This window comes from Sus scrofa, chromosome 13, assembly GCF_000003025.6.
Source record: "Sus scrofa isolate TJ Tabasco breed Duroc chromosome 13, Sscrofa11.1, whole genome shotgun sequence".
Classification (NCBI taxonomy): Eukaryota; Metazoa; Chordata; class Mammalia; order Artiodactyla; family Suidae; genus Sus; species Sus scrofa.
Window position 1 is genome coordinate 125,042,583 of NC_010455.5, and position 144,179 is coordinate 125,186,761.

Consider the following 144,179-nt stretch of genomic DNA (forward strand, 5'->3'; position numbering starts at 1 on the left):
TTATTTTCCTTCTGTCTTAAGGATTTACTTTAAAATTTCTTTCAATGTGGGTTTACTGGTGATCAATTTGAGAAAACTTTATATGTGTGCAAAAGTCATTACTTTGCCCTTGTTTTAAAAAGATATTTTCAGAGTTCCCATGGTGGCTCAGAGGTAACGTACCCGATGAGTATTTGTGAGGATGCGGGTTTGATCCCTGGCCTCGCTCCAGGAGTTAAGGATCTGGCACTGCTGTGAGCTGTGGTGTAGGTCGCCCATGCAGTTCAGATCTTACGTTGCTGTGGCTGTGGTGTAGGCCCTAGCCTGGGAATCTTCAAACGCCACAGGTGTGGCCCTAAAAAAAAAAAAAAAAAAAGATATTTTCAAGGAAGCGGAAGAGTCTATATAATTTTAGGCAAAGAAAGGCATAATTAAAATGACAGTTCCCATATATCAAGCACTTACTATATACACCAACAACCTTCTGAGTTAAGCATTATTACTGTTATTGCATTACACAGATTTGGAGACTAAGGCCCAGAAAATTATTCAACACAGCAAGTGGAAAAGTGACATTCACATGACTCTGGGGTCTCTAATCTTAATTACGACATTCCACTGTCCATCAGGAAGATAGAGGGCCTGTGAGTATACACTCCAGGAAATGCCTCATGCTAATATTGCTGAGAAAAAAATTAAGTCACTTGAGAGTCACCCCAGACTCTTTCCAGAACAACAGTCTTAACAGGAAACTCTTAGAGCCCTGTGAAACCACACAACTCCCCAGAGACATGCTTAAAGGGAATACAACCAACAAAACTCCACAACACAGCTGGTTGGTCAAAGCCACCCAAAGTCATACCCAGAGCGTGAGAAATGGCTTTATAAAATGGGCAGCTGGGGGTTGGGATGGGTCTTGGTTCTAAAGGGGCATTTCTTAGAGACGGGGTATACGCTCATGAGAACAGAGCACTGCTGATGCTATTGAGTTGTGTGGCATTCCCTTTTTCTAAACCTTCTGTGGTGGGAGCATGGACAAAACCTAGAACATTAAGTGTCTACCCACACTACCTGGATGGATGGACTCAGCTCTAAGAGCCTGAGCATCCTCATCTATGGTGAAACAACATGAGTGGTATGCCTATCATTTGGTATTATAAAAATAAAAAGGAGTCTTCTTTTTGTTGTCATTTTTCTGAATGTTTTAAGATTCTGCACAGGGATTCAACAAAAACATAGTATATCAGACACATGAAATATACCAAAAAAGCTGCACCAAGTTAGAATTTGGAACAGAAAGTATTTATGAAACAGGCATTGCTACTGGGCATGTTTTGGTCTTCAATTAAATTCTTTTGAAACTCTGGCTCCATGGTGAAATGGTTTTGGAGTTGGTAACAATAAAACATCGGTTACACTGGTGAGTAATGGTTTTATTTAAAACAGGATGAAATGTTAACTCACTGGTGCCCAGAACTAAATGTAAGATCTCTAAGTGGCTAGTCTTGAGAATGACAGAGGCCGGAGGCCAGAGTCACTAATATTAACCTTTAGGTAGTTGGCTGAAATGCACACAGCACAGCAACCTGCATTTCACCTCATAGTTTTGCCTCTGTGTATTATTTGTGCCTCAAAATCCTGTTGGGAGCACCCAATATTGACTTTAGAAAAACAAAAACCAAAAAACTAGCAGAGACACTAGGATTCAGAAAAATCGATTTGGTCAAAGTCTTACCACTTGTGGAGGCTGCAGAACTCAGGAGGTCAGGAGGCGGTGGAAAGAGCTCAGGCTGGGTACCTCTTTACTGGGGACTAGTAAACACGTGTGAAGGAGGATAATGCCTACTTTGTGGAGATAAAAATATACTTCCTTAAATACTTAATATAACTTAGCTATTCTTCTCCCACCTCACTTTCCACTAGAGCACAAGGGTGCTGACAAACAGCCACAGGCAAGCTCCCACTTACTAGTCCCCCAACCACAAGGATCAAGCTGGAAACAAACCAGCCTGGAATGGACTTAGTACTGCTCCCCTCCTAGCTTGTGTGTCCTGGGCTTTGGCTATTTCCCCCAGTGCTCTCTTCTCCTCCCTCTGCCCTGGCTGTCGGCACTTCAGCCTGGGCCGGTCCTCACCTGGCTCTGGAGTCTTCTGAGGGGTGGGGGGGAGAGAAAAAAGAGGACATGCTGGAGCGCCTCTTCTCTTGTGGGGTGGTCACTGCTCTGATCTCCCATCCCACCTCCTCCCATTGGCGACACTCTCTCCGGGCCTGCACACCCTTCTTTTCTTTGGCTCCAGCTCTCAGAGCCAAGCTCCCTGGCAAGACTGCTTTCCCTCTGGAACATGGGGCCTGTAGTTCGCCTCGGGTTACCGAGAACCCATGTTCGCAGCAGCATCACCTGAGGATTTGCTGGAGGCCCACATTCTCTGAAGTCCTACACCAGGACTAATGAATGAGAGCTCCAGTGCCAGGGCCCAGGAATCTGTGTTTTAACAAGCTCCTTAGGTAATTCCCATGCACCCAAAGTGTGAAAACCACTGTCTTAGGGAATCAATGCAAAAGGATCTGAGTATTCACATCTGCTGCTTCTTTATTTTTGTCTTTTCATCTTTTCTAGGGCTGCACCTGTGGCATACAGAGGTTCCCAGGCAGGGATCTAATCAGAGCCACACCAGAGCCACACCAACACAGGATCCGAGCTGCGCCTGCAACCTACACCACCGCTCACCGCAACACTGGTTCTTTAACCCACTGGTGAGGCCAGGATCGAACCCACAACCTCACGGTTCCTAATCAGATTCATTAACCACTGAGCCACGACGGGAACTCCTCAGCTCTCCTTCTTATCAAGCAGGTGGAGAACTTCCCAAGTTGCTATTAAAGGCTGTGTCCTTGCTCCAGGAACAGGTGATGGGAATGGGGAGGGGGAGGGGTGAAGGAGACGGTGGGTATGGGGAGACAGATGGAGAGTGGGATGAGGAGGGGGGCGGGGAATGAATGGGGAGGGGCTTGGGGACATGGATTGAAGGGGGAGGAAAGGAGGAGGAGCTCTAAGACTGAGCTCTGATCTGCAGGAAAGGAAGGGGCAAAGGGGCAAGAATCCTGCATTTTCAGAGTATTTATGACTGGGCAGGTACTTGGCATCCACTATTTCCTTTCATTTTTAATTTAACTTTTTTTTTTTTAGGGCCACGTCTGTGGCATATGGAGGTTCCCAGGCTAGGAGTCGAATTGGAGCTACAGCTGCCAGCCACAGCCACAACAGATCTGAGCTGCATCTGCAACATATACCACAGCTCACAGCAATGCCAGATCCTTAACCCACTGAGTGAGGCCAGGGATCAAACCCACAACCTGATGGATACTAGTTGGGTTGTTACCACTGAGCCATGACAGGAACTCCTCATCCAGAACTTTTATGTTTGTGTTTGTGTTTTACTCTTCCAAGTTCCTCCTCACTCAGAAGAAAGTTCTCAGATCTCTTCTGAGGAGACAGAGAAGACAGAATATAAAACGAAATAAGAATGGAAAGGGTTTTTTCAGCAGGAGAGATGGGTTTCTGCTTTTCCTAGAAGCACTGTTGCTTCTCCAGGGACTCCCCATGCCCTTCAGCCCAAAGCTGTGCCATCCGAAGCCACCTGCACAGGTGGGAAGGGAGCTGGGGCAGCGTCCCAGGGACTGCGAACCTCATCAAACCTTGCGCCTGGGAGGAATCGCAGAGGTCAGCCACCCATTCTTCATCTGATGCTTGAGTCTCTGTCAGCCTCTGCTGGGAACTCGCCCCTATTCAAAAGCTTCGATAACTTGGGAGTGCTAGAAAGTTCTTTCACTGGACGTGAAAACAGGACCATGCCTTTTTGTTCACTGTGCTGTTCCTCCCCACCCACCCCCACCCCCATGCTCAATAAATACTGGTGGAATGTTGGATGAATGAATGAACTAATGTGCAGACATTCTGCCCAGTTTGTGTGGTTAGAAGCACAGTCTTCCTCTGAAGGAAGGCAGGGCCGGGGGCTGCCTGGGATGCTGCCACCATGACCCAGCCCAGGCTGTGCCTTGCTGAGGGCAGGAGCCCTTGGAACTTGAGATGGACGGGAGTGCTCCAGGCTAAGGGGTCCCTGGAGTGGGGAGACCACTCTTTCAAGTGTTCTGAATGCCAGGGCCGAGTGGCAGCCTTCCTCCATGGCCGTAACTTACTACATTCCTGGATAAGTTGAGGAAATTCAATCCATATGTTCTGGGGTTATTTACACGATTCTCGGAGTTGCCGCAGTTGTGTAAGAGTCACTTGACGTCGATGGGGTGGCTTTCTTTTTTCCATTAAGAGAAGAGTTCCTGAAGAAAAGCCAACTCCACTATCCCTGAAAAGGGAGGGGCAGAAGCACAGGGAACAGTCATCTGGGGCCGCCCCACAAGCATCGCAGAGTCTGGGGAGACTGTTTCCAGTGAGTTTCAAAGGGGAGGTCAAGGAAGGAGGGAGATAGGACTCCTGCTGCCTCTGGGACTCCTGCCCAGTTGTGTTCCCACGTGGGCTCTACCAGCTGCCACCAGCACAGCCTCAGTGGCGCAGGGGCAGTTAGAAACAGATAACGGAATTGCTTAAGAACAGGGAGGTGCATCAGGAAGATGCAGCTTCCAGGAAAGCCATGTAGGAGTGCATTTTGGCATTACTGTGAGTTAAGTTACTCCTTCCCCTTGGCCTCAGTCTCCCTTCTGTAAAATGTGAGGCTGCACTTTGCCCTACCACCCTGATGAGTCCTAAGAGAGCATTCTAGGACATTCTTTTGTGTCTCATTGTGAATATTATCTGGTAATGCCCAGATAAACATTTTTCAAAAGATATTTTTACCACAATCCTCAGTAAGAAATATTTTGCACAGTGATCTAGTATACACAACTGAAACAATGTTTTCACAGATGGATGCCTTACCCCTCCTACAAGGTTAGACATGTAGATCAATGGAATCCCACCCAGAGAGAGTCCAGAAATAAACTTATACATTTTTGGTCAAGTGATTTCCAAATGAGGTGCCAAGGCAATTTGATGGGAAAAGATATCTTTTTTTAGATAGTGGTAGTGAGTAGATATCCATAAGCAGAAATATACACATACATACACTCACACCCTTACTTCACGTGATATACAAAAATGAATTAAAAATGGGTTGTAGGGGAGTTCCCATCATGGGTCATCGGAAACAAATCTGAGTAGTATCCATGAGGACACAGGTTCGATTCCTGGCCTCACTCAGTGGGTTAAGGATCCAGCATTGCTGTGAGCTATGGTGTAGGTTGCAGACGCGGTGTGGATCCTGCATTGCTGTGTCTGTGGCATAGACCAGAGGCTACAGCTCCAGGAAAAAAAAAAAAAAAGAAATGGATCGTATATTGATATGTAACAACTAAAAGAAAGAACTACGTGTACATGTCAACAAGGATGATCCCCGTGAACTTTATGTTAAGTGAAAGACGACAAACGTGAAAGACATTTTGTGTTTCCATTTATGCGAAATTTCTAGAAAAGGGAGAACATTAGATACAGCAGATCAGAGGTTTACTTGGGCTGTAAGGCTTCCAACAGGTGTGGGAGAACTTGGTGGGGTGACAGCAGAGTTCTAAAACTGTGCTGATGGTTGCACAGTCCTATACATTTGCTAAAAATCATTAAAGTATATACTTACAGTGGGTGAATTTCATAATATATAAACTATAGCTCAAAGAGACATGACCATTGACAAAACCAAACCTAAAGGATAAAGACGATAAATGATTTGTTCATTTGTGCTGTGTTCTTTGGCCATGATGAGTTAGTTCCTAACCCCTTCTTCCTCCCTTATTAATCTCTCTTTATAACATCCATACCATCACTGCACATAGATATATGACTCATAAAAACTAGTCATTTGAAAAGATTAGAAAGAATAGATACATAGTCATTAGATTTATATTGAAAACAACTTTTTTAAGAACAGGAGTTTGTAAATCTAAGCACGTCTTCCAACATTATGCAACACCAACAACTGCCATTGGTAGACCATAATTGGACATAGTTTTGTGCACGTAGTTTATCATACTCCCCAAAGGCACACTCTAATGGTTCTGAATGCTTATAAAGCATAGGGAAGAATGTTTTGTGTCTCCTCAGTAGCTCAGGATGGGAACCAGACACTCCAAAGATGTCTTAACCAGTTCAGTGGCTTCTAAACTCATGGACAGCATCCCTCACCGCCCCCAAAACCAACTCAATCGGAATCTTGGTGGAGGGGAATTTTAGAATTCTTTAGTCTTGAAAATATTTCCCAGGTGTCAGGAAGATTTGTAAGCATGATGTGATGAAATCACTATAATCAGATTTGAAATAGAACGCAAAATACTGGTTTCCGGTTATGGTTAAAACATCAAGCTTTGCAAATGAGTGACTTCAAAAAAATGTACAAAGCAGGATATAGACTAAGCTGTCTCAGCAACCATAACCACTCCTCCTTGCCTTCATACATTTAGAAAGGGGTGGAGGAAGAGCTGGTAGGCTGGAATTCTGCAACCCCCTGGGATCCCACATGGATAACCTCAAGTCCACCACTCCTCCTCCAGAGCACCCTTTCAGCACCATCTTCCCCATCCCATCCAGCCTCCATCCCCTTTCTCATTTTCTTTCCCAGTCAAGCTCCTGGAGGGAGTAAAATCTCCTGAGTGTCCGTATTTCTCTTCCCTGATGACTTCCTACCCTCCGTTGTCTGACTTTTGTCCCCACTCTTCCATAAACCACTGCTGGAGAGAGTTGTTAAAGACCATGTAGTTGCCCGAACCCAATCAACCCATTCTCTGTTCACACCAAATTTAACCTTCTGGATGAGTTTGTTTGGGGGAACTACTCTTTCCTTTGTAAAACAGTCTTCCTTCAGTTTTTCAGGCACTCCTTCTCCCTTCCCCTTCCATCTTCCCTGTTTTCCCTGCTGTGACCACCTCGAGGAGGAGTCTCATCTGTCACTTCCTATTCCCTAGAGGTTGTCCTCCTTCCTCAGCTTTCTCCTCCTCCCATTCTCCTCCAGGGGTTTCTCAAGCATGCCCTTGAGCCATTGTATGAGTAGCACTCAAAGGGTTTGCTTTTTGCTGAAAGTGCAGATTTCTGGCCCTTAGCCCAGACCTGTAGAATCAGACTCTTTGGAGGGTACCTAGGAATCTGAATTCCAGGTATTTCTTCTGGGGATTCCCAAGCACACTGAAGCTTGAGAACAACAGCTCTACAGACTTCCCCTGGGCCACACTCTTTGTTTTTAATTTATTTGTTTTGGCTGAGCCTGAGGCATGTGGAAATTCCTGGGGCAGGGATGGAACCCAAGCCACAGCAATGACAACAGCAAATCTTTAGCCACTAGGCCAACAGGGAACTCCAGGCTACACTCTCTCATCTAATGTTTCCTGATTCATTGACCCCACTGCTGTCTAGCCCCTGTCTTGTTGTTTCCCTCCTTAAAGTTCTACAGAGGGATTTTGCCCCTGGAAATGGAGGCTAAGCTCCCACATTCTGGCACTGAAGGCTTTTGTCATCTGGTCTTTGTGGAGCTCTTGGGTTAGGCTTTTTCTCCCGACAACTCTCAAATATTCTCTGCACTCCAAGTATACGCATAACATGCCTGCTTGCACTTACTCCGGCTTTGGCTGTTCCCGTTGCCCGAATGCCCTCCATCAAGGTTCTCCCAAATTCATCTTCAAGTTTCAGAAACTGCCTTGAACATTCTTCTCTGAAACTGCCCTGACCTTAACAGACTCACCATGTTTCGTCTTTCCCCTTAGGGCCCCCGTGTGTAAGACTCCCCACTCAGTTGTCCTGGCCGCCCTCCTACATGACCAGATCCCTGTATGGGAGAAACCATACCTGCTCTCTCTCTAGGACTCCAGGAGCACGGAAGCTCCACAGCTCGGTACAGGAAGACAGTGGTCATGGTTACAGGCGTGACAGGCATGATCCTGGCCCTATGCAGGCTGTGCTGCTCACCTGGGTGACAGGCAACTTCTCTCCTCGGTTCGTGCACGCTAGGCTTCAGGCTGGGCCATGGGTTCAGAAGGTGCGGTTTCTGTTCTCAAAGGTCTCCCATTGAGTGAAAGGCAGAAAAAAAAAAAAAAAAAAAAAAGTGATAACCTGGGTAACGAATGCTGCTACACAGGAAGTGCGGGTTGCTATGGATGCGTGGACGAGGACAGTTGGCCCAGGTTTTGGTTCCAGATAGAAAGTGTCTGTCCTAGGAAAAGGGCAGAGCAGTAAGTTGAAACAGAGTGGGAAAGCATTCTGGAAGGAGAACGTGAAGGCCTAAGCCTCAGTCTTGGCTCTGCCACTGATAAGCTGTGTGGCTTCTACAATCCCTGGGCCGCAACTTGATGTAAGTAAAGGTGGACAGTTTGATCTCAGTTCAGTTCTGAAATCGTTGAAAAGATCAGAGAGACATGAACTTGATACAAATGCATGTGTGAAAGATGCATTAACAGTGTTAGCCACCAGATGGCAGGAGAGGATCTCTTTCTGCACAGATTTGCAGAAGGCAGGCTTGCCCTCCCTTACTGAAACCTCGCTCTGCGCCTTCACTAGGATTTGGGGCTGATGGATGCCACCAGCTCCAGACCTGGACTCTGAATAAGGGGCTCTTCTGAGAAATGTGATCAGAAATTCTCATTTTAAAAAAAACCTCACTTTGAGAGAACTAGTCATTATCTGTCTTTAAATATACTATTTGAAAGGCAGCTCCTTTGATTCTGCTGATACACTTTGGAAGCTGTCTGGGCATTGCTATGCTACAGCTCTGGTTCTGACCACATGTGCTGGACACGTGGAGGAAGATGTTTTGTTCAGGTCCTCATGGGACAACCTGCCCACCCCTCACTCTCTGGGGGGCAGGCCTTGATCACTGGAAATGGCTGCGCTGCCTTGCAGGGAACCTATGTCCCATCCCTGGCGCTTGCAGCATCACTGGGCAGCTGGGGGGCTGAGGAAGTAATTCCAGATCCTCAATGGCTGGATTTGAATCAGAGACTCCCGGTGATGGAAGCCTTGGACCTGTCCTTCAGAACACTCATGATACATGTTATTTCAGCAGCTTCTCAGACCTTGTGTCTAGGAACCCAGGCTGTGGACCACTCAGAGTTCCTCTCAGCCTGAAAAACCTCATATATTCAATCTAGGTGGTCAGCTAGGCACATCAGCTTTCTAATTTGTGGTTAGACTAAACTCTTGGTTATTTCCCCCAGAGATGAAGTAGCAGGAGTGGTCAAGTAACCGATCTTACCAGGTCTAATATCTAAATCATGGACCATGAAGGATCAGTTAGATATAACTGTGATGTGTTTGGATCTGGGTTTCCTATGGGTCCTTCAGCCCTGCAGAAAGGCTGCATTCTCAAGCTCTGCACCAGGGGAGGCTGAAGAGCTGCTTATGTTTCCAGCCAGTGCCTGCCTGCTGCGAAGGCACCTGGGCTGCCCAGGGAGGACATGGAGCTTACTGCCAGCTACGCAGCCACATCTTGGTCCTGAGTTTTCTCCGTATGTATTTCTCTGTGCTAGAAAACTGCCATCTGCTTTTCTGTGCACTGTACAGCTGCTACAGTTCTTTGCTTCCTGAGGCTAGTGACCTAGAAGCATCATAGGTCAGAATAACTAGCAATGACCTTGGGGTGGGAGTTTCTGTCTGGTCCTGGCGCTGCCATTTCTTAACAGTGAGTCTCTGGGACTCAAATATATAATGGGGATAATGATTCCTTTTTTGGCCTCATGGGATTCATCTATTTGGCAAGTATGCTTTGAGACCCTGTTATGTGCCATTCTCTGTTCCAAAAACTGTGGATACAATGAATTAGACACACATGCTTTCCCTGTCCTGATGAACCCAACAGTCCAGTCTGGTTTGATTGAGAATCAAACCAGAAAACATATCTGAATGCCTTCTGTTAACTACAAAGTGCTCTGGGGACCTACAATCTTCTGTGTTTGTTTGAATAGTTTTGTGACCTGTGTGGCCGGAGATGCAGACTCAGGGTTACACACATCACATATATGGGGAAGTGACCTCGGAGTAGAGTTGACGGACCTCAGTCCTGCCCGGTGGGAAACTGCAACAGGGCTGGCCATGGCCATTCTCATTCTTTCTTTGTAAGCTTTCTCCTAGAAGATAAAGGCATGGAACTGGGGCCTTCATTATTCAAACAAAACACTAAGTCTTGAGCAGACAAGTGTGATCTTGTGGTGAATGTAGACAGGATGATACTGGCTGGGACAGCACCCTGACATCCCGAGACTCACGTCTCCACAGGGTTTCTCTGCCTCCACTGCCCTCACCATATCTGTGCTGGGGGCCCGACTTCACACCCTTCCCCACCTCTTATTTTTATTTTTTAAGCACAATTAATTCAGTATGGCATCGGGAAAGAACTTTGTTAAAAGATGAGAGGAAATAAACAAGACAAGGATAAGATTAGAAAATGAGACATATTTTTGGAGAACAAGGTTTTGCTCAGAAGAATCTGGAGCAGGGAACTCTGAATTCCCATCCTGGGGAGTATGTGTCCTTTGCACCCACCTCCTCCCATGAAGCCCCAGCTGGTCTGGCATCTTCCATATGAGTCCCTGTATTGACTCTGTCCCAGGTAGTTTTCAGGTCCCGTCTTGTTTCCTGGTCACTCAGGGTTGGGACAACCTGACCTACTCAAGGACAAACTCCAAATGACCTGACACAGCCTTTCCTTCACTCAAAACCCCTCATCTAGTCCAAGTTTTTGAGATGTGTTGAGGTCATAGCTAATCAAAGCCACCCTCTGCCTTTCTCCCCAGTGCTTCTTGTTTATGTTTCCTATCCTTAGCCCACCTCTGTAGAAGATCGATAGGATCAATTTTCATGCCTCCCTGTATCTGTGCCCTTTGGCTGTGTTTCTCATATGGCATTTCGGCTCAGCCAGTACAATTACTTACTTTGGAAAAGGGAATAGTAGCAAACTTGAAGCAAGCAAAGGCTTTAAAAAGTTCTGGATTTCTCTCTTGGACTTCTGTCACTGCCATGAGAGCATGTTTGAATGAGGCTATGGGAGAGAGGTAACAGATGCATGTAGAAGAGCTGACCAGAGAGTCTCCAGCCAACTTGCCAGCTGACCAGCCACAGACATGTGAATTAGGCCAGATCAGCAGAACCTCCAGATGAGATGTAGATTAAAAAAAAAAAAAAGATGGTAAATATTAGGGTGACTTGTTACTCGGCAGTACCTAGCTGATACAAGCATGTTGCTCACACCATTACCATGTCTTTCTTAGGAAATGATAACTGATAATTCAAATGATAACTCATCTTCCAGCCCCCAGGCAATATTCTTCCAGTCCAGCCTCTACTCTGATGTCAGAGTGATCTCAGGCTACTACTGAACTGAACAGAATTATTACCTGAAGAGGCCATAAGGATTATCTGTCCATTTCACAGAAAAGGAAAATGAGGTTTAGAGACAGAAGGTGACTTGTCCACATCACAAAGACTCAGTGGCAGCCAGTCAGCCCCAAGACTGGAATCAAAAGCTCCAGACTCTGTCTGAGGCTCTTTCCCTGCACTGAAAATCGGCTACCTGATCAGAGTAACTCATTCCCATCTCATGTGTTCAAGTGTCCATCTCCCACTAGATTTCCTGGTAGCAAATGTCTATTCTCTTTTCACTGGGGAGCATTTTTACAAGTTCATATGTCTCTCCTGGCATGTGACTGTCCAGTTCCAGTGACACCCCAAGAAAATGACAGCTTTCCCCAGCACTCAGTTCACCCTTCTTCTGCATTTCCTGGCTCTGTTTGGAGATCACCTGGGCCTTGGTCTGTATATCCTAAGACAGCTGCCCCTAACATTTTTAAAGACTCCACATACATAATTTACGAGTTCTTTTTGCTAGATTTGCTCTGGTGGACCTCCCCAGGTTATAAACATTCTCAGCTTGAAGCTGTAATACTACTTCTTTTGCTACTTTAGGAAGGCAAATGAATGGGGATGAGGGTGACGTTATTGATGAAGCAGCCTTGACTGCACCTTGATTTAGACAAGTGTATCACTGGAAAACTCTTGAATGCAACTCCTTCTGAGCAAGGCACAGCACTGGCCCTGAGGCCCACAGCTGAAGGCAGCCTCTCTTGGGGTCACAGGGTAGAGACCCAGGCTCCCTCCTGGCCATAATTAAACCCATTTTGGGTGTTGTGGGCACTGGCAACAGCCATGCTTTTGTATCATATGCGTCCTTACCAATAGTGTCCTGAGCCTCCCAGGCAAAATGATTCCTAAAACAGCCAGTTGAAGGTTTCAGTTTGATCTTACAGCTTCATGTGGTCCTAAATTCCCAAACCATAGGCTATATATACAAAGAAATTTAATGTTAGCAATGGGGAGCTGGGAGATTCTTGATTCCCATTTCTATTCTTTTCCTCTTTTGTCCTCAACAAGGCCTTTCCTCCAGGTCAGCCTCTGTCTGGGTGAGATGCTATCAGTGGAAAGGGCAGCACTGTGCAGCACAGAGGTCCAAAAGCCCAGAGGACACTGGACCAGAAAAGGGAGCTCCTTTTCATCCCAAGTGCTTAGAAATGTAAAGTATAGGCCCTCTCTCCCCATTAGCCCTCTCAGACATTTGAATACCCACCCCTCTTACTGGGTGGGCTTTAAATCAACACTGAGGCTTTCAGACGAGGTCTACATGTTGAGGGTCTGAGCTGACTCAGGAAGGGATGTTAGTGTGTGGATGTGAAAGTTGCATTTTAATTAAAAAATATGTTAGACTTGAGTTATTCTGTTCTGAGTGAATTATTCAGAAAACAAACTTTCCTGGCTGGGGCTGGGGGGTGGAGGTGGAAGCAGGGAAAGAAGGGATTAATTATTAAGAATTCTAAGAACAAACCCTTCTCTTGTTTCTAAGAAAAACTGAAGAACAGTTGTCTGCCTGCTTTAAAGAAGACATATGTGCAATGCTTGTGTACCAAACAGACAAAACAGTTTACTTATGATGCAACTGTCTTCCACCCACCCTCATTCCATTTTTTCAACACTGAGAATGTCTTGTGGGTCATGGGAAGCACCATAAAGGCTCCCATCTTTTCAGGGGCTCAGCCCCTAAACCATGCTATCTTTTTGACCCCTCTTTTTATTTCATGCCACAGATCCAATCAGGCTCGAAATCCTGTAGACTCTACTTTTACAACATATCTAGAATCCAACCATTTCTTACTTCTACTGCTATGAGTGTGATCTGAGCTCTCAGCATCTCTCTCCAGGATTATTAAAATAGCCTCCTAATTGCTCTCCATACGTCTACCCTTGCTTCTTACATTCTATTTTAAAAATTATAGGAGTTCCCCTTGCGGCTCGTGGAAACAAATCTGACCAGTATCCATGAGGATGCATGTTCAATCACTGGCCTCACTTAGTGGGCTAAAGATCTGGCATTACCATGAGCTGTGGTGTAGGTCACAGACGCATCTCAGATCCCACGTTGCTGTGGGTATGACATAGGCTGGTGGCTACAGCCTGATTCGACCCCTAGCCTGGGACCCTCCCTGTCAAGGTGCAGCCCTAAAAAGACACACACAAAAAAATACAGCCAGGGTGGGCCTATAAAACCTAGGTCACATGCAATCAATTCTCTTACAAATCTTCCATAAGAACAAATAAACAAATCAACAAAGCATTTGTATTCACTTCTGATAACCAAAATGTCTGACAGGCTATGCAGAATCATATGTGTCATGCCTGGGCACATAATATTACCAGCTCTTGGGTTTGGACATAATTCTCCTATATCCTGTTAAAGACTGAAAAATCCTGAAAAATGAGGGAACAGCAGAAATAGGCTGAGATTTCTTTGAGGTTATTAATTGTTGTTACCTGCTAGCTAAATTGGGCATGAGGTTCTCCTGAGAAGCTCAGAGCAGTGATTCTAGCAGGGCCCTTCCAGGGTAGGTCCAAGGGATCCATTCAAGGCTGGTACAAGAGAGCAGTTAGAGGAAAAACAAAACAGCCCATGCAAAGCCAACTAGAAATAAATGAGCCTTGGATAAGCTTCATTAACTGGCAAGTTCCCCCTACCCACCCACCCACCCAATGTCTTTCCTTCAAGGGGCACTCTGCCAGCCAAGTTTCCAGATTCTCCTGCTGCAAAATCTGACTTGAATGCTAGGAGGTAACATTTATGATGGCTAATAATTATTAAGTACTATTTTGTGCCAGACAGTATTCTAAACACTTTAAATTCATTCCTTCATGTACACTCATTCGCTCATTCAACAAATAGTTGAGTACTTAATAGATGCATCTATAAAGAAACAAAACAAAAATAAATTCCTGCCCTCTAGAGCTTACATTCTGGGTACAGGGAGACAGAAAATACATGATAACAATAATGGGTAAGTAAATTACACTGCATATTAGGAAGTGATGGGGCAGGGGAAGGAAAAGGGATTTGAGAAGAGGGATTACAATTTTATAGTTGGTTCAGGTAGAATTCACTGAGAAAGTGACATTTAAATGGCTATGGAGATGGGAATGAAGTTATCCATGTAGTTAGCTCGGGGACCAATGTTCCAGTGCAAAGACCCTGCAGTGAGAGCAACCTGGATGCTCTGGGAACAGCAAGGACCCCCATGGCTGGAGTAGAGGAAGAGGAATGAGGTCAGAGAGGGTGGAGAGAGGTCATGAAGAGCGCAGGAAGCCACTGTAAGGGCCTGGCTTTCTCTCTAATCAAGTAGGAAGCCATGAGAGGACTTGACCTAAAGTGACCCATGTTTTACAAGACCTTTCTAAGACTGATGGATTGCGAATAGAATGTAGGGTACAGGGAAGAAGTACTGAGACCAGTTAGGTGGCTATTGCAACAATTTTGGTAAGAGATGATGAAAGCTAAGCACAGGGGATGAGAAAGGTTTAGATTCCAGACATGTATTACATGTAGAGTCAGTAGGATTTCTTGGATCTGTGGCACTAGAGAAAGTGAGGAATTAAAAATGCATATGTGAGAAAAAGGAATGTATACATTTATGTGTAACTGGGTCACCATGCTGTACGGTAGGAAAAAAAAATGTATTGGAGAAATTAAAAAAACAAATTTTAAATAAAATTAAAAGGAAATAAATTAAAAAAAAAAAACAAACACATACTAGGTTTTGGCCTGAGCCCCTGGAAGAATGGAGTTGCCCTCTGCCGAGATGGAGAAAAATGACAATGCAGGCTCTTGGAGGAAGATCGGGAGTCCAGTGTGGGACATGTTACATTTGTAGTGTCTACTGGAGTAGGCAGTTGGCTCTGTGAGCCTGGAGTTCAGGGGAGTGGCTCAGCTGAAAGTATACATTTAGGAGTCTTCGGCACATAGACAGTAATGACAACTTGAGCTTTGTTGTCCTAACCAAGGGGATGTATATTGAAAGTAGACAGAGAGGAAGACCTAGGACAGGACCCTGGGGTCTCTTACATCCTGAGTCTGAGATGATGAGGAACCACCAAGGGAGAATGAGCAGGAACAGGCAGAAAGGAAGGACTAAGCCAAGAGCCAGTAGCTCCAGAAGCCAAGGGAAGTGTCTCCTGGGGTGGGGTGGTGGGGGGCAGCAATGATCTGATGTGTCCGTGTCACTGCTGACTCAGAGAGGAGTAAGATGAGGCTTGGCCAGTGGGTGTAGCCATGTGGAAGTCTTCACTGACCTTGACAAGACCACTTTATGTGGAGCAAAGGGCGTGAGAGCCTAGTTTGAATATGTTTAAGACAAAAATAGGAGGAGAAGAATTAGGACAGTATCAACATTAGAATTTTTTCTGCAAAGTGTTGCAGAAAAGAGAGGGGGTGGAAGGCAGGGAAAGCGGGGTTAAGGGAAACTAGAAACAACACTTTTTTTGAGATGGGCACATAATAGCCTGTGTGGAGCAATGAGAATGACACAGTAGAGACGAAAAAGCTACTACTACAGGAGAAAGAGATGGGTACTGCTGATCCAATGTTTCTGATTAGTTTAAATGGGGTAGAATCTAGTCACACTGGGTGACTGAAGGGTTGACTTTTGTTGCACATTCTCTAGGGCTTCCCTAACACACACCACAAGGTGTATGGCTTTAACACTGGAAATTAATTTTCTCACAGTCCTGGGGACTAGCAGCCCAAGGTTAAGGTGTCAGCAGGGTTGGTTCCTTCTGAGATCCATGAGGGAGAATCTGCTCCTGACCTCTCCCTTAGCTTCTGGTGGTTTGCTGGAAATCTCCATCATTTCTTGGTTTGTAAGACCACATCACCCTGGTCTTACCTTCTTGTTCACTTGGCATTCTTGCTATGTGTATCTGTGAACAAATTTCTCCTTTGTGTTAAGAACACCAGTGGTATTGAGTCAGAGGTGCACCCTACTCCAGTATGAACTCATTTGAACTAATTACAACTGCCATGACCCTATTTCCAAATAAGGCCACATTCTGAGGCACTGGGGGTTAAGATTTCAATATAAATTTTTAGAGGGCACAATTCAACCGTAACAGCTTTCGATAGGAGGTGGACAATTGGTCTTAGTAACAGAATGGAAGGTACAACACTTGTTTGAAGATGCTGGCAGGTTTATGGATAGATTTGTGGGAGTCCATGGAAGTGCTCTTCTGATTGCTTCTGCTTTCTCAGTGATGTGAGAATGAAGGCCATTACCTGAGGGTACAGGCAAAGGCAGATTGAGGAGGGAAAAGTTGGGAAGTTGTTTCTAATGGGGTGGGAGGGTGGGTGGTCAGAGGGAATACAATACAGTAGCTGGGTAGTCTTGTGGGCACACCTGGGGTCCTTGGTCCTGCATCTCAAGCAAGGCAGCCGGTGTGGTCCTGAACTTTTCTCAGGCTCCACTCAGCAGCAGAAGGATAGGCAGAACATGTAAGGAGAGTTATGGTTCATTGGGGTGTGATTTTGCAAAGGGAGGACAGCATGCAGAGGAGAAAGAGCAGCAAGGGAGTTGAGAGTAATTACAAGGAAGCTGTAATGACAGACTGTGGAAATAAAATTGGTTCACAGGGACGAGAGAACCCTACACGGAGATATCATGATTACTCGGATTTCACATAGGCAGAAAGTGATGGATAGAGAAGGGAGGTACTTTGGAGAATTCAATCAGTGGTAGAATTAGAACCAAATCCAAGCAGTGAGGCTCGGAGCCCGTGTTCTTACAGACAAGATCAGCAAGGTGGGAGGAAGGAGGCAGGAAGGACAAGACATCAGTAGTTATGAGACTATTCCCTATTCTGCATGTAACTGTAAGCAAGGCATTCCCATCCCCTATAACATGACATTTCATGGCCTCAATGATTTCCTCCTCTTTGGAAAAAAATCTTCTTTTTTAAGACAGATATTCCTGTCCCTACTAACCCCCATCCTCTCTTCCTTTCCTCCCTTCAATATATACCCAGCTGTACTGTTCACAAAATACTTTTACATTCATTTTCACATTTTGTATCTGCAGCCAGCCACCCTGCTCTGGCAGTTATTATTCTTCTATTTTCAAGATAATGAGGCTTAGAGTTCTAAAGAGATGAATCCCACGGCCAGTTAATAGTAGACCTGGGCTTCAAATCTAAACCTTTAGTTTGTTTGTTTGTTTGTTTTCTTTTTAGGGCTCCACCTGCAGCATGTGGAGATTCCCAGGCGAGGGGTCGAATCGAGGCTGCAGCTGCCGGCCTATACCACAGCCACAGCAATGCAGGATCCAACAGCTTATGGCAATGCAGGATCTTTAACCCACTGAGCAAGGCCAGGGATTGAACTCTCGTTCTCATAGATACTAGTTGGGTTCGTTAACCACTGAGCCAAGACAGGATCTCCTAAACCTTTAGTTTTAAATTCAATTCTATCTCCTAGGATACTTCCTTTCAAAATACTGTTTTCCTGATTTTGAGGTAGGATGAACTGGAGGGCAGCTATATCCCTGATACTGGAGAAGTTCAGAAACCTAGATGAGCGCCCTTCTAGGATTCTGCAGAATACATTCAGGCAATAATTGTGGTGTTAGAGTACACAACCACACACATTTTCCACCCTTGACTCTGGGGTAAGTCAGGGGATAAATGTCTATGTTAATGGAAGAAAGCCTAGTGAAACGGTTTAGATATGGTCACTATTGTTATTATATTTAATATGGTAGGAGAAGCTGTCTTATTTGTTTTTAGGCAGTCCTTGTACATCAATCAAATGCTGCTGAAATATTTGGTAAAGCTCCTCAGTGAACTTTATTCATTCAAACATTCATTCTTTCATTCATTCAGCAAACTTTTATTTTGATCCCTTGCTATGAGCCTGGAATTGCACTAGGTGTTGGATCCTTGCCTTAAGGAAATTCATAATCCATCAGGTGATACAGACTTATAAATAAACAAATACTCTATAAATGCTATAGGGAGAAATGTACTAACTTCTAAGGGGCACAGAGCTGGGACTGACCAGTTGCTGAGCAGAGGAAGGAGGACTTCAAGTTGGAGGTGACACTGAAGCTTCTTAGAGGAGTTTTCCTGGTGCTATGGGGCAGTAATCATACAGTCCCCATAGCTCTCTCCATTCCTCTCCACCAGACTGGTCTCAGCATGACCTCCGTACCTGCCACACTAATAGTTTAAGACAAGCAAAGAGCAGAATGATTTCTTCAGCTCCAAGAGGCCATGGAATTCAAGAGATAGACCTTGCCGTGACCAATGTGATCACAGACAGGAAAGAGGGCCTGGGCAGGCAGAACTGAGGGTCCATCTGGGCTTCTTGTTCGAGACAGTAACTCTGCCCTGGCTTCTAGTCAGTTATATATTTTCCCCTAATCAACAGAATAAAGCAAAGTTTTCCTGTCTTGGAGAAAAGGATCAAGGACTGGTATGGGGGACACTCAGCTGGTGACCTGTTGGCTGGTAAATTGTTGGCCGACCATTGCTCCTCCCCGGGCCACAGCTCACAAATTATGGAGCTGATATTAATTGTGATAGGCTTACGGCTAAACTTTTTTCTATAAATTATTTTACTTTTTCTCTACTTTCCATATTTTCTATAATGAATATGTTTTAATTAACCTTAAAATTAAAATGTTAATGTATCTATTAACCTTTAAAAAAGTGAAAATGAAAGGATGGAAGTAAATGGCTTCTGAGACCAACTCCAACTCAAAAAATCTGATTTTAAAGAAAGAATAGAGACAGAGAAAATAAGCAGAGAGTATATGACTTTTAGTGGCAGTAATACATTTTGCTGATGATGCTTCTTTACAGTAGCTCTCATTTGTTGAATGAGAGCTTATGTAAAAGATTTTATGTACATATTTGAATATATATCCTATGACTATTTTGTAAGTCTTATGTAAAACACTTTATGTACATATTTGAATATGTATCCTATGACTATTTATGTATCTATAGATATAGTCTATACCTAAATATAGATATCTGGATATATATCTATATATATCTATATATCTCTAGATAGATATCTATTTAAAGATATAGCTATATTCCTAGAATAAGCAGAAGAAATATAGTGAAGTGTTTATGGTTCTTTTGACTTAGAGTTAAGCTTTGGCTGGCTCTAGATATTCTTCATCTGCCTGTGAGACCAGTTCTAATAAAATTCAAAGAGGGACACACTTCCTCTTTATATAAGCATCAGCAGACTACTTCTTCAGGTCTAGACAGTCTCAAGACCCACTGCTAGTGCTATCTACCCTCACCTCCTCCCTTCAGTAAGCTAACAGCAAGCTGCATAGGTGAGTGCCCTTAAGTCAGGATGGGGCCTCTGAGTTCTGGGACTGCAGGGAAGGGTATCGCCTGTGACATCCAGGAGCAACTGGGAGCTCCCACATTCAGGAGTCTGGCCGCAGGCATAATTCATTGCCAACAGCACATCCCACCCTTCCACCACAGGGCCAGAGTTAGATTTTGGTCAGAAAGAAAAACCACTCACAGGTGGCTTTAAAGGCAACCTCTAATAAAAGCTGAGCATTTTACTAAGAACTGCCAAAGATTTAAGGAAAGCAGACATTGCATAAGAAAGGAACAAAGCTCAACAAACAGAAAAATTAACACCCTAGGAAAAGAGAAGTGGAATAGGTAAAAACGGAAAAACACATTTAATATTTACATTTATGCAACAAGAACAAGATGTTATGAAAAAGCACCAATTTAGAGATTTCAAAAATGATAAACAATATTTGCTGAAAAGAAAAAGTGAACAAATCAGGTGGTCACATTGGACATAACTAAAGAGAAAATGAGTGTTGTAAGATGGAGCTGAGCAATTCTCCCAGTTTTTAGAATAGAAGGATCAAGAGACAAAACATAGAGTAAGTTAAGATACATGGAGGCTAGAGTCAAAAGTCACATATCTATACAATGAGTTGAAGATGGAGAGCCTAGACAAAACAAATGAAAGAAAATTGGAACTATAATAGAAAAAAAAAAAATACTCCAGTACTGGAGAAAGATGTTTTCAGATTGAAAGAAGTACACCAGCTTCTGAGCAGAATAAACAAACAAGCAAAAATTCAATCTTAGCCACACCCTAGTAAGATTTGGAAAAATAAAGGGAAAAAACCAATCTAAAAACTTTAGAAAAAAACAAAAGTGAAAATTATCTACAAAGAAGGAAGAATAGATAAAGAGCAAGCTCTGGTTGTCAATAAGAGCTACAAGAGATAATGGACTGATATCTTGAATGTTAGGAGAGGACATGATTTTGAGCCTAGAATTCTATAATGACCCAAATTATCATGAAAATGTAAGGTCAAAATAAAAGCATTTTAGAATATACAGTCTATTCAACAACTCTTACTACAGGAATTTCAGCAAAATAAAAAATATACGTATTAGAGAAAATTGTTGCAGGAGAAATTTTCAATTAAACCACAATAATTGTTGACTATAAAAAATAAATCAGTACTATGTTAGAGCCCAAGTCCAAGACGATTGCTACATATGATGTGAGGAAGAGGAGGTTACCATTTTTGTTGTTATAAACAGGGGGAAATATAGGCATAATACAGTTTGAAACTGTAGAAAAATGTGTTGTTTGGACTGCAGTAATGAATGTGGATCACTTTTGGAGTTTGAAGGGAAAATCAGCAAGGTATCTATAAAAGAAAAAAAAGGATCCTCTGTCAAAATAGGAATAGCATTCTTAGCTAACACCTCACTTACTAAATAACTCCTTACTTCCATATAATGCCTATTGGTTTAACTAAGAGTAAGAATGGAGCTGTGAATCTCAAACTTTGCTACACATTAGAGTCACCCGGGTAGTTTTCATAACTTAACACCCAGACCCCACTCCACATTAAGTCAGGATCGCTGGGGGAGGGGTCCAGGCATTGACAATCTTTGAAACTCCCCAGGTTATTCCAGTGGGCAGTTGAGTTTGCTAACCAAGGGATAGAGGAGGGCACTTCTAGGAAAGAGGTCACACTTCAGGTGGGATTAGATGGCAGAGTGATTGTGGGCAGCTCCTTGCACCCTCAGATATTCTTGGAGCTGTAAGCGTTGGTATGCAGGAGCTCTATCAGCCTTGCCAGAGCTGAGGAACTCTGATTCTATCAGACCAGTCTCAGAAAAAAGAGAATGTGTTTATCCTCTTCTAAAATGTACTATACGGGGCCAGTAATGAGTACTACAAAGCTCACCCCCACCTGGTTGTCAGAGCCAGCACCCATACTGCGACTCTGTTTGCACCTTTGTAGCCAAATGTGACCCCCTTTTTAGGAGCTTTCCCACAGCCATAGATAAAAAAGCCTATCAGGACCTTCTTGGGAGTTCCCATCGTGGCTCAGCAGAAATGAATTCGACTAGGAACAATGAGGTTGCAGGTTCAATTCCTGGCCTCGCTCAGTGGGTTATGGATCCTGTGTTCCTGTGGCTGAGGCATAGGCTGGCAGCTGTAACTCCAATTGGACCCCTAGCCTGGGAATTTCCATATGCCATGGGTGCATCCCTAAAAAGAAAGAAAAAAAAAAAACCAAAAAAATCCTTCTTGCTCGATGACAGTGGTTAGTGCCCTTGCTGAACACTGCTTCTGCTCCCAGTGCCAAGCTTTGCCCAGCCTGAAATACCTCCTCTCTTCTCCCTGCCTATTCAGGACATACCCAACTTCTCTAGAAGATATGTCTTCTTTCTCTCAACTCCTAGTAAACACTTGGTGTCTTGGCTCCTAAACAGGTAGTCAACCTCCTATTTGGCATTTCTTTTTAAAATGCTCCAAATGCTTTTTTGATCCTAAGGCTCTGAAGAGGCATTTAAGCCTGCAGTGACTGAATACCTTCCTACCATAACCCACCAATGTGTAGGTCACTCTCCTGAATCTCTTTTCCCCTTTGACATGATGAAATCCAAATGCCTTTGTGTGACATTCACTCTTAACAATCTAGTACTCATCAACCTCCACAAACATCACTCTCTGTCTTCCACTTAAATTCCTTCTCCAGCTGTGTCGCCAAGGCTCCACACCATGGCTGTTTGAGGACTGGCTACTCATGAGTGCTCCGTTAATGTTCTCCATGAAGCCTTCCTGGGCTCCCCATTCAGAGCTGAGTTCCCCTGCCTCTGTGCCTCTATACTATTGATTTCCTCTTTTTGTGACAGCCATTGTCACTGTGTGTTATAATTATATTTCTAATGTGTAATTTTTCTTGCTAGACCAGAAAGAACTAGGAAGCAGAGTATGGGTCTCTGTCTTCGCCCACAGCTGGCGCAGTGCCTAATGATTAATAAGTATTTATCAGATGAATGAATGAATGAAATAATTTAAGATACTAACTGACCTGGGAAAAGAAAGATCTCCAGCTTGGCTAATAATCAGAATTAACACAAAAGGAGTTCCCATTGTGGCTCAGTGGAAACAAATCTGACTAGTATCCATGAGGATGCAGGTTTGATCCCTAGCCTTGCTCAGTGGGTTAAGGATCTAGAGTTGCTGTGAGCTGTGGTGTAAGTCACAGACGAGGCACAGATCTGGCGTTGCTGTGGCTGTGGCGTAGGCCAGCGGCCACAGCTCCAATTTGACCCCTAGTTTGGGAACCTCCATATACCCCAGGGTGTGGCTGTAAAAAGAAAAAAAAAAAGAAAAAGAATTAACACAAAAGTTTGTTAAAATGCTTATTCCCAAGCCTCAGTTCGAAAGGATTTTGATTCTGTAGACCAGGAAGAGGCCTGGCAATCTGCATTTTCAAAATCGCCCTGAATTGTCTAATTCGTAAGACCTGAGGACCTGCCACAGCCTTGGGAATTCTCCCTTGGGAAATGATGTGCTTTTGCCATTCTCCCAGTGCTCAGAGTCCAGACAACACATCTGGTCTGTTTGGCTCCTCCCCCTCCAAGAGGCCAGAGCAGACCAGTTGCCTTTCCAGCATGCTAACCCCACATAAAGAAGAGTCTTTACAGCTTAAAACTTTCTGAGAGCTGTGCCCTGGGGCAGACCTGTCCCCTTGCAGATATGCCTGGTCACGGAGCCCAACCTGACAACAGATTTGCATTTTGGCTAATTTCTAAATCTGAGACGATATGAGGAAAATAGAGCAACATTTTGCTACTGGGGGTCCTGTCATCCTGCTACTTTCTGATGTGACTGACAACCCTGGTATGAGCAGTCTGCTTTTCAGTCTCCATCTTCCTCTAAATGAATATTGATGTTGTGTTTACCTTTAATTAATATTTGTTGTGATAAAGGAATTAGACTCATTCACATTTAATTATATCCTTCTTGCATAAACAGGCTTTTAATAACAGTTTTTCCAGGGTGGAAAAAACAAGCTCTCTGCCCCCAGCCTTGCCTGATGTCAGGAAAGCTGCCTCTGCCGTTGATAAAAGGGATTTCAATTTGTTACTTGGTGCAGTAAGAGGAGCCCTGGGGGAAAGGTGGCTCTTCTAAATTCTAGCTCTGTCCAGCTCCGCCATAGCTACTGTACATTCTTGAGCTAATTCCTTTTCCTTCACCTCCATATCTGAAAAATGGTGATGAAACCTGATCAACTGTTCTCATCCATGGCTGCATAAGGGGATCACCTCTACTGGACAATACCAAAGCCCAGGCCACATTCCAGATGAATTAAAGTCTCTATGGATTGGGTGTAGTCATGGGTGTTTTTAAAAAGGTCCTCAGGTGGAATTGATAACTACTGATATCATTCTCACCAGACTTCTGGTTGCTTGCGGCCCCTGCCAGGGTGGCAAATTGCACAGGACCCAGAGGAAGGCCAACACAGACCTCAAGGGAAAGCTCAGCCCTGGCCCAGTGCTCCCTGGTGCTGCATGGGGGCTCACATCCTGGAACTGGCTCCATGATGTTCTCTAGGGACAGGGAGGAGGGGACAATGTTCACTGAGCACCTGCTCTGTGACAGACACATGTGTCTCATCTGTCAATCTTATACATCCTCTCCTGTCTCCTATGTGCCAGGCATGGTGGGGTGGTGGGTGGGGTTAATGCTGGTGTGCAAGGCAGTCTGTTCTCACAAACCTATGATCTAGTAGGGCAGAGAGGCTTTAAGCTGACTATCAACAACTACATGGCTTTAAGGAGTTGAGAAGGAAAAGCAGATTGCAATCAGAGCACATGAAGAGTGCTGGGGTAATGCTGGTAAGGGAGACCAGCTTTATGAAGCAACATCTAAGGTCTAAGGTCTGAGGATGAGTAGGACTTAGTTCAGTTAATAGATGGGGAGGAGACAGTGCTTCTACAAGGCAGATGTTGGCACTCCTGTGTTGAAGATGAACAAACCCAGCCCCAGATAGACCAGTGCTTTTCATGAAGTCCAAAGCAACCACACTGATTCTGACTTTTCAGCTGGGAGGAATATCAGAAACCACAGAAAACACATGATGGGATGGGGTCTGTTAAAATGGCCGAGGCTGTAGCTGGACAGAGCAGAAATCAGGGTGAAATAGGGAAGGAATGAAGCCATAGGCCTAAGGCAGGCTACAGGCAGAAAATGCTACCTGCTTGTTTGGGCCACAGGTTACATGTGGTCCTGGGATGGAAGCCACATCATAGGGTCCAACATGTATCATGGATGGGAGTGAGGTTCTCTGTGAGGCAGAGGGAAACATGGCATGGCATGACCACAGGAGGGGTCCAAAAGCCAGGAATATTGCAATGATCCCAGCAGGTGGTCCAGAGCAAGGGAAACTTTCAGCCATCAGGACTCCTCCCATTAGCCTGGAGTTGGGGGATGGGATGCCAGATTCTGCAAAGCAAGACAATGCCCTGACAATCAGTGCTGGACAAGCCCAGCAATGCCGCTCTCTCATGAATAAGGTGAGGCCATATCTATAGAAGACTGAAGCTCACAGGTGGGACTAACAGCAGGTTAAAGCCTGTTCAGCATCACCCTAAGGATAGGATCAGTGCCTAGAAGCAGTGGGGAAGCTCATCCTGAGGATGAGGATGAAGTCGTTCCAGGTGTGGGGGGAGCCGGAAGGCAGAGGTGGGAGGCAGGTGGGGCCTGACTGTCCACTGCAATAGTTTTCAATGAATGTGAGATTTTCATATCCCCTGAGAATCTACTTCAACATATCGGGGTGGGGTGTGGACACCTGCATTTTTTAAGATGCTCCATGTATTTGATATCCTGTGATAAACCATAATGGAAAAGAATATAAAAAAGAATGTGTATGTATAACTGAATCACTTTGCTATGCAGGAGAAATTAATGCAACCTTGTAAATCAACCACGATAAAAACAAGTAACTCCATTGGCAATTCTAGTATATATTTCTGGTGGAGAATCAATGAGCTAGACCAATCTGTTCAGTTTTCAGATGAAGAAACTGAAGCCTACAGAGAAGAAGTGACTTGCCCAAGGTCCTACGCACACTAGCAGAAAGGGGACTATCACCGTGGTTTCTTCACTACCAGTCCACCACCTATGTGTTCAGGTTAGCAATTAACATCAACAGCAGTAGCATTAGCTCTTGAGATACACACACCCCTGTTTCTGATATCACCTATCTTCTCAATTAGGGATTATATATGCTCCAAGTTGCAGTGCAAAGTGAAACAATTTGCTTGCTCAAGGCTATAGAGCTAGGCTGGGACAGGAACATATTCTTCTTTCCTGGTCCTAAGATCTTTCTCCTCCTCCAAGCACAGTATCATAAAGCTGGAGTGAGGCTTTTCTCTCAGGAGGCAAGACCTGACCTTTCTCAACCTGGACAATCTAATGGCCTCTAATCCATTTCCTGTGCGTGTCTCTAGCAAGTCCCTAATGGAGTGTAGCTATAAGGCTAAAGGGGAGCCCAGTAATTAGTGTCCTGGAGGCATAAGTGACGTTTGGACAACTGGCCAGCTGGCTGCAGTGCATTTGGCACCCCAAGGGCTCCAGAAAACAGAGCCAAAGTGCCAAGCACATCAAACTCATGTCACCAAGGTCTGTGCTCAGCTGCTCCCTTAGCATTTGCAAAATGTCCTGCCCACACTTTCCCCCTTGCATCCTCCCTTGGCCATTCAGGAGCAGATGAGCTGAGGTTACATGCAGCTGATCCCAGACCTGCTGGTTAATTATCTTGGCCTGTAATTAGTGTTTCCTATTCCTCACTCCTTGCCAACTCCAGCAGTTAATGTATCGTTTCTCTCTCTGCAGAGACTCCTCTGGGGGTGGGGGTGGGGATGGGGAGCTCTGAGGCCCCAGAACGAACATTTCTGGTAGTGGCAGGCTTTTGGAGATGTTCCATCTGCTGCCTGTCCCATCACCCCTTGGCGTCATCCCTGGGCCTTCTCACCACAAAGTCTATATCCATCACCAAGCCTTCAATTTTCTCCTGAATATTCCCTGAATGTGCCTTCGTCTTTCCATTTTTATGTCTCTGATTTGATCAGATAACATTATTCTTCAATTGGACTCCTACTGTATTTTCTTAATGAGCCTTCCTCTCTTGGTCCTGCAAATGTCTCTCCTGCAACATAGGAAGTATAATCTTTTTAAATTGCCAATCAGGCTGTGTGACTCTCCTATCTAAAAGCCCAAACATTTTTTTTTTTTCTGTCTTTTTAGGGCCGCACCTGGAGCATACGGAGGTTCCCAGGCTAGGGGTCAAATCGGAGCTGCAGCCGCTGGCCTATACCACAGCCACAGCAACACGCGATCCGAGCCACGTCCGTGACCTACACCACAGCTCACGGCAACGCCGGATCCTTAACCCACTGAGCAAGGCCAGGGATCAAACCTGTGTCCTCATGGATGCCAGTCAGATTCATTTCCACTGAGCCATGACAGGAACTCCAAGCCCAACCTTTTTATTTTGGCACATAATGCCCTGGGCAGTGTGACCTGCCTATTTTTCTTTTCTTTTCTTTTTTTCTTTTTTTTTTTGGTCTTTTTGCCTTTTCTAGGGCCGCTCCTGTGGCATATGGAGGTTCCCAGGCTAGGGGTCGAATCAGAGCTATAGCCACCGGCCTACACCACAGCCACAGCAACACCAGATCTGAGCTGCGTCTGCGACCCACTCCACAGCTCACGGCAATGCTGGATCATTAACCCACTGAGCGAGGCCAGGGATCGATCCTGCAACCTCATAGTTCCTTGTCGGATTCGTGAACCACTGAGCCATGACAGGAACTTCACCTGCCTATTTTTCTATCCCCTCTTTCATATGGTTTTGACATGGGTTTAAATTCAGAACTGCTGTGATTTTCTCCTCTCCTCTCTCCCGTATAAATCCCAATACGCATGTAGATGTGCGTGCACGTGCACACACACACAAACACACACACACTCTCACTCCATCCATCCATGCTGCTCCATGACCAGGAGGACAGAAGACAGGGCAGGAAAAGGATCTGACTGACTTGCACAAGTATGCTAAGAACCATCATGAAGAAAAGGAGAAGAAGCTCATTCTTATGTGGCTTTGGAAGATAGGACTAGAAACTACTAAGTTCATCTTAATATTCAAAATGCATACTCCATAATTAAAGTTATTTGAGCACAAAGTGGGCTCTCCCAGGAAATAGCAAGTGTACCACCAGGAGGATTTGGGCAGAGGCTCTCTATCCAAGATGCCACAGGTGCAATTACTGCACTGGGCATGGTCTGGGAGTCTTTGGCCCTCCAACAACATTCTAATTGCAAAATTCTAATTCTGTAAATCTCTGATACAAAAGCCACCTCAAGTCTTGCTGTTTCCACAGAGACTTTCCTGTCTGGGAAACTTTCTCACCTGTCTGCACCTTTGTATCCAAATCCCTACAGGCACATACATACACACCCCGATACGGACAATCTCTACTAGACACAGAACTTCATCACACACTGCCTCTCATTCCTTCAAATATCTAGTGGAGGCACATCTTAGTTATTCAACTACAGAAGCTGGAGGGGGAAGAAGAGCAGGAAAATAATTTGAATAATGTAGGGGTGCCTCCTGACCTTCTACTCCATAAGCAGAGGCCCAAGGCTAATGCAGGTGTGAAGGGAGGTGAGATCCTGCGGTTTCCTCATCGTGTTCTCGTTCCCTGTGTGCCACTCAGAGTTGCAAGGCATCTTGAGTCAGACAGCTGCTGAACATAAACCAGCTCCTACAGCCAAGGCATCACCAAAAAGCAGAAATCGGTTCCAGCACCAAGGGCCAACTAGTGGTGTTGGACTGGATGAGATACATTACGTCAGTTTCTGTTGTGGGGCCTTCCAGAGGGAGTTTAAAGGGACATTTGGGAGCTCCCTTGTGACACAGTGGGTTAAGGATCCAGCATTGTCACTGCAGCAGCTCAGGAAGCTGCTGTGTGGCGTGGGTTGGATCCCATGGCCCAGAACTTCCACATGCTTCAGGTGTGGTGATAAATAAATAAATAGACATTTGGTGCTATTTGATTTTCCCCTCATATGCTGACTTCAGAGGGTACTGAGGTACAATTCCACTGCACAAGGTCTATCACCATGCCTGGGTTGGACCACAGTGTGGGAAGGCCCCAGACCTTCTCCTGCCCACATCCCCTTCAACTCCCTGAGAGAGCATGGTTCTGGGCACCTAGTCACTGAGTAATTGTTTAGAAGTTACTTTTAGTCTTTCAGGATTAGCGTGGTAGAAGAAATGTGAGCCTAATGGTTAGGTACCCAATCATAATCCCTTACCAGTTCTGAGATTTTAGGTAAATCTCTTCCTCTTTGTGGGGCTCAGCCTCATTATCTGTGCATGGAGATGGGGTGGGGAGGGCAGCGGTCTGGGTAGGGGGAGAAGAAAATGGATTAAATGATCTCCATTCTGCCTTCCAAAGTGAATACGCTAGAATTCTGATATTTCTGTTTTAGACGTTGGCACACTTTTTCTGTAAAATGGCCAGGAATTTTAGGGTCTGTATACTATAGTCTCTGCAGCAGCTATTCAGCACTGCCATTATTGCAGGAAAGTAGCAATACATGAATAGATGAGTGGCTTTGCCTCACTAAGACATTATTTACAAAGCAGGTAGCAAGCTGAATTTGGTTTGCTGACCCCAGCTTTGTGGACTCTTATTCTAGTCTACCTATTCTCTACACAGTATGACTTTCTTATTCAGTCTGAATGAATGGTGGGACTCAGTTGCCTACCTCATGAAGAGGTTTTCCCAAAGCTCCTTACTGCTTGCCAGGGTCAAGTGGTTCCAACTTACAACAAGACTTTCTTTAGATCATCTCAGACTCTGCTGTATTCAGAGCTAAGAACCACGTGGTGAAGAAAGTAACAACAGTTGACCATTTTCACTGTGCCAAAGAGGTCTAGGTTTTCAAGACTTCCCAAACCACTGTGATGAGTAGAAAATTTTGTCAATAATAGATGCATTGAATCTTTTCATTAACAGCATCTGGGAAGAATATATCAAGAGCCTCCTAGTTTGGCATCCAGTATCCTCTCGATCCATCACAAGTGGCTTTTACATACCCTCCCATAACCACCACCAGACGTTGTATCAGTATCAGTTATATTACTTCCAAGCTGTATGACTTCAAAGAAGCTACTTAACTTCTCTGTGCCTCAGTTATCTCAATCTAGTTAAATAATTTTTTTTAAAGAGCTTTGCATGCGCCTAGCATACAGTAAGCACTTGATAAGTGCCATTATTATCTTCTTGTCCATGGACATTCCTCATACTTGGGCCTTGGCTGATCTTCTTCCTGGCACATCTGTTTACTTCCCATTCCTCAGAATTGAGCTCAATTACTGATTGGCCAGGAAGAGGTCCCTGAACCTCTCAATAAGAAAGAAACTTCCCATGTCCCACTTGCCCCTTAACCTATCTCTACTTCTAATTATCACAATTATTTTCTACTTTGTCATAGTTTTTTGTCATCTATTACTATAAATATCTTAGGGACAGAACATGTCACCAGTTCATTTCTGGACCTCCTCTGCAGTACTGAGCCAAGTGCCTCAGAACATAAAAGATTTTTGAAAAGTGTTGGTTGAATTAACAAATCAAGTAAATCAACAAAAGCCTCAACAGCCAGATTTGATTTTCCCTTTCATTTTGCATTGTGGTACTTGGTTTTATGAGGATGGGGCTTTCTGCCAGTTCCCAGTGGAAGTTTAACAAGGCTCATTAGTTTTCAGAATATCTTGTATCTGATAACTGACAGAGATGCGATTCTTGCTCAGGTTTTGTTTGAGTATGGGTGGATGGTTATTCCTAATAACTTGTAGCCTATGAACTCATCCATTTATGCCACATGCACAGACCAGAAACTTAGAATTCTATGTCTAGAAGGCAGCAGGAGCAGATGGGCTTGGAGCCTAGGGCTCGAGAGAGAATGTGTCAGGTTTTGCTAATTAAGCCTGGGATCCATCTCTCTCTCAGCCTGTCAGGATGATGAAAATAGGCTGCAGTTAGTCATTTGACTCGAGAATTCCCACCGTAATTTCTTTTCTGTTATCAGTGAGAGAAAGTCTGTGCGCATTAGCCACATATCAAGGCCATACTTCACCCCATTTGGAATACATATTTGGTTCTACTTGATTTTACATTTATGGAGTTGAGTTTAACTTCAGGGAAATTTTGGTTCCCAGGCCGATATTCCAAGTGCTGGGTGAATTGCAGACCTTTAGAAAATTGAAAAGGGTCTTAAGGATTAATGATGCTAATGTCTGATGCATCCATTTCCCCAAATGTCTCTAAGCGAAGGCTGTGTGGCTTCCTCATGTGTGCTTCCAGTGACAGGGAGTTTTACTTCTATATGAGGCAGTCCATTCCTTTTTTTATTATAACTCTAATTCTTATTGATATTACTAGTAACATTAACTTGCATTTTCATGGTGATTTTTATCTAACATATTTATGGTGTTTGATTTTCACAACGTTGTTGGGAAGAGGCCTGGGCCCATTGGGTCCATCACCCCAGCTTCACTGAGGAATAACATAGGCCTGGCTGGCTTCGAGCTATGGATCTTGTCTCTGACGCCCCACACACCATGATTACACCATGCCGTGAGTTCCCTTTTAAAAGAGTTATTTTTACCTTCAATTTTTAAATAATGGAGTATGTTTTCTGAAAATACAGAGGAAAAATGAAATACTCTGTATGTTTTTAACTTGCTCCCTGTCTCAGTACTGCTTTGAGATGCTAAACCCTGTGGCTAAGGTCCAGGGAAACTAGGAACCTAGAAGAGGTCTCACTGGCCAGACTGAAGCCTCAGTTTCCATGGCGATGATTCTGGCAACCACCTGGGATTGACTTGGAATGAGCAATGGCTGGCATCTCAGAGGGTAAGGAGTAAAAACCCAGGAAGAGCCAGCCCTCCAGTAACTGTGCTGTCGACAGCCCCAGAAGGAGCTGACCTTGCTGGCACCAGCTATCCTGGGTATGCCAGCCCTGCTGATGGGCGCTGCTCCTTTTCAGTGCCCCCTTTTTCCTCTTGTGAACCTGGACAAGTTCATGAACCCAATGGCCTTTCCCCTTCCTAAATTCAAGAATCCTAGTCTATCTATCCTTTGCTATTGATCTACTTGGAAAGGATCTCATGCCTTCAAGACCCCAACAGCCTGATCTTAATAGTGTTAAAGCAGCCTACACTAGCTAATGGTGCTGACGGGTGTAGGCTTGTCTTCAGAAGAAATAAAAATAAACACACGCAAAAGAGGAAGACGGAAGGAAGAGGAGGGGGAGGGAAGAGGAAGAAGAAGGAGAAGGAAGAGGGGAAGAAGAAGAGGAACGGGGTGGGGTAGGGGGAAAGAAGGAGAAGGAGAAAGAAATACTGGAAATTGGAGAGAATGAGAAACCTAAAGGGAGAACTATAACATTGAGAAATAAAAATAAAGTAGAGCCTGTTTAAATAGAATAGAGGCAAGAAAGAGAGCTCTCCAAAACAAATTTTCAATGAGATTCAAAAAGATATTATAAAACAGAAAGCTGGTAATAAGAAAACTCTCAAAAATTAGGAAAAATAATTTAAAAAATGATTTTTTAAATTAAAACAGTCTATAGGAGGAGTGAAAATGTATGAAGGTACTGAAAACTGAATTATTGATCTGAAAAATAGACTTAAAAATATGATCCAGAATACAAAGCAATGAAAATTATTAGTGAAAATTAGAGAGAAATGGAGGAGACACACAATATAAAGACAAGCAATTCCAGAGGAGAAAAAAAGAAAGGATGGAGAAACAGTAATAAAAAATAAAAATTAAAAACGTTTCCTGGAGGTGAAAAAAGACCAACATTTTTGTATTGAAAGTCACAGAATTATATACATGATTAATAAAAATAATACAAATGAACACTTTCTGATAAAAATGTTAATTTCCAGGAATAAGCACATATTTCAATTTTTTAAAAAGAGAGAACAGGCTACTTAAAAGGGCAGAGAACTGGACTGTGATTCCTTGGTTTTCCTATCAAGAAATGCAAGGACCCAAAACGTATGCAATCATGGACCTATTTAAAAAGGACTTGAGGAAAGATGCCTCCTACAATAAAATGTAATTAGAAAAAAAACATCAGATTGAGGAGGATAAAATATACAAGAAAAATACTGATTTTCAATGAACCCAACAAATCTAATTTTTAAGTTTAAATCAAGTTTCTTAAATAGAGTACTGAAATATTTTAACAACTCAGAGTAAAAATTCCAATCATCTTAACAGACAGAAAGAGGACAGAGTTGAGAGAAAGCATTCTGAGTCTCTTCTTGGGGGACTATAGTCATACACAATGTACAAAAATCAAATGTATTTGTACATACCTGCAATAAGCAGTTAAAAAATAAAATTCTAAAAGTATATCACATATAGGAGCATTGCAATATGAAATACCTAGGATCAAAGTGAACAAAAGATGTTCAAGGCCTTGCTGCAGTTCAGTGTAAAACTGCCGAGACATGAAGGAAGGCCAAACTAAAAGGAGAGATATATTATATATTCATGGACTGAAGACATGTTGTAAATACATTTCTTCCAAATTGATATAAATATGCAATACAATTCCAATCAAAATCTCAAAGGATTGTGTGTTTGGAGCTTGATAAGCTGATCATAAAATTTATACAGAAATATGAAAAGCCAAGCATAGCCAAAAAAAGAAACCAAGGTAGGAAGACATACTGTAAAAATATGAAGACTTACTATAAGGTTACAGTTATTAAAATAGTATAACATTAGCAAAGGAATATAAACCAATGGAATAGAATATAGAGCCCATATGTTAGAACATACTAGAGGCAGCCTCCAGTATATATGGCTGTCTGATAGGTGATATAGGTAACAGTGCAGAGCTACAGAGAAAGACAGCTTTTTCTGCAGATGGTATTAGCTTGATCCCCTACCTTACAACATATGCAAAAATTAATACCAAGAGGATTTGAGGTCTAAGTGTGAAAGGCAAATAAACATTTTCTTAGATAAAATAGCCAAATTTACTTATACTTCAGGGAAGGTACATTTTTTCTTTAAAAGGACATAAAAGCACTAAACATAAAATAAAAGAATGAAAAATTTGAGACTATTAAAATGAAGAAATTACATTTATCAAAAGAGATCATTCAGAAGTGAAAACTCAAGCCACAGAGTAGGAGGATTTTTTCAAGGGGTTCATATCCAAAAATATAATTAAAAAAACTATCAATAAGAAAATTGGAGTTCCCGTCGTGGCGCAGTGGTTAACGAATCCGACTAGGAACCATGAGGTTGCGGGTTCGGTCCCTGCCCTTGCTCAGTGGGTTAACGATCCGGCGTTGCCGTGAGCTGTGGTGTAGGTTGCAGACACGGCTCGGATCCCGCGTTGCTGTGGCTCTGGCGTAGGCCGGTAGCTACAGCTCCAATTCAACCCCTAGCCTGGGAACCTCCATATGCCGCGGGAGCGGCCCAAGAAATAGCAACAACAACAACAAAAAAGACAAAAAAAAAAAGAAAATTACAGACAATCTAAGGGTTATGAAGAGTTTTGAACGAACAATTCACAAAAGATGAAATCTTGTAGGAAATTAATGTATGAAAAAGCACCTACTTTCAGTAGTAATCCCAGAGATACAGAATTAAAATCATTGGAAGATATCACTACACATTCACCAGAATGATTATACTTAAAAAGACTAACCATATCTCCTATCAGTGAGAATGTGACACAATAGAAACTCACAGGCATGGGAGTTATAAACAGGCACAATCCCTTTGTATAATTTAGGCAATCTCTAGTAAATTTGAAGAAACTCACCATGATCCAACAATTCTTATTGTTACCTAGCCAATGGAAATGCATGCACAAGAAACTTCTTCAAGAATGTCCACATCAGGATTATAAAATAGCCCAAATTGGAAATAAACTAAATGTCAGATAATGCTGAAAAAGTAAATTGTTGTATATTTATACAATGGAATACTATACAGCATCACCAATAAAAATGAAAAGCTATAGCTGCACATAAGATGTATGAATCTTTAAAACATAATATTGAGCAAAAGAAGATATAAAGAAATTTATACTGAATAATATTTGTGTATATTACAGAAACAGACAAATTTAAATGTAAAAATACAGAGTATACACTTTGGTGATTAAAATATGAAGAGAAAGGAGGCAATTCCTGCACAAATCAGGATAATGGTGATGTTTCAAGGAGAAGGCTAAGAAGAACTGCTGGCTTTTAGAGTCCTGTCAATATTCTACATTCAGTTACTTGAACTGGGTAGTGGTTAGATGAGTAATTCTTTACATCATACAGCTATATTCTATGCATCTTTTTCTGTATATTTCATAATAAAATTTTTTAACATATGTCCTGAAAATACAAAAAAACCCACCCCAAAGTGGCAATGTTAATATCAGATAAAGTAAAATTTGACACCAAGAGTAAAAATGGAAAAAGAGAATATTTTCCATTTGATTAAAAACACTGAGACTATATATTTATCATACACTTTCATGTACTCCAAACAACACACAATGAGATATAGACTACAACTCTTAGAAATAAAAACAAAATTTGATAAAAACAGAATTAAAGGTTTTTAACATTCTTCTTAGAATTTGATCGACCAAATAGATGAAAAACATAAAAAGGATATAAATGAGTTTGATCACATAATTAATAGGATAGACTAGTAACTAGATAACCTAATGATTTTTACCTTAAAAAGAAAATATATTCTCACATGCCCATAGAAGTAGAAGAAAATTGTATTTAGTAATAAAGGGAATCATGAATACACATTTCTCAAAATGTAAAAATCTTACCAACCACATTCTGGGATTCTTACACAATCAAACTAGATCCACATGAATGTTAGATTAAAAACAAAACAAAAACCAAACCAAACCAAGAAAAAAAAATCCCACAATTTTTATGAAGTCAAAACTATACACTGAGATCATCTGAAAATCAATAAAAATAAGAACATAGCAAAACTACAGGTTGGTGCTAACAAGTACTTAAAGGACTAATCATAGATTTAAATGGCTTTTACTATTAATTTAAAAAGGCCAAAAATAGGGAGTTCCAGTCATGGCTCAATGGAAACGAATCTGACCAGTATCCATGAGGATGAAGGTTCGATCTGTGGCCTTGCTCAGTGGGTTAAGGATCTGGCATTACCATGAGCTGTGGTGTAGGGTCACAGACACGGCTCAGATCTGGCATTGCTGTAGCTGTGCACAGGCCAGTGGCTATAGCTCTGATTTAACCCCTAGCCAAGGAACCTCCATATGCCATGGGTGTGGCCCTAAAAAAAAAGAAAAAAAAAAGGCCAAAAATAACAACCCAACTTTCAACTCAGTACAACAGAAAATTTAAAAAATAGGTCAAATATATAAATTATGCATAATTAATAAAAGCAGATATGAATAAAAGAATGCTAATAATAAAACACAGAATCAACAAATGAAGAAAGTGATTCTTCCTTCCCTAGGAAGATAATCAAGTTCCTAGGAATTTGAGCTTCTAAGAAAGAGGGAAAATAAAAATATAAAGTACTAGGAATGAGAAATGTATAACTACATGAAGAATCTAAGTGAAATATATAATTCTTCAGGAAAGTTGAAATAACCAAAACTGACTTACAATAGGGCTCTCTGGCCCTCTCACCTTATATATGTGGGCACAGGAGTATCAGTGGAAGAGGCCTTTGCTCCTTAGTACCTTTCAGCAACTGGGAAGTTCAGTTCAGTTCAGAGAGACCCCATTTGGGCTACAGAGCTCATTATGTTCTTCAGCCCAGCTTGGCATATAATAAAGGGTACACTGCATTTTTCTTTTTTTGCTTTTGTTGCTTTTTAGGGCCTCATCCATGGCATACAAAGGTTCCCAGGCTAGGGGTAGAATCAGAGCTACAGCTGCCAGCCTATGCCACAGTCACAGCAACGCCAGATCCAAATCACATCTGCGACCTGTTACACCACAGCTCTCGGCAATGCTGGATCCTTAACCCACTGACTGAGGCCAGAGATCAAACCTGAAACTTCATGGTTCCTATTCGGATTTGTTTCAGCTGCGCCACGATGGGAACTCCAAGGGTACACTGCGTTTTCATTCCTCCCTAGGTCCAGTGTATAATTTTCAAGGTGTGAGTAATTAGCTTTCCAACATTAGAGTGTAAATGGAATGAAAAATTTCCTAAATTTCGTTATGAAGCCAACATAGATCTGACACCAAAGCTTAATCAAAAGAGCACAAAAAATTAAAATACAGACAATTCCATTTTATGAATGTTATTAACTGTATTAACCAATTTAAGGGAAAAGGGGAGCTTCTGTTCATGTTCATGTTAGCAAAAAATATGGCAATCTGCCTTTTGGAATGCCAGAACAAGTACTTAACAGCTTCCCTTTTTTGCTGGTTTCATTCCCAAGCACACTTCCACCTGGCTGTGGCAAAGTGTTTACCAGCAGTCAAGCTAACATTCTATCAGCTTGGAACTCCAGCAGAATAAGAGCATTTCTCTGTTGACAATTCCAGCACAAGTCTTGAGAAGGGGTCTCACTGGTCTGGCTTGGCTCCAGTGCCTAACACTGAACTGTTCATTGTGGCCAGGAGATCTGGTATTCCAGCTGGCTAAGAGTGGATTATATGTCCACTCTTAAAGCAGGGGTAGAGTCAGCCTGACCTGATCCTCATGGTCTGAACCTCTTTCTTTCTAAGAGCAAGGAGAATAGGTTCAGGGTAGGCCAAAAAACAAATAAAACAAAACAAAAAGACCTACAACAAACATATATAAAACAATAACGACATCTTGTTATTTTTTTTTTTAAGGGCCACACCCACAGCATATGGAAGTTCCCAGGCTAGGGGTCCAATTATAGCTGCAGCTGCCGACCTACACTAGAGCCAAAGCAACACTGGATCTGAGCCACATGTGCAACCTACACCACAGCTCATAGCAATGCCTGCCAAGGACCGAACCCACATCTTAATGGATCCTAGTCAGATTCATTAACTGCTGAGCCATAATGGGAGCACCAATAACAGCAGCTAACGTAAGTTTATTTATAAAAATCCATCTTAGCAAATCAAATGCAGCTCTATATTCAGGTAATAGTATATGGTCAATAAGAAGAGTTTATTCCAGGAATGCAAGGATGGCTTAGTCTTTTGAAGTCCATGAATGCAAATCAGAACATTTAATTATTTAAAAAAAAAAAGAAAATTCATGTGGGAGAAAAGAATTTGACTTGATTCAGCATCTACATCTGGTTAATTGAGTCATTCCTCCAGCAAGCTTTTTTCTTTTTCTTTTCCCTTTTACTGCTGCGCCCAAGGCATACAGAGGTTCCCAGGCCAGAGGTCAAATCAGAGCTGCAGCTGCAGGCCTATGCCACAGCCGGAGCAACACCAGATCTAAGCCACATCTGCCACCTATACCGCAACTTGTGGCAACACCAGACCCCCAAGCTGCTGAGTGAGGCCAGGGATCAAAACTGCATCCTCACAGAGACTACACTGGGTCCTTAATCCACTGAGCCACAATGGGAACTCCCAACAAGCATTTCTTGAGCACCAACTATGCACTAAACAGTTTTCTAGTCATTGGATGTAGGAATGAACAAAATAAGCACACAACTTTCTGCCTTGTGGAAGTCACATTTTAGTGATGAAAACTCTATGCAAAATAGTAACAATACGAATCATCCTAAATATAGTAAAAAGTGTCACATGCTAATATCAAAATTTATATTTAATATTGAAGCATTAAAGACGTTCCCATCCTAAGATCTTTATTTTATTTATCTTTCAGGGCACAATTTTAAAAAGAACGGATGTATATACTGTCTGAGCTCCTACTTGTTAAGAATATCTTTCCCTGCCCTTGGAAGTGAAAAAAAACACTTGACTAGATAGATTTTTTCAGCCTTGACTATTTTCCCTTTAAACTGCAAATATTGCTTCTTTTCCTTCTGGCATTTAATATTAATGAGAAATTATCTGAAGCCAACCTAATTTTTGTTTCTTTGTAGGTAAGCCATTTCCTCCTACTCTCAATTAATTAAGAGTATTACAGGACTCTTAATTAATTTGATTGCTCTTTATGAAATCCTTTCAAACTGAAACTTAGTCTTTGACTCAGGAAGTGTTTCTCCTTTTCTTCCTTTTATTGTTTCTCCTCAATTTTCACTTTTCTCCTCCTAGTTTTATTTAATACCTAAAGAGGATCTTCTAACGTGGTTGCCTATGTCTTTATTTTTCTTTAATTGATCACCCCCTTCCCTCTTTTCCCTGGATTAGTGGAGACATTTTTGAAAACTTTCTCTCTCCTGCTTTAGTTTCCCTTAGTATCTAGGCTTCTGTTGTTTGTATTTTATTGGTATTACTCTTTGTGTCAAACAAGCCTTCCCTTATAAAACTATATTATGTTATTAGAAGAAATATCTATTTGGTTAAACATCCTCAGAATACAAATTAAATATCCTTTCTTTCTTTCCCTAGCAATTTTATTTAGTAGAAAGATGATGCCATGATTCCAAGAATCCATGCTTTCTCAATATCAGATGTTGAGCCTGAATCTGTCAACAATTATTTATTGACCTTTTAGACATTTAAGTCTATGCAAGGAGAGACTGGAGAAGGTTTGATTTACAAACAGTTTTCCTTTCCAGTTCTACATTCCTAAAGCCTAGGAAGGGGAAACAGAGGTCCAGGGGCAGTGATGATCTGGCTCTTGGCATTCTTTTTAGGGCTCCTTTCCTTCCTTGTTTTTTGTGTGATCTGGGAGTTAGCATTGGCCTCATCTCACCTTCAGGTTTCCATGGCACTTGGCTCATGGGTCTTTGGTTGGACATGCTCCAGGTAGCAGCATACCTTTATGTTGCAAGGACTAGGAAACCTGATTCAAATATTTTCAGGCAATAAAGGGGAACAGTGTGCTCAGTTAACTGAGATAAGGTGAACTCCACAAGGGTTATGTGTGTGTGTGTGTGTTGCCACAGCCCAGTGAGTTGTCAAGGACCAAGTTTCTTTTGATCTTTGTCCTCTGCTCTGAAGTGTCAGCTCCACTCCTGAGCTGACTGAACTTTCTCAGGGAGACAGGGTAGCCACAGCAGTTCCAGACCACATGCCTGCAGGAGAGGAAGCTGACTGACTCAGAACAGGCACAGGAACTTCCTGTGACTGCCGAAGGGCGATTCAGTTTCACTCATTGACTTAGACCCACTACACAGCTGCTACCCAGGTGACAGGGTGAAATGGGTGGTAAGGAGCCACCCATAGTATGTTCAGATTTTTAATGTTCCTTTTAGCATGATCTCAGCATTGGAGATAAGTTCCAGAGATGGTCTAAACAATGAAGACTTATTTAGTTATGTAAGTCTAATATACTAATTACTCAGTTTATTAAAAGCATCTAATCAAATTTTGAAGAGAGAGAGTTTGGGAAAGTCCATTAGCTATTATTTCCATTTTATTTCACTTTGATACACTGTCAATCCAGAGTCAATGAGAGGGGAGCAAGGAACCATTATTAGCCTCATAAAATAATGCTAAATGTTGACATTAAATATAGACATCTGGATTCATTTATTGATACAAGAAATATTTTTGAGCACCTACCATTTGCCACGTATTTCATTCCTGAATGTGGATGTATAGTGGTATACCAGCTAGAAAATGTTCCTGCTCTCAAAGAGCTCATGGAAAAGATCACAGCAAAGCAAAAAGATTTGTGTGAAGTAAAAGGAGAAATATCAGCTGCTAAGGGAGCACACAGGGTGGGTGCCAAACCCAGGCTTGAGGAAGCAGTCAAACTACTTACTAGAGAAAAAAAGACATCTGAGCTAAATCTTAAGCAATCAGTAGGAGTTGGCTAGGTGAAGAGGAATGAAGGAGCCTTCTAGCCAGAGGGACAGCCATAGAAAGGCCCAGGAGTGAAAGAGGAAGCAGAGCAATTCCAGAGCTAGAGGACCTGGTTTTGCTTGCTTTGTTCTTTTTTTAATTTAATTTTTATTTTATATTGAAGTATAACTGAATTACAATGTTGTGTTGGTTTCAGATGTACAGCAAAGTGATTCAGTTATACATACACATACATCCATTCTTTTTCAGATACTTTTCCCTTATAGATTACTATGGAATATTGACTAGAGTTCCCTGTGCTATATAGCAGGTTGTTGTTAGTAAACTATTTTTTATATAGTGTTGTGTATTTATATATAGTGGGTGCATTTTTTCATCCCCAACTCCTAATTTATCCCTCCCCCCACTTTTCTCCTTTGGTAACCATAAGTTTGTTTTTGAAGTCTGTGAGTCTATATCCGTTTTGTAAATAAGTTAATTTGTATCATTTTTTTCAGATTCCACATATAACTGATATTATGTGGTATTTGTCTCTGTTCGATTTATTTAATTTAGAATGTAATCTCTAGGACCATTCATGTTGCAAATGGCATTATTTTGTTCTTTTTATGGGTAAACACTATTCCATTGTATTATATACATATATATCACCTCTTCTTTAGCCATTCCTTTGTCAATGGACATTTAGGTTGTTTCCATGTCTTCGCTACTGTAAATAGTGCTTTAATGAATGTTGGGGTGCAGGTATCTTTTTGAATTCTCCAGATATATGCCCAAGAGTGAGATTGCTAGATCATATAGTAGCAGAGCACCTGGTTTTGAACCCTGGCTCTGACATTTATCAGTGTGTGATAGTGAACAGATTATTTAAGTTCTTCGTATTTCCATCTGTGAAACAGATAAGAATGGGAGCTACCTCATAAACATTACAAAGACTGAACAAATCAATATTTCTTTTTTTAATGTTTCTAAAGCACTTAGAACAGTGCTTTGTTATATAAGAAACAACATAAATCTAACATAAACCATTAAACACACCTTTCCACACTACATCAGTCAACCAGTAAGAAAAAAGTTACGTTTTGGTGTCTTCTGTTCAAGAGAGCCATGGTTATTCCCTAACCTCCATAGTAGTGGGTACGACTGCCTGAACAAGATAGTCCATTCAATCCTTCTCTGGACTAAACCCCTGGCCCACTCAAGAGACAGACTAATGTGAAAGCTCACAAGAGAACAGTAAGAGTGGGAGAGGCAGATGGCAGTGAGGTCAGCAAGTCAGTATGACATGGGTTAATGAAGAATCCAGGAGAGATAGCTGTGTGTATAGAAGGTGAAAGCAGGGGTGAAGCAGCTGTCAGTCATGCAGGCAGGTTGTCAGAAAGCCTAACAGCAGATCCTTGTCAACACTTCCAGACCCCATGCAGATGCAGGACTCCGTCTCTGAGAAGCCTGACCAGGACTAAGCCAGGCCCAGAACCAGGGAAACCACAATGCCAGGCAGGTTATCAAAGCAGTGATTCATTCTTTCTCTCATTCATTCCACCCCAAAATTTATTAAAATGCTTAACATGTGTCAGACAACATGCCAGGTGCTGGAAGTATTAAAAATAAACCATTGTCTTTGCCTTCAAAAGGCTTAAATTAGCGCAACTAATGAGAGAATAGACAGTAAATAATGCAGTGCCTTGATAAAATTATGTACAGAGCACCATGTAACAATCCCAAAGTTCTGACTTTACCAAGCAGAGCTGTAAGGATGAGAAGGGAGGTAAGGAAAGGGGGCAGAATGGAGAAAGAGGATAGAGGAAGTCTTCACTGAGAAGAAAACCAATTAATAATAAAAGGTCAGAGCAAGATGGTTTCCAGAATGGCCTGCCTAAGCCACATCATAACCTGACTGTTTCAAGAACTTAGAGTAGAGAGTGTGGGTTGCACTGTGTAAGGAAAGAATCATACAATGAAGGTCAGGACAATGTCTGAATAAAAGAGCAAAAAATGCAGAGTATCTACAAAATATGAGCAAATCTCAACAATATCATCATGCAGAATAATGGTCAACAAAATGGAATGAGATTCTGATACATGTGACAACATAGATGAAACCTGAAAATATCATGATAAGTAAAAACATTTTGCTTAGTCATAAAAGACCATAAATTGCAGGATTCCATTTATATGAAATATACAGAAAACGCAACTACATAAAGACATAGACTGGTGACTGCCCAGGGTTTGGGGAAAATGGGGAGTGACTGCCTATGGGTATGAGGCTTCCTTTCTAAAATTGATTGTGACAAAGCTTATAGAGCTCTGTGAATATACTCAAAACCTTGAAATGGTACGCTTTGTGGAAAATGTATGTTATGTGAATTATGTCTCAATGAAGCTATTACAAATACAAGAAAAGTTTTAAAAATGGGCAACATGGATGGACCTAGAGACTCTCATACTAAGTGAAGTAAGTCAGAAAAAGAAAGACAAATACCATCTGTTATCACTTATCTGGAATCTAATACATGGCATAAATGAATCTTTCCACAGAAAAGAAACTCATGGACTTAGAGAACAGATTTGTGGTTGCCAAGGGGAAGGGGAGGGAGTGGTATGGACTGGGAATCTGGGGTTAATAGATGCAAACTATTGCATTAGAATGGATAAGCAATGAAGTTCTACTGTATAGCACAGGGAACTATATCTAGTGACTTCTGATGGAACATGATGGAGGATAATGTGAGGAAAAGAATGTATATATTTATGTGTGACTGGGTCACTCTGCTGTATAGTAGAAAATTGGCAGAATACTATAGGCCAAGTATAATGGAAAAATTAAAAATCATTTAAAAAATGGTTCATTAGAGAAATGAAAAAAAACAAAAAAAAGCTATTACACCCAGAAGTTCAAACCTATAGGGTTCAGGGTGTAGTGAGAGATTAGTTTCTAGCAATGGTTCTCCACCAGGATAGATTTTGCCCTCTAGGTGATCTTGGGCAACGTCTGGACACATTCCTGGTTATCACAACTGGGGAGGTGGTATGACTAGCATCTAGTGGATGGAGGCCAGGGATGCTGCTAAATATCCTAGAATGCATAGGATAGCCTCCCACAACAAAGAATTATGTAAACCAAAATGTCAACAGTGCTGAGGCTAAGAAACCCTGGCCTAAAAAGGCAAGCAGAGTTCAGGTTATAAAGAGTTATGGGGTCAAGTCAAGGACTTTGGCTTTCTTCTTAAGAGCTATAAGGAAATGATATTTGCAAGAGACTGGCATAGTGAGATCTGAGTTTTAGATCACTTTCAATGTAGCTTAGAAAATGCACTGAAGAGGCAAGAAGGAATGAGATAATGATGACTTAACTAGGATAGTAGGAGAAGATATGGAGGATTCGAGAGGTATTAACTTAGGAAAAAGAGTTGGCTAGGTATGGTGATTTGTTTGGTTCAGGGTTCAGGAAAAGACAGGCAAGAGGGGGGGACAGGTTGGCATCTAGACTTTCAGCTGGTGCTAGCAGCAAGATGACTGAATGAGAACACAAAGGCAAAGGAGTAGGTTTGGAAAATAAAATAAATTATTCTAGATGCATTGAAAGTGCTATGGAAATCAAAGTTAAGGGGATAACTAAATACAAAGTTATAAAACTTGGGAGAGATTAGAATTGTAGATGGGCATCAGAGTATAAAAGGCAATTGTATGTGGGAATTTCTGAGATAATCTGAGGAGAGTGTGGCTTGAGATAAGAAGGCAGAAATCTGAGAGACACTAACAGGCATAGAAAAAAGAATTTGCAAAGGAGACTGATAAAGTAGCCAAAAAGTTGAGGGAAAAAAACCAAACACCACCAAACAGAACTATTTGGTGTCTTAGAAGTCAAAGGAAGATTGTTTCAAAGAGACCAAGAGTGTACCAATTTCTGCACAGAGATCAAGTAACGTGAAAACTGAGAATTACCCAGTGGATTTAGCAACAAGGAGTTTGAGGGAGACCATCGTGAGATCATTTTCAGTGTGTTGTCAGGGACAGAAGTCAGATGTATTGGGGTGAGGAATAAGTAGGAGCTAAGGAAGTGGAGGCTGTGAGTGTAAGCTACCCGAGAAATGTGGCTACAACGGGGAAGGAAGAGATCAGGGGTGGCTGGCAGGGAATGTGGGGTCCAGATTGGGGGTTTTTGAAACAAAGAAGACTTCAACACTTTAAATGCTGAGTGGAAAGGACTGGTAGACAAAAAGAAGATTAGAGATACCAAATTGGAAGATTAAAATGTCACAACTTGGGGGAAGGACTGAAGTCATTGCTTAACTTAGGTTGAAGGACATCTCTGCTATCAAAGAAGCAGTGAAGGACAAAAGAATGGGTGCACACAAAAGAGAGTTTATAATTTTTGTGCCAGAAAATTGAGGATATTTTCATCCGAAAATTTCAACTTTCCCTGTGAGTCAAGTAAGGCCATCTCCTGACGGTAAGGGTTAGAATTTTGTGGACAGTGGACATAGTTTAATACCTATAGTAGAGTGGAAGAGAAGGAAAAAGATGGATAATCGAGAACATGACAAGCTGACTTAAATGGAGTTGAAAGTGAATTTAAGTTGCAGGGGTCTGAAATTTAAGATGGGATTTCTTCATCAAAGCTGACTTGTCCTAGGAGAATATATCTTGCCTCTCAGGGTGTCCCCTACTGTGTTTTATCCCCAGATTTGACTTATTATACTTCAAACTACTCTTATACTTGCACTTAAGGAAATCATGCAGAGAAGAACAGAAACATTTCAGAAGGCGACCAATGAATACAAACCATGATGTGTTTCACTGGCTTGAGGATTGCTTCCTCTTACACATGAAAAATCCTTGGTCATTCCAAGCAGCCATCTCTCTAGTGCATCTTTCTTTCCTTAAGGTAAGTAGCCCCCTTTAGCTCACTTTTCTCTTGTCAGACACTGACTTATGCATACGTACTATCTTTTACCTCTTCCAGCAGATTTGTTCTTGAGCTCCTCCTTAGTTTACATACTCCCCAGTTTTCTCTGATGGAAAAGCCTACCAGGAGGTATGACTTTCTGGAGGACAGCATTCAAGTTTACTACTCTACTGCACAATTGGGACGTTGGGACAATTTAACAGCATGGGCCTTGAGAGGACTCTTTTACATCCCTTTATGTAGATTCAGAGTCCTGATCCATCCACAGAACACCAGCACTGGCACTGAACTCAGAGACCGTGTAGTCCAGTGCTTTATAATGCAGAAAGGGAAGCTGAGGCAGGAAGATGAAGCAGTGTGTCCAGATCATGGCAACCAGTTATTGGCACAGCCTAAATTCAAATTCAGACCCTCTCACTCCTAATCTGATCCTCTTTAGGTTTATCAAATTCCCTGGAACAGTATCTCATTTTTTGCTCCCTAAGTATCTATGCCAGAATAATTTTTCAGCTCAGTTCCACATATCAGCACTCTAAATATTCATTTCCCAAACCTCAGGAGCTTAACAAGAACAACAACAAAAAAATAGATCAAAAATTAATCTGCTATTAGGTGACATGGATTATAATAAATACAAAGTGGGAGAAAACACACACACAAAGTAAAACCTGAGTGTTTACAGCATTATGACATCCATCAAGCTGCGACCAAAATTGGACATGACAAAGCATTATAAATCGTGAGGCTATAAAGGAAGAACAGGGAGAGAAAATAGTGTAATAGTGCTGATGCCTGAAGCGACATTCATCACCTATAATCTCCCAGGCTCTCTATCATCCGAGCAAGTAGGGCGCAAAGCAGCTTCTGTTCTGAAGCAGTAGCCCTCACTGATCTCTCTCTCCAGACCTGACACATGCAACTGCTACCCAGTAATTAAAGGTGATCACAAAGCTAGACAGGCTCCTCCTTGTTGAAGCAGGGTTATAATGTATCTGGAATTTAAAAAATGAAATAGGGGGAAAAAAAGTCTTTGAAGAGTTGGCAGGGAGAGAGATAGAATTGACCTCTTTTTCTCCAACAACAATGGAAAAACCTAATCTTCAATCTTATGGCTGAGAATGAAGAGTGCCCCATGGAGAGATAAACAAAACAGGCTGTCACAAGACCTGTCAGAATGAACTCAGGAGAAATCAGTAACTTCAGTGGAAGACTCTAGGTCAGGTTGCAAAACTGCTCCAGCATGAATCTCATGAACTATCCTTTAGGGGCACAATTTTGAATCTTTGCAAAAATACCACATTGAGGTCAAGATCAAGAGTCTTTTAATGCACTTACCACCACCCCTGGGTGAGCCTGTGGCTTGAGCCTGCTTGTTTCCTGCTACTGGCCTGGGGGTTTGGCTGCGTTTTGCACAGGTTTCAAATTCTCACTGATGTCAGGAAGGGCCACGGGAATCTCACTGAGGCCCCAGCTGCAGTCTCATGGCCAGCCTGAAGCTGCACAGGTAAAGAGCCAACTCTGGCTTATTGGCGTGAACATCAGCAAGCTGTGCAGCATCTCCCAGCATCACATTGTCGTGGCCCTGGATGATCTGCCTCCACTTCTCATAGCTCTCCTCCCTGGATTTCAACGTGCACTGCTGTTAATTAAATTCATACATTAGGACTGGGTCTGTCCCTTGGCCTCCATCCACCAGAGAGCAAGCTGGGTCTGTCCCTTGGCCTACCATCCGCCAGAGAGCAAGCTGCTTTCTGGTGTCAGGTCAACTCAGCCATAATGACTAGATTAATGAAGGCTGACCTTGCCTTCCAGAACTACATGATGGTAAAAAGCACACAAGTGAGATTTAAAGCACCTGGATCCACCCCCTGTCTCTATCACTCATGTGTTAGAGCTTAACAATTTGCTCAAGCTTCCTGAGCCTCAGATTTTTAATTTATACTGGTTTTTATACAGGAATGTATTTTGGTAACATTCTTGGAGATTTTTGAAAGTACATGGTCTCCCTGGAGTTCCTGTTGTGGGTCAGAGGTAACAAACCTGACTAGTATCCATGAAGACTTGGGTTTGATCCCTGGCCTCATTCAGTGGGTTAAGGATCTGGTGTTGCTGTGAGCTTCAGTGTATGTCATAGACATGGCTTGGATCTGGCATTGCTGTGGCTGTGGTGTAGGCTGGCAGCTGCAGCTCCAATTTGACCCGTAGACTGGCCCTAAAAAAAAAAAAAAAAAAAAAAAGTTAATTAAAAAAAAATTAAAGTATGTGGCCCTCCCCACCCCCAGACATGTGGAATCAGCATTTCCAGAGGTGTTCCTGGACATCTGTATTTTTCAAAGCTCCTCTGTTCTGAAACATTCCTTATTAAGAATCATAAGCCATTGAACTATTGTAGGGACAACATAGATATGAGGATAAATGTATCTAAGAGATAATGTGCTCTAAAATTTATTCATTTTAGAGGTCCTACTATACAGCACAGGAAACTATACCCCAATCTCTTGGGATAGGACTTGATGGAAGAAAATATATATACATAAAAGAATGTATATATGTATTACTGGGCGACTTTGCTGTAGAGCAGAAATTAGCATGACACTGTAAATCAACTATACCTAAATAAATTTCATTAAAGGTACTGAAAAACTTAAAAAATTTTTTTAAATAAAATGTATTCATTTTATCTTCTGCTTTCTTCTCCACAATATACAGACACAGACACTTTCCAGGTTCTTAGTCTTAAACAGCTCTCTCCTTTCTATATGTGGATCCTTAGCTCTTCCTTTCTTGTTAAGTATCTAATTCAAATGCTCTATTCCATCCAAGTGCTACTATTTCAAACCTCTGGTATACACTCTTTCTTTTTTCAAATATTTCTCTCTGATATTTTGAAATAATACTCTCTGATATTTTATAGTTATGGTTCATATCTATCTACACATATCAGTGCATTAGGTCTAATGGGATGGGTATTACTGTTTTATTTTGATAGATGAAGACATTAAGGTTCAAAGACCTTTAACTAATTCTCTAAGTATTGGAGGTGGAATGTATACCCTTGCCTTCTGATTTTAGGTCCAGTGCTTTTCTCACTGGGTCATTCTAGAAATGGTAAATGGATTTTTACCTGTTATTCAAATGTTAACCATTACAAACCAAGCATATAAAGATTGGGACTTACGGGACCTTTACAATCTTTTCTACAGCTTGGTGGCTTGATGGTTTTAGCTGTGTATTTATAAATCTTGATATCCAAATTCTTTATTCCTCCCCCAGATATTATGAGATGAGTAGAGAATGAGTTTGATCTGTGTGGGACCTGGCTCCTCTCCCAGAAAGCAGTACAAGGGTAGCCCTGCCCCCCAAGCATATCCCTACCTCTGCTTTCTTGCACTGCAAGTTTGGTGGGCTTTGTCCTCATTACTGGGCAGAAAAGAAGTTACAGGTAGGGAGAGGTGTGGTGGTTCCCAGTCCCCACAGTGAAGGCTGGAGGGGGGCTGGCCTTGGGTATTTTCAACCCCCCAGGTCAATTAGGCTTTTGTAAAACCCAAATGTCTTAATGCTCCAGTGAAATAATTTTTCTCAAAGGCAGATTTTAAGAATGGAGTGTTCTGGATGTTTTAAAAAATGGTTATTTTTCTCCTCCCCCTGCCAGAAACACAGGAAGATTTTTCTCTGTCTTCAAAGTGTGTTTTTTTCTGGAGGCAAAACTCACAAAAGAGTGGAAACCCCCCAACTAAGACTGAGTCCCATGTTTTGTTTTGTTTTTTAATTCTCAAGCTTGTCCACTGAGCTTCCAGAAGCTGGCCAGTGACAGCATAAAATGTTCCTGCTGGTACTGGTACCCCCAACGGCTTCTACATCCGAACATTTGACTGCAGCAAACTGTGATCCTCTGTATCCATCCATCGGTCCCTCCAGTTTTCAGGGCAGTGGTTTGTCCTGTGACCTCAATTCACTCATGAATCTAAGAATTACTGCTTCTCCGTTTGTTCAGCATTTTTCTTCTTGCGAGAAGAGGAGTGATGGCTTCTAAGTTCCTTCCATTTCAAACTGGAAAATGTCTTTTTACACAAGACAGGAAGTGAGGAAAACTTAAGTTGCACTTTGTCTTGATTGGGATTCTTCCAAAAGCACAGCCTGAGACAAGAACCTGGTGCAGGTAGTTAATGTGTGGGGTGGTCCCTGGGAGCAGGAATGAGAAAGTGGGTAAAGTAAGTCAGGGATAAAAGAGAAGCCAGCGAGTAGTTGTAGCTGTTGCTCCTAGTTTCCCTGCCTGGCCTGCAGTGGGGGTGGAGGGGGGACCTGCAGCCCCTGCTTTATCGCATCTGCACCACAGCTCTGGAACAGAGCCCAAATAGTTCTGACACTGATTTTGAAACCAGCTGTGTTGAAAAAAAGATGTTGCCAAGAGGGGAGTGGGGGCTGAGGCTCTAAGTATAGGCTGGGCAGCCTGGGGTTGGCCACCCTCCTCTCTGGCCGTTCAGCTTTCTTCAAGGTTAGAGAGGGTCCTTCTATCCCAAGAGATGCAAATGTTTGTCTATCAAGGCAAAGCCCAGCTTCCCAGAGGGTTGATGGGAGGCCTGACATCAAACAGGTTTTCAGAGGAAACTTGAAACAAACTGCCCCTTTGAAAACTTACCAGGTTTTGTTTCAGTTTCTTTGATTTTACACATTGTTTCTGGTTCTTTCTAAAAAGGTTTACTTTGCTATCCTTTGACTGTGATATTTACTGTCTGGAATGGTGTTCCCAGGAGGCCAGGCCCTGGGCCTGAGCAGCAGTGGGCTCTGGACTTTCTGTTTCTTTCAACTCTTATTTCACCTTTTACAGGGGAGGCGACTCTCCAGACAGGGCCTGGGCATGGTTCCTAGGGGAGCATTGGTCACGTCCAGAGAGGTGCAGAGAACAGAGTAGGGTTGGGGATAGATAATAAGGTATGATAGGAATATATATCTTTGCCCAGTCTAGATTCTTAAGTGACGATTGTGTTCTCAGAGTCCTTGTTTAGAAGCATATTTGTGGTATTTTTTTTATCCTGTACTACGACAGATAGATAAAATTACAATTATTTAGATGTAGTTATTTATAAGTTATTATCTATGCATAATTATTTAAATATAATTTTGTTGTAGCCTCAATACGTCTAAGAAAGACTTTATTATAATTTACAAACAAACATGCAACACAGCAACAATAGAAAAGTAGCAAACACCTCTATTTGCTTACTAAGTGGCAATAGCTACTTTAAACTCATTCATTCCTCACAACGGCCCTGTAAGGTAGGTGGTGTTATTATCCCTACCTTTTTTTTTTTTTTTTTTTTGTCTTTTAAGGGCCACACCCACAACATATGGAGGTTCCCAGGCTAGGGGTCGAATGGGAGCTACAGCTGCCAGCCTACGCCACAGCCACAGCAATGCAGGATCTGAGCCGCATCTGCCACCTACCAGAGCTCATGGCAATGCAGGATCCTTAACCCACTGAGTGAGGTCAGGGATGGAACCTGCATCCTCATGGATGCTAGTCAGATTCGTTAACTGCTGAGCCACGATGAGAACTCCTATCCCTATTTTTTGATAGAGAAACTGAAGCACAGAGAAGTTAAAGGGACTTGCCCGAGGCCACCAACGTGTAAATGGTGAAACTAGGACTCATCCTGGGCAGGCTGGCCCCAAATCTATGCTCTTAACTAAAAGGATAAGCCAAGAAAAGCACGAGGCAGGACAAAGTAAAGCTAGGTACCCTTTTCCATATTTGTTTTCCTTGCTGGGTGGTGCCCTGCCTGAGAATAAGGACTAGCAGGCTATATGTATTTGATAAAGGTGTTATTTGATCTTTTTACAGAACCTGCCTGATTCTGCATTCCCTTACCTTTGCTGGTTCCCTGTTGTGTTTCTGACTGTCCATATGTGCAGCGGTGGGGCAATAATGAAAAGCAGAACCAGCTCCTTCCATTACATTCTAAGACGATGTGAGTTCAAGGCCTCTCTTTCCCTCCAGGCTGACCTTGTGCTGAGAAGTCATCCTAACAGGAGCAGCAGTCCTTCCTAGGACATACCCAGAGGCTCCAGCTCAGAGAGCTCCACCCTTACAGGAAGAGCATGGAGACCACTCACATTCCCCCAAATAGCTCCTCATGCCTTCTGCCTGTTCGTCTACTGTTAGCAACTCATTCTTCCTTTAGGCATGACCATTATTTCATGGAACTTAGTGCGGTATCAGATAAATTTGAAACCTGGCTCTGCTACTTACTGAAGAGGTCATCCTAGGGTCCAGGAGATAAAGGTATTTGTCTGGCATTACCAACACAGGAGGGACCTCTAGTCCAGAATTCACTTCTCCCTATTCTGAAGCACTAAGGCAGGAGAAATGGCCTTAAGTTAGGGTTTATCCAGCCTCATTATCCCCCATTTTGCTCACCTTAATTTTTTTTTCTGTATCTTCTCTCTATACCTACAGTATTTATGCTAACTAGTCAAAGAGATTTTTTTTTACATTATTACAAAATACTGAATATAGTTCCCTGTGTTATGCAGTAGGTCTTTGTGGTTTATCTGTTTTTTTTCTAGTTTTAGTAAGATATAAGTCACATATAACATTGTATTAATTTTATATATACAACATAATGATTTGATATATATATACACATTGCAAAATGAGTATCCCAATAAGTTTAGTCAATATCTACTATACTTACAATTATTTTTCTTGCTGTGATAACTTTTAAGATCTACTCTAGCAACTTTCAATATATGATACAATATCATTAACTATTTAACATTACCTAACTATAATGTTAACCATATCGTTAGCATATGTTGATACTGTCACCATGCTACATATTACATCCTTGGAGCTTCTTTCTTTCTTTCTTTTTAGGGCTGCACCTACAGCATATGGCAGTTTCTGGGCTATGGGTTGAACTGGGGCTGCAGCTGCCAACCTACACCACAGCCACAGCAACACTGTATCCAAGCCACACCTGGGACCTATACCACAGCTTGCAGCAACACTAGATACCTAACCCACTGAGCAAGGTCAGGGATTGAACCTACATACTCATGGACACTAGGTCAGATTCTTAACACACTGAGCCACAATGGGATCTCCAGAATTCATTTCTTATAACTGGAAGTTTGTACCTTTTTAAAATCCAAAAAACTTAATTGGAGTATAGAACTATAGTTGATTTACAGTATTGTATTAGTTTCAGGTGTACAGCAAAGTGATTCAGATATATATATATATATATATATATATATATATATATATATATTCTTTTTCATTCTTTCCCATTATAGGTTATTACAAAACATAGTTCCCTGTGCTATACAGTATGTCCTTGTTGTTTATCTATTTTATTTATAGTGGTATGTATCTGTTAATCCCAAACTCCTAATTTATTTCTGTCCCCTCTTTCCCTCTGTTTCTGGTTTGTAAATAAGTTAATTTGTTATCTTTTTTTTTAAGATTCCACATGTAAGCGATATCATATTTGTCTTTGACTTAATAATCTCTAGGTCTATCCATGTTGCTCCAAATGGTATTATTTCATTCATTTTTATGGCTGAGTAATGCTCCATTGTGTGTGTGTGTGTACACACCATATCTTTGTCCATTTATCTGTCAATAAAAATTTAAGTTGCTTCCACATCTTGGCTATTGCATATAGAGCTACCATGAACATTAGGGTACATGTATCTTTTCAAATTAGAGTCTTCTCCAAAAAAGAGACATTTAAATGTTAGCAAACTTATTGCTTCATTAAGCATTAACTACATTTCCTGTTTCTTATTTCTCTCCTTTAACCAAGGAAATCCCTCCCTCCCTATCCACTCCCAAACTAGAGTAATTATTGAAACAAAGTATCAAATGGATTAAGACCACAGGGCCTCCACCAACTCTTTCAGTCCCACCCCTCAATCTCTATCACTAATGTCTCCCCTTTCTTCCCCAGCCTAAAATGTCCCCAAGAATAACACATTTCTTTGTGTTAAACTTTGTGCTAGACTTATTTGTGATGTATAATGTGATATTCTGAAAATACCTAAGATTACAAAAACTGGACTTTAGTGCTAGTTAAATGAAATATTTATCTTGGTTTTATTTTCTGCAACTTGTTGGACTATTGCAGCAATGGCAAAAAAAAAAAAAAAAAAAGTCATCTATCAATCAGTTGGCAGTGGCTGCCTAGATCACTGATGAAAGAGATTCTGAAGTTATGCTCAGACCCAGAGAGAAAGGTACAATCATTGATTAGCAATGTCTGTGTTGAACAAGAAGAGGGAAGTGACATCATGTGCCAGCCAAGGATTAGACGATCTTGTAGATTCAGTTCAGCTTGAGACTGCTGAGAATCTAAATTTTCCTTTTTCAGAAATGACCTGTGCTTTGTTTCCTTTGGGGAGCCTTTCCTTTTCTGATTATCCCTCAGAAACTGTTTAAGCAATCTATCATAAGGCACCAACCATTGATGAAAGCCTAAAGGTCACCACCATCACTCTGTGTGACTTTGGTAAGTTACTTCAACAACTTGATTATCAGTGACAAGGGAAGGGGAGATCACAAGATGATATCTGAGGTTTCTTCCAACTACTGAGTTATAGGACTTGATTATCCTGAAGTCACAATGCCTTGAACAAAGAAACAAGTGGCTTACAGTGGATCCTTGGGATTTTAAAAGGGATGTAATTTCCTTCTCTCTCTTTCCTTTTTTTTTTTTTTTTTTTCCATGATGGTAAAGGGAAGTAGTGGGTTTCCTCTAACCCTCAAAATTTAATTCATATACCGAGCCTCCCCAACCTCTGTCCATTGGACCAGGCTGGCCTGGAGAAGCTGTATGTGTCAAAGGAAATATATGAAGCAGAGGCAGAGGGAAACAATAGGGAATGCAATGGATGAGTCAAGGCTACGTTTTGGGGAAAAAAAAGACCATTTGAGAAGTCAGGGGACATGGAACATGGGCATGCTCTGAAGATACAGGATAAAAAGAATGGGCTTGAGTTCTTAAACCCAGAAGAAAGTAGGAGAGTACCAGTGGGCAAAAGGCCTGGCATGGTAGGGGCAGCTGAGCAGAGCTCAGAGATAGGACGTGGAACCTCTCAGTTCTGGCCTTATATTGGCAATGATTTTGTGTTTGACCTTGGGCAGGAGACTTCTTTCCACTGTGTTCCTGTTTTTTTATATATACTAATCAGAAGGAAAAGAGAACAAGTTGATTCCTAAAGGATTTCCAGTTCTAGTAACCATGAGTCCCATTCCAAGTTCCTATAACTACCTGTGCAGATAAGAGTTTCCTATATTGTATCCATAGACATAAGTGCCCTCAATGTGTAACATTATGAAAGCAAAGAAAATCTGAACAGAACAGAATATTCTAGGAGGGTAGGGTGGGTAGGGGGTTTCTACCTTCCAGACAGAGAATGTTAAAAATCTAAGAAGCCCGAGAAGACTTAGGCTCATCCTGCCTAGGACATGATAACTATAGTGAGGCCACCAATGATATAAGCATCCTGCTTGTCTTATCGTCCCCATTTGGATTTCAACTCCAGAGTGACAGAGCTCTTGAGGTTCTATGGAACAGTTTTCAAGCCACTGGCCAAAGCTCATGTTGCAGTCATTCTGTTCAGCTTGGAACCCAGTGAACTACGTAAGAGTTTCTTTCCGTATCAGCCAGAGCTATTTGAGGGACTCATGATACTTTTTTTTTTTTTTTTTTTGGAATCGCAGACTCTTTTGAGTTAGAAGTTACTTTAAAGGTCACCTGGTCACAATCCCTCATCTCAGGAAAGGGGACTGTCTCTATTTTGCCATTCAAAGGCTCCCACACCTGCTCATAGACTCCTTTAGATGATAATTTACACAGCAAAAGGTGCTGTTAAATAATCCTTTCATTCAGTCTAGTGTCTTGCTTCACTAGGACAAGATCTCACTGAACTAATCACTAGGTCATGATTTCAAGATGATTCCTCCCACTGCCACCAGAGTGCCAACCTTGAACCTGAAACACCTGAACTCTCCTCAGGTAGGGAGGGGGCTGGAGAAGTTGCAGGTTCTGGAGTCACACATGACTGAGTTTAAGCCTCACTTCCACTGCTTACCAGCTGGATGACTTTGAACAATGTACCCTGGCTCTCTGTGCCACTCACCTGAAAAATACCAGGAATAATCCCTTCTTCAAGGGGCCATGGTGAGGACTCATCAGGGGAATAAGAGACGCGTTGGACACATCCTCCCCTGCACTGACTCCCAGTGTTTGCACGAGGGCATGAGCATCCATGGAGGGGGTAGGAACTGCTTCTGAGTCAATGTAACTTATCCCAGTGCTGAGCATAGAGCTTTGCCTAGTGGGGAAAAAAAAAAGAAAAGAAAAAAGAAAAAAGAGAGAGAGAAAGAAAGAAAATGTAAAAATACCTTACAGTTAGACCAGCTTTGTACTCAAATATCTCTTGGCAAGATCTGTTCACAAACTAGCAAATCCCTGCTGCCCCCTGTCCTCAGAATAAAAACTTGCTCTGTGTACTCAAAACAGTCTGAAACTAAAGTGAAGAAAAAAAGTTACTGGAGTGTGTCCAGATGAGAAACTGAAACTGTTCTTCTTCTTGCTGGAAACCGAAAGTTAACTCAGTCAACATGGATTCCAAAGCTCAGAGCAAGAGAATCATCACGGATGTTGAGACATGGGAGAAGACATTTCAAGAACTGATCTGGCAGGAGAAACCCCGGGCCAGATGGACCCTGAAAATGGATGGGAACCTTCAGCCAAACTCCGTGGCTCTAGGGTGGAAGCAATACCAGCAGAGAGCTTTTGGCAGGTGAGTGAGAGTCTATCAAGCCACGGGCCTTTCTGAGCCAAGAGGATCAGCTAAGCATTGACTGATTCTTTTGAGAGCTTGTTAAAAGAATACACATTACCAGGCTTTTCAGCCTTTTGTAATCACAGTGTTCTTTAGGATGGAAATGCTAGGACTCTAAACCTCTATTTTGCTCAACGGCTGGAAGTTTCCTCTTTTACTAGGTCTCCTTCCTATGTATTTTTGGAAGTCTCCAGGAAATGCCATAAATCTGCCCTCCTATTCTCTCACTACCTCATTTGTTTCAGACTGCTTTTCTAGGGCCTTCTGCTATCTCCTCCGCAAGCCCTGACTGGCTTCCCCAGGCTGCAGCAGCCCTCTGAGCCTAGTCCTATTCCATACCAGCCTGGGAGTGGTGCCTTCCTTTAAAGCCCCAAGGATGGACTAAATCCAAGCAATGGCTTTGAACATTACTTTGCTGAGGATAATAGGAGGGAATGATGCTGCAAGAAAGAAATTAAAACCTAGTTTTTGGCGTCTCTTAAGTAATGCCCCTACCTTAATGACTGGCTCTTTCTTTCATTTCTAATGAGCCTCCAAGTTGCAGGAACTAGCTTCCTTGCCCAAGTCAGAAGAGTGGTAACTGCTGATCCAGACAATCAAGTCTTCTCTTTTTATATGTCAAGCAGGGACTTTCACTTCACTTTTCATCTCACTTGTTATCCTGTTTCCCTGCTTGCCTCTATCCTGCCTCAGGTGTCCTCCGCTCCATTCCTTATGGGTTACTAGCCATGCCATACATTTCCAGACTTTACACCCTTGTCCATGATGTTCTGTCTGTTCAGCAGGCCCTTTCCTCCCTGCCTGCCCCCCACTCATCCCTCAAGGACCAACTCAAGTGTCCTGGTCTTCCTAGGCAGAGTAAGTGTTCCTTCTTCTCCATTCCCATAAGGCACTAAATGCTCTCTCTCGCTCTATGAGAGAAAGAGGAAGCATTCATTTTATATATATATTTATATAAATATATATATAATGTGTTATATTATATATAATATATAATATTATAGCACATTGTATTACACTATATAGCACTATATATATACTATAGAATTACATATTCTCTATGAGAGAAGATTCATTATATATTCATTATATATATAAAAGTTATATATATAATGTAGCACATTATATTTCATCATATAGTACTATATATATAGCACATTTATAAATGTTAATATGTTACATACTATAGAACATATATATTTACATATAATTATTTTTAGCTGCAGAACCCATTGTTTATAGCAAGGCTCCTGGGGTTGTATGGAACACAGCTTTCAAGCCATTGGTCAGAGCACGTGTACCAGTCATTCTGTTCTGCTTGGAACCCAGTGAACTATGTAAAAGTCTCTTTCTGTACCAGCCACAGCTATTTGAGGGACTCATGATGTCTTTTTATCAGTTTGGCACTCTCCCAAATGGGCAGGTTCTTCTCTTGTTCAGATGTATTGACCTGATAGTCATTCTGGGATGGAAAAAGCAACCTAGCAGCATAGTTTTATAAAACTATCAACCAGCTTTTGAAAAGCACTCTGTAGTTTACAAAATGTTTTCACATATATTATCTCATTTAATGTTGACACTATAACCGTTGGATATGTTTCCTTTTGTAGATATAAAAATTGAGGCTTAAGAGAAGTGCTTTTTCCAAAGTTTCCCTGATGTGAACTATGGACTTGAGTCTCCAACCCAAGTATTATGGCTCCAGGTTCTAAGTTGGGTACAAAACTAGTCATGTCACTCAATAGATGTGATGTGCTGTAGTAGGTAGATAATATCTTGGATTTGGAAACATGGCTCCACTACTTACTTTGTGTGTTCTTAAGCAAGTTGTATACTGTTTTATGACTCAGCTTCCTTATCTGCATATTGGGCTTAATAATGCCTACCTCAGAAGGGTGCTTTAAAGATGAAATGGGATAACACGATAAAATATCCTTAAAATAGGTACTTGATGAGTCTCCTATGACTTTGTGAGGACCAAATTCCACTGGCAAATGGCATTAGAATTTTTTTTTTCCCCTCTGAGACATCCAGAGATGTTTTACTGGCAAAGAGGCAGACTTGGGACCCATGTATGGGGGGGATTTCAATGGGTCACAGGAAAAAGCCTTATTAGAAATGCAGTCCCTCTCATTCTTGTCAAATTGTCAATATCACAAGTACTTTTTCAAGTTGAAAGGGTTCTTAGAGCCCGAGGCCAGACCCATTTCTCTCAGGTCAGCAATCAGCTGAAGGCACAATGATCTTCCTTGTGTCTGCAGGTTTCACTGTTCCTCATGCCATCGAAGCTGGGCTTCTGCCCAAGTACAGGTACTATGTCACATGAATCTGGAGCACCAGAAGTCCCAGGGCCAGGTGCGTATGCGGCTCTTTGGTCAGAGGTGCCGGAGGTGTTCCCGGTCTCAATTTGAGAAGCCTGAGTTCTCCATGCAGAGTACAGAGAGGATCCTGACAAACCTGGTACAGCGTATTCTAGAGCGATTCTACAGAAACGGCATCAGGAAGGTCTCAGAGATACCAGTGATCCTGGAGTTGCCTTTGGTTGGATCCCACGACAAGGTCAACTGTGAGGCATGCGTTTTGGGCCACTGTGTACAGAACTTACAAAACAGTGTGACAGAGTCAGCCAAACCTCCTCTCTTCTTGGAAATTGGGAGTTCTTCTCCTTGCATTGGTGACCTTTGTGGCCAAAACCGAGCCAGAAACCGGTCAACTGAGGAAAAGGAGTCTCCAAGGAGTGGATGTTCTCATGTCCATAAGAGCTCAGGGCCCTGCCATGCCACCACTGGGATCCAAGGGCCTAGAGCAGGACTTCAGCCCAAACAGGAGATGGGCCGACCGCTCATTCGAGGGGCAGACCAGCAGGCCACACACAAAACAACCCCACAGCTCATCCGAGTAGCAGGATCACTTCCCCCAGGGTGGACAGACCCACGGCCCATACAAGTAGTAGGTCCACTACCTACAGGGTGGGCTCATTCACAATCCACTCTGGGAACAGGACCACAGGCCCCCCGGAGGACATATTCTCAGGCTGTGAGAATGGCAAGCCAACAGTCAACACAGGAGGCACAAGCCACAAAAGGGGCAGGTCTTCAGGCCACAAAGGTGACAGACCCACAGCCTGCAAGGGGGACAATCCCAAGGGCCACATCAGGGTCAGACACTCAGGCTACAGGGAAGGCAAGTGCCCCACCACTGGGGTCAAGCTCACGGCCCACAATGGGGGAAATCCCCAAGGTCACATCAGGATCAGACACTCAGGCTACAAGGAAGGCAAGTGCCCCACCACTAGGGTCAAGCTCACGGCCCACAATGGGGGCAATCCCCAAGGTCACATCAGGATCAGACACTCAGGCTACAAGGAAGGCAAGTGCTCCACCACTGGAGTCAAGGTCACAGCCCACAATGGGGGCAATCCCCAAGGTCACATCAGGACCGGACACTCAGGCTACAAGGAAGGCAAGTGCCCCACCACTAAAATCAAACTCACGGCCCACACAGGGGACGGGCCCCATAGCTACACATGAGTCTGAGACCTTCAGTGGAAGTCAAGCTGCCTGGGGCAAGCAGGAGAGGCGCTCACCCAGAGGGTCTGCTCCAGACAGCTTTTTCAGATTATCTCCCTCAATGCCACCAAATGATCCCTTTGGCCAGGAGCAGCTCAGGTGGGGCACTGTCTGTGCCTGTGTTGTTGCTCTGTTTACCTTTCTTGTATCTAAATACTTATAAGTAGAACAATGTAAAAGACTTTTCTCTTGTCTTAATTTCAAAATAATCAGTGAACTGGCTACCTTTTTTTTTTTTTTTTTTTTTTTTTTTTTTGTCTTTTTTGCTATTTCTTTGGGCCACTCCCACGGCATATGGAGGTTCCCAGGCTAGGGGTCCAATCAGAGCTGTAGCTGCCAGCCTACGCCAGAGCCACAGCAATGCAGGATCCGAGCCGTGTCTGCAACCTACACCACAGCTCACGGCAACGCCGGATCGTCAACCCACTGAGCAAGGGCAGGGACCGAACCCGCAACCTCATGGTTCCCAGTCGGATTTGTTAACCACTGCGCCACGATGGGAACTCCCTGGCTACCATTTTAATATGACAGAATTTGCTTTGGGACCAATGCAGGGTCAGGTTTATAGAATAAGCATTGGTTCCTTTGCAGATGGCTTAAAACATGACCTAGCAAATAATGGTTCCAATAATAAGTATTTGTTAAATCATTAACAGATTTTTACTCATTCATTCACTCATTTATTGATACCAATACATATAGACCATATCTTGACAAGAACTGAGGGTCCTGCGTGTTATCAGAAAGTTATTATAATAAGCTGAAAATGACTTCTCAAAAATGTCCATGTGCTAATTTCCAGAACCTATCATATGTTACCTTACATGGCTAAAGTAACTTTTCAGATGTGATAAATTCGAGAGTACTGAGATAAGAAGATTGTCCTATATTATCCAGATAAGCCAAATGTAATCACATGGGTCCTTATAGGAGGGAGGCAAGATGGTCAAGGTGAGAAAAAGGGAATTTAATGTTAGAACCATAAGTTGAAGTGAAGGAAGATGGAGGAAGGTGTCGTGAGCCAAGGCATGCGGGCAACTTTTAGAAGCTCCTAAAGGCAAAGGAACATATTCTCCCCTACAGCCTCCAGAAAGAACCAGCTCTACTGACACATGACTTTAGTCAAGTGAGGATGATTTTAGACTTATAACCTCCAGAACTATAAGATAGTAGATTTGTTTTTTTTTTTTTTTAAGGAACTAAATTCATGGTAATATTTTGTAGCACTAACAGGAAACTAGTTAGAGTTACCAGTATCACTGCAGGGATTAGGCAATTATGTTTTAGATACGCTTCAGTTTTATCCAAAACAAAACAGCATTTTATAGATTAGAAATATCAATATACCCATCTGCTCTTATTCTTTTTTCTCTCCTATTTAAACCCACCAAATAGCCCCATCTTATAAAGATTTTCTATGTAAGAACTTGTCAGTCCTGAGATCTTGTGGTGCATGGCTACATCTTTCACACTCTATTTCCATCTGTCTATTAGGCAATTCTATATGCTCTCACACTGCCATTTCAACATTCCCACATTCAAAATTAAGCTCAGCAGCATCTCTGACTTGTTCTAATTTGTCCCATCACCTAAGCTTATCACTTTTAGAGTCACCTTAAACTTTTCCTCCCTGTCACCAATTCTTATTGTCCCTTCTTTTGCCAAGTTGCTCCCATCTCTTCCTACCATGTTTCACCATGGTAGGAACTTGGATTACTGAAATAATGAGGGGATTTGGATTTTATCTCATGGGCAAAAGGAAGTCATTGCAAGCATCTGAAATTATGGGTAATTTGGTAGAATCACATTTTGATAATAATGTATATCTGGGGAAAGAATAGAGTATAGGACAGAAACAGTAAGGAGTCTGGTTTGAGAAAGGAAAGTGGTAAACACAGGGAAGGATACTTAGAGATAATGAATATCTTGAAGGAATTTGAAGACAGTGAAGTGCAAGATGCAGGAAAATCCAGGAATGAATACTTTTCCTTTTTTTCCTGACCACCTCTTTTAATTTCCTCTCAAACCACTCATATCAGCACTCTCCTTTTATATATGCCCCCACCCCAAACCACCCTACTAAATATTTGCATTACTCCTGTTTTTATATCTTTTTGGTTTCTTCACAAAGAACATTTGGGGATGAGACTTTATTTCTAGCCTGATTGTATGATATGACCCTGGGCAAGTCAATATCCTTCTCTGAGCCTCAGTTTCTCCATCCGTAAAGTAGGTTAGTAACTTCTACTTAAACGTGGAGGATTGAACACATGCATTTCCTTCTGATCTCTCTTAAAATCCTACTATGTGATAGTAAAAGAGGAAAAAAAGGCATCAACACACAAGGACTAGAAAACTAATTATCCAATGATAGGTAACTGACTTAGCAGAGTAGAGAAATTTGGAATTCAAGTTAGGCAAGGGAAAATCAAGGTGCAAAGCAATTCATGTAGCACAATTTCAGAAAGGCTTAAATGTTATAGGCAAGAAGTAGCTCTCGGAAGGTGGATCTTAAGAAGCCTGAAGTGGGAGGATTGGTTTAAAGCCATTATAACAAGTTCCTTTTACCCACTCCTATGCATCCTGGTAACTACTCTTAGCTCACTCCAGGATGAAGAATGGGTTTATTCTCCGAAGACATCGACCCAGAGGGACTCTGGCCTCAGGCACTTGGGCATAGCTAAAAGAGGGACTACCACCTAGCAAAGATAGTGAAACTCTACATACTGACTAGATGCATTCCCTTAGCTCACTACCAAACCTAAAACTCAGAATTATATCCTACCCACCCTTCCCTAAAATACACAGAGAATGAGAGTTCCCTTGTGGAGTGGGAAATAAAGAAACCATCATTGTCACCGCAGTGGCTCAGGTTCAATCCCTTGCCCAGGAACTTTCACATGCCACAGGTACAGCCAAAAAACAAACAAAATATACACAGAGAATGGACTGTTTCTCATTGGGAAAGCTGGTCAGCTCAGGAGAGAGGGAAAAAAAAAACCATATGCTGAAACAGAGGAAGGAGGTTCAATGGAATAACCAACTCAGTTCATGTAGCACTGTGGTACGTATTTACTGAAAAATAGTAAGAGTCAACTGTATATGTAAACTACAAGAATAATAAGGGTGCAAGGAAAGTGGGTTGTGTTTTTGACTAAAACAAGGTATGAGATGTGGAGATGCATTTTTGTTAGCAGAAAAGAAAGCAATTTTGTCCTAAAGTAAAACTGATTATTTCAGAATGGAAAAGAGATAAACAGAGAAGTAGAGGTCATACTACAGAGAGAGAGAGGAAAAAAAAAGAGAGTGGGAAATTTTACCTTGTCTAATCAATTGGCTAAAATTGAACTGTTATTAAAAGCCCTTTTAAAATGATTTAATATTAATGGTGTACTCACATAAAACTTAAACTTCATTTTTTTTCTATCTACTGAAAAGACAAAGATACTGGATTATTGGTCTGCTTCTGATAAAATATTGTGAAAGGTTGTTCTTTACCTATTAAGTAATATGCCTGAAAAACAGAAGTTCTGTACCTTATCAAAATAACTTCCCATGCTTCATGTCATTTTAATCAGGACTTTGGTAACTGAATCTTCTCAACATTAAAATAGTGAAATTTTGTTAACAACTATATAACCTTTCCCTTTGAAGTACTTTGTCACTTTGTCAAATACATAATTAAGTATTATTTCATAATGATCTGTGATCCTATTTAGTCAAGTGTTTAAACCTTTTGATATTTTTGACAAATATCTCCAAATTAAACTCTAAATGAATTCTTTTTGACCTCACACTACCTTTATGAGTTTTTAGAGGGCCCCTGGAACACCTCAAAAAACTTGTAGAGAAGAGATCCTTATAGAGAAGAGATCCTGAATTGATTAGGCTTGTTCGATATGTTGGATTACATGTGAAGTATTACCAAATAAACTATGCTAAAGTTTCTTAGGTTACAAAGATACTGGATTATTGGTCTGCTTCTGATAAAATATTGTGAAAGGTTGTGAAAGGTTGCTACATGTTTGTCAATATAAGTTTTCTAGAAATTGTATGAACTCTGATATGTCATGGTATGTTACGACTTTTAATCCTAGTCATTATTTTTAAGTGCTATGTGTCACAGAAATAAGAAAGTTTCCTGTCAATTGCATTCTGAATAATTCTCATGAGATATTTAACCATGGCCATTTTAAAGTTTTTGTCATTTACAGTTATCCTTTTATTTGATGCTTTTGCAAATATATTTCATCTTGAGACATTTGTAGAAAGGACTCAAACAAGTACTCTAGAATATAGGTTTCTGATAACTTTAAGATGATAAAACTGCACTGGGTAGAAATTTCTAGAACTAATGGAAAACCTGGATTCAAGCAAAATAAGAATTAATAACATGGGATTGAATGAACTGATGAGGATGATTATAATTTTTATGATTTTTTAAATTTGAAATATTGCTGATTTTATAAATGTTTCCCTTTTTTCCAAATTTGAGGAAAACCCTCCCCCTTTTCTCTTAGGCTATCAACAATGATAAAACATTTATCTTTTATTCTGTTCCTGATCCCTCCAGAATTTAGAAGTTCTCAATGAATATTCTTATTTTCACTGTCATATATTTATTTACATAAGTTCAATAAGAATCTGTTCTTTTATTTAAAGTTCCCATCTTGGCTCAGTGGTTAGCAAATCTGACTAGGAACCATGAGGTTGCGGGTTCCATCCCTGGCCTCACTCAATGGGTTAAAGATCCGGCATTGCCGTGAGCTGTGGTGTAGATCACAGACCCGGCTCAGATCCTGAGTTGCTGTGGCTCTGGCATAGTCCGGCGGCTACAGCTCCGATTCAACCCCTGGCCTGGGAACCTCCATATGCCGAGGGAGCGGCCCTAGAAAAGGCACAAAGACAAACAAACAAACAAACAAAATCTGTTCTTATAACAGGATGCAATTGGAAACTCTGGTTATATATTAGCAAGGCTTTGACTGGGATATCAGATTTAAGAATGCGATAGACTCAGTTATGACCAGACAGCTTTAAGAAACTAACATTTACTTTATGAAGCCAATAAAACCCATTGGAAATATTGGCTTTCCCTTGCTTATAGAGTTCCCAGCAGCCTAACCAGGTGAGTAAGGAGGTTCACTTCCCAGCAGGTACAGGAACCTCAGTATACTTTGGGTACCTTAAGAAGAGGAATTCACCCAAATCTATAGGTGCTGCAGGATATGTCTGATGGTGATAGGGATAGAGTAGGATAGTTATACAGGTAGTTATACAAATCCCAATAGGGGACCATAGAGAGGGAAATGTAGAAACGTGAGACACATGAACACGGAGAGATCTTGACAAGCCTCTCTACTTCTACAGAAGGGCGCAGGTACTCAAAAAGTGTGTGCAAAGAAGAAAAGACCCTCTCTATTTATCCCTAATGCAGGTGATGTGCCTGTCCCCTTCCCATTGGTCAGGTCGGGGTGCACATTCTTTTTTGGTTGGCTAATTGAGACAAACTGTTGCTGGGAGAAGAGGTAAAGAGGAGGGGGTCACAGGAGGGCGTTTCAGCCAAAACCAGAGCAAAACAGAGTAATAAAGATTTCCTTTGATAGAAAAGACATTATGTTACTTTCCACAATTTTCCCCTTTCATTTGTTATCAAATATTCTTTTCTTCAAATTCTTTGAGCATGGTTTGGCTCTCCTGTTCTCTTGTGTCCATCAGGAGCATACTGGCTTGGTGAGGAGGGGGTCCCAGTTGCTTTGTTAGGGCAGTTTCTATTAATCTTTGAATAAGTCCCCTGCACAAGGAATTATACAACATGCAACTAAGACAAGGACACTAACTACAATAATTAGAGGGGCAAAGATTGAAGCTATTAGTCCCTTCCATTTTCCAAACCAATTTTCCAAAAGGTCTGTGAAGGGGTCATTAATACCAGAATTCTCTGAAAGCTCATCTGCTAAGATCATTAATCCGTGTAGGGCCGTGGTGATGGTGCCATCTGGGGCGGTGTTGGGAATGAATGTACAGCACTGGATACCAATCATTACACAGACTCCACCCTTTTCTGCCAGCATCGTGTCTAAAGGAAGTCTATTTGCCCATGCCATTTGATTAGTTGGCCTAGCTGTTCAGCTATTTCTTTAATGGCATCTCTAGTGTAATTAATGAATCTTTGTTGCTTGTAATAGATGTAGCTTATCCAATCAACATTTTTGTTTATGGTTGCCCACCAAAAGAGAGCAGATTAAAACCCAGCAGCTACCTCATTTCTTGCCTTAAATGTGTTTGGAACACCCCGTGGAACACCTATTGAGTCAACATAGACCTGAGGGTCAAAGGACTCCCTCCCCCACCCCAGGGTGATGTCTCATTTCCTCAGGATTGGCTGAGTTTGAAATTGGGGCCTAAATGCCAGGATAAAAGGGATGGCCGATTGCACCAAAGGGTGCAATTTTCCAGAAGGGTGCCTGTTGGTGGACTCCCACAATACCACCAGGCATCTGCCCAGGGCACTTGGAACTGGGATTTATTTAGTGTATGTGTGCAGGGGGGTGATAGAGGACAAGCTTTCACTGCACCTGGTCAGGTTGCCTAAGAAAGTTGCCTTTGCCTCTTGTCATTTTAGACATGAGAAGTTGACATTTTCATTTGGCTGCTGAACAGTACTCAGGGACTGACTGGCAGAACTTTTGACTTCAGGGTGTAGGGGTGTGGAAAAGGGAATAGGGAGCTTGACAAGAGCAAAGCCACCTTGCTGCCACCATCCATCTTGGTGAACTTAAGGTGACTCATATGAGGGCTCTAAGAAAAACAAAGTCATTAGAACTTGGGAAACTCCAGGCCCCAATTGTTCTGAAGAAATTCAAAATAGCCAGATTGTGCTTGAGGTTAATAATTAAAGTAACAATATAAGGCATTCTGTACAGCTATACATCTTTCTGTATCCTGATGTAACTAAAAATTAATGTAGCATGTTGGACAGGTAAGCCAGCCCTATAAATGTACCTCCCCCTTTCCGCTCGGGGTCCATGATTGGAAAGCGATTCTCCATGGACCCACTGGCATAATAAAGCTGTTCTCCATCTTCCTCGAGTGTCCTCTGGGGTGATTTCTGGGAATTCTACAACAAGGGAATAGCAGTGACAAAGTCCAACTGGACTCGTTATTTCAAGCCGTTTCGTCCTGGAAGAGGGCCGTCATACATTGAAGACCCTGTGGGTCTGATGACCATCCCAGAGGAAAGGGAACCACTTGGGCCTCCAGTCTCCCTGTGGCGCAAGTGTAACAGCTGCCTTTGTGTAGTGTGTCCACAGAATATTTTATCCATTTCAACCAGGCATTTGTGTCCCCATACCCTGTTTTTATACTCAGTCAGCCTTCCTCCAAAGGAGAGTTTTCTGTTTCCTTCAGTTAATAGGGTAGTGGCAGCTACCAACTGTATGCACTCAGGCCATCCTTTGGTGACAGGGTTCAGGAGGCAGGAAAGGAAGGCCACCTGCTGGTGGCTTCCCCATGTTCCTGTGCGAGGACTCCTAGAGCCATTTGCTGGCCTACACTTACAAATAAATGAAAAGGTTTTTCAAAGGATGGTAGAGGAAGAAGAGGGGCACCTGTCAGCACCTCTCTTAAATCCCTAAATTGTTGTACCTCCTCCTGGCTCCATAGTAGGGGATGGGGACCTTCCTCTACAAGCTTGGAAATAATCCTTTTATATCATGTCCTTTTTGGCATCTGATCTTCATCCAAAAATAGATCACTGAGATAAAATTTAGAAACAAGCTTAGAATGCCTTTTTTTTTTTTAAGAAGCTCAGTTAAAACATCCATTCATGATCAAGACCCTTGCCAAAGTGGGTATAGAGGGAACATTCCTGAATGTAATCAAAGCCATTTATGAGAAACCCATAGCAAATATAATCCTCAATGGGAAAAAACTGAAAGCCTTCTCACTCAAATCTGGAACAAGACAGGGATGCCCACTCTCACCACTGCTCTTCAACATAGTTTTGGAAGTCCTGGCCACAGCAATTAGACAAACAAAAGAAATAAAAGGCATCCATATAGGAAGAGAAGAGATCAAACTGTCACTGTATGCAGATGACATGATACTATACATAGAAAACCCTAAGGACTCAACCCCAAAACTACTTGAACTGATTAATAAATTCAGCAAAGTAGCAGGATATAAGATTAACATTAAGAAGTCAGTTGCATTTCTGTATATCAGCAATGAAATATTGGAAAAGGAATACAAAAATATGATACCTTTTAAAATTGCATCTCAAAAAATCAAATACCTCGGAATACACCTGACCAAGGAGGTAAAGGACCTATATGCCGAGAACTATAAAACTTTAATCAAATAAATCAAAGAAGATGTAAAGAAATGGAAAGATATTCCATGTTCCTGGATTGGAAAAATCAATATTGTAAAAATGGCTATACTACCCAAAGCAATCTACAGATTCAATGCAATCCCTATCAAATTACCCATGACATTTTTCACAGAACTAGAACAAACAATCCAAAAATTTATATGGAACCACAAAAGACCCAGAATTGCTAAAGCAATACTGACAAACAAAAACCAAGCAGGAGGCATAACTCTCCCAGACTTCAAGAAATACTACAAAGCCACAGTCATCAAAACAGTGTGGTACTGGTATCAAAACAGACAGACAGACCAATGGAACAGAATAGAGAATCCGGAAATAAACCCTGACACCTATGGTCAATTAATCTTTGACAAGGGAGGCAATAACATAAAATGGGAAAAAGAAAGTCTATTCAGCAAGCATTGCTGGGAAACCTGGACAGCTGCATGCAAAGCAATGAGACTAGAACACACCCTCACACCAGGCACAAAAATAAACTCAAAATGGCTGAAAGACTTAAATATATGACAGGATACCATCAAACTCCTAGAAGAAAACATAGGCAAAACACTCTCTGACATCAACATCATGAATATTTTCTCAGGTCAGGCTCCCAAAGCAATAGAAATTAGAGCAAAAATGAACCCATGGGACCTAATCAAACTGAAAAGCTTTTGCACAGCAAAGGAAACCAAAAAGAAAACAAAAAGACAACTTACAGAATGGGAGAAAATAGTTTCAAATGATGCAACCGACAAGGGCTTAATCTCTAGAATATATAAACAACTTATACAACCCAACAGCAAAAAAACCAATCAATCAATGGAAAAATGGGCAAAAGACCTGAATAGACATTTCTCCAAAGAAGATACACAGATGGCCAGCAAACACATGAAAAAATGCTCAACATTGCTGATTATAAGAGAAATGCAAATCAAAACTACCATGAGATATCACCTCACACCAGTCAGAATGGCCATCATTAATAAATCCACAAATAACAAGTGCTAGAGGGGCTGTGGAGAAAAGGGAACCCTCCTGCACCATTGGTGGGAATGGTAACTGGTACAGCCACTATGGAGAACAGTTTGGAGATACCTTAGAAATCTATACATAGAACTTCCATATGACCCTGCAATCCCACTCTTGGGCATCTATCCGGACAAAGCTCTACTTAAAAGAGACACATGCACCCGCATGTTCATTGCAGCACTATTTACAATAGCCAGGACATAGAAACAACCCAAATGTCCATCGACAGATGATTGGATTCGGAAGATGGGGTATATATACACAATGGAATACTACTCAGCCATAAAAAAGAATGACATAATGCCATTTGCAGCAACATGGATGGAACTAGAGAATCTCATCCTGAGTGAAATGAGCCAGAAAGACAGAGACAAATACCATATGATATCACTTATAACTGGAATCTAATATCCAGCACAAATGAACATCTCCTCAGAAAAGAAAATCATGGACTTGGAGAAGAGACTTGTGGTTGTCTGATGGGAGGGGGAGGGAGTGGGAGGGATCGGGAGCTTGGGCTTATCAGACACAACTTAGAATAGATTTACAAGGAGATCCTGCTGAATAGCATTGAGAACTTTGTCTGGATACTCATGTTGCAACGGAACAAAAGGTGGGGAAAAAAAATGTAATGTATACATGTAAGGATAACTTGATGTACAGTGGCAAAATAAAAAAAAAAAAGAAGAAGCTCAGTTAAACTTTGTAGCAATATAACATAATAGCAAAGAACTATCCAGGAAGTAAGTCTTAGTGACCACAATTAAAAGAACTAGATTAAGAGATTTAGCAAGTGTTCATTGAAACATCTTTTCCTTTTTAAAATTACTCTTATTTTTATCAAATATTAGCCAAACCAAGACTAATTTATCTGCCAATTAAGTGTGGTGTCAATAACCTTGGCCTGGAGTTCCCGTCGTGGCGCAGTGGTTAATGAATCCGACTAGGAACCATGAGGTTGCGGGTTCGGTCCATGCCCTTGCTCAGTGGGTTAAGGATCTGGCGTTGCCGTGAGCTGTGGTGTAGGTTGCAGACGCGGCTCGGATCCCGCGTTGCTGTGGCTCTGGCATAGGCTGGTGGCTGCAGCTCCGATTGGACCCCTAGCCTGGGAACCTCCATATGCCGCGGGAGCGGCCCAAGAAATAGCAACAACAACAACAACAAAAGACAAAAAGACAAAAAAAAAAAAAAAAAAAAAGAAATCTGGCACGAAAAGAAAGGAGAAAAGATGGCATTTACACGAAGACACCTCTGCGCCTAGAATCCTGCAATTGCACTAATGTGTTCTGGTTCAACAGTCTCTCTGAAAAAAAAAAAAAAAAATAACCTTGGCCTGATGATTTACATGAATAAAACTGATCATATTGGGTTTTATAAAAATTGACTTTCTTAGAACTTTATAAGGAATCTCAGACTAAGCCTTTAAAAGGCATCTCAAGGCTAGGAAAGTCATGCCAAGTGCTTGTCTTAAAGATATTTTTTTATCTTAAAGATCTAGGTGAATTCCTTCCCTTTTAAAAACCCAAATACCTTGGGGTTTCTACAGGGTACATAACAACGTGGTCTTCCTAATTTATCTGATAAAGCTTCTGGGAACCTGAAAGTTTCCATTCTCTGAAGAAATCAAGTACAGAAGAGAGAAATGTTTCAATTTTGCTTTCGAAGGTATAATTTACCAAATTGCTTGTTAGGGAGAATTTCTTATACCTGGAAAACACAGATTAAAAGCCATTATTATTATTATTATTATTATTATTATTATTATTATTTTGTCTTTTCTAGGGCTGCACTCACGGCATATGGAGATTCCCAGGCTAGGGGTCAAATCGGAGTTGTAGCTGCCAGCCTACCCTACAGCCACAGCAACACTGGATCCAAGCTGAGTCTGCAACCTACACCACAGCTCATGGCAACGCCAGATCTTTAACCCACTGAGCGAGGCCAAGGATGGAACCTGCAACCTCACAGTTCCTAGTCGGATTCATTAACCACTGAGCCATGACAGGAACTCCAAAAGCCATATATTTTAAGTAGAAACCATAAAATTATAACCATATTTACCAGTTCACACAGTCCAATGTAACCAATCTTTTTTGTTTAACTGTTTATGAAATCATCAGACTTCCTTTCACAATTTTTTAAATTTCTTACCCAGCTCATCATTAAGCTCTGGAAGTCAGAAACTTGTTTTTTTTTTTTTTAAAGATCTTTCTGTAGAGGAAACATTTTTGCAAAAGTATCAGAGTAAAGCCATTAACATAATAGTGACAAAAGACTTAAGGCACATTTTAAATCTGATTGTAATGCAAATTGACATTGAAACTTGGTCACTGTTGTGACTTATAATATTTTTGAAGTAACTAGAAAAAAAAAGAACTATAACATAGTACAAGTACATTCCAAATTTCAGAAGCTGTAAAAGTTTTAGAATATATTAAAAGAATCCATTTATCTGTATAATCTGAGGTTTATCACTCATTGGATAATGTTCTCTATGTACTTTAACATTCCAAATAATTTTAGTAAATTTAACTTTTTTTTTGAATGCCTCAAGAGTCCTGTGAAGCATTTTAAAGTTAGCTGAGTTAAAAGCACTTTAATTAGAATTTGATAGTGTTTATAAATACATCTTTTTTGTTTGTTTGTTTTGTTTAATTTAGTCAGATAGAATCATAGGTCGCTTGTGGATAATATTTTTTCTTAACCAAAGTTATGAGAGATCTCAAAAGCAAATACAGCAGATCACTTAAAAGAACATTACATAATCTGTTATCAAAGTAGCATTCCAAGGAAACTTTGTTTTCTTAAAGAAAAGCCAAGTTCAAGTTTTGCACCAGCTTATTTTAAAATTAATTTACTCAGTTAAACTTATTTTAAACTTAGTTCTAACAATGTATAACCCTTCTCTCAATGTCTACTTCCCACAAACCTTCCAGCACTTTCTGTATCCATTAGTTTGTCCCCTCTTTTCCATTTAAAACAAGCTAGAAGACAGACTTACTCTTCCTTTCCCTTGATAAAATAGAATTCCACTCCACATTCCTTCTCACATAAACCTCTTGCATCTCTTTTAGTAAGTTCTCTAATGGTTTCTCCTTCCAATCCTCTATTTCTTTTCACTTATTATTTATTTTGAAATATTTGGCAAACTATTAGTTACAAAATGAATTTTGTTTTTGGTTTTTTTTACAAAATGAATTTTGAACATACCCTTTCCTGAAGGGTTGGTGGAATCTATTCCACCATATCTTTTCATCTGAGCTCTGAGTCTTTCAAAAACTTAGTTGGTCCCTCTCCTTTACCTTGCCATACTTCAAATGCCTTAGATATATTTGAGTCCAAGGTATGGCATCTCTAATTGCCTGAATGATGAGATTTTTCAAGTCCATCATATGCCCCCAGTGGACAGCATTGTTCTTGTCCCACCCGGGGTCCTCATAGGGAAATTTAGTTTCCTCCCTAACTTCCCCCAGCTGGGGAGGGTGGGTTCGCTGCCATGAGGCCATGGCTGCCCTTCCAGTCATACCCCTTTCTTCTCTGGAAAACAGATTGCTCAAAATAGACATTAATTCAGACCATGTATAAACTTGTGGTGCAAGGAACTGATCCACTTGATCAGTTACCCAGTATGGGTCCTCCAGCAATGGCCGCAATTCCTTCTTAAAATTTCAGACCTCAGAGCTGGTTAAAGGGGCATTTACATATCTTATTCCTCCCCCACCTAAGGGAACCTCCCATAGTGGGAAGAGCATTTGTGGCTCTTCTTGCCCTTCCCCAGGGGCAGCGGCAGGCAAAGGAAAATTTTGAATATCCTCCTGACATTGTTTTAACTCTTGCCTAAGTCTAGAATAAAGCCCTGCCATATCCTTTGGTCTTGTTGAGGCAGTGGGCTTTGATCCTGAGGCCCATGGCATTGTGCTTGTGCCCATGCCCCTCCCCTTCCTGCTCTGATGCTGCTAGTGGGGGCAGTGTATTTGTGCCTGGGCAGTGGGCTCTGCACCCCTCTTCCTCCTGCGCTGCCCTGGCAGCGACAGTAGCAGTGACTTTGTCTAGAGTGGGGCCAGTGCCATTTTGCAGATTGTAAGGTGGCAGCAGTGAGCCAAGGGGGTCCCATGGAGGGGAGGAGGTCCCAGAATGTTCTTGGGTTTCCTCCTCATTTCCCTTTTGGTCCTGTGCTCTGAGGGGAAATAAGACCACTGGTCCCCACTGCCAACAGGAAGCATAATAAGTTTCCTCCTGAGGCCCTGGTGACTTGTCCCAGACAAAGTGAATGAGTAGCTGACAGACCTAATCCTCATCCAATTCGAACTTTGGCCAGAAGATGGATGGGACGAGAATAGGTGTCTGTGTCCAGATAAAACAGCAATATTTAATCTTTCTTCCCTTCTTTTTGTCCTTCGTCCATGCATTGTCACCCCAATACTTTAACATTAAGCCCAGAGGACTGTCTGGAGGAATCTGCCCTCCCCCCTCCATTCCATCCTCCAAGTGGAGGTACAGGTCGGGAAGACTTACTTCCCATTTCCCCAGGATCATGTTCTGATCCTCCAATTTCACCCGAAATCACCAGTCTCACCCAAGATATTTCGGGCTTATCAACCCCTTCCCCGACCACCAAGGACATACTCGATTGCCCCTGTGATCTTTCCTACCTTGGTCCATGCACAGAGTTGCCTGGTCATCGCGGTTGCCTGCATTGTCGAGAACCCTCCATGGGTTTGAAGTTCATAGGAGCAGACTTCTCAATTCAGGGCCACTGCAACAGAGCTGTGGGAAGTGTCTCCCCTCCCAGAGAATCCACACTCCAATGGACCCCAAATCCCGGACGAGTCCCCAAATCTGTTGGAGAATTGTTTGGATCATCAGTGTAGGAAAGTAAGACACATGAACACAGGGCAATCTTGACAAGGCTCTCTACTTCTACAGAGGGGTGCAGGTACTCAAAAAGTGTGTGCAAAGAAGAAAAGACCCTCCCTACTTATCCCTAACCAGGTGATGTACCTGTCCCCTTCCCATTGGTCAGGTCAGGGTGCACATTCTTCCTGGTTGGCTAATTGAGACAAACTGTTGCTGGGAGAAGAGGTAAAGAGGAGGGGGTCCGCAGGAGGGTGTTTCAGCTGAAACTGGAACAAAATAGAATTTTGATTTCCTTTGATAGAAAAGACATTATTTAACTTTCTACAACTGCCTGTGGGTTAAAGATTATTAGCACATGATGTTTTTCGGGAACTTTGCTAGTTTGTTCTAATCTCTGACGATATGCCTTTTTCACAAGTACTGTTATTATGGGCAATAAACCAGAGGACCACCATCATGAACATCTCCTGACTCCAGTTTTGATGACTAAGATTCCCCCAAAGAAAGAAGAATGCCTGTTTGTCCCAATCCTGATTCCTATCTGAAAACCTTTCTCCTTTTTACTATAAAACTCTTCACAATTCTTTCTAAGAGGGGGGGGGCATAGTCTTTAAAGCATAAGCCTGCTGTGACCCTCCTTTGCCTGGCAAGGCAATAAAGCTATTTTTTTATCCTTTATCCAAAACTCTGTCTCTGCATTTCAATTCGGCACTGGCAGACAGAGGCTGAATTCCAGCAACGTAACTACCTTAACTCTGTTTACTGTGCTTTTCCTGGTTAGGATAGGGATGGAGTAGGCACAGGTGGTTGTAGAAGTCCCAATAAAGGATCATAGATAGAAGGAAATCTAGGGGATGCTGGGAGATCACTGGAAGTTAATAAATTGCTCAAAAAAGCCATCAGAACTAGGCAGGCTTGCTTGACTAGTGGAAGTGTGAGAATTGCCTCAGGTCATTGGGTGGGGATAGGATGAGGCCTTCATTCAGATTCAGACCAAGGAACCCTCTGCTGATTTGAATACACAACTTACCAGATACAAAGGAGGAGCTACTGCTAGAAGAAAATGGAAGAGGTGGTCTTTTCCAAACCCCACTTCCCTTGGATGATAAAACTGGATCCTGGGGCCGAGCTTCCGTGCCTGCCCTCTTACATCTCTCACAAGTGTCCTACCTTAATAAATCTTTTTCTTGCCTATCACTTTCGTCTCTCACTGAATTCCTTCTGCACAGAGACATGAAGAACCTGAACCTCAGTGAGTCCAAACCATGGGTTCAAGTCCCAATCTGAGTTTAAGCTGGGTTCAAGCCCCAGCATGTGGGTTCAAGTCCTGGTCTGTGTTCTGGCTAAGTTCAGACCATTAGTGCTGTCAGTTTCAGTTACCTCCTATAACTGACTCCCCACCCTCAATATTTTCTTTAGTCTTTAGCTGAAGGCACTATTTAACATCATGACTTTGACCATCTTAGAAAGTTACTCAGTTTCCCTCGTCTCTCCCATGTATCCGTCATCAAACTTTTGTTTGACTTTCTCCTGTTAATCTGTCTTATAATTTAATTATCAGGCCAGCCAAAGAAATTAGAAGGAAAGAAGGGGAAATCTTTCCACTCCTATGCAGCCTATGAAGCAGTAGTCCATCTCCATGCTGGGAAATATGAACTAAAGTCTGGCACTTGCCATCAGCCTCTACATGGATTAAGTCATGAGCCCTTGCAGCTGCTGACCCACAACACCCCTGAGCAGAGCTCAGGGTTCAGACCAGGAGTGAGGCACCCTGTGCTCTGGGAAAACTGGAAGAACAGGTATCCAAATAATCACATATTTTTAGGAGAAGATTTTATGTGCCCATTCTTGCTTCTCCTCATATCTAGAAAAACACTAAAATCCTTCATGGTGATGTCTGCTCCTTGTGACTAGTAGTAACCTTCAGGAGAACACCAACAAACTTCTGTAAAATGTGTGTATGGCTGCATGCACCTCTCCCTCACTTTTGTCATAGCCTGATACTCCCCTGTTCCTCTTTGCTATATAGTTAAGGCTAAAACAAGGAATGCCTTGGTCATCTGCAAATGCAGTCACCTCCAAGGGTGAGAACCAGGGAGTCCTGAAGGCTGGGAAAACTCAGGATAAAGTCCCTGAGAGTGGTGGTGCCTATCAAAGGAGTGATTTCACTGAGCCCAGGCCTCTTTTGTTCCTGCTACCTGCCCTTTGTTGCAAAAACATCTATATATCCTAGCTCCTTCCTTGCCTCCTTGCCTCCTCAGAGCAGTTTCCCGGGGGCTTAAGGCCTAATTTTGCCCCCAATAAAACTTAACTCTCAACTTTCAGGTTGTGCATTTTTTTATCTTTTTTTTTTTTTTTTTTTTTTTAGGGCCGCACCTAGGGCACATGAAGATTTCCAGGCTAGTGAACTGTAGCCTCTGGCCTATGCCACAGCCAAGGCAACACCAGATCCCAGCCATGTCTGTGACCTACACCACAGCAAACACGAGATCCTTAACCCGAGTGAGGCCAGGGACTGAACCTGCGTCCTCATGGTTACTAGTCAGATTTGTTTCCTCTGAGCCACAACAGGAACTCTGGGTTGTACTTTTTTTTAAGTCAGCAGTAATTAACTTGAATTAGGAGATAATAGATTGGGATGTTACTGGAGGGAATAATAAATGGAGAGAAATTCATTAGCATCTAACCAAATCATAAGGAAGTATTATCATTTGGGCCAGGCAGCCAAGCTAGGATCAAAAAAAAAATATTTCTTTTGCAAACACTGTAAACAGTGAGGTAATTCTTAGCCAGAGATCTGACCTGAGAAGACTCAGCAAAAAACACCTGTTAGCAAGATCAATCATGCCCTGAAATGGAAAAGATTTTCTATGTATTGATCATTAATTATAATCCAGTGCCAAGTCATGGATTTCAAGGAATGCAAAAGCATCGCTGACCTTTCCTGACCTGGCTTTCTTGTTCTATGTGCCCAACTATCCTTTACATCACTCCTGGTTAATTCAAGGCACTTTCAATGAGGATGATGTCTAAACATCCTCAGGCCAAGCAGAGGGAGAGAAGACACTAGAGGTTTGAAAGGACAAACTGATCAGATGTCAGAGCCAGAAGCAGGTTTAAAGAGGAATCCTGACCCATCCCTTCACACCAGTGGGAGGGAGGGGAGTAGCTGTTTGACCCCCTGCTGTCTCAGCAGAGGTCAAATGTCACCATTTTCCACTTAGGGATGTCAAAGAGATGAACACTCAAGGGTGAAGAATTACCCTCCGGATTAAACTAAAAGCCTAGGCTGTGAAACTAAGAATTTCCGAGGTTTATAGTGGGAAACAGGGAGTGGTTGGGGGAGGTAAAGGCAGTGGAATGGGAGTAAATTGAGTGAAACAATACAGTATGGATCCTGGGAATTTCCAAATAATCTTAGAATTGCTGCAGGCAAGCAGTGTTCTGGTGTGATCTGACCTCTCTGGGGTCTGGATATCAGGAAGTAGTGCTGGCAGGTACCAATTTTCAGCTCTAGACAGCGTGGCCCTTTCTCCAGAGGCCCTGGGAAGCTGAGAAAGAGGGTCCCAGGTGGTCTAGTGGCTCAGATATCTTAAAGTGGGCTCTTAGAGATCCTCTAGGCCTAATGTATTTTTAACAGATAAGAAAACCAAATCCCAAGAGGCGGAAGCAAGTTGCCTGTTAAAGTATAATTTTCAAAAAGGGAAAATCATGTCTCTCATACAGATGTTAAATGAATGGTTTCAAAGATTTTATTGAGCTCATTAATTAATAAAGAAATCAGTAAGATTTAAAACAGGCCCAAAGAACATTTGAGAAGCTAGGTATGTATAGGCACTTTAATGGCCTGCTGAGCTATAAGCTATCCAAAAACTGGTTTATGTTTAACAGGATCATAAACTGTAAACTTTCAAGCTATTATTTCCATGGAAGGAATTATTTGTGTCTTTACTGAACAAAATTTTCCATATTAGCCTTTGCCTCATAGCAAAGTAAAATCAACCAGTAAATAGAAAGTCAGGTCTGCATGGAAAAAACAGCCATTTCTTTCTTTTGCCCATTTCCAAGAGTCAGATACATTTAAAAAATTTGTCCAAGATAACACTGGTAATTGCTAGCAGATGTATGTTTGAAGTCTCATTATGCCCAACCAAATGTTGTCATCCTTGTCCCACAATCCAGAAAGACTGAGATGTACAAGAGCAAAATTGTGAATGGAAGAAAGGGTTGATTAAGGAAGCAGAGTTTTCCCAACTCTGGTCTGCCCAGCCCATCAGATCTTAGACAGTAGTGAGCAATGTCTTGAAATGAGATCTTAATTCCCTGCTCAAGAACTGAACCTGGGCAGCCTTGGTGAAAACCAGAAGTCCTAGACACTAGATCAGCTAGAGACTAGAGGCTAAAAGCAGAGTTGCCCTTATTCTTGCCCCCACTGAAAGCAAAAATGTTTCAAGGAGGCAACACCTATAAAAACAGGCGCAAAATTTCTTATTAGAAGCACAGCACGAAATGTGGGAGAACACACAGTGAAGTAGTTTGTTTATTTATTTGAGATAGAGGCAAGACAGTAACATACATCCAAAAGAAGAGTACGAGCAAGGACATCCTCCTGAACGAGAAATGTACCAGAGAGAAAGTTTAAATCACTTTTATGGGGCTGTTTTCCCAGGACTTTGTTTTCCTTTAGCCAACTATATCTGCTTTTTCCTTACACCCGATTGGACCCAGGGCCCTCCCCAATGTGCATGCACAACTTTCAGCCAAGATGGAATTCCAGCACAAGGGCCTATGGGAATATTGACAACATCTGTTATAGAATTGTGCCCCCCACCCTTTTTGACCTTGAGGAGTTTTTCTGCACATGGGCAGTTGGGGAGGTCTCCTTGATCTTATGAGTGATTGAGGTAGTCATACTATCTTTTTACTCCAGCAGAGCTCAGCTCCTACCACTAACTTTCTCCTCAAAGTGTCGAAGAGGAAGAAGGCTCCATTCAGTCAGCCTGACAATCCCAGCTGGTCTCAGCCCAGGGGGCCCAGCTACCTCCTTCCTCATATCCACTACCTTAAAGTGCAGCTTGTGAAATGCTGACCTGTGAGGACACCTTGACTGGTTCCTTGTTCCCATATTTCCCAAACCCAAGGTATAATCTCAACACTCTCTTTCCATCCAGTGCCCTGCAGGGTTCCTTAATCACTCTCTCCCACCCACGCACACACACTCAATTGGGCTCCTCTTCTGCGTATTCTCTATGGAAGCCTTCCTTACATGTGGTTTAGTAAGGATCAATGACATCTTTGTGGATATGTGAACTAAAGGGATTTTTTAGACTGAATGTGCTTGGTTGGCATAGATATCTGTTGAATTCTTTCCATGTCTTAAATTCAAGGATTCTATAATAGTTTATTTCCCAAGATGAGGGTGAGAACTTGACTATAGAACCGAGAAAGCCTCAGGTGGATTTGCAAAGCTGGCATTGATTTTTTTTGGCTTTAGAAAAACTCTAATTTCTTGGCTCTTCATTAGAGCAAATACTAATGTCCTTCTTTCTGGGAGGATAAGTGAGTTACTATTTGCCAAGATATTTGGGAGGCTGAGACAAGTAACACTGAGCTGAATACCAACAATGACAGAATGACAACAATGCAGATGCCTTATTTGCACAAACACCCATCCTTTTGTTCTTGCCACATCTTTGTGGGTTGCAGAGCTTGGAATAATTTCATTGCCAGAGTTTGTCAGACTTGCCAGTATCACTCTAAGACTGCCTTTTTCAAAATCACTTTGTTTGGCTGAAATGGAGTTCAGGTAGAAAAGGAATTGGGGTAGTGCAGGGGCAGCTATTAACCATTCAAAAAATGAATCATCTACCTCCAGGACCTGACTTTGAAACTTGCTTTTGCATTCTTTTTATCCTCTACATAAAAAGAAAAAGAGAAAATTTCTAAGAAGGATGATTTTTTTATGGCTAGTGTTAAAGAGAGAAAGAGAGACCATGAGCCTAGAATGGAGTCATCTGTGCTAAGCTCTACATCATGAAACCAAGACTTAATGCCTAACTTAATTTCCCTTTCAGCCTCTCCCACAAATGGAATCTTAAACAGGTCAGTATGGAATCACCTTATCAGCACTAGTGAAGTAATCCCCCTGAGAGACCCTGCCCTGCTTTCCCCTAAAGGAAGGGGACTTTGCCACAACCACTCTATTCTCTGCTAGTCTAACTTCCATGTCATGCTCCCTTCTGTCTTTGAAAGCCTTTGATTTTGTACGGGTCTTCAGAGTTCCTTTCTAATTGCCAGATGGAATCAGTGCAATGTATGAATCACTAAATAAAGCCAATAAGATCTTTAACTTTTACTTGGCTGAATTTGTTTTTTAACAGTACTAAAGGTAAAAATCATCATATACTGTTGACACCACAAATTTGAGATGGAGATGAGAACCTTTTGGAAATGCTGTGCCAAAATTCAAATTTTATTGTTTGACTCACAGCATGTTAGTACCAAGAGACTATGGGATGTCACCATTTTATAGGTTGAGAAATGAACACCCAGGAAAGGAACATCATTTTCCCAAGTTCACACAGCTGTGTTGAGGTGCATGGTTTTTTGTTTGTTTGGTTGGTTGGTTTTTTTTTTTTAATGACTTACAGGGGATGAGGTTGGAGGAACAAAACTCTAAGATGTAGGAGGTAGCATCATATCATACTGAACTATCCCACTGGTGAGGCATTTCTCTGGGGCTTGAGCGATAAAAGAGATTAGAAACAGGAAGGAGTGATTTCAGCCCATTTCCTCTTCTCTCAAATCTAAATTTTTCCTCTTCACTCCCCAAATTTTGCCATTAAGGCCTCCAGGACCTGCCATCATCTGCCAATTGCATTCCACAACATTTTCTCCATAGGCTTTTCTCACTTCTCCTCAGAAATATTAATAAAATGGCCATTTTAATCAAACACCCACTAGGAAGTGCTAAGCTCTGGGCACTCTACTTCTAAGGTCTCAATCTCCACAACAACACTGAGTTTAGTACTATTATCCTCATTTAATAAATGGGGAAACTGAGGCTTATTGGGTACTGAGATTGAACACCTAAGAAAACAAAGCTTGAAGTCAGACTCCTAAGCTCTGCTCTTCAGTACTGTGCTTTGTATTCTCCCACAATTAATACATCTCGAAATCATACCTTCTCTCATCCTCCTTCTCTCCTTGGTGACTAAATTTTACTTCTAAGTAACTGAATAATTGAGGGCTCTTTTCATTGGACCCAAGCTGGGATGAGAAAACATGAGATAGGCAAGGGAAGGGAGCCATTAAGTTTAAAGCCAAGACAGATCTATACATCTGATTTCCTAGACACTGGGTTGCCTGCCCAGCACTCATTTTCCATGTTCTCCTTAAAAAGCATCAATTTGTTTCAAGTACCTACCTTTCTCTCACAAAGTTCACATGCTTCAGCCTCAGCTCCAGGGAAAGGCCTGATTTACCGAAGGGAAAGCACACTCCCTGGAGAGTGATTGATTCATAAATGAACATCTGACACAAAGTTGGTCAACAAGATGCAAGGAGAAGTTTGCAGAGTGCTTCTGAGAAATCCTTCCTCATCTTTCAAGTAGAATTTCTAAAAAGTGACCCTCATATTCTCTGCATAAACCATGCCCATGTTTGAGGTCTGGAATGCCCACAGCTGTCTCACTAATAGGCTGAAGATGAAACCTCAGAGGAAGGGAGAACCAGGGCCACAGGCCTATGTGCACCCTAAGGTTTGCCTCACTGCTGGACTTTGTTATAGGAGCCACACAGAATCAAGGGGTGAAGACTGCATCATGAGTTATGCAGACAATCCAATGGAAACATTATCTGAAAGATCTGGGTAGGATAGCAGGATACGCTATGAGGCAATGGAGAAGAACGAAGATGCCAGCACAAAGGAAGATGCCGGGAATCAAGAGTCTGAGGCAAACCTTAATGAGATGGCTGAAAATCTGGGACATTATTTCTGGGGCTCTGTGTTGGGCAAGTGATCTGTTGGTTATTAGCTTATTGTGACTCCTGGAATTCTCTTTCTTTTCTCAGTCCAAATGCCACCCATCCTTCCAGCCCTAGCTCCCCGGGTGCTTGGTCATCCATGGAGAGTCTTCCATTTGCATTGGACTTTGCTTGGTCTTCCCATGGAGAGTCTTTCCATTTGCATTGGACTTTGTTTACTGCCCTCTGCTGAGACTTCTTTGGCATCTCTCTTCTCTACAGAATGTCTATCATGTGGAACCTCTAGGCATCCTTGGGTCAGAGTCTCATATACTTAGGCCAAATGAACTAGAATGTTTCTCAGAGCTGAGCCGAGTTATTCCAAGAAATCACAAGGAAGTGCATGTGTTTGCAAATGATATTATGCTGCAGTTCACTAGTGAGAGCATCTCAGTGTTTATAATGAAACCCTTTGTCAACATGGCTCCCAAGTGCTGTCACTCCCCGGGTGCTTGGTCATCCAGGGCTGCACCTCAGCTGGGTTCAGAGGAAAGAGCCCCCCTTCCATTGTCTCAGGATGTGCTGAGAAAGACCATGCCTTAGCTCATACAGAAGTTCCCAGAAATGGTGGGAAAGGAGAAAGACCTACTTTGATCTTGTTTAATACTTGGTATTGTGGAATATCTGAGTTTAAAGGTCATAGAGGCACATTTTTTTTTTTTTTTTTTTTTTAAGCAGGGAAAACTGAGGTAGAAAGTAGAAGGAATCTGCCTAAGATTCTACTAAAATGACCTTTAAACAATCACCATCGAGTGGATAGGGAAATCTGAGCAACTCTGCCATTCATTTCCTGGGACATAATACCTTATTTATATCCTGGGTCTCCTTTTCACTAAAAAGCTGGGCAATTTGATGGTAAGTGGAAAAGATTTCTAAAGAAATAGCTGTTTTAAAAGCCATAATTACTTACATTTCTATACAGCTCTATAGTTCAAAAAAACATTTTACTGCTTGGTCTTTCTTAAAATTGTTTTCTGGAGGTAGGGATTGTTGCCTATTCTTTAGAAAGGTAGAAACCAACTTACCCCTACCCAGGTCACACGTCAGGTTGAGGTCTGAAATTCTATCTCCTTTGCCTACTCTTGCACATATTCCTTTCTGTTCACATGGGACTGAGAAACATCAATTCTGAAAGCCAGTTTGATGCCTCCAGTTTTTCCAAACCCAAATTTCCATTCACAGTGGCCAAGTCCTGGCTTTTCATCAGCCCAATTGTAATGCTAGGTTTTGGTTTTAGACACCCCCACTTCCTTGTCTTTAGTTGACAGTGGAGCCTTTTTAATGAAGTGGCCCAGAAAATACTGCCCAGTGTCTTCAAATATTAATACTTCAGTTGTTGGCAAATCTTAGGGAGGGTGTCATAAAAATTAATGAATGTGTTGGTGGAAATCAATTGTCTTCTACAAAAGTTTCTTTAGAGTCATTGTGTAGGAAATTATGTGTTGGGTTTTTTTTTTTTTGCCTCTGGAGTAGTATATTTCTAACTAAAAGGTATGTTTTGATTATATTGATTATGCAGAAAATGGAGGGTTCATAAAAATTTTCTGGTCCTTTGCTTTGAAGAAAGATGAAGTTTGGAGAAAATAATCCCAAAGAATGAAAACCCAAAGAAACCACTTCAATCAAATGTTTCTCATAATTTTGGCTTGGGTATTTATATTCCTCTTCAATCTTTATATTTTTACACTCATAACCAGGTTAAGGTAAATTCTTACTGAATTGGAGACAGGCTCAGAGAGGAAAAGAGATTTGCAGTGAGTCTCATAATCTAGTTATTAAAGAGATTGCTGATGCCCAATCCCCAATTTTTGCTGTATTACATTGTCTGTCTTTCCTTTTTTCTCTTAAAAAAGAAAAAAAAATCCAAAAATACAAAACTGGCATGGGAATAGAAATTAGCAATGTGTTCATTTGTACTTACAAAATTTTCAAATTAAGATATTTTAATTACATTGAGTGAAGAGTACAGTCTTTTCCCACTCTGAATCTGCCTTCATCTCAAATTTACTAGGATCAGGTAGGCTGTAGGATTTTTGGAGGTCCAGTTATGAGGAAGCTGAATTGGAGATACATTTAGCCTGGATTGAATGGGCCACACTGTTGTATTTCACATCTCTGAATATGGATAAAATGTACAATTTTATGTAGAGAGTTAATGTCATTGAAATACACTATTTTAATTACAATTTGAGAAACATACTGAAACATTTCAGCAAATCAAGTGAAAATTTACTGACTACTCATTTGGATATACATAAAGGATACCTTGTTTTATCCTTTAAAAATTATTTGTTAAAGAATTGAAGGAAAATTCAGATAAAAATGGACATTTACTGTACCATTTTCAACTTTTTTTGATTGAAAGTTTTCATAATAAACATTCAAGGACTTTTTAAAAATTAAAGGAACACAAAACAATAGGGATCAAGACAAACAAGGAAATTGATGGAAATTTTCTGATATCTTGAGGCAAGTTATAACAAAAACAAAAATTACCAAAAGAGGTAATTCATTAAGAGGAAGAGATAACTTCCCAATCAAATTAGTGAATAGGTTCTTGGATTGTTTGATAATCCAATTAACCCAGTGAAGTCAATCATATAAACACATTGGAAAATTTTTAAATATTCTGTAGACTTGAGCTGGAATGATAATATCAGTGAAAGATAATATAAAACTGGCAATATACACTACAGCAAGGACATCAACAATAAACTCATTAATGAGTGACTTGATTCAGAGCATTTAAGATGAGTCACTGTATAAAGAAACCTGAAATGCCCTGAAAACTTCCTGCTTGCATATGAAAGAAACTTGATAAAAGTTTTCCCTTACTTGACAAGACCTCTAAATTTTTCCATGGCATTATTAATAAAGAATTATAAAATAGAAAGGAACTTTCCTAAGCTATCAATTTTTCAAAAAATAGATTAACCATGTTAGAAGAAAACTATATTATCTTTCTATTCTCTCCTAGTAAATGATATTACAAAATGAGATTAATATTTGATCAAATTTTAGGGAAAAGCATTATTGAGACATGAGGCTATATCACTTTTCTGGATTTTGTGGTATGTATGCATTTTATAATTTTTCATTTGTTGTGATTTCCTTTTTCATTCTAAATAAATATTTACTTTCACTCCTAATTTTGTATTCTTTTTCTTAAAGAGGGCCTAACCATATTTTATGAGCTTTAGGCCCTTCCAAACCCAGATCATCTGGCAGTGAAAGAGGAGAGGCTTATGGGTGGTACTTACTGAAGTATAGATACAAATTATGGAGCAAAGTGAAAAGAAGGAGCATCTACGAGGCCAGCAGCACTAGGGTTGTTTATGAATGTGGTTAAGTCAACTTACATTTGTAAATAGGAGAAGTGAGGAGCAGACTGGGTGATTTCTAAAGCCTCTTAATTTTAAAATAACGACAGTAACAGTTTCTACTATTCCTGGGCACTTATTGCATATCATGCCTTATATCCAAGGTCAAAAATGATGGCCCATGGACCAATCTGCCTTGCCTCCTGGTTGCTTAATAAAGTTTTACTGGAAAACAGCTACAATAATCCACTTAGGTATTATCTGTGACTCCATTTGTGCAGCATAGCAGAGTTGAATAATCATGGCAGAGACCACATGGTTTGTCCAGTCTAAAATATTTAATATCCGGAGTTCCTGTTGTGGCTCAGCAGTAACAAAGTGGCTCAGCAACTAGTGTCTGTGAGGATGTGGGTTCAATCCCTGACCAAGCTCAGTGGGTTAAGGATCCAGCATTGCTGTGAGCTGGGGTGTAGGCTGGCAGCTACAGCTCTGATTCAACCCCTAGCCTTGGAACTTCCATATGCCACAGGTGTAGTCCTAAAAAAGCAAAAATAAAATAAAAGATTTACTGTCTAACCCCTACAGTAAAAGTTTGCTGACTTCTGTACTATGTTGTCATTGGCTCTATGGTAGATTGCATTTTCCAAATATGTCCACAAATATGTGGGTATCTCCAGCCCACATGTTCTGGTAAAAGTTACCCCACCCCCACAAGAGGTGGGGTCTTCTTGTGTCTGAGTGGGTGGGCCATGTGACTGCCTTGCCCACTAACATAGAGTGGAAGTGATGCTGTGCCACCCCCGAAGGGTCCCAACTTGCCTAGCAGCTTCTGCTTCCTGCCTATAGAAGCCAGCCACCACGTAAGAACTGCAACTACCTGAGACCACCATGTTGTGAAAACCTTAGATCTCATGGAGAGACCCTTGCAGATAAGACACCATGTGGATAGAGAAAACAAGGATCATGGCAGTATCAGGCAGGTGAGTGAAGAAGCATCTTAAAGTAGATCCTCCAGCCCCAGTCACCCTGCTGATACCCCATGGATCAGACACAGACCACTCATTCAAATCCTTCTGGAATTCCTGAGCCACAAAATCATTATATGTAATAAAATGGTCATTTTTAACCACTAAGTTATGTAGCAATAGATAATTGGAAATATCTCATGTAAGCTTCACTACGCAGGGAGAGATGAATAATTAGTACCATTTTATGTATAGAGAACCAAAGATTGAAGAAGCCAAATTATATGTTCCATGTTACACAGCTGATAAATGACAAACCCAGAGCTCGAACCTGAGTCTAGCAGACTGCCAGAATCTGACATGCCTACCAGTGCTGACATTCTATGGGCTGCAATCTGGCAAAGCTAAGAGACAATGGGTCAAGCAGGAGGCTCCTGCAAAAATCATACTCCTGCCCTAGTGGAGCTCTATTCAAGAGGGACGTTTCAGTACCCAGCTTTCACAAAGCAGAACTGATGTTGTGCCAACACTGGTTCCTTGGCAATTTTCCTGACATCATTTCTTTTTCCTCCATGATATATTTTTATTCTCTTCCAAGGCATTTTGCTTTCTTTGAAAACTGCTTTGAGGTATAGAACACATACCATAAAATTCACCCATTATAAATGTACAATTAAGTGATTTCTAGTAAATTTACATAGTTGTGCAACCATAATCACAATCCATTTTAGAACACTTCCACATGTGCTAAACATTCCAAATGAACATTTCATAAAAAGGTCCCTCATGCCAGACTGTGGTCAATTGCCATTCTGAAAGCTAGCCCACAGCAACCACTTAGTCTGCTTTCGGTCTCTACAAGTTTGACTTTTCTAAAAATGTCATATAAGTGGAAACATGTGATATGTGGTGTGTTGTGATGGCTGCTTTTACTTAGCATGCATCAGTAGTTTGTTCCCTTTAATTGCTAAAGAGTATGCCATTGTGTGGATATACCACATTTTTAAATACACTCACCAACTGATGAACATATGGATTGATTCCAATTTTGGAATGCATTAATGGTGGCATTCTATCAGTGTCAACATTTAAAGACTCACAGAACCCAAAATGACAATGCTCAAAATTGGTGGGTTTTCACAGGAAAATGACACAAGAATATGGCAACATTATTTGATACAGATCTCAAGAACTTACAACATGTTCCTCAGAGTCAAAAAGTTTGCCCGGAAAAGCCTGGAGACTCTAAAGCGAGTCCAAAGAATCCTCATCCTTCTAACCCTACTGGCAGACATCAGAAATCTTCTACTTCATTCTCTAAGAGGCAGAGTTTAAAAATAAAAAAAGATTACCCAAATGAGGACAAACAAAGGCTATTAATTCAGAGCTTGCTTTAGTAAGGGAGTCAGCTATCATCAAGTGTTGGCAGAAACTCAACAGCAGAAAAGAGAATGTGAAAGTTTTAGAGTAGAAAAAGGGGGAGACTTCAGTCTGAAGGAGGGCTAACTAGAAGAGGGGCATCCTATGTGATTGGTTGTGGGAGCATATTTGGCTTTCTCTGATTGGTCCTAAGCCGGAAGCAGGGGAGGAATAGGGAAAATAAGGGAAGCTGGCAGTTGTTGACCAGGTCCTGAAGGCTTTGGATCCAATTGCTACAGAAGGTGTGATTTGGCTTCCCAACATGGTTGCTGCCAAGACTGTGGGTCAAAGTTTTATTTTTATATGTGGTCATCCCACTGACCATTTGTATATTCAGTTTCTCAAGAGCCAGTCTTTTTTTTTTTTTTTTTTTTTGTCTTTTTGCTATTTTTTGGGCCGCTCCCGTGGCATATGGAGGTTCCCAGGCTAGGGATCTAATCGGAGCTGTAGTTATCGGCCTACGCCAGAGCCACAGCAACGCAGGATCCGAGCCGCGTCTGCAACCTACACCGCAGCTCACGGCAATGCCGGATCGTTAACCCACTGAGCAAGGGCAGGGACCGAACCCGCAACCTCATGGTTCCTAGTCGGATTCGTAAACCACTGCGCCATGACGGGAACTCCTCAAGGGCCAGTCTTATCCCAGAGTCCCCTCCATCTACTTCTACCATGTGGGTTCCCAGGCAACTAACCTGTAGTGCAGTAGAAGTGAAAGGCATTTGGTGTCAAAAGACCTAGTGCTACCCCATGGGAAAATCACTTCACTACTGAGACATGTTCTCTGCACACAGAATGTGCATAATGATGGTAATACTTGCCCCTTTACTTGGTAGGGTTTGTAATAGATTGTACTAGAGTCCCCAGTTTTTTGTCCATTGCTCTTTGCTATACCTATGCCCTATACCTATGCCCTTTGCTGTGTGACTTATAGTTCCTCCCTCAAAGGAAAAGGGGAAGAGGATGTTTCCCTAACCCATGACTCTAAGTTCAGCCATAGAACTTACTTTGGTAAGGGGGAAAAAAAAAAAAAAGTGACAGTATGACACTTTTGAGCTTGGCTCTCAAGAGGCCTAGTGTGTTTCTACTTGCTTGCATGAACTTTCACCATCACCCTGAGCAGATCATGCCCAGGTTAGCTCACTGCTCCTACAAGGTGGAGCAGAGCCAACCTGCCCAGCTGTATCATTCTATGTTCCCTGATTCTCAGAAAACCCCTAGACTAATGAACAAGGCCACTTCAGATGTATAGAGCCACCCAACTCAGCCCTGCTCTGTGAGAATAAATGATTGTATTTTTAAGCCAATAAGACTCAGACTTAGGTTGCAAAAGCTAATATATACAGGACTGTCATGTCAATCAAATCGAATAATGGATCTGCAAGTTTTTTTGAAACTGTAATCTACTCTTAAAACTGTATTATCCTTAGTTTTGTTTTGTTTTTTTGTAATTCCCACCTGAACTTATTTTCAGTTATTGTGAAATTAATGTCCATGACGTAGTAGCTGGTAAGGTTTAAGGTACATTCTTCTATGAGGTGTTCAGCCATGTATTTATTTCCTAAATAATTTTGAAAATTAATTATGTGTTCTGCAGAATATAGAAAGGCTATTAAGTGCAAAGAAACTTCTCTCTAGTGAGAATTTTCAGACCCTGAAAAGATTTGGAGTGAATGAGGGAAAAAATGGACTTAGAATTAACAGATCAGATGCTGGTTCCTCTCATCCAATGGTGGACACCTATTCTGTATCCTGCTCTCTTTTAAAAGCAAAGAAAGAGCAAAGCCCTCTCTGTAGGTAGTAAAAAGCACAGAATTGCTTGGAGAGTAAAATATTTCCCATTTTGAAAAGAACCAGGAACGACAGCCTCAGTGCACCTATTGCTGTGGGACCAGGGAAATTACTGGAGAATCTAATGCAGTCTTTACCATTTATATCTTCTAAAACCAAAACATGTCTTCAAAGCTCTGTTCAAATTCCACTTGCTCCAAGCAGCCTCTTTTCTGAGGCCCTAGTGGTAATATTTTTTTTCTTTACATCTGGGGCAGCTTTTCTTTGGTATCTCTATCTTAGCCTCATACTCCATTACTTTCACAAAGACACGAGCCTACTAAACTAGTAGGGTTTCATGTGGAATGGCTGTGACAATGGGTGTAGGTAGCTTTGGGTAGAAGAGAATAACAAAATGCAAAGCTAAGGATGGAGAAAGTAGAGTGAAGAAGCTATTCTTCATGACAATTCTTGGGAGAATCAGGAGGTCAAAAATTGAGCTGAGACCACCATCAACTGCATTAGGATCTTAGAATTTATTTCTGGCTGGGGATTCAAGGGCTACACTTACTTGGAAGAGCTTAACCTCTCCCTTAAGTCTCAAGTTTTTAAGTGGCCCAGGCCCAGCCAGGTGGGACCCCAATGACTGTTTCCTTAGATGATTAAATTATATCTTAGATTTTTCTTGGGGCCAAATCTCATTTTAGATGACGAGTGCTTGTGTATGATACAATTTAGAACATGGGCTTTACTCGACAATTCAGTTTATTGTATTTTAAAAAGGGATTTCTACAGATCCTCAAAATTTTGTAAGTCATTACAAATACAGTGGTTTGGGGTTGTGATAGTTGTTATTAAGAAATCAATTCACTTACAATGATTTTAACAGGAATGAAATATGCAGATAAATCCACTTTTACTTAATTAGGGAAGTTATCTTTTTCAACAATAAAAGGGGATTGGATAGATTTTTAAACTGCCCAAAAGAAATTTTTTAAAATGAGTTGAATTCTCTTAAAGTAAATCAATAGTTTACCTTCTTATCTTGAAGTTGTATATATGTCTGTCTCATCCAGTAACTTCTATGCACCTAAAGATCAGGAACTGCCTCATTTCTGTGTCTCTCAATGGTTAGTACAATAGTTGGTACACGATGAGAGCTCAGAAAATACTTTTGCTGTCTTGAAGTGTTATCTCCAGCTTCTTTTACTCATGCAATTCACTTACTTCTTGAACATTTTGCAAAACATCACCACCCTAGTTTGCAGAGGAAGGAAGGAAGTCTAAAAGACAGCAAGTGATCTGCCCAAGATGACACCACTAGTAAAGGGCAAGATCTGGTCTACTTTCTATGGAGTCCCTCTTTGTAGACAGAGAAAACAGGACATCAACATGATCAAACACAAAGCTTTCATTGCTATCCTGCTGTTGCGGATTTCACTCCTTTCTTTCTTTTTCACTCCACTGACATCATATTATGTGCCTCAATTACAGCTGTCAACTTCCTCCCACAATTGCTCTGCATTCTGGGCTGTAATTACTCGTCACAGTACTTGAGCCCACATGCTACAATTTCCCTATCAGCTAAGCAGCCCCTACTGCCTCCAAGGGACCATGGCTAATGCAGCCCACAGAGGTACATGCACCTGTGATTACTGCCATTTTCCACTTTAGTTATCCCAGGAGAAGTGCTATGCTAGAATGCCTTTTAAGTAATGCATAGTGACAACATTCTGATGTGGGTAGGTGGCCAAGAATCATTATCCTCCATGTTATTATTCGAGAATGGAGGATACCTTCAAGGTGGGAGCTGACATGTTCACTTGCATGATGGAGGGAGGACGTGAAGGTGTTGAGATCCATTGCCTTCCTTAATGCTGAGGGCACAAGGCTCTTTCCTAGATAACAAATTAAGCCTCCACTTATGACGAGTCAAAAGCTTCATTTAATAAACTACCAACTTGTGTTGTCCAAGAAAAAAACAGTTCCAGAAATAAAGAATTCCTTTAATTTCTTCTGTATAGGAATCCTTATAATTCATTTTAAAAGAATTCAAGAAGTTCACAGAACCTGAGAAATAAAAGGGCCTTGAACAGATGGGAGAATTGGGGTCTAAAGAGGGAATAGGACTTGGCTAAGTCACCTAGCAAGTGGCTGGCAAGAGTCAGATTTTAAGACTTCTAGAAGGGCCTTCTTTGCCTTGACTAAACCAAAGATTGAAAGAGAAGTATGATGCCACTTCTACCTTCAGTCTCCTGGGAACTTATGACACAGGCAGTTATAGAAACACCAGGTCCCTGGGATAGTTGTTCCTGCCATTGGTAACATCTTATTTCTGGGACACCCTAGTCCAGAGTGATGTCAAGAAACTCTGGCCAAGAAAGCCAAACTCTACAAGGGCTACTGGATGTGCCTGAGATGAACCCCCTCTCTGCACTTCAGGACTGAGAGAAGCTGATCAAGGTCAAGAAGTTGATTCAAAGAAACTGAGAAGCTTCTGGGGGAATTTGAAGGGATCAAATATAAGGATTTTTCCAATTTACCTGAAGCCCAGGACATCTAATCACTGTCACAAAAGGAGTTTAACTGAACTGGGGGTTAACCAAAACCCCTTCTCAGGAGGAAAGGCTAAGAAGGGTCCCTAAGGGCTGCTTCAGGCAAGGCACTGTGGAGTGAGCAATGACCTGAGGGACCTGCCTGGCATCTGGCAAGGACAAAGCTGAATGAACACAACCCTAAGTAGCATCATGACTAAACTTTGTTTTAAATTTTTTTAATTAATTTATTTATTTTTGTCTTTTTAGGGCCACATCTACAACATATGGAGGTTCCCAGGCTAGGGATCTAATTGGAGCTTCAGCTGCCAGCTTATGCCACAGCCACAGCAATGCTGGATGCAAGCCATGTCTGTGACCTACAACATAGCTCATGGCAATGCTGCATCCTTAACCCACTGAGCAAGGCCAGGTATTAAACCCAAAACCTCATGGTTCCTAGTCGGATTTGTTTCTGCTGCTCCCCAACGGGAACTCCATGACTAAATTTCAAAAAGCACTTCTCTCATGCCAGACACTTTTCTAATTGTTCTACATACATTATCTCATTTGATCCTCACAGTCGCCTTGTAACAAGAATTAGTGTGGTAGGGCCACCTACAAAGGTTTGTGAAAGGATTATTATACATAAGGACTCTCTCATTAATAACATTTCATAAGATACCAGGGTTATTCTGTATCCCCACAACCACTCTATGTTTGTATAAATAACATTTTTAACACATATTACTTTGAACTAGGGGAACATGCTAGTTTTGTAGATCAAAAAATGGTCAAATAGCAGGACTTTCATATGGTTCAACCTAATACATAAAATATATGTTCTTTATGAGAAGTAAGTAAAAAAAGTAAAGGTAAATACAATAGAGTGGGATATGTACTACCTAAGGGGTAATTATTGTGCACCTTAGGGAAAAAAATTCCACAAAAATTCTTTTTATGCACCAAATTTTCAGTGGAGGAGGGTAGTCGGGGGAGATGTCTAAGAGAAAATGCTAAGACCTGAAGGACATAGAAAGTAGTAAAGGACGTTAATTATTATGAGCCCAATTCAATAAATCAGGGAGCCATTAGGTCGCAATAAAGTAGCAGATGCAGGACTTGTACTACCACTGTAACACATCGAAAATTGGGAAAATATATGATCAATCATTCTTAGACATTGGACAGCAGATACTACAATATCATAATAACTGGGAGGAGGAAAATAAACAAGGTGAGTTCTTCAATTGATTAAAATCAGTAAGCTTTTAAAGATTGAAAAGAGTGTATTTTCTAATTATACTGACTTAAATTATAATTAAAAATAGAAAGAGATATGAAAAAGAAACAACTGAGTTTTAACTAATTTGGGTAAAAGAGAAATCCCAAGGAGAATTAAAACATATTTTGAACTGACTGAAAACAGAACACAACATATCAAAACTTGTGAGATGCAGCTGAAGCAATGCTAAGGGAAGATGTATAACTTTAAATAATTATATTAGAAAATAAATCAATGACTTAAACTTACATATTAAAAAGCTACAAAAGGATGACACAATTAGATCTAAAGTAAGTAAAAGAATGAGACAATAACAATAAAAGCAAAAATCAATCAAATAGAGAATGTACAAAGAATGGAGAAAATCAGTTAAACCAGAAGCTAATTCTTTAAATGTCACACCATAGGTTATAGGAAGCACAGGGATGGGAATAACTCATTAAGGAGGTCTGCTCAATGGAACATATTCTGACTGCAGGGTTGCTACCTTGGTGTGTCACCATCTTGAACAGCTACTGTGACCAACATTTCAATACACCCATCAAAAAAAGGAAAAAGAGAATCATCAAGAATGAAAGAGCAGATATTATTACAGAGTCTACAGTCACTAAAAGGATAATAAGAACTATAATGAATTAATAATGCTAATAAATCCAACATCTAAGTGAAAGAATCCTTTGGGAGGAAAAAAACACAAATAACCAAAACTGACTTAAGATAAAATAGAAATTCTGAATATAAATAATCCCATATCTATTAAAAACAACTGGATTTTTTATAAAAAAATTCCGCACAAAAAAAAAATCTCAGAGGAGGTGACTTCTTTTGTGAATTCTTTCAAACATCTGAGGAGGAAAGAATAACAATTCTACACAATATGTTTCATAAAATAGGGAAGGCAACAATACATGTCACTAGGCAAAGACATTAAAGGAAACCACTGGCAGCATTGCTTGGATCCTGCCTACCTAACAAATACTTAATAATATCTGCAATTTCAAGAGAAATAAAGATGTGTAACTGAAAAAAAATGCTTAAACATGTGCCATAAAAATATATGCAAATTTTTAAAGAATATTTATTTATACTAAATAAAAACTGGTAGCAATCTAGATATACATTAGCAAGAGAAGAGAATAAACAAATTGTTGTACATACGCATGGCAGGATACTACTCAAAAAAAAAAAGAGGAATAAATTGTAGATAGATACAACAACATGGATTAATCTTAAAAAAAAAAAATTTACATTGAGTTCAGAGGAGCCAGACACAAAAGAGTGTATTTGTATGTCCTATTTTTATAAAAATATAAAATATGCAAAAGTAACCAATAATCATAGAAAGCAGATCAATGGTTGGTTGCCTAAGGCCACTGTGAAGGTGACTGATTATAAAGAGGGATGAAGGTACTTATTGGAGGGTGGAAATAGTCTATTTCTTAACAGGGGTAATGTTTCAAATGTATATACCACTGCCGAAAACTTGAAATGTTAAAATTTCTACATTTTTATTACACGAAACTTATATCTCAACATAATTAAATTAAAAAGTAAGTCAGAGAAACAGGTATAAATGAAGACATTAGGAAGAATGTTATCAAGCTTGTCTCTAATGTTCCAGTTGGAACAACTTGATGGATGGTTCTCCTCACTACTGTGGAATGACATGCTGGAATGGAACCAGGTTTATGGTAGAACAGTATTGAAATGTTGAATTAAAAGTACCTATGGCAGTAGCGCTCTTTTCTCAGTGGGAGAGGGAAGAGGTGGGGGGCCCTGACTTGAAGCATTTCCTGATTTTCAGGGTGTAGATACATCCATCACATCTGATTTTGAGCTACCAATGGTTTAATACCCAGCTTAAATAATCCCAGAAATTTAACAGTAGGCTCTCCTCACCCAGAAAGAGCCAGCTCCATCATGCCACTGCCTATGAATCATCAAAACAAATATGTGAAGCAAGAAGCTATAGAAGTAGAGGGGAAAATAAAGTCATCAGTGAACAGATGTTAATAAAATTCAGGTATGTAGATGCAATTGAGGAAAAAATATAGGGGGAAAGAAAAGATGCCTATTACCTTGGGCATGTTGTTTTGAAAGGCCAACGAGAAGAGAATAGGTGAATGGAAGCGTGTGAGAAGCAAGAACCAGAGAAGCGAGAGGGAACACAGGATGGTATGGTGTCAAAGGAGCCCAGGTAAGGAGCCAAGAAGTGTTTAGCAGTGTAAATTTAGCTGAGGCAAATAAAGACTAACATTTGGGGGTACAGGTTAACGGTAACCTGTCAGAATGCAGTGTCAATGGACTTTTGGAAGCTGAATAGGCTACAGACAGATGCCTTCATCTATAAGTACAGGGTGGGAAGTAAGCACATAAAGAAATCTGCTCAGGGAGTTCCCTTGTAGTGCAGTGGGTTAAGGGTCTGGCATTATCACTATAGTGGTTTGAGTTGCTGCTGTGGCATGACTTCAGTCCCTGGCCCAGGAACTTCCACATGCCGTGGGTGCAGCCAAAAAAAAGAAGTCTGCTCAGTGGAATATATATTGGCTACAGAAGCCCATAGCTATAAACTGCCACTTTGGCAGGTCACCACCCTGATTAACTGCCATTACCAACATTAAATATTCTAACCAGGGACAGAGGTGTCTTGACACCTGAGCCGAGATTTCCAGGTCTAAACTTGTACCACAGAGAGAGAGAGAGAGCAAAAGAGAAACATATTTACACAACTAAATATGTATAAAAAACAAGCACTGTGATATACTATGGAATATAAATGTAATAGATTTTTAAAGATATAGCAAGAGAGTTCAAAGACATTTTACGTTTGCAGCATGTTACTGTAACCTAAATTCCTAGGGCTCCTTCAGCTCCTTCCCTCCACTCCACACTTAACTCCCACCCCTGTGTGGGGTGTCTATATTCATTCTCCTTGGCCATCAGGGACACTTGGATGAAAAAGTCTGACAGATCGACTGAAGGCTTTGCTGACAAGTACCAAGAATCAGGGGATGATTTCCAGTGCTGAAGCTCTTTGACTTTTCAGGGTACCACCTATCCCCAAGGAACCTGGAGGATTGTTGCTTAGGGCCTTCCCAGAAGAAGTTGTCAGTCTTGTGATTTGACACTTTCATTTACCATCCTTCACATCATCCTATCTATTTGCCACCACTTCTGACAGCACCATGCTCACAAACAGCCCATGGTCCATTACATACCCTAGAACCCAGACTCAGAGACCACAGAGAGAGTCACGACACACGAAACCATGTGGACAAGGAACCACCAAGTTCTTACTGATGACAGTACCAGTTTCAGTGCCTGAGTCAGCAGGAGAGAGTGGATATGGGTTAAGGCCTTGATGGCCCTCTCATACTTCTTGTAACTGGGAGCTTATTGAGAGCTTCTCAGAACAGCTAATGGAACACTGGCTCTGCTTTAGAGAGAGTTTTTATATATAGACTCTAAGCTGTGCACACTTTTTTGTTTTAAACATCATACGTTCTCTCTGAGAAACTGTATGCAATACCCCTGGAATTGAGCTTGGCTACATGGAATGGCTCTGGCTCCGGCTCTGGCTCTCTGAAACCTTCACCGGCCAGACTAACCTCTGCATCTCCGATTAGGTGAAAGAAATTTGGACTTGAAGGGACCATGGAAGGTTTAGGATAAGGGTCTGCCCCATACTCTAGGAAGTTGACTAGGAGCTGTGTAGAGGGCAGATGAGAGATAAGAAAAATTAGAGGTTGGGGGGACAACTCGGATTTTATTTTAATGAGTCAGTGGTTCTCAATGGAGGGGATACCGCTCCTAAGACATGTTTTGAAATTCTGTGGTATCTGATGACTTATTACCAGTATTTAGTGAACAGGAGCCAAGAATGATAGACATCTAGGCATTTTAGGCCACACAACTAAAAACTGTTCTGAATTCCATATAAAAATTAAATAGTCCTTTTTATAATTGTCTGAGCCTGGCAATTAACTCTGTTTCACATGTATACACCTTACTAATGATATCTGAATTCTGAGAACACTTGTACTAGTCTGCATTTGTAGCTATTGTTCTCCAAGAAGCAAGAGGTGCCAGCATTTGTTTGCTTGATCACATACCCTAGTTTTTCTTTTTTTCTTTTTTGGCCATCCCATGGCATATGAACTTCCTGGGCCAGGGATTGGATCAGAGCCACAGCTGCAACTTATGCTGTACCTGCAGCAATCCTGGATCCTTTAACCCACTGCTCCAGGCAGGGGATTGAACCTGCATTCTGGCACTACAGAGACACCACTGATCCCACTGTGTCACAGCAGAAACCCCATGGTTTACTGAAATATATTATTTTGTCATAAACTACTTTCCCTTATTTCTTTGTATATTAAATTCAGGGTGTTAATTTGCTATTTTGGAATAATGTGTTTTGATAGATTATTTAACTACAATTTTAATTTCCATATACTTAAGAGACATAATAAATATTTAAAATTTTTATTTATTTTTTAGGAAAAAACAAAACAAAATCTAATCATGCTGAAAATGACTGGTTTAGGTGATAAAGAATAAGAGCCGTGAGAAACTAGGCAAAGGCCTGAGGGGGGAAAAAATCATTGTGGATGTAGAATTAACAGAATTTGGAAAATGATTGGCTTCAATGAATTAAAATCAAGCTCTGTTTCAACTTTCCCTTCCGCAGGCTAAATAAAGTCAGAGCCATCATCCATTTGGGTCTGCTTTACAAACCTTTCATTATTGTGGTTGCTATCTCTAGAAGCACTTCCTTGAGTCTCCACATGGTGTTCAGTTCTAGAGCACCAAGAGGAGCTTAAATATATCCAAATGAGGGGCTAATCCCAACTCCCAAACAAATATGCCATGCACAGCTCACAGACCTGACCGTGTATGTGGGGACGCATACGTAGCACACACTGTCAGTAGTCTGGAAACATTCCCTTGTTTTCTGTATTTGCTTAGTGACTTGCAACTATCAGCATTTGCATTTCTTTGATTAAGAGACTTCTTTGGCCACTGAAGCCTGCTCTGCCCAATGAAGGAGCCTGGAAGTGCTGGAATGAGTGCATCTCCCCATCCCCTAAACAGCCATCAAACAATAATTGGCTGGAGTTGGTGTATAAATACCCCAGCTATCTAGTTACTTTTCTTAAATTTTAATTTTACTGGATTATAGTTGACTTGCAATGTTGTATTAGTTTCAGGTGTATAGCAAAGTGGATCAGTTATACATATAAATATATCCATTCTTTTTTCTCTTATATGTTATCAAAAACTATCAAGTAGATTTTCCTGTGCTATATGATAGGTTATTGTAAATCATCTATTTTATACAGTTAGTCCCTTTTATACAATAACTCTAAGATATGTGTCTTATGTTGACCTCCAGAGTTTCCCCAACAGGATAAAACTCCACTTACTTACAGTTATAACTGACTTAATAATGCATCTTATATTGACTGCCTTTTTTGGCTTGTTTCCTTCTTCCTCTCCTGGTGTTTCTTTCCCCTCAACACTAAACTATTTTGCTATCATAGCCTTGTCTGAAGGTCAGCTTCTAGAGGAACCCAAACCAAGACAACTTGTCACCTATTGCACTGGGTACCTCTTGTAGTAGATGGATGTAGTCAAAGAGCACAAGCCTGGGAGACAGGCCTGGGTCTAAGTCCAACGTGTACCAACTCATCATCTGACTTTAGGCATTGTCCTCTCTCTCTCTTTCCCTCCCTCCCTCTTTCTCCCTCTCTCTCCTTCAGTTTCTTTAGCTTTAAAATAAAGGATTTTTTGGGGGGGTCTTTTTTATTTTAGGGCCACATCCATGGCATGTGGAGGTTCCCAGGCTAGGGGTTGAATTGGAGCTACAGCTGCTGGCCTACACCACAGCCATAGCAAAAACCAGATCCGAGCTGCATATGCAACCTACACCACAGCTCACAGCAACGCCAAATCCTTAACCCAGTGAGTGAAGCCAGGGATCGAACCTGTGTCCTTATGGATGCTAGTCAGATTTATTTCCACTGAGCCACTACAGAAACCCCTAAAATAAATGATTTTGACTACATTGACATTCCCCACAATACATTCACGGGAAGAACATTCAATTTGAAGAATGTTAATAGTTGTCATGGGGGAAAGATGAGAGGAGAAAAAAGGTTCCCAGTTTGTTATATGCAGAAGTCTCTTATCTACTTCTCAGGACCAAGCTGAGGTAGAAGTTGAGTGCCTCGCTCAGTGTCTGACATACGGCAAGCTTACAATAAATGGAGATTGATTTCAAACCCAAAGCAGTTAGCTCATGCTCTTACAGAATACGTCACCATTAGTCAGTGGTTCTTAACCTGAAGTTCATGCACTGTCTGGAATCATAATAAAAATTGTACAACTTGTACTCCTGCGCCCTTTTTTCTGGAGTGAATTTCTTAGATTTAATTGGGTTCTTAGACTCCCTAAAAGATTAAGACTTGAGCCATCTTGTCTTAAGCCATCTGGTCTTATCAATTGGTTTAAAACGTAACAGTTGGATTCCTGTTGTGGCTCAGGTTTCCCCGAACCTGATTAGTACACATGGAGATGCAGGTTCCATCACTGGCCTCACTCAGTGGGTTAGGGATCTGGCATTGCTGCAAGCTATGGTGTAGGTCTAGACACAGCTCAGATCCTGAGTTGTTGTGGCTGTGGTGTAGGTCAGCAGCTGCAGCTCTGATTTGACCTAGGAACTTCCATATGCTGCAGATGTGGCCCTAAAAAAATTAAAATTAAAAATAAATAACGGAAAACCAGCACTTCTTAGTTTTAATGACCAATCAACAAACACTTTTTTTTCTTTTTTTTGCTTTCTAGGGCCACACCCATAAGCATATGGAAGTTCCCAGGCTAGGGGTCGAATCGGAGCTACAGCAGCTGGCCTATGCCACAGCCACATCAACGGGGGATCCAAGCCGTGTCTACGACCTACACCACAGTTCATGGCAATGCCAGATTGCTGACCCACTAAGCAAGGCCAGGGATTGAACCCGAATCCTCATGGACACTAGTTGAACTCATTTGCACTGTGCCATGATGGGAACTCCCAGCAAACACTAATTAAACATTCCCCCCCCCCCATTTTTTATATCCAGGTCTTGGTGCAGTGGTCAGTCACTAAGAATTTCTGAGCTATAAATGCAAAATGCTCAAGTAATACGAAAATGTAAGAATTCGGTTGATATAAGAAAAAAAAAAACTAATGGATCTTAAATATCCTAGGATTTATTGGGAACTGTTTTTGTATTTGAATAGAAATTCTTTTTTTAAAAAATTCTGGTAGTTTGATGATATATGCTATATGTTTGAATGGAGTGGGATATTCCCTAAATGGATCAGAACAACTGGGTTAATGTTGAATATTTTTCCTCCACCTTTTTCTGTTGGAAGAGCAGACAGATCACAGGTCTTAGATGCAAATGCTTTGCCCTCCATCAGACCATTCATCAGGTCGCTGTGCCCTGGTGTTTATTTGGAAAATATGTTCACTATATCTGTGATTTCCCAGTAGCTTGCACTGTCCTTTCCCATTTGTAAGGCCTTGCCAAAGGGTGTCCTGAATGTTGGGATACTAATGTCATCTCAAACCATGAGTAACATGCTCTCTCCACATGAGTCAGCCTCAGGGAGAATAGAACCAACTGCTAGAAATGTTTCCAGCTCCAATTTTCTCAATGTTTTTCTCCCTATGAAGCTAAATCTTTGGTTGTTACTGACAACTGTTGTGACCACTTTTGAGAGAATGTGCAAGGAGCTGTGTGGAGGAAGTGTGAGGAGGTGGGAAGGAAAGGAGATAAATTGGCAGAAATGATTTTAAAAGATGCTTGTTTTCCCAGTTACTTAAGCTTACCTGGTTTTGTCGACATCAAGAGAGGCATAATTTTCCAGTTTTTAAAAAACAAATTACGCCTCGGTAGAAAATAAATGTGTTATCATGAGTAAAAGGAAAATATATTGTCAAAATAATTGCTATGGTAGATAGAATCCGGTTTCAGGAAATTCTTTTCAATTTCTTACAGGCAAAGAATAATCTTACTAGAATAAACTAACCAACATCATCGGCTTCTGCTACACTTTCTCTTTATCAGTTAAATTTCTGAGTTTGATGGGTCTTCACATTTTTGTGAATATGAGGACCCCTTTTAATATATTTTTTTTAAATTGAGAACCTTAAAATGCTAGTTGTACTATTAAAGGGTGAAAATATAAAATACCATTCCAGTTATACATTGCTCCTTAAAAAACTGCTTCAATGTTGATTTGTTTGGCTTACAAGTGGGCATCTGGGCAGGTATTGGAAAAGATAGCTCATTTCTTCTCCACACAGCAAGCTAAGGTAGCTTAAAGACTGGAGATCAGTTCTCCTCCTCAGGCGTGTGATCCCATTTCCTCTCTCACCTTCACCCAATCATCATTTTCCAACTGTTCAATATTCTCTTGAACCCTCCTAGGTGAGCCCTAAACATTGATACATGAACTTTTTGCTTTGTACCTTATAAATAAGCATTGTGTTCTAGAAAGGCTCCATGGAGTTTAAAAGTAGAGGAATAAATGGATATGCTACACAGTTACTTAAAAAAAAAAAATGCCTTAAAAAAAAAGGTCTGGGGGTCAGAATCACTGGAGGCCTCAGGCACTCACATGACCAGAGGTTGATTGTGACTATAGGACCTCGGCTGGGGCTGTCATCCACAAAACCTATATGTAGCCTCCCATGTGGTCTCTCTGCTTTCTCATGGCAGAGAGTGGTGAGTTCCAAGAAAAAGTGTCCCAAGAGAATCAGGTGTTACCTGTATTGCCTTTTATGACCTGGGCTCGGAAGTCACATAGCTCATTTCTGCTCCAGTAAAAACATAAAGGGTACAGTGTCAACACTGTACTGTATGAGGAATGTGTGAATCAGAGATACTATTGTACCCATTTTGAAAATACTATCCTCCACAAATAGCAAAAAGCTCTTGATTTAGGTAATGCTTTTAAATGAATGCATGAGCCTATCATCCCTGGCAATGATGCCTCAAGATCTAGGGATTTCTTAGTATCATCGGGCACCTCTGCTCCAGAACAGATGCAGGTCAGACACAGTCCAACGCGGTCAAAGCAGATGGTCACAGCTTAAGACGTTGACCATGCCATGTTCCCATCACAGAGGTTGGATCTTCTTGGCCTCTATCGAGCATATCTTCCAGCCCAGTCCACATTCTGTTCATTCTGGTCTTCATTCAATCATTCTCCTATGTGTAGCTTTTCCTTCATTCAGCCAGCAGCAATTTTTCTCTAAAAATACGTACTTATTTCCAAAGTAGCCCACCTCACAAACCAACTTTGGGTCCATTTTCCTACAGAAATAACAACAATAAGATAAGCAGCTACCATTTTTGGTAGCCAGACCCTAAACTGAATGCTTAGCAGACATCAACTAAATTAACCACCACTGATATGTTAAGGCAGGGTCTGAAAACTATCCTATTTTTTAATTAAAAAAACCCTAAAGTTTATAATAAACTTTTCCCCAAATCTCAGTAAGTTATGAGCAAGGTCTCACAAAGACCTTGCTTTTAATCATTATGACATGACGGGTTCCTATACAGTATAGGTTGGTCTCCTTAATGTGACATTCATAGACTTTGATGAGGTAGACATTATTTTTCTAGTTTTACGTAATAACAGTTTTCCTTCACACTAATACAGCTTATATGACAGTCATCTAGTGCGTCTTACTATAGCACGGTATTTTTTCTTTGTTCATTTCCTTAATCGGTCTTTCTACTCTCCGGCCAGCAAAATAGAAATTCCTTGCTCAAATGCCATCTTCTCTAGGAAGTCGTTCCTGACTTCTTCAGTTAAATGTTCCCTCTTCTTAATATCCATGACAACAGTACATTCCTCTACTAAAGTTCTCCTGACATCAATTAATTTATTTGTATGACTATCTTTTACACCACGTAATGAGGCTTAGGATGTGCTATTTATCTGTACAGTCTCAAAGACTAACACAACACTTGGTACTAAGTAGCCATTTATTCTATAAGTTGGAATTTCACCTTCCTGTCCTAATGGAGGAACAGATACCACACTAGTACTCTTGTAGTAAATGACTATAAACCTAGACATATTATATAAAATAACTGTTTTCTGATGTTGAACCAAAGGCAGTGTAATACTGTGATCTCTGAGAGACAGGAAACAAACAAGATAATTCCCAAGATTACAATGGCTTTCTGTTTTCAGGAACTTTCCAGACTGTAGTACAGAGAGAGGGAGGCAAAACAGAACACAGTTGCTTCGCAGCACTAAAAAGATAGATGTGAATTTGGGGTTACTGAGGCAGCTAGAATTTCTGGAACAAAGTAAGCTATACACAGAAGGAGCTCTAAAAATGTGTTTAAGGATCCCCTTAAGTCTTTGGCTGAAAACGAACCTGTGAATGTGTTAGAGAAAAGCTCCATGAAGCTAGACTGAAAATGTCTATCAGAGGAAAACAACTACTGGGAACTGCAATTTAAACAAATTCCAGAGTTTGCATAGTGCTGAAAGATGTTTGCATTCTGACTAGCCAGAGTAGAGAGACTTTGATGAAAATTCCAGAAATTCAATAAAACCCATAGGAAGAGAACTAGCCTAACCCTAGTGTAAGAGTCACTCTACACCAACTCTTTAAAAGTTTCTAAAAAAAAAACCATAAAAGAATTATGTTGCTCCATGAACAAATTAAATGGCTGCTGGACAAAGCACTAAACTCTATTATAAAAAAAGACAAAATCCTTCAGAAATATAGTACTCATAATGTCAACTATACAAAAAAATTTACTAGATATGTGAGCATAAATGCATAATGGGTAACCAAAATAAAAATCAGAAAAATAGACTACAACCAAGAAATGAGAAAAATGATGAGATTTGCAAACAAGAACTTTAAAACAGCAATTATAATTATGTTCAAGAATTTAAAGGAAACTATTAACATAATGAGTAAACAATAGGAAATCTTAAGAGAGACTTAAGATAGAACAAAATGGTAGTTCTAGAATTAAAAATCACATGACTTAAAAAAATTATGAGATGCGTTTAACATCAATTAGATAATGCATAAGAAAGGCTAATACACTTGAAGACAGAACAAAAGAGATTATATAAATGGAAGCAGATAAGAGATAAAGTATTGGAAAAAGACAGTCTCAGGGACAATTATCCTGTGATGCAATATCAAGAAATCTAGTGTATGTATAATTGGAACGCCAGGAGGAGACAAAAAAGAGGGGTAAAGAAAACATTTACAGAAATAGTGTTTGAAAATTTTTAAGTGACATGAAAAAATAAATCCACAGAAAAAATAAATCCTCAGTGTACTTCAAGCAGGATAAACACACACACACACACACACACACACACACACACACACACTCTACACTCCAATCATAGTGTATTGTAATCATTCTAAACTAATGATGTGCTAAATGATAACAAAAAAATCTTAAAATCAGATGGGGGGGAGACAAAAATGGATGAAGGAACAATTATAAGAATTACCACTGGTTTCTCATCAGAATTCAAACCAGGGAAAATTGGAACAGTCACATCTTATAACTATTATTTCCTAATATTTTTTAGTTGATAAAGACTTTCCCACTCATGTTTTCATGTAAGCTTTACATCATTACCCAGTGAAGCAAACAGGATTAGGATTATTCTTCTAATTTTAGAAATGTAGAAGGTAGATTCGGAAATGTGAATTTAACCAACAGAGCTAGAACTAAATCCTGATCTTCACGGTACCCAGTTCATCACCATTGCCATCACAATGGCTGGTACACCTCACTTGGACTGATTTGTTATGCCTCTCCCTCTGGGCCGACTTCCTGCACTTGCCTTCTAATTAAAACAGCTTTGACACAACAATAATCCCCTTTCCTCGCCAAACTCCATCTGCCAGTTTTCTGCCTTCCCAATCCTACATTACAGCTCTGGACTCTGAGGAGCCTGAGTGATCCCTTTACTCCTTCCCAGGTACGAAACACAAATATGAAACTATGGTTTAATCATAGCTCAGCTGCCTCCTTGAGTGGTTCATCTGATTCTGACCTACCCTATGTTATATCCTACCCCAAGCTTGGGCCACTGCAACCCAATGTCCTCCCCTGCTAAAGTTGGCTATCCTCTTACTGGCTCCTTAATGTCCGAGCTTCCAGCACAAAACAGAAAAGTTCCTTTAAGGGAAATATTAAAGTTAGAAATAGCAAACCATAGTTAAACTCCTCATGTGTTTTCTGTGGGAAAGGGGTGCTTCCCTGGTCTAGTCTCATCCTCTAGAGGTTACATCACCAGACACAAAATGGGATTCACTCAGTATGTGTCTCCTAGAATGCTCTGCAAGACAGAGTGAAGTTGAGAGAATGTGATGCACAAGATTTCACCAATTCATAAATCCGTTTATCCAGACACATAATCCAAGGTTCTGAGAAAGTTGCTTGCAGAAGGTGAGCTGGTGGCAGGACTAAGACCAAGCTTCTTTTGACTACTCCCATAGTGTCTCTCCTTTCTCAGGTGAGTTTCAATGTAAGAAAGCAATGATTCTGGGAACCAGTCTGAGCCACTGTTGCTCAGTGGGTTATGTAAGCAACTAGTATCCATGAGGATGTGGGTTCGATCCTTGGCCTCGCTGAGTGGGTTAAGGATCTGGCGTTGCCATGAGCTGTGGTGTAGGTCTCAGATGAGACTCAGATCCCGTGTTGCCATGCCTGTGGCTGTGGCCAGCAGCTGCAGCTCTGATTTGACCCCTCGCCTGGGAACTTCCACATGCCACAAGTGCAGCCCTTAAAGAAAAAAAAAAAAAAAGCAATAACTCTCTCTGGTTGGGAGAGTTTCTCTCAAATGAGGTTCAGACTGAAAGAGGAGAGAACAGGCTTTATTCCCCAAGATAAGACTGTACATTTATATATTCCCAAGGTTTCTCCTTTGAGGGGGTTTCAGTGCATGCCTCTCACAAGCCACCCAATGTTTTCCCTAGGAAATATGTTTGCTTGTTCCTTTTTCTCTGCTTGAAATGCAGTTCTCACATAGGCAGCTAAACCCTAAAGAGTTTGCTGATTCAATTTCTAACTGTTCTTTTCCAAGTGTTTTCTACTTTAGAGCCCTCCTCACCCCATTGAAGGTGGTGATATGAAATTCAGAATGAATAAGTTCAGTCTTGGGAACCTTGCTACATTTCTTTAGAAAAGAAAATCAGCTCAACCTTTGATAAGCATGTCTCAAAGTTTAATTTCCTTAGAATGTCAGGGGAAGGCAGTGTAATGAGCATGTATCAAGCCTGTGGCCTTGTGAGGAAATTTCAAGAAGGTCTACCTGCTTCTGGGAGGAAGCAGCACTTTGCCCTGAGGCTAAACATACCCCTTGGCATTTCATGAACCCTTTCTGAAGGGAGGGGAGGGACAGCTCCTCCCAGCAACATATCTGTTGTAGGTAGTAAGAAAGAGGCCAGCCAGGAGTTAAGAGTGGGGATTATTACAGTTATTATTATTGCTGTTGTCATTATTATGATCATGTTGCAAATTCACTTAACGGTAACAACAAGGCCTGGCCCTAAAAAGAGATTCAAAAAAGATGTAACCTCTGCCCAGAGGCCTCAGTTTTCAGCGGGATGTTTTCCCAGGAATCCATTCTCACAGGCTTCTGGTTCTTGCTGTGGATATGTGTCTGTGTGCTCTGACCAGCCTGGCCAGATTCGTGTTGATAAGCTATGCACTCAGAGGAACTGTCTAGTTCACATACACTCTACTCCTGCTTTTCATAAACTAGAGTCTTTTTTTTAAGATAACATGACAGATTTATTGACATAATTACGCATATACTGCCATCTTCTCAAATAGGATTTAGAGAACCAAATAAGATGCCTGGAGTTGGACGTGACCTCAGAGAGCCAACTACATAATGCTCAAATTCTGCCTTTCCATCTCCTGCTCATTCTTGTATACTCCTGATGTTGAAGAACCTAGCAACTTTTAAAGCAGTCTATTCCATTCCTAGACAGTTTTGATAGAAAGTCCCTTCTTACATTAGGACCAGAGGCATCTGCTGAGTCATATTTTCTCTCCTTTCAGAGAGCAGCATCTCTAATCTGTACAGGAAAGCAGAGGTTCCTCCCTCTCCTGGCGCATGGCTCCGCCCTCTCTGGAAGGCTCCCTAGCACTGGAGCTCTCTTATTGCTTCTGGCTTCTCTATGGTTGCTCTTCAGTTCCCCAGGGCATCATTCAGAATTCATGCTCCAGTAAATGGGCTGATGCTTAATAAGTCTCCCCAAAGCTTAGTGGCTTAAAACAGGAACAAATCATGATTTGTTACGATTCTGAGCATTGCCTGAGGAGTTGCTCTGCAGCTACCTCCTGGGCTGCCACAGCTGGGCTGGAAGAGGCAGGCTGGCATGACTCCTGTGTCTGGTAGTTGGTTCTGTCTGTGGCCTGGGTTATCCTCCACAGCTATCCTCCACATGGCCACTCTTTCTTCACTAGGATGAACTGGGGTTCTTAAGTGATGGTCTCCAGACAGTCTTCCAAGGGGGTGAAAATGGAGGCTGCATGTCCTCTTAAGGCCTAATCTTGAAAATAGCACACTATTTCTGCCACATTTCTATTAGTCAAAACAAATCAAAAAGACTGCCCAGATTCAGGGTGGGGAAACAGACTCCATCTCTTGATAGGCTGTAACATATTATTCAGTCTAGAAGCACCCTTTCTGCTGGGACACATGACAGATATGTGTACAGAAGGTAGAAAGGACAGATAGAGGATGAAGGCTTTCCTCTTCTCTCTTTTCCACTCTGTTCCTTCATTTTCTCAAGACCAGTATCTCTGGGTATATGGTTACATACAAATTTATTTTATACAGAGTTTCAATGATTTGGGAAGATAATTATTCATATTGAAAGGAAGAAAGTATAGTTGCAGAAAACTTGAATATTGCCTTGAATCTCAAAAATGGACCTTAAAGACTTATGAAGAGATCCTCTGTGACAACTTTTCAAACTTTCATGCTGTACCCTTTATCTTCAGGCTCAAGAGTTTCCTCCTCCCTCATATCAAGTGTCTCATGCTTCAAGGATTGACAATAGAAATTGCCACCTCTGTTCTACTTCCTTTTAGGAAATCTTACCTCTTTTGAAGGAAAGGATCCCCCCCCCCCCAATTCTTAGCCCTTTCCTAATATACAATGACTTATCTTTTTATCCTATGGTCTTAGCAACCCAAACCTTCAACTGATGTTAGTCATCAATCAAATTTCATAGCATGATGGGTGCTGGGTCCCTGGGATAAGTTGAGTGTGAAGGAGCCTTTTGGAATTTCCTTTTTAAAATCTCCTTGTGAAAGCTGAGGCTGGCAGTTCCTCTTGCCAGGGACCTAATAAAATAAGATCAAATCCCAAGAACAAACGTGTGTGTTTGTGTGTGTGTGTGTGTGCACATGTACATGTGTGAGTGTATTTGTGGAGAGACTGAGGATGGTTCAGGTAGAGTGGGATTTTCTCAACTAAAAATAGAGTCTGTATAGCACAGGAAACTATATTCAATATTCTAAAATAAACCATAATGGAAGAGAATATGAAAAGACATATATATGAAACAAATATGAAAAGATATATGCAATGAATGTGAAAAGATACATATGAATATGAAAAAATATATATCATTTTGCTGTATATCAGAAACTAACACAACATTATAAATAATTTATACTTCAATTTTAAAAAAGAATAGACTACCAAATAGAATACCATTATATATACTAAAATAAATATATAAATAAATCTACTGCATTGGTAAACCAAAACTAAAACAAAACAAAAATGGAGTCAATGGAACCTCTATTATTGAATGAGAAGTATTTGGTTTCTCTCCTTCTCAGTTTTAATCCCTGCTAGAATCATAACATTCTGTTGTCCCACACTGTTAATTTAGTGGTCCCTACCCCAACCACACATGTACATACCAACACACCTCTGAAGCGATGGGCTGACTCCTCTTACTGTATCTTGGAAGAAATTCATCTCTTTATAACCTCTCACCACCAATAATTATTTTCTCCTGAGGACACATAGACACATAGACAAGGTCTAATTTATCTTTTATGGGAGGCTTTCATGTATTTCAAGGTAATCACCATGTCCTTCACAAGACTATTCTCTTAGTTAATTTTTTTTTCTTTTTAGGGGCACACCCACAGCACGTGGAGCCTCCCAGGCAAGGGGTCAAATCAGAGCTGCAGAGATGTCAGCCTATACCACAGCAATGCCAGATCCCAGTCACATCCGTAACCCATGGTACGCCACAGCTTGTGGCAATGCTGGATCCTTAACCCATTGAGTGAGGCCAGGGATCAAACCCACATCCTCGTGGATACTAGTTGGGTTCTTAAGCTGCTGAGCCACAACAGGAATTCCCCTCTTAGTCAAATATTGGGCGCCTGGCTTAATAGAATGTTATCTGACAAATGTTAGTTGATCGATGCAAAAAAGACAAGAAAATGTATTTATGAGAAAACTCCCACCGTTGTTTTATTCTAGATATTTCAGCCATGCATTTAGCAAAAATCCAAATGGCTGGACACAGAATATGGATAATGAATGAGATATTGAACATAAAGTGTTAAATTATTAATTCTGTTTCTGTTTCTCTTCTTTTGTGTCCAGCACCTATTTAAAAAAGACAAGAATTAAAGAAAACTGTGGGAAAAGATCCTATATTCAATCTAATAATTCTTTTCTCTAACTAGACAAGTCTTACAAATTCATTTAATGTGTTTAAAACTATTTAGTAATATTTATTGATCACCTACTATGTATCAGTCACTGTGCATCTGGCACTTAGAAAACCCTTGGTTTTCACCTCCTGGGTCAAGTAAAAGAATCACCTAATTGATACAACTCTGAGAAGTAAAAATCCTTCCAATTTTCCAGATTAGGAAATTGGAACTTGGGGAGGTTAAGTGAGTGTGCCAAATTCTTACAATCAGGGACTGCAGAACCCAGGTTCTGCTTCTCATTTACTTCAATACATAGCTCTCCTGGGCACTGGAGGTGTAGGGTAGAGACAGTGCCAGAGGTTCCTCCTTTGCTTTCACCCTCTACATGTGAGGAGGAGTAGCCAGGGCTCAATTCAAGGAGGAGGGGAGCAAGGAGCTGGTCCTGGAAAAACAGTGACAAAGAAGGCACAGGATGGGACACTGACAAAGAAGGACTCAAGAACCAAGATAAAGAGAGAGGAATGTGCTGGGGTGTCCAGCAGGTATTTAGTAGACCACTCCGGCCAGACCTGAGAGGATTGTTTGGTGGTGTGAGGAAGTTGATTTGAATCCTGTGTTCATTTGTCTTTAGTCTTTGATGTAGCTGGATGATGGAGAACCTTGAATTACAAACTAAGAACGCATTTTACTACTTGTCAGTCAAGCCAAGAGCACTTATCGGCCATGTTTCCAGAGATGTAGATAAGCCTGTTCAGGAGAAATTGCTTCTTCTTATTGATATTAGGAAAGTTATGGGCTGGCCTTTCCTCACTGTTGCAATGGTAAACTGGAGATTTAGATTTGGGTTTGAGAATAGGGAAGAGACTAGCTTCTTTGACCTGCTTACTTGCTACTAGAATCGGGGGAAAAAATGAGAGTTCTTCACATGGTACCTGACACATACTTTCCTTGGGAGTCCCTAGAAATGTTTAGCAAAATAATTCAAAGATGCAGGATCCTGTAGCCCAGGCATTTAATTCTTAATCTGTCCTTTATCCCAAGTCTAACAAGAAGGAGCCATGAGTATTTTAGCAGAATGGTCACTTGAGGAAAATTGGTGTGAGGTAGCATTAACCTCAGCCTCATGGCTCAGCAAGGCTCAGAGAAGAGACCCAGGAGGCAGGAAGTCAAGGTGGGAGACATTTCATTGTCCTTGCAGGTGGTGGGAAGGTTGTCCAGGAAATCTTAAATTGGTTCATCTATTTACTCATTCATTCAGTTATGTATTTATTCATTCAACAAATATGTAGAGAAAATCCACTAGGTACTAGGCAGTGGGTCAAAGCTCTGAAAACAAGGGTGAACAAAGCAGACATAATTTCTACCCTCAAATAATTTACTAAACTTTTCTAAACTAATCATCCTAACATTGTTCTCCAGTTTTACAGTGTTTTAAGATGATGGACTATTACAGGATTCAAGACATCCAGCAAAGGGAGAGGACACTTGACTACACAGTGACTTCCCTGAGTGTAGAGGCAATTTCTGTACCTAGCAGGAGTTTGCTTTAAATTTCTACTAAAATACAGGAATCTAGAATTCATGTTTATAGGTATGTGCATCTGAACTTGAGACCTTTTATTAGGCTTGGTCTTGAAAGTCAAAAACAGAAGCAGGAGAGTTCCCGTCATGGCTCAGCAGAAACAAACCCAACTAGTATCCATGAGGACACAGGTTCAATTCCTGGCCTTGCTCAGTGGGTTAAGAATCCGGCATTGCCATGAGCTGTGGTGTAGGTCGCAGACATGGCTTGGATCCCATGTTGCTATGGCTGTGGTGTAGGCCGGCAGCTGCAGCTCGACCCCTGGCCTGAGAATTTCCATGTGCTGCAGATACAGGTCTAAAAAGACAAAAAACCAAACAAACCAGAAATAGGGAGATAGTTTTCTTCCTTCTGGAGCAAAACAATGTAGGATAGAGCAACCATAGGCCAAGTCCTCTCATGGAAGCTGAGGAATACAAAGCTCTGTCACGGTTTTTTTTACCAAAAACAAAACTAATAAATAAATGAAAAAACAAAAACAAAAACAAACAAATACCGAACACAAAAAAATTTACCCTCTCTCCAAGTCTAATGAATTACAAAGTCCAGAAAGCATGAGACTGGCTTCCTTTTGCTCCAGGCTTGGTGATTTAACTGGTTCTGACAAGAAAAAATGGTCTTAAGAAGTTCACCATCAGGAGGATGGTACAAAGCACATATGCAGCAATCAGTTCATTTCTTTAGTCTATCCCTCCATCCTTATCACCTAGCTGCATCAGTCACTCTTCAAAGCTCATGACGTATTGTGAGATAACTTAATGTTGCTATGTAACTTTTCTGAGTGTCAGTTTCTCCATCTGTAAAATAGTGCAATTTTTGAGGGGGGCACTGTAAAAATGAAGTGATACCATATAAGCAATTTGCCAAATATAGTATGTGGCACCTAGCTGGAACCTAATACTTGCCTCATATTATGACATCTAGGAAAAGTAAAATACTTTTTTAAGAAGGTTTGTTCCCCCCTCACATTTTGTGAGAGAAATTGGGCAAAAAAAAAAAAAAAAAAAAAAAAGTAGAATTTTATTATTAACATTTTCCCCAGTCAGGATTGAATTTCCTTAGGTTATTAATCCCAAGAATGGTGAAAAGCTCCAGTGAGTGTGTATTGGAAAGTCCCTTGCCAACTGTTAAGTACCCTCCACATCTGAGGGGCCAGCTGAGGCTTGAAGGGCCTGGTCCCTGCCTTTGCACAGGAATTCAGGAGTCTTGGGGCCAGGGTCCCTGTGAGGAAGAGGCCTCATTATCAGGCCTGCATGCCTGTTAATGAGGACCACTAGCACCAAGAAGAAGTTTTCCACCATCAGGCCTTCTTATGACTCCAATTTGTGCAGCCTATGGCTGCTCGGCTTCCTGAAGCCTGGGCCTCAGAGGCCCTTAATAGTCAAGGTCACCTGGGTGAATCTCCGCCCACCTCTAGCCAACATGGCTGATTTCCTAAGAGAAGACAAATGATAATAATCCCATCTTGAGGAAAGAGAGACACTTCTAATTAACAATGTGGAGCAGATGACCCAGGGCTGGGCAGAAAGGCAGGATGCAGATGGCGCTACTGTTGCTTCTCTCTCACTGCAACCTTGCCTGTCTTAGGGCAGGCTAATGACCATCTATCTCACTGAAGGCCTCTCTGAAACTGTCTCCAGGGGCACCTCTGGGAGGCACAGAGGCCAGTCCTTCCAGAGCCTTCTGATACCAGCTCCATCACATGTGTTTTCTTGCCAATAGACCCAAGGTGACAGTTCAACCCTCTACTTAGATGTAGATCTCGAGGAGAAGCCACCTCTAAATGGACTAATTTCCTTTCTCAAAACAAACAAACAAATAAACAAACAGAAAGACCCAAGACCCAAACTAAAACCAAAACCCCACATATACTTATTCATTATTCCAACTATTGCTCTTCTAGGGTAGTGACTGGCTCTCAAACTTCAAAATCACCTGAAAACACTATAAACAGCAGGAGCCTTCCTTCCATGACACTCTGCAGTCCTAAGAACACCAGGGGATCCTAATTAGGTGATTCTTAGACCACACTTTGAAGTACACTGTTCTGAAGGTTGAAAATTGAATACAGAACCTATTTCACGGAGTGTTAAAACTGGAAGAGACTTCAAGGATATCTAGAACAACCTCTCACCCTACAAATGAGACAGCACCATATGGTGGATAAAGGCACGGGCTCTAGAAACTGCCAGGTTAAATTCCTGGCTTAGCCTCTTACACGCAGTATGATTTGGGGCAAGTTACTTAAATTCTCTATGCTTCAATTTCCTCATCTATAAAATGGGGGTAATTACATACCTCACAAGAAATTCTAGAAGTATAAATAATATAGACAAAATAGTGAGAAAGTGCCTGCCATGTAGTAAGCATTCAATAGATATTATTTGCATAATTCACAATTCAGAGAAACAGAACCACTTGAAGCAGTATATAGAACAAAGAATATATTACAAGGATTGGGCCACACACAATTGTGGGAGCTGATTTGTAGGCTATGTAGAGCTGTGGTTTCTGCATTTGGTGCTGGGCCTGAAGTCAGCAGGGCTAGAAATGTAGAAGGAAAAATAGACATAAAGTAGAGATACCAAGAACAGACTAGACCCTGTAAGAATTAGCAGGAACAGTATCTGTCTCTCACCTCCTTCAACCTCAATGTTGCTGTTGACCTATAAGAAGAGCTGGCATCCTGCACTACAGAGTAGCACCTGTGTTTGGCCCAGGACTCAGGGAAGCTGAAGGTGGGGGATCTAGCAGAAGCTGTAGGAGATGAAGGCCTGACTCTATCCCAGACAGACCATTCAAGTAAGCTAGCAGGCCAGCAACAATGTGCATGAGCTGCAACAGTGCCTGCCCTCACTGACCTTCTGGGTGCAAAAAAGGCTCTCCTTTGTGTCCCCGATCTACAACTCACATGACCCCAACCTGGAACGTTAACTTGTGGTCAATTCTAACTTGGAACCATATAAAGAAGAGACTTCTAGGATTTGTAGTTTCAGCTTCATTAAACTGATACTATACAAAGCCATCAAATTATCTATTTCTCTACTACTTATCAGAAAACAGAAAAGGAATGTAACTTAATCAAGGTCACAGAGCAAATCTCCAGGATAAGATTGGCAAGGCCTAGGCCTATTCTTTTCTACTTCTATTTTCCAAGCCTTCTGGTTAATACAAAGATCCTGAGAGCATGACCATCTGAATGTTCTTTGGACCTACAGACAGAAGGGAGTAATGGATCCAATTCAATAATATATTTACTGAGGGTCTGCTGGGTGCCTGGTATTCTACCCCTAGGCAGGAAGTAATCCTGCTCACAGAGAAACTGCTCGAAGAGAAGACAACTGCATCAGTAAGGACAATAAAAGGCTGAAGAGACACACACTTCAAGAAAAGGATGATGGTAGTATTTTGGGATGGAGCTTGACGAAGAAAAATGGGACACAAGATAACATCAGGGACTTTTGCATAATATCCAAAGTTTAGGGAGTTGTCATTGTGGCCCAGCAGAAACAAATTCTACTAGCATCCATGAGGAGTGGGATCTATCCCTGGCCTCGCTCAGTGGGTTAAGGATCCAGTGTTGCCATTAGCTGTGGTGTAGGTTGCAGGCATGGCCCAGATCCCGAGTTGCTGTGGCTGTGGCGTAGGCTGGCAGCCGTAGCTCTGATTCAACCGCTAGCCTGGGAACTTCCATATGCCGCAGGTATGGCCCTAAAAAGAAAGAAAGAAAAATCCAAAGTTTATTAAATCTAGTTCCTATCTTATCCCTTAATATTCTGCCCTGGTAAAGCAGGACATATGGTTTGTCTGGAACTGAGAGGCTTCCAGGGATGCTGTGCAGAAACCAGAAAGTCTCTGACAGGGAGTTCCCATTGCAGCCCAGTGGTTAACGAACCCCATGACTAGTGTCCATGAGGACTCGGGTTCAATTGCCAGCCTTGCTCAGTGGGTTAAGGATCCCACATTACCATGAGCTGTGGTGTAGGTCATAGAAGTGGCTCAGATCCCGTGTTGCCACTACACAGCCAGCAGCTACAGCTCCGATTCAACCCCTAGCCTGGGAACCTCCATATGCAGCGAGCGCACCCCTAAAAAGAAAGTCTCTGACGAACTGGGATGAATTGATCATCTTTAGGCCCGACAAAATAGTGACTTACCCAAAGAAAACAACAAGTTAAATGCAAAGCCAGCTTCAGATTCAAGTACAGTACAATCTTCTCTTGGCTATTTTCCTCCAATGTACCAATGCCCATTGGACTTGGTTTTGTGTTGGGTCTCTGAGAATTTTACTTCGGCTTTTTCAGTGACTTTGGCTGCACTGATTCAGTGACTTTGCCTTCCTGATTCATCCAAATTAAGAAGAACTTGAGGAAGGCACCCATATTCAAAGCACCCAGGACTGCCAAGACAAAAGGACCTTAAACAGGAAAGAAGGTAGTGGAGCCCATGTTTCATTGTCAGTGCTGAGATGGCCACTTAAAAAATTCTCTAGCTCTTTGGTTGAAAAGTTTGAAATAATCAGGGACGCTTATCAAGACCTTTAGCTTTCACCATACAATCATCATATCAGATGAATCACCTTCCGGATCTACCAACCAGGGTCTTTGTTTGGCTTGCACAACTAAAATTAGCAGCCCATTCACAATCCATAATGGCTGGGGAATTATCTCATACACATGGGACAAAGGAGAAGGATCCGAAGAGAGGGGCCTCTTCCCTAAGTCTCATCCAAGAGATTCTTCTCATTAAAGAGGCACTCTCAAGCGTCCAATTTGCTGCAATTATAGCAATCAAAAAAGCATTCAGCCTCCTTCCGCACCTGACAAGCCAGCTCATGCATTCTCTCCAATAGTGGTGGGGTGGATGTTAATATAGTTCCCACCCCCCCCCCCCCGGTTGCAGCTACAGCCATCAATCCCACCCGACTCCCTCCCTCACAGCTGGAGTTGGTTCCCAGTCCAAGGGACACAGTCATGTCAACATTATACGGTAGACCTGTGGCTGCCCAGAACCACCCCAGAGCTCATCGTTCTCCAGCGAAAGAGACCAATTAGCCCTTGATGTTGGCTTACATATTTCTATCCCACAAAGCTGGAAGAGGACTGATTATAGACAACTTCCTCCATTTTGTAAGTTTCTAAGGGCTGATAAAGAAGGTCCCACTGTGATAACAGGTGCAGGTGTAGCACCATGGAGAAGACCGGGCTTGTCTGATTGCTACATTGTGCCAGCCTCCAATGGCACTTGAATGGGAGCTTTGTGAGTATACAGTCTCCCTAGATTGCAGGGACCGGCTGCTGCTGGTGGTGGGGTGTAAGTCTGTTGATTAAAGGCCCATTAACAAAGCGCAAATAACTCTCAACTTCCTCTTCTCACCTGCTTCTTTGTTTCAGTTTAATGGCTCTTGGGGAAGCTGAAAATGTTATTTAATTATTCCTAACCTCCATGCTGCTGCTATGAGGACTCCTTCTAGAGTGTGCCATCCCCAGCAAGGCATCTGTAAACATACTTATGAACCACTCCAGGCTTTCCAGTAGATGTAAGAAGTCTGCAACCCCTCCAAAGAGTCAGGCTGGTATTGAGTCATCTCTGACTGGTATTGGATCACCTCTGTGCTACTCCCTTGAAACACTCTGGCTGCCCCACCCATTTCCATCTGGCTGGAGGACCACTGCCCTTAGGTTACTACTTACCATGTTTCTCTCATTTTCTGCTGTGAGTCTTTCAGAAACAATGTGCAAATATTTACTGCTGTTAAATATGGTCACTCAGCCCAGTGAGACACGCTGTCACTTTCTTTTTTTCAGTCTCCCTATCTGTAAAATGGAGATAATAGGGATAATCAGACCTTCTTCAGGGGTTGTTATGAGTCTTAAATGAGATAATGTCTGCAGAATTAGTAATGGTTGATTGAATAGCTGCTCTGCTGAAGGTCACTACTATTTTTGTTATTGTTTCTGTCATACCAATTGTTAGGTTGTCTTTAAATAACTTCCTCCCGAATGTCTATCTCCCAATCCGATAAGTTCTCCTAGAGTAGGTCACTTCTAGAGTTTTCTATTTGCCACGAAATCTGCCAGGCAGACAGAATGTGGAAAGAGCACTTGCTTGGGAGCCAGAAACTTCAGGCTAGAGCCCTGACCCCGCCCAGCATTACCAGGTCTCTCTGGTTGTCTACCGACAGGTGTCTTTTTATCTCCTCTGTGCCCTCATTCTTCCTTCCCTGCTTATGTACCTTAAAAAACACCCTCAGAGTTCCTGCTGTGGCTCAGCAGGTTACAAACCCAACTAGTATCCATGAGGATGCAGGTTCAATCCCTGGCCTCACTTAGGGGTTAAAGATCTGGTGTTGTCACAAGCTGTGGTGTAGGACGCAGATGTAGCTCTGATTGAACCCCTAGCCTGGGAACTTCCAAATGCTGGAGGTGTGGCCCTAGAAAGCAAATAAAAAACAAACAAAAAAAAAGCACCCTCCTACCTTGGCCACTCCTTCTTCCAGCTCAAATCAAATGCCCACCTTCCAGAATCCCTTCTCTGGTCGCTCCAGTCTACACAGGCCTTCTTCTCCTAGTTCCTTTGTGTTAGCACCACAAAACTTAGTAATTACTTTTTAAAAGCCCCACATTAATATGGAAAACATACAATCTTTATATTTCTGCAAAATTTCTTCCCCTTACTGTGTTTTCTACATTTATACAGCACTTTAGGGCAAAGATAAGCAATCAGTGGCCCAGTGGCCAAATCCGGCCTGATTTCTCATATTATCTGGCCTAGAGATAAGAATAGTTTTTGTATTTTAAATGGTTAGAAAAAATAAAAAGAATAATCTTTCATGACATGAAAATTACATGAAGATTCAATTTCAACATCCATAAAGTGTTGGGGTTTTTTTGTTTTGTTTTGTTGTCTTTTTAGGGCCACACCTGCAACATATGGAGGTTCCCAGCCTAGGGGTCAAATCAGAGCCGCTGGCCTACACCACAGCCATAGCAATGCCAGATCCAAGCCGCATCTGCGACATACACCACAGCTCATGGCAATATCAGATCCTTAACCCACCGAGCAAGGCCAGGGATCGAACCCACGTACTCATGGATACTGGTTGGGTTCGTTAACCACTGAGCCAGGACAGGCATTTCCAATAAAGCTTTATCAGAACCAACCACACCCATTGTTATGTATTATCTACAACTGCCTGCATACTACAATGATAGACTTGAGTATCTGTAACAGAGACTGTATAATCTACAACATTTGAATTATTTACTACCTGGCCCTTTACAAAGTTTTCTGACCCTAACTTTAAGTATAAAAATCCCTTCACATTTGCACATTCATTTGGTTTTTTGCAATAGGCCTGTAATAACATCTCCATGTTTGGAAGCTCAGAAAAGTGAAGCCACTTTTCCAAGGCTGCACGGCTTCAAAGTTGTAGAGCTGGTAGTCTCCAGCCCACTCTCCTGACCACACACAGACTTACACCACTCGCCAATCCAGCCAACATGGAGGAAATTCGTTGTCTTATAATTCATTCTCCATCACATGCCTCACTTAAAGCATCTCCAGGGAGCTCCCTCCAGAAATCTGGGCACGCAGAAATGAGACCTTGCATCGGTGCCTCCCTAGTCTCTCTGAAATGAGGTGTTAACTGTTAGCAAATAAAAGTTATCAATAACTGGTAAATAGAATGGATAAGCAATGAGGACCTATGGTATAGCACAGGGAACTACATCCAGTTTCTTGGGATAGAACATGATGGAAGATAATATCAAAAAAAGAATGTATATATATGTATGACTGGGTCACTGTGTTGTACAGCAGAAATTGACTCAACACTGTAAACTATACCCTAATAAAAATAAATTTAATAATTAAAAAAAAAAACAAAAAAAAACACTGGTAAATAGCCTCTGCTCTTGGGCGGTGGTGGAGCTGGCTGGACCCACAAGGCCTGCATCCTGTTAACCATAACTCCCTCCTTGGCTGACTCTGGTAAGGTTTTCATTAGAGAAAGTTATGCTGGTGACCACTGATTGCCAGCAAAATGTGCAAATGAGCAGCAGCTAGTCTTTGGGAGAGACAGATGGGATTCTGCTGCCCATCCAAGGCACTCTCGGGTAGCTGACTGCCTGCCTAACCCCCTTTCTGAATCTCTCACTGTCTTCCCTCTTTTCCTGAGCTCACTGGCTCTTAGTTTCTCCCTCATTTGTCCTTGGTCTTAAGCCACACTCTTTCCCTAGGGACTTCTCTTATTCTTTTCTAGGGGCTGGGTGACTTCGGGCTAGTTACTTGCCCTAACTGAGGTAGGTGTTCTCATCTGTTGAGTGGAGATAACACCTCTATTTGCAACACAGTTGATAGGATCACATGTGATAATCTGTGTTAAGTGCACTTGGCACAGCACCTAGCATATTTGCTGGACTCAATCAGTGATAGTACAGTGATAATTCTGTGTCCTCCTTGACAGAAGCAGGTACTAAACTTCATCCCAGGAGTCTATTTCTTCTCCCAGGAACTTTACGACTTGGGCATGATCTTCCCTCTATCCTGGTCCTCCAGTTCTCAAGTCCCTTGACATTTTCTCATAGCTCAATTGCCAGGAAATGTCTGTTGATATGACGTCAGCCCTGGAGAAGGGGTTGTGTTTCTGGACTAGAGCCGAGGCCCCTCAGAGGGAACTCCAGGGGCCCTCCCTGGTCACTGGGGACAATGACCAGGCCTTGCTCTCTCCCACAAACCAGTGTTTCCAGGCCCCCAGTGGAAAGCACCTTCCTGAGGCTGTATGGAGTGTCCATGAGTGGAGCTGAAACTACTGACTACTGCCTCTGTGGAGACTCCCATTTGGGTAATGGGTATTTTGTTAGTTAGCTTTTTTTCAGAGAAACAAAACTAATAGGACATGTGTTTAGAGAGAAACAGATTTATTATCAAGAATAGGCTCACACAACCATGGAGGCCGTCCAAAATCTATAGTGTGAACCCGCAAGTTAAAGCACAAGAGAGCTAATGGTGAGATTCCTGTGCAAGTTAAAGCACAAAAGAGCTAATGGTGGACACCCAGGACAGCTGATGGTGCAGAAGAAGTCCAAAGGTAGACTACTAGAGAATTCCCTCTTGCTCCAGGACACTGGGTGGTTTGTTTGTTTTTTTCTGTGTGTGTGTGGTGTGTGTGTGTGTGTGTGTGTATGTGAGAGTGTGTGTGTCTTTTTTGGGCCACACCTACAGCATATGGAGGTTTCCAGGCTAGGGGTCTAATTGGAGCTGTTGCTGCCGTTCCTGGTGTAGGGCCAGATCCAAGCCACATCTGCAACCTACATCACAACTCATGGCAATGCCGGATCCTTAACCTACTGAGCAAGGCCAGGGATCGAACCTGCAACCTCATGGTTCCTAGTGGGATTTGTTAACCACTGAGCCACGATGGGCTCTGTAGAATTTTTTTAATCCAGGGTCTATAAGGGAAAAATTGTGAAAGACTTTGACATTTAGTGGTTGTCCTGATTAGCTCATCCACCTGGGCTATCCTTGTCTTTGACTAGGCAATTTTTTAACTCAGTACAGATGGAAATTAAGTTGTAGAAAACTGATAGTAATGGAAATAACCCCTGTCCATAGAAATGCAAATTTTTTTGTCTAATGGAATAAAATTTGTGATTGCCCTGTATATAGTGACTACTTTTGATTCCTTTCGTAAATTCATTCCAACATTCCATATTTGACTAAAAATATGTGATACCATGAGTTTTCTTTTTTTTAATTACTTTTATTTTTTCCATTATACCTGGTTTGTAGTGTTCTGTCAATTTTCTACTGTATAGTAAAGTGACCCAGTCACACATACATGTACACATTCTTTTTCTCACGTTATCCTCCATCATGCTCCATCATAAGTGACTAGATATAGTTCCCTCTGTGCTATACAGTAGGATCTCATTGCTTATCCACTCCAAAGGCAATAGTTTGCATCTATTAATCCCAGATTTCCAGTCCATCCCTCTCCCTCCTGCTTCCCCTTGGAAACCACAAGTTTGTTCTCCAAGTCCATAAGTTTGCTTTCTATGGAAAGGTTCATTTGTGCTATATATTAGAGTCCAGATATATGTGCTATCATATGGTATTTTTCTTTCTCTTCCTGCCTTACTTCACTTAGTGGTGTGAGAGTTTTTAGTTCCATCCATGTTGCTGCAAATGACATTATTTTGTTCTTTTTTATGGCTGAGTAGTATTCCATTGTGTATATATACCACGTCTTCTTAATCCATTCATCTGTTGATGGACGTTTAGGTTGTTTCCATGTCTTAGCTATTGTGAATAGTGCTGCAATGAACATATGCATGCACGTATCTTTTTCAAGGAAAGTTTTGTCCAGATAGATGCCCAAGAGTGGGATTGTTGGATTATATGGTAATTCTATGTTTAGTTTTCTGAGGTACCTCCATACTGTTTTCCATAGTGGTTGTACCAATTTATATTCCCCCAACAGTGTAGGAGGGCACCCTTTTCTCCACATCCTCTCCAGCATTTTTTATTTGTGTGAGTTTTCTTTTGAATTCATGGTAACATCTACTGGTTCCATCATTTATTAATGAGTTAAATAAAATCTTTGGCATGTATTCATTTTATATCTGAAAAAATATGATTATATAAATATGATTATTTTATATCTGAATCACGATTATATCCTCTTTTAAAATGTATCCTTTAGTAGTTCTTAGTGTAAACAATACATAGACCTTATTTTCCCAGACTCCATTATGTCCCCACACCTTACTCAAAGAATAAACTGAAGCTCCTGTGAGCTGCTGAACATCATAGAGAATAGCTCATTTTGTAAAGTTTTTTAGCTGTTTTTTATTTTCATCATCTCATTCGATTCCTACAATCAGCCTGGGTAAGCACCTATCATTCCCATTTTGCAAATGAGGAAAATGAAGGCCAGAGGAAAAGACACATTTTATAAAACCAAGATCCACAGAGGTAAAGGAGGCAGAGCCATGACCTCAGCATAAGTTTCTTGTCTCTAGGTCCTACATTCATCCTCTTCATTAAGCCATGTCTTCTTTCTCTGTGAGAAATGCTGTAGCTCCTGCCTGGCAGCTGGATCCCAGCGTGGGAGAACTGATGTTTCAGAAAAAAATGGGCCAAGAATTTCGATGTAATGGAAGTTCTGAGAAGTCACAGTTTCATCACCCAGAATGTTATTCAACTCCCTTTTTCATTTTTCCCCTTGAGAACAAAAGCCGGTTTTACATTTTAATGGATTTAATTACTGCATGGAGATCAGAACAGATAGGAAAGGAACAGGCAGTGAGGACGCAGTGATGGTCTATTGAGCAGCATTTGAATTAATTTGGAGCTTTCATCCCTGTGATTAGTGTGGTTATTAGTGTTAATACTTGAAGTTCGTGTTAACAGGGTGTTACTATGAATTTGAAGCATTAAAACAGGCCTGCTTTCCTAGTATTTGTTTATTTACTTATTAATCAGCCCATTCATAATTGCTACAGTGCTGACATATAAAATGCCCCCTGCATCCAACTTCCTGGCTCCACTTAATAAAGAGTAATACTGGGTCTCATTTAGTCAATGTTTAATGCTAATAGGTGGTCCTTATCTATTTTGGTGACTTCCCCACCATGGACATTCTCTCCTTTGTCCTTGGACTACCATAGAGAGGCAGATAAATTCTCAGAGCTCATGGAAACAGCCCAAATTGAAGCTTAGGTTACCAGATCTCCAGGAAAGCCATGCCTCCTCTCTGCGCCTCAGTTTCCCGGCTCTGAGATAAAAGATTTGTATGAGGTGATCCCCATTTCCTTTCAGTTCTATCACTCAGGGAACAAATCAAAATGGAGAGATGACCAGAGGGTGCCAGAAATGTACAGCCGTGACTAAGAGATCATCTAGCTTATTTTTTTTATTTTTTTATTTTTTATTTTTATTTTTTGTCTTTTTGCTATTTCTTGGACCACTCCCGTGGCATATGAAGGTTCCCAGGCTAGGGGTCGAATCGGAGCTGTAGCCGCCGGCCTACGCCAGAGCCACAGCAACGTGAGATCCGAGCTGCGTCTGCAACCTACACCACAGCTCACGGCAACGCCGGATTGTTAACCCACTGAGCAAGGGCAGGGATCGAACACGCAACCTCATGGTTCTTAGTCGGATTTGTTAACCACTGCGCCACAACGCAAACTCTTCATCTAGCTTATTACATTAATTCTTCAACAGAGAAAATGAGACCCAAAACTGGTTAGTGATGCCCAAGATCAGGTTGAAGGCAGAGTCAGAGACTAAACCTGAATGCAGACTTCCTCATTCCTAACCTAGTTCCATTTGCTTCTTTTTCTTTAGTTAGATCATAGTTTTAAAAACAGAGTACATAACATCAAACATTATGAGAACATATTACCAAATCATCAGACTCGGAGTTACCGTGGTGGCGCAGTGGAAACCTTTGTTAACCTTTGGCCATATTTTTCTCACTAGTTTCCTTTTTTTTCTATCATTATAACATTAAAACCCAGCTGAATTCTAAATCCTCAAATGACCATTCTCATAAAAACCACCATCCTGAGGTTTATGTGTATTATTCCTATGCTGTTAATATTTTTATTGTCCATTTGATTTTTTAAACATTTTAATTGTTAATATTTTTATCATCCATTTGATTTTTTAAACATTTAAATTTTTCCCTTCTACTGGTTTGAATCATAGCTTCTATGCCTTGTCTTTTAGGTATTATCTTTAAATTTTTAACCTCCTTGATATTCAAAGTGATCTCCATTTAATCAGAATCTATGTCCTCTTCCTAAGCAGAAGCACCAATAATCCTCATCCTGAATCCCATGTAATTGATTATCAACAATTTTGTTCTGTTTGTTTTAAATATTCTCAGTCACTGATTTTCTTAATAACTTGTGCTTATATAGATTTCATCACATTACTTACACACATTTTCTCATCATTGTATATAATTTCTTCAACACGTGGAAGATGATATTTCATTGTCCTAGTAGGTTTCTAGGTTTGCTACTAAGAAATTGTTTTATCACAATTTAGTCCTGTAGATAATTTCTCTTCAGTAATTTTAAAATCTTTTTTTGTTGGTGTTCTGAATTTTTACTTCAAAGTATGTTAATTGTGGATTCACTTTTTTTTCTTTTTGCTGCTCTGGATGCACTGTAAATCTCCAATCCAAAGGCTCATGTCTTTCTTTATGGAAAATTCTCAGCCTTTATCTCATTGAATATTGACTCTCATTCTCCCTTCTTCTCCTTTGAACTTCTATTAAAAGAGAGCCATCTGCATTCTAGTTAATGTCCTGAGATTTACTGTCCAGGCACTGGTTCTGCCTACAACTATGTCATATCACTGTCCAAGCTGTCCATTAAATTTTCAACTTTAATGATTTGGGTTTTTTCCTTTCTTGAAGTACCATTTGCTTCTTCCTCAAATCTGCCCATTCTTTTTTTTCATAATCTTGTTTTTTTCTTATAGTTTGAATGCTAATTTCATATATTTATCATTTTAAACATTTATGCTATAGTCTCCCCTAAGTGTCTTATCTCCTGCTTGTTGTGTACACTTCCTCTCATTTTTTTTTTCTTATGTGATTTTTTTTCTGGAATTTTGGAGTATAAGCACATTTTCAATGACAATATGGGGATGACTGGGTATTCAACATGATAAGGGTTGTAGAAATGTCCTCCCAGAGAAGGTTTGCAATTGCTTTGCTTGATGCCCCAGAGATACCATGACTCCAGAAACATTTAACTCATTTTTCTAAGCCAATACACTGGATGGATAAATGAATGAACACACTACCTATTCCTTCACCTTAATCTGGTCTCAAATTGGACCTGCAGAAAAATCACTTTAAATATATTCAGTGCTGCTGCATTTGGCCACACAGTCTAGGTGCTGCATGACTTCAGAGCTGTGTGACATGGTGACCTTCAATTATTTTTTTATTGTACAACAATCCATGTAAGGAAAGTCAGTAAACAGTGAACTTCCATACCATCTGTTAGAAAAAGCACTATGATTGTGATGTTCATCTCTTAACCTGCCAAGTAGTGGAAACTATAAATAACTGTCCTCTAGATTAGGGATGGATAAACTACAGCCTTGGTCCAAGTCCAGCCTGCTGCCTGCTTCAGTAAATAAAGCTCCATTGAGACATAACTACACTTACTCATTTATGCCTATGGTTGCTTTAGGCCTACAATGACAGAGTTGAGTGGTTGTGATACAGCCTGTGAAGCCTAAAATTTTCTTTTCCTTTTTAACCTTTGACCTCCTTTACCCATTTCTCCCACTTTTCACTTCCTGCAACTGACAACCACCAATATGCTCTCTTTATTCATGAGCTTGTTTTTTATTTTGTCTTTGTTTTTTTTTTTTTTTTTTAGATTCCATATAAAAGGGAGATCATATGGTATTTGTCTTTCTCTTTCTGATTTATTTCACTTAGCATAATGTCCTTGAGGTCTACTCATGTTACAAATGGCAAGATTTCATTATTTTTTTATAACTAAGCAAAATTCCATTGCGTGTGTGTGTGAGTGTGTACCTCACCATTTCTTTCCCTTTGCCCATCAGTGGACACTTAAGCTGTTTCCATACCTTGACTATTGTAAATAATGCTCTAGTGAACATGAGGTGCATATATCTCACTGAGTTAGTGTTTTTGTTTTCTTCAGATAAATACCAGAAGTAGAATTGCTAGATCATATAGTAGTTTCATTTCTACATTTTTGAGGAATCTCCATACTATTTCCCATAGTGGCTGTACCAGTTTACATTCCCCTCAACAGTGCACAAGAGTTTCCTTTTCTCCACATCCTCACCAACACTTGTGATTTCCTACATTTTTCATAACAGCCATTCTGACAGGTGTCAGATGATCTCATTAAAGTTTTGGTTGCATTGGCTGCCCCAATGATTAATGATACTGAACAACATTGCATGTTGAGTTCTTTTCAGAAACATTTTAATGTAAATCTTGAGGCTTAGGGATTCCTACAACACATAGATAAAATACTCTTTTACTCTAAATCCCTGCACGGTATGGACACATGGAGGCCTTTTTTCAGTACAGAATTCCTACAGAGGAAAGCCTTTTTATAATCTCCTTGGGCTGATGTTGTAGGCTGAATAATGGCTGCTAAAGATATTCATGTCATAATCCTGAAAATTGTGAATGTTACCTTTGCAGATGTGCTTACATTAAGTATTTTGAGATTGGGAGATTATCCTGGATTATCCAACTGGACCCTAAATGTAGTCAAAAGTGTCCTTATAAGATGGAGACCAAGGGAAATTTGACTACAGAGCAAAGGTTTCAATGTGATCATGAAAGCACACCTTGGAAGGATGTTCTTTCAAAATAGAGGAAAGGACAATGAACCAAGGAATACAAGAAATACAGAATTAGAAGCTAGAAAAAGCAATAAAATGAATTTTTCCCTTGAGTCTCTGGAGGAAACATGGTCTTGCCAACACCTGGATTTTAGACTGCTGACCTCCAGAAATGTGAGGATAAGTGTGTTATTTTTAAGCCACTAAGTGTGGTAATTTTTTCCAGGAGTAACAAGAAACAAATACAGCTGATAAGCAGAGTTTTCTAGTTCTATTTGGCTGAGAGTGCAGAATTTCAAAAGATCTCTATAGGAAAACTTGACTGAATTTTCCAGGAAGGCTGGTAGTATAGTGAAGATGTTGTCACTTCTACCAAGTCAGGCTGGGAGGACATAGAATGACAAGATTCTACAGCCCTTGTGACTGCAAGTCAGCCTCAAGACTCTGAGGGGAAACAAATGAGTTTGAGCTTTGTTACTAGCCTAACCAATGACTCACAGTTGTCTGGAGCAGTGGGAATAGAAGGTGGTGTTTGTGTTCCATGTTTGTGTCACCACATGGACAGAAAAAGCACCTTGGGTAAATTAAATTCTACACCTCAATTTTCTCATCCATAAATTGAATGAAAAACGAAGCTTCTCTCACAGAATTACGTGAGGTTTCAATGTTTAGATGGTGCATGGGTGTATATATATTCCTTAGCTTTGCGGACAGACTCAGGGTTTTTGGAAGGGCTTAATCCAGGATTCTTGTCCAAGAATCATGAAAAGAGAATTGAGTGACTCAAAAATATTCAGAAGAAGCTTTAAAGACTTAAAAAGAAACACAAAATGCAGTTTTTCCATCATCAAAGATCTAGAAAACAGAAGATTCTATTAATTTTGAGAAAGGGCTAGATTAAAATAGAAGATGGGAAAGTGATTGCTACATTGTTCATTCGACAAGCATGTACCTGTAGGGTGGTACCTTATACAAGGCTAGATGCCAAGCACTGTGAGGGAGACAAATGTCAATAGCAGCCACACCCCTGTCATTTATAGGACACCCAAGCAAACTACTGTAACAGTTCACAACAATGAAAGTCTCATAGGCATCCTCTGAGGTGGAAAGTCCAGAAACTACTTATCAGCATTTTACAGATAAGGAAACTGACCCTCAGGTTTAACAGAGTCAGAGCTGTCTCACAACTCAGTCTCCTATCTCAGTGCAATGGACCCTATATCACAGACAAGAAGAAATCTCTGATCTTAAAGGACGTATAAAATATCTAGTAAGGAAGACAAGACAGACCAAAAAAAGGGGGAGAGTGCTATAAAGTGAAAAGTGACCCTCAAGAGATATAAAAGGAGAAACAAATGAGGATTTGGGGAAGCTAGGAAGGCTGTGTTATGGATCAGGGTGGGGGTGCCTAGTAAGGCAAAACCCAATCATTCACATTTGCAAATTCTTCACTTTGAAAAATAAAAACAAATAACCCAACATCAATGCAAATGGTTTCAGTTTCTATCAGCATGTTGCACTGTATCCTCTCTTCCACAAACAATTATTATGTGCCTGTTATCTACCAAGGAGTGGCTACACTGAAAAGAATATGACAACATAGCCATGAAACCAGCCTGAGTTCAGGAAGGAGCATCACCCTGTTCACCAGGAGACCTGCAGTCCAGCCCTAAGCCAGAAGTGACCTTGAGCCATTTGTTTCCCCTTCAGCTTTCCTTTCTTCCACGCATCAGGACTCTGAAATTCCCTGGCAGCTCGAACATTCTAAATTTGAATAAGGAGGATGTTTATCTATGCTGTTGTTTTTGCTTTCCTTACTTGTTCTCCACTTCAAGTCTTAAATTATTTTCCTTCTTTCTCCTCCTCCTTTTGGGCCAACTCCTCCCCTCCCCTCCCTCATGGTTATTCTCCTTCTCACGTTCAGTGTCTGCATATTTTCTTCCTCATTACCTAAGTACATGTAAATTGGCTGTGTTGCTGATGCGGAAGCAATTTTTTTTAAATTGGTTAAAATGTGCCAACGTCAAATGTGACGAATTCTTCCACTTTTGGACTCCTCATGATTTTAATCATCCCAAATCAGCCATTTAGGAAATGACAGTATGAGAACCAAATTCCCTTAGCATCAAATTTTTTGTTTTGTCTTTTGACAGTGGGTGTGTGTGTACGTGGTGTTTGCCAAAGTTGTTCGTGGGTTTGAGCATTATTTAACTCATCAAGTAGCACTGAACACCTGCTGTGTGCCAGCACTGGCTGGGTAGGTGGAGATGGGAGAGATTAAAAAACAGGAACAATTTTTATTGTGTGTGGTTGAAATGGGACTTGGGTGATAGGTGGGTGAGAGCATGTAGGCATGGTTAGAAGTAAAGGAAGCTTTGGATGCATAATAATAACATTTTGGCCCAAGACCCAGAAATGCCTGACTCTTGTCTTCAGCACAGAGTACTCTGGTATTGCTGAACTCACAGTAAGCTGCAGCAGCAGGGAAACAAAATTGCCACCTTGCCACTGAGGCCTGGGCCTGATAATCCCTGATAAAGGGCTGTCTGTTAAAAGCTGATGTAGTGAACACAAGTTAAGCCTATTAACTGCCTTTGTAAGCACCAAATCTCTATCTTGGGAATCACACATTCAGGGATATCCACCAAAAAAGAAAGAAAGGGAACTGGCCTCAGAGGGACCTTGAACTTGCTTACTCAATCAGCCATAAAATGAAAGTCAAAGGCCAACAAAAATGACCAATCTGGCCTGGGGCCAGGATGTACCTAGGTTTCAGGCAAAAAAGCAAGATAGGGGAGTTCCTGTTGTGGCTCAGTGGTTAACAAACCTGACTGGCATCCATGAGGATGCAAGTTAAATCCCTGGCCTCACTCAGTGGGTTAAGGATCTGGCATTGCCCTGAGCAGTGGTGTAGGTCATAGATGCAGCTCAGATCCCATGTTGCTATGGCTGTGTCATAGGCCATCAGCTACAGCTCCGATTTGATCCCTAGCCTGGGAACCTCCATATGCCGCTGGTGTGGCCCTCAAAGACAAAAAAAAAAAAAAGCAAGAGAGAACACAGCATAGTGTGCTACTTGCATAAGATAAAGTAAGGCAGGCCATAAGTAAATCGGGCTTGTTGAATGTCCTGGTGCTAGACAATGAATAAATTCTTCCTTGGAAGGAATAGCTGGAGAGGTAATGCTGCCCCCAACTCCACCCCCTCATCGGTGCAGAAGAAGTCACTGACCTGATGTAGCTTGAATGAGTTTATGGGAAGAGCAAAGCATTCCCTCCTCCAATAGGCTCCTAGATAACCGGGCATTGTTAATGACAAATTCAGGATGGAGGGGGACCCTCAACCCCACTTCAGGTCATATAAGCAAGTTCAGAGAAGTAAGCAAAGAATTGCATCTGAAGAACATGGTGAATTATATTCTGATTTCTGAGTGAATGCTCAAATTAGCAAAGTGGCTTACCCAATGCCACGCTGCAGATCTAAGGCCTAAATAAAGTTTCTGCGGTTCTTTACATTTCACAACTGCCAGGGTTATATGTGCTTGTGTTGGCAATGGGTCATAACAGGTGGGCAGAGCCCTTGGGAAAAGGCTGCGCATAAAGATGAGGTCCCTGTTCTTGGGGAAAGGGCAAGACAGAAGAAAATGGAAAAAGCACATCAAGGGACTAAGCAGAGAGGAGAGGGGGACCAGGTTGGTTTTCCAGGAAGGCCCTGAAGGAGAGGTCCAAAGATGAGGCCAAGGTGGAGTTTGATTCCAGGTAAGCCAGGAGTCAGCCACTGGGCCATGCTAGAGGGCTCTTGTAGCCAACCTGCCTAGGGTATCCTTCTCCAGCTAATCCACCAAGGCTTTAGAGACTCCACTGATATGCTCTGGCTTGCTATATTCACTTAAGAAAAATATTGCCCTGAATTGAAAACAGACCTCTAGCATTCTTCACCTGGAGGGAGAGATATGCTTTTCCAGAAAATCCAAAATAATAGTGGGCATGTCTGCCTTCCTGTACCTCCAGCAGGCACTCTATCCATGTCCAAAGTGCCTACGCCACATCAGAGAGTGGGCATAAATGTGTCTTAGATACTGGTGGGAACATTGGGGTTATTACAGACAAAGTGTCTATAAAAGTGGGTTCAGGACAATCACCCTCCTGGCAGGTCAATGTATTTAGCAACCAGAAAGATTACCTTAAACCCTGGGGTCCAGAGGTTGTCGACAGAGATTTGAATGTGACTGTGTAACACGGTGGCTTCAAAGTAAGATGAAGATTTGAAGGCTAGATTTGCCCCTTGCTAGTTCCATGGTTCTGAGCAAGTTATTTAACTTCACTGACCCTCAGTTTCCTCATCTGTAAAACAAAGATAAACAATACCTACTTCCAAGTGTTCATCTAAGGGTAAGATAAAATAATCTATGTACATAATATTGGACACAGTATGTGCTCAATGAAACATGTCACTGCTCTTGGTGCCATTCGTTATCCTATGCATTATAAAATATACTAATTACCTGCTATAGAACAGTGTTTCCGACACTCTGGTGTGCACAAGAAACATCTATGCAGTTCATTAAAACTGTGGATTCTCAGTCCCCTCCCACTCCAAGAGATTCAGAGACGATGCTCCAAAATATGCATTTTAGCAAGCCTCCCCAGGTGCTTCTGAGCACCCTTTGAAAAATACTGTCAGAGAATTTAAGTTTAAAATATGACTACTCTGGTTTCATGGCTCAAAACTGGCTGCGTATATATATATAATTAAATCACTTCATCACACAGCAGAAATGATCGCAACCTTGTAAATCAACTAGACTTCAATAAAACTTTTAAAAATGAAAAAAAGAAAAAACTAACAACAACAAAACTTGTCCTGGTTAGGCTTATATCCTTAAGATTTCCAACTCTTCTTTCTTACCTTCTGCTTTACCTCAAGTGCAAAGAAAGTAGAAGCTGCTTAAAATAAAGCTGCTGTTATCAGCATCACCTTCGGGTCTTTCTAGTGCAGCGGCTCTCAACTTGGCAGCATGTTATAATCACTTGGAGAGCTTCCAACCCTCCTAAGGCCCAGGCCACATCCCAGACCAGTTAGGTCAGTATCTCTGGGTGGCCTCAGACATGAAGGTTTTGGAAACTTGCCAGGTGATATCAGTGTATAGCTAAGTTGAGAATCATTGTTGTAGATTCACTTTCCCATCCTCCCTTCAGATCTTCTCCCTCACCTGGTTCCACCCTATGCCTGATATCTGGGTATTTTATCTCTTTCCAAATTTTTGGCTATGTTCGTACAACAAGTTTCCTGGTTTCCCTGTCATTTTTCCTGATCCCCTGACGCTTCCTGGCTCCATTTGTCACTGATGTCCTGCTCACCAGTCTGTTCACACTTGCCAGATATAATACTGCTTCTCTAGAAGACCTCTACCTTATCTTCAGAACAGGGATCAGAAACATGCTACCCTCTTTCAAACATTTTTGCCATTTTCTCCCAATAGAATGTTTTCCCCACTCTTACCTACTTATCCTGCAGGAACACATGCCAAGGTCTCCTCCTCTGGGAAGCCACCTCCACCTCGCCCATGCCAATGTAGAAAGACCCCTATTCTTGACTTCTCTAAGAGCATCTACATCATGTGTTAGGACATTATATCTATATAATGAGAGGGGAGGGTGTTATGGTAACAGCAACCACCAGAATTTCTTGTAGGAAAGGAACTGGACTTGTTTGGGGAAATTATGAGTATTTGGGATATATGTTTATACCAAGAGGAATGTAAAACAGGTCATAACTACTTTGCTCAAAATCCAAGAGGGGCTACTATTCTAGGAGGAATATATGAGGTCAACCACTCTGTGATATGGCCCACACCATGATTTCTTTGAAATCCTGAGTACATTCTATGAACCAGGACAAAATATTTGATAAAAGTAGATTTCTCAGGGCTCTGCTAAAGGTTCTGATCCCAGGGTATCACATGGACACTGGCACAGAGAGCAGTAAGCAGAGAGCTGTAATGGAAATCTTGGGGAAGATCTGGAATATCGCAGGGTGTGGGATGTGAATTAAGGCTAGATTTAACCAGACCTCCAGGGAGCACAGTGGTTTCACCTGTGTTCCACTAAAGGATACCTGGACTACATTCAAACATTCTCTATGCCCACTGAACTTTTGAGTTTTCTAACAGCAGGGCCTATCTCCAGTGCATCTGAGTTTTCCTAGCCACTAGCCTGATTCTTAGCACATGAGATGTTCTAAATGAGTGGAGAATGAACAATACAAGATGCGTATAATATAGGCTTTATCGTAAGGTCAAAGGAAGCAGCAGTCTTCTATCAGTGTCAATTTTGTGGCCAAGACTGAATTCACTTTTATTCACCACTTAGATGCTATTGAACTTCTTTCTCCAAACTCTGTTACTGAAAATTTGATTAATTTGAGCTCAAAATGACATTTCAAAATCTCCTATTCCCAAACACATAGCTCATCAGAAATGCCTCCCACTATTTACAGTTTCGCTTCATTGAAATATGATGATGCCAGGCAGACAGCGATGTGTATTCAGTGGAATTCAATTTTCCTGATCACTGGCTCCATCGATCAGTCTGTTTGTGAAGGGCTGATGCAAGCGTCAATCCACCTCATATAGAGGGTGGGTGAGCTGCTCCTATTATTTCTGCATGTGAAAAGGGTTTTTAGACGCTAATGATGGGATTCTGGAGGATAACTTTATAGTTATTGTTTTAAGCTTTACTGAGTTCCTATCATGAGCCAGGGGTTTTTACTATGTGCTCATATTTAATCTTGATGCTTGACATTTTGTGGCTGTAGAATCTAAGACAGAGAACTTGGGGGGAATTGTTTGTGGTTATAGAGCTGGTAATGTGTAGAGCCAGGATTCAAATGCAGTTCTTTTGATTTGCAAAGTGAGTACCATCCATTATGCTGCTTCTCTTTTGGGGAGTTGTCTAGAGGCCAAAGCAGGGGAGGAGAGAGAGTAATTAAGAAAAGAACCCAAGACAAGTTGAAGGGGAAGAAGGGCAGCATACTCCCCACCACCTGTCAACCTCTTTTGCAATCCCCATTGTGCCTATATAGACATTTGTCCCTGCAGCCAGAAGGCCACTCTTGGCCATTGGCTAGTCCCTCCTCATACAATGTGAACTCCTTGAGGGTACACACTGGGCGTGTACACTCAGGGCAGCACCCAGACCCAGAGGAGCTGACAGTAGCACAATGTACAAACATAGTATGAACGAGAGGAGGTTCCTTGAGGCCAAGGCCCTGGAAGTCCAGGGAAAGAATCTTTGTGGATTCTGAAGGAAAGCGGCTTCTTCTTTGGGTTTTCTAGAAGGAATGGCCTGGGCATCTGTCTCAGACAGAGGGCAGAAAACAGGGAAGGCCCAGAATTCCAGTATACCTGGGAGCTGTGCCAACCCAAATCCACCTCAGGATAAGATCTGCACAGCATGTTCCATTTTCTAATCCAGTCAGTCAGGAACATACTTCTATGGGACCCGCCACAGCTCCATCAAAGTCTGGGGACAGTGACTGCTTTCCTTGTTGCTCATAATTGTATCAATAGACATCTGTTATCTTGTAGCTACTTTCAATTTGTGAAATGTATGGAAAATCTCAGAGGGAAATTTTTTTTTTTTTTGATCCACTGGTGAAGTCTGAGAAAAATAGAAGCATGCTTCTCTTTTCAGGCAATAATTCTAGCTGATAACGAGAATAGCTGATAACGAGAACAAAACTGTCAATAATTGGCTTTAATTTCTCTGAAAACTGAATTATGCTTCATGAATATTTCCTCCACAAGTAGGATAGTTTTTCAAAGCCATCACTTTCTTTTTAGAAAGTCTGGGTGTTCTGATATAAAAACACCACTGGATTTGTCTGTAGGACCTGGTTAACAAAGAACAGGATTACCTATAAGACATACGGCAAACCTGAAGTAGGTTGGACTGATACTATTATTTCTTCTCACAGACAAAGGAAGTGAGGCTCAGAGAGTATACCCAAATTATCCAAGTTCACAGAGCTAAATAATGGCACCACTGTGATGAGACCTGGTACACTGTTGCCCAGTTGAGTATCATGCTGTGCCTTAAGGCTTGACTCCTGCCAACATTCTGTGATCGGTCATTTTATTATTCAACCTGAATCCTAATCATTTCTCCTAGAAAAAGAAACCACTTAGGTACAAATTGCTCTTTTAATATAATCTGACTCTACTCTGAAGAGAGAAACGTGAGGAAGCCATTCTGGTGGGCAGGAAAAGGTCGTGGTAGGTTCAGTGTCTGAAAATCCAGTACAGATTTCAATGTTCAGATTACTAAGCAAAGAGTCTTAGATAATCTTTCTAATCCTATTAAGGGCTAACTCTATTCCCAACTAGCTGATAAAGTTCAATTACACTGCAGATCAGAATAAACACTCTAGGTCAAATATTTCACTGTTTTGCTCTTCCTCAGACAAAATATTTTGGTTTTGGACAGCAAGTATTAGGGCTTCAGAGTATGTGTGTGTGTGTGTGTGTGTGTGTGTGTGTGTGTGTGTGTGCGCGCGCATGTGCGCGCGCACACGCGTATCTATATTGCTTCTAAGCCCTAGTAATTACAAGATAAATGTTAAAACAAATATTATAAAAGTTGTCTAGCAATTGGTTAATCATTCCTGATTGACATTTTGTGTTCCAACTGAAAAGAAAAAAAAAAAAAGAATGGGGAATAGAACTATTTGGAAAGACACTATTGAAAGCTGGTAGAGTGGCATATCAACACTGACATATACACAACATGAATAATCTCTCAAGTGTATAAAGTATACTACAGCTTATAAAAAGTGCTTTTACCCATGAACAGCTCTACTCTGATTCTGAATACTACCCCATGTATGAAGTAGGTAGAATAAGTACAAATAGTACTTCTAGCACTTATAAAATGAGAAAACACTACCCCATGCATGAAGTAGGTAGAATAAGTACAAATAGTACTTATAGCACTTATAAAATGAGAAAACAGAAATAAACCCAGATCTGAAGCCTTGTTTGGGAGTCTTAAGTCCAGAACTTCCTTTGCACTGTCATTTCCCTATATTTATTAACCTTCACTTTTATAGAGCTTACTAATAGAAGAAACCATTAAAAGAGCTTTATGATGACTCATTTAATGTTTAGATGTACATACTCTCATTCAAAATGTGATTAAACTCTATTAGTTTTATTCAAACCCACCAAAATATAACTCATGGTATATTTGGGTGGATATTCATTACCAAAAAAAGTTAACTATAAGCTATGTAAACAGTGCAATTTTAAATGGTGTACAGCATTCGTACAACACTAAATACTCTTCAAAATGCTTTCTCCATCTCTTTTGATACTTTCCAGATCCACGTTTGACACAGCAGGGAAACTGAAGCTCTGTCTCCTGGAACTAAGTCACATTAGCCATTTTTTGACAAGGAGCCATGCTGTTAGTGCTGGTGGGTGGCAGACATTGGAAAGGAAGTGGGAAGAGAAAAAGTAAGGAGTGGGGAATAGGGTGGAGAGAAAACCTAAGGAGTGGAGGGTGGCCCAGAGGACAAGGTCCTCAAAGCAAGGGGAAGGTTCGCTTTGAGTTACCCCTACCCCCGGATCAAGATGAGGCTTTCTTTCTCTTTGGCTTCAGCCTTCACTGGCATCTGTCCTTCTCACCTCCCAGATTTATACTCTTCATCATGAACCCTTTATATGCTTAAGAGGCTGTGCAGGCAGATATTCTCCTTGCAGGGGTTTTGTTATTCTATCCGCATCTGCACTCTGGAGCCTGATAAGGAGAGGGTGGGTGGAGTGGGAGCTGTGAGACCAGTGGCCACTGTTTCCTGTGGCAGCCTGATGTGGTAGAATAATTCACAGGACGCAGAGCCTGAAACATGTGGATAAAACATATGGGTGTCCTCTTAATTCATGGTGACAGCCCTGTCACATCTATGCCTAGGTTCCAGGGCCATCTCACCCAATCCTGCACCCTATGGTGCTGGTATCTTGAATCAAGGTGAGGTCACAGATTTTGAGTCAGGACTTCAGGGTTCTAACCACCACTTGGCAAGAATGCCCCACCTTATCATTTAATTTTTAACTTCAACAATCATTTATCAAACACTGAAAATGAGCACCATACCAAGAGCTGGGAAGAGAAATAGACTTGTATTTATTATAATATTTTATATTTTATTTAACTTATAAGTTAATTTATATATTAACCTACATAATATTCAATATGTTCTAGGCCCTGAACTCACTGCATTATTACTAATTTAATCCTCACTCCAACAATCAGATGGATATTTTTATTCTCATTTCACACATAAAAACACAGACATAAAAAGGTTAAGAAACCTACCTGAAGTCACATAGCTAGTGACTGTTAGAGCTGGAATTTGAATCCATGCTGCATAGCTTCAGAGTAAATGTTTATAACCACAGTTTTTCAGTATCTCTGCCCTGAATAAGTTATAGTCCAGAGGGCCAGATGAACAAACATACAGTCAGGATAGATTATAATGATTGCTGTAATAGAGATACGTGCAAAGTGATGCGGAAGTTTAAATAAGCTGTATGACCTCACACATCTCCAGTCCTAGCAGCTGTATCACTGACCTCCTCGCACTCTATTCTCACTAGCCTCCTACTGACCTAGCTGACTCAGAGACCAGTCCTATCACTGACAGGGGGACTTCAAGCTTCCTATGCCAGGAGGGCAAAGCTGTTGGCATAAAGATGATATGGCCTCTGGTCCTGGCTTAAGTTTTGTCCTGTAAATAGGTATCTTATGTCCATCTCATATCATTGGTCCAGTAAATTCCACCTCTGCCTTGGACCCTGCTTGGGCTCTCTGGAAAGTACACTGAGTTCTCTCTGATTCTGATGGATGAGAAGAGGATCAGGCTATAACATTCCAGTTCTCATCTAAGACCAAGTCTCAATGCTCTCTTTCAGCTACTCTTCCCTTCTCACTGCTTCAAGTAGTCCCTTCCAATGCTTGGACATAGAGGGTAACCTTCTCTGTGGAAGAGGGCCCCTTCTCAGTCAATGGTCACTGGACATTTCCCCAGTGGAACTTCTAAACAAGCCCCTGAGGTCTTGCACTCCTTTAGGACTGAAGCTCTGCCTTCTTTCCCTAGTTCTCTCTCCATTTCTACATTCCAGGGCCTGAGACAGCTGACCAATGTCACCACCATTGTTTGCGTGTCCCAGACACCTCCTTTACCACTCTCTCTCCCCAATCCCATGCCAGGACCACCGTCTCTCTCCACACCCTGCACATCTTCTGCTTCATTTAAAATAGCCCTCTCCTGCCTTCTGCAATTGTTCCTGCAAGATCATCCTGATGTCTCCTCCAGCAACCTCTGCAATTACCAGTAATTTGTCAGCAATCTTCATGCTCGGACTGTTTATTTACACCAAAGCCTAGGTATTGGTCTCACCTTATTATTATTATTGTTTAAGGTTTTCTCAAGAAAAATAACAATTCCTGACACTTAAGACATTGGAATTTTTCACTTAGCTTTTTCTTCCAGATCTATAAAACAAAGAGTCTGATTGTATCATCAAAGGGAACAGAGAGAGGGGGTTGGTCCCAAAGCCCTGTGATAAATGTATCTGACATTTATTTATCAGTGTTTCAGATATGCTGGGCACTCACCTCATGCTCGTCTTCATGTTCTTATATATTTTTAGGAAGCTGTATGAAATTGGTAGACCATTTCACAAATGAGGAAACTAAGGCATCAAAAATTAAAAAATTTAACTGTCACACAGCTAACAAGTGGTGGTGCTTGTTCTCAAACTCAGGTTTGTCTGCCCTGAAAGCTGAGTTCTAATCACCAATATTCACGCTTCTTCACTTTTCCCTTTTGACTCTTGTTTTTAAGACTGTGAAATAAGAGGGTGAGATGGATCACATGATTTTAAAAGTCTGTTTCAGGAGATGGGATTAAGATGGCAGAATAGAAGGACTGGAGCTCAACTTCTCTCCTAAAAACAACAAAATAGGACAAAATGCACAACTAAAGGCTGAGCAGTCTTCAACCAAATAGAACAGAAACCTTCAAAAAGATATCCTACTCCAGAAGACAAAGAGGAGGCCACATCAAGAGGTAGGAGGAGTGATTATGTGATATAAATAACCCCATACTCCTGGGTGGGAAGCCCTGCAGACTGGAAAGTAACTGGTTCACAGAGACTCACCTACAGGAGTGAGAGTTCTGAGCCCCACATCAAACCCCCATGCATGGGGATCTGGCACTGGGAGAAAGAGCCCCCAGAGCATCTGGCATAGAAGAACAGTGGGGCTTGTGTGCAGGAGCTCCATGGGACTGGGGGAAACGGAGACCCCATTCTTAAAAGGTGCACAGAGACTTCACGTGTACTGGGTCCTAGGAAAAGGCAAAATCTCCATAGGAATCTGGGTCAAACCTGACTGCAGTTCTTGGAGGACATCCAGGGAAAACAGGGATGAACATGGCTTGTTGTAAGGGAAGGACATTGAAAGCAAAGCTCTTGGGAATATTCAGCAGCAGTGCCTTTCTCTGGAAGTGGCCATTTTGGGAAAATCTGGCCCCACCCATAAGTGCTAAGAAGCCCCAGGGCAAACAACAAAACAGGTGGGATCACAGCCCTACCCCTCAGTAAACAGGCTGCCTAAAGACCCCCCCAAGCACACAGCTGCCTCTAATCCTATCCAGAGACAAAGCCCCACTGACCAGAGGGATAGGAATCAGCTCCACCTACCAGTGGGCAGCTATCAGCCCTTCCCATCAGGAAGCCTACAGCAAGCCCCCGTACCAACTTCAGCCACAATGGGGGAAGACACCAGAAGTAAGAGAGGCTACAACTCTATTATCTATAAAAAGATCACCACACCAAAAACCCATAAAAATGAAAAGACAGAGAACTATAACTCAGATGAGGGAAAAAGAAAAAACCCCGGAAAATCAGCTCAGTGATCAGGAGATTCTTAGCCACCAGGAAAAAGACCTTAGACTGTTGATGCAAGACATTGAAAATAAACTGGAGGCAAAGATAGATAACTTACAGGAAACACTGAGCAAAGAGATACAAGATATAAAACTTAAACAAGAAGAGATGCAAAATACAATAACTGAAATAAAAAATTCAGTAGAATCAGCTAACAGCAGAATACAGGAGGCAGAAGAATTAATAAGCAAGGCGGAGGACAGATTAGTGGAAATTATGGATGCAGAACAGAAAAGAGGAAAAAAAGGTTGAAAAAAAATGAAGAGCATCTCAGAGAACTCTAGGACAATGTTAAATGCACCAACATCCATATTATAGGGGTGGCAGAAGGAGAAAAGGGAGAGGAGGGGAAAGAAAAAATATTCCAAGAGATAAAGCTGAAAACTTCCCTAACATGGGAAAGGAAGCACTCACTCAAATCCAGGAAGTGCAACGAGTACATATAAAATAAACCCAAGGAGGAACACCCCAAGACACATACTAATCAAACTGACCAAAATTAAAGACAAAGAGAAAATCTTGAAAGCAGCTAGGGAAAAGAAACAAATTACAAGGGAACCCTGATAAGGTTACTCTGCAGGCCAGAAGGGAGTGGCATGATATACTTAATGTGCTGGAAGGAAAAAACCTCCAACGAAGATTACTTTACCCAGCAAGGCTCTCATTCAGATTTGAAGAAGAAATCAAAACCTTCACAGATAAGCAAAAGCTAAGAGAATTCAGCAACACTAAACCAGCTTTACAACAAATACTAAAGGAACTTCTCTAGGCAGAAAAGAAAAGGGAGCAACAGGAAACAAAAATGCCGCAAATGACAAGGCTCACCAGTAAAGGTATATAAGGTATATAAGCAGTAAGATATGAAATCATCCACGCAAAATTATGCCACCAAAATCAGAAATCATGAGAAAAGGAGGGTACAAATGCAGGACAGTGGAGATGCACTTGCAATTAAGAGAACAACAACTTAAAACAATCTCATATACATATAGACTATTATATCAAAATTTCAGAATAACTGCAAACCAAAAATCTACAATTGATACACAGACATATAAGAAAAATCAACACAAATACAACACTAAAGATAGTCATCAAACCACAAGAGGAGAGAACAAGAGAAGTAGGGAAGAAAAAAGAGCAGCAAAAACAAATCCAAAGCAATTAATAAAATGGCAATAAGAACATACATATCAATACTTACCTTAAATGTTAATGGACTAGATGTCCCAACCAAAAGACATAAACTGGCTGAATGGATACAAAAACAAGACCCATATATATGCTATTTTCAGGAAACCCACTTCACTTCTAGGGACACATACAAATTGAAAGTGAGGGGATGAAAGAAAATATTTCATGCAAATGGGGATCAAAAGAAAGCTGGACTAGCAATACTCATAACACAAAATAGACTTTAAAATGAAGAATATTTTAAAGAAAAAAAAAAGAATATTTTAAGGGACAAGGAAAATTATTACATAATGATAAAAGGATCAATCCAAGAAGATGATATAACAATTTTAAATATCTACGCACCCAACATAGGTTCCCCACAATACATAAGGAAACTGCTAACAACTTTAAAAGGACAAATTGACAATAACACAATAATAATGGGAGACTTAAAATCACCCCACTTATAGCAATGGACAGATCATCCAAACAGAAAATCAATAAGGAAACACAGGCCCTGAATGATGCATTAAACCAGATGGACTTAATAGATATTTATAGGACATTCCATCCAAAAGCAACAGAATACACATTCTTCACAAGTGCACATGGAATGTTCTCTAAGATTGATCACATCCTGGGCTACAAATCCAACCTCAGTAACTTTAAGAAAATTGAAATCATATCAAGCATCCTTTCTGACCACAACACTATGGGACTGGAAATCAACAACAAGAAAAAACTGCAAAAAACACAAACACGTGGAGACTCAACAACATGCTACTAAACAACCAATGGATCACTGAAGAAATCAAAGAGGAAATTTAAAAATACCTAGAAAAAAATGACAACAAAGATACGACACTCCAAAACCTATGGGATGCAGCAAAAGCCATTCTAAGAGGAAAGTTTATAGGAATACAAGCCCACCTTAGGAAACAAGAAAAAGCTCAAATAAACAACCTAACTTTACATCTAAAGCAGCTCGAGAGAGAAGAACAGATAAGACCTAAAGTTAGCAGAAGGAAAGAAATCATAAAGATCAGAGCAGAAATCAATGAAATAGAAACAAAGAAAACCATAGAAAGGATCAATGAAATGAAAAGCTGATTCTTCAAAAATATCAACAAAACTGATGAACCCTTAGCCAGACTTACTAAGAAAAAAAGAGAGTGGACTCAAATCAATAAAATTAGAAATGAAAAAGGAGAAGTAACAACGGACATCACAGAAATACAAAGGATCATAAGAGACTATGATATGCAACTATACGCCAATAAAATGGAAAGCCTAGAAGAAATGGACAAATTCTTAGAAAGATACAATCTTACAAGACTAAGCCAAGATGAAATAGAAAAGATGAATGGACCAATCACAAGAGCTGAAATTGAAAACTGTGATTAAAAAACTTCCAACAAACAAAAGTCCAGGACCAGATGGCTTCACAGGCGAATTCTATCAAACATTTAGAGAAGAGCTAACACTTATCCTTCTGAAACTATTTCAAAAAATTACAGAGGAAGGGATACTTCCAAACTCATTTTATGAGGCCACCATCACCCTGATATCAAAACCAAAAGTACAACAAAAAAAGAAAACTATAGGCCAATTTCACTGATGAACATCGATGCAAAAATCCTCAACAAAATACTAGTAAACCAAATCCAGCAATACATTAAAAGGATTGTACATCATGATCAAGTGAGATTTATCCCAGGGATGCAAGGGTCTTCAATATCCGCAAATCCATCAGTGTGATACACCACATTAACAAACTGAAGAATCAAAACCATATCATCCTCTCAATAGACGTGGAAAAAGCCTTTGACAAAATCCAACACCCATTTCTGATAAAAACCCTTCAGAAAGTGGGCATAGCAGGAACATACCTCAACATAATAAAGGCCATATATGACAAACCCACAGCTAACATCATTCTCTATGGTGGAAAGCTGAAAGAATTCCCACTGAGATCAGGAAAAAGACAAGGATGTCCACTCTCACTACTACTCTTCAACATAGTTCTGGAAGTCCTAGCCACAGCAATCAGAGAAGTAAAAGAAATAAAAGGAATCCAAATTGGAAAGGAAGAAATAAAACTATTGCTATTTGCAGATGACATGATACTATACCTAGAGAATCCTAAAGACTCTACCAGAAAACTGTTAGAGTTCATCCACGAATTTGGCAAAGTCGCAGGATACAAAATTAATACTCAGAAATCAATGGCATTTCTATATACTAACAATGACAGATCAGAAAGAGAAATTAGGGAAGCAATTCCATTTACCATCACATCCAAAGAATAAAATACTTAGGAGTAAACCTACCTAAAGAGACAAAAGACCTGTACTCTGAAAACTATAAGACGCTGATGAAAGAAATCAAAGAGGACACAAACAGATGGAAAGACATACCATGATCTTGGATTAGAAGAGTTAATATTATCAAAATGACTATACTACCTAAGGCAATATACAGATTCAATGCAATCCCTATCAAAATTACACTAGGACACTTTTCACAGAACTTGAACAAAATATTTTAGTTTGTTTGGAAGCCCAAAAGACCCAGAATAGCTAAAGATATCCTGAAAAATAAAAATGGAGCTGGAGGCATCAGGCTCCCTGACTTCAGACTATACTACAAAGCAACAATCATCAAAACCATATGGTACTGGCACAAAGACAGAAATCTAGATCAGTGGAACA

General features: G+C 41.1%; 1 protein-coding gene and 3 long non-coding RNA genes across 6 annotated transcripts; 1 reads left to right on the plus strand and 3 right to left on the minus strand.

Annotated features, from left to right (window-relative positions):
- On the minus strand, window positions 3,350–47,683 carry LOC110256384. Its single transcript, XR_002337796.1, has 4 exons — window positions 47,621–47,683; window positions 46,916–47,219; window positions 7,976–8,068; window positions 3,350–4,340 (listed from the first exon to the last, which is right to left on the minus strand). It is a non-coding gene; the product is annotated as an uncharacterized LOC110256384 (long non-coding RNA).
- On the minus strand, window positions 47,736–57,431 carry LOC110256386. 2 transcript variants are annotated; one of them, XR_002337799.1, is made up of 4 exons: window positions 56,930–57,431; window positions 55,727–55,921; window positions 48,956–49,762; window positions 47,736–47,792 (listed from the first exon to the last, which is right to left on the minus strand). It is a non-coding gene; the product is annotated as an uncharacterized LOC110256386 (long non-coding RNA). The 2 variants fall into 2 exon arrangements; XR_002337798.1 differs by lacking the exons at window positions 47,736–47,792; window positions 48,956–49,762 and having other exon boundaries at window positions 54,719–55,921; window positions 56,930–57,427.
- RTP4 (receptor transporter protein 4) lies at window positions 55,921–64,188 on the plus strand. Of its 2 annotated transcripts, XM_021070040.1 has the most exons (3): window positions 55,921–56,392; window positions 58,696–59,791; window positions 59,885–64,188. In XM_021070040.1, the coding sequence occupies exons 1-3, from the start codon at window positions 56,211–56,213 to the stop codon at window positions 60,164–60,166; spliced, it is 1,560 nt and encodes a 519-aa protein (XP_020925699.1). In that variant the 5' UTR covers window positions 55,921–56,210; the 3' UTR covers window positions 60,167–64,188. The 2 variants fall into 2 exon arrangements, with proteins under 2 accessions (XP_020925699.1, XP_020925698.1); XM_021070039.1 differs by having other exon boundaries at window positions 58,696–64,188.
- LOC110256387 lies at window positions 109,427–132,286 on the minus strand. Its single transcript, XR_002337800.1, has 4 exons — window positions 132,192–132,286; window positions 131,466–131,626; window positions 117,617–117,739; window positions 109,427–109,683 (listed from the first exon to the last, which is right to left on the minus strand). It is a non-coding gene; the product is annotated as an uncharacterized LOC110256387 (long non-coding RNA).

What these genes read in the sequence shown, in the direction of transcription:
- RTP4 (XM_021070039.1), top strand. Translation starts at nt 56,211, where the DNA reads ATGGATTCCAAAGCTCAGAGCAAGAGAATCATCACGGATGTTGAGACA. An exon ending in CAGCAGAGAGCTTTTGGCAG is followed by an intron (nt 56,393 to 58,695) that starts GTGAGTGAGAGT and finishes TTGTGTCTGCAG; the next exon opens with GTTTCACTGTTCCTCATGCC.